At 45.1% G+C, this 144,179-nt stretch overlaps 2 protein-coding genes and 1 long non-coding RNA gene across 7 annotated transcripts in view; 1 reads left to right on the forward strand and 2 right to left on the reverse strand.

Annotated features, from left to right (window-relative positions):
• The first annotated feature begins 16,633 nt into the window (after positions 1-16,633).
• On the forward strand, positions 16,634-41,397 carry LOC311593708 (TATA box-binding protein-like 1). 4 transcript variants are annotated; one of them, XM_084775159.1, is made up of 7 exons: positions 16,634-16,769; positions 34,839-35,015; positions 37,135-37,217; positions 37,378-37,441; positions 38,813-38,916; positions 38,998-39,092; positions 40,865-41,397. In XM_084775159.1, the coding sequence occupies exons 2-7, from the start codon at positions 34,881-34,883 to the stop codon at positions 40,942-40,944; spliced, it is 561 nt and encodes a 186-aa protein (XP_084631285.1). In that variant the 5' UTR covers positions 16,634-16,769; positions 34,839-34,880; the 3' UTR covers positions 40,945-41,397. The 4 variants fall into 4 exon arrangements, with proteins under 4 accessions (XP_084631285.1, XP_084631286.1, XP_084631283.1 ...); XM_084775160.1 differs by having other exon boundaries at positions 16,655-16,769; positions 34,943-35,015; XM_084775157.1 differs by lacking the exon at positions 16,634-16,769 and adding an exon at positions 17,148-17,423 and having other exon boundaries at positions 34,943-35,015.
• Positions 41,398-42,914: 1,517 nt separating this feature from the next.
• On the reverse strand, positions 42,915-99,345 carry SLC2A12 (solute carrier family 2 member 12). Of its 2 annotated transcripts, XM_084775146.1 has the most exons (6): positions 99,031-99,097; positions 94,960-95,027; positions 77,102-78,442; positions 56,646-56,768; positions 53,122-53,254; positions 42,915-44,723 (listed from the first exon to the last, which is right to left on the reverse strand). In XM_084775146.1, the coding sequence occupies exons 3-6, from the start codon at positions 78,432-78,434 to the stop codon at positions 44,570-44,572; spliced, it is 1,743 nt and encodes a 580-aa protein (XP_084631272.1). In that variant the 5' UTR covers positions 78,435-78,442; positions 94,960-95,027; positions 99,031-99,097; the 3' UTR covers positions 42,915-44,569. The 2 variants fall into 2 exon arrangements, with proteins under 2 accessions (XP_084631272.1, XP_084631271.1); XM_084775145.1 differs by lacking the exon at positions 94,960-95,027 and having other exon boundaries at positions 99,031-99,345.
• Positions 99,346-143,901: 44,556 nt separating this feature from the next.
• Positions 143,902-144,179, reverse strand: part of LOC311594265 — a 6,857-nt gene continuing 6,579 nt past the window's right edge. The window contains exon 4 of the long non-coding RNA XR_014778014.1: positions 143,902-144,179. This exon is cut by the window's right edge and continues 13 nt beyond it. This is a non-coding gene — a long non-coding RNA (uncharacterized lncRNA).

Consider the following 144,179-nt stretch of genomic DNA (forward strand, 5'->3'; position numbering starts at 1 on the left):
CATTACATACCTAGAATGTATCCTTATGAAATGGAATTTCTCCTTGACTCCACTTCGTGCTCTAATAAAAAAATAAAAATAAAAAATAAGCCACATGTGACAATGCACATGTGTTATCTCAGTTCTCTGGAACCCAAGGCAAATCTGGGCCACATAGTGAGACATAAAAACATCCAAGTGAACAAAAGCGACCTCAGCACACAGTTGTGCTGCCCTGAAATGAGGACAGAGCTTGCTAGCTGTCGAAAGCAAGGTCTGTGCGAGAACGTGATGTCATAGCTTTGCCTCACTCAAGGGTTATTGTATAGCATTTTATTCTTGAAAAGGAAACAAAAGCATGAATTTCAAGAATTTTGTATCCTATGACATTCTCTTACTTATCAAAACAAAATTATGTTTATCTATGCCTGTTTTCAAATAAGACTATATGGGGAAGAGGGTTTTTGTGGACCTAAAACACCTGTCCAATGTAATCTCTTCCTGGGATTAACGGCCACCCAGTGGTTACACCTCGTTACTGTGACATAAGTTTCTGGTGCCATATAAGTAGAATTTTGCATTTTTGTAATTATTATGGCCTGATACCGATTACAAATAAACTGCAAATATCACCATTACGGTCAACGGAAGCTCACCTTTTACCACCTTCATTTCTCACACTTCTCTGTTCCCATTTCCCACCACACGGGGGCAGCCTTGTTCCTCGGGTCCACCTCCTTGGCCGTACACTATCATTACTGAATCTGGGGCTTTGAGAAGAAGGAAAAGTCCAACATTCTGGAAGGCGCTCCTAAGAAAGCAATGTGGGCTCCTGGACCTCTGAAGTCTCTTTTCATTCTAATTTGTGATTGCTAAATGCAGGTGACACCGAAATGGAGCCTCCTCCGGTGCTGGTGTTCTTGCAGGGCGCTTACCCCAGCACACTACAGAGCAATGAGATAGAAAAGGTAGGCAAGAGGAGAGAGGCAGGCTGTCCCTTGAGTTTCCCAGATGGAAGTTGTGAAAACAGTAAGTTTAGCAAACTTTGGTGATACTCCGCGAGGGTCTCCAGGACAAAAAAAAAAAAAAAGCACAAAACTTAAAAAGGAACTAGAACATACTAGTGACGTATTCAACGCCACGCCCTGACAGCCAACTCAAAAATCCTATGTGTTCCCAGTACTCGGGAGGCAGAGGCAGGTGGATTGCTATGAGTTCAAGGACAGCCTGATCTACAAAGTGAGTCCAGGACAGCCAAGGCTAACACAGAGAAACCCTGTATCGAAAAAACAAACAAAAACAAACAAATCCTATGTGTTCAACGACGAGCTGATTAGCATCTATACTGGACCAGCCTCTAAATGGAAGCAATGTTATCAGCTTCCGGGAGGAAAAATACAAAAACACACCTGGGGTGGTGTGAAAGAAAATGACCCCTAGGCTCACAGAGGGTGGCACTATTAGGAGGTGTGGCCGTGGTAGAGATTAGTTTACTTTTATGTGCAGTGCCCATGAAGGTGAGAAAGTGCTGGGTCCCCTGACACTGGAGTTACCGGTTGTGAGCTGCTGTGTGGGCTGGGAACAACCTGATCTTCTGTGAGAGAAGCCAGCACGCCTAGCCGCTGAGTCGTTTCTCTCTCCTGTCTCCGCCTCCTTTGTCTTCTGCAGATCTGTCCAGGATACGGACCCTGACTCGCTTTGCCTGTATATAGTTGGTCCTCCTGGAAGACACGTACTTTTAAGTGAGACAGGTGAACAATGCTCTCTGCCAAAGGAAGCCACATTTCCCCAGGGACAGCTCTCCAGGTCACGGATTAGCTTTGTTTTGGAGAAAATTTAAGCCAATATTTGTTTGGAGACAAGATAACAGTGCTTCTGGGCATGAGCTATGAGTCTGACAAAACGAGTTTCAAACCTGGTCCCACCAGTTAAGAGTCGGTTCTTGGCAAGAGCCATTTCCTCGTTCTTGTAAAGAAAGCAAGTCGGGCAGAGTTCTAGAGTTTACCTGACATGTGGATGTAAAGTGCTGGAAAGAGTTTCTGGCACAAATTCTATAACAGGTGTTAGGTATTACCACAAAGAATTCATTCTTTCACTAGTATTTTGTCTGTTTCCATGGATTTTTTTTTTAAATTAGTATTATTATTTATGCAAGTGCCTGGCCTGGCTGTACATGCATAAACTACACTCATGCAGTTCCTGAAAGAGCCAGAAGAGGGCGCCAAATCTCTGAACCTGCAGTTGGAGATGATCCTGAGATGCCACGTGGGTTCTGGTAATAGAACCCCAGTCCTATGCAAGGCCAGGCAGGGCCCCTAGACCCTGGGTCATCTCTCCAGCCCCTTCAGGGATATTTTTAATTTTTAAATAATTTTATTGAGTTTTCTCGATAATACCATCATGTTTTTTAAAAAAAAAAAAACGAACAATTTACTTCAGACTGCCTTTATCGCTTTTTTCTTGTCTCTCTGTATCAGCTAAAACTTCTAAAAGCAATATAAGAAAAATAACGGGATCTTCACGCCAATACGCGCTGCTAGTGCAGGCCTGACCAACAGTGCAACACAGAGGCTAGAACAAATGATCAGAGCTGACTCCTATCTCATCTTCTCTGCACCCTAAACAGTTGAATACACACACACACACACACACACACACACACACACACACGGACAGACAGACACACATATGGACACACACACACATGGACACACATGTGCCTACACAGGTGCACACGCAGGCATGCATCACACATATATACATGAGTCCTTACACACACCCATGCACCACACACACATGCACCACACACACATGCACCACACACACACATACACGTGTTTGTGTAAATGTCAAGACTAAAGTCAGGTGTCTTTCTCAATCACTCTCCACCTTCCTTTTTCAGTTATGTTCTGGTTTTTTATTTTGTGTGCAGCTGAGCCCGTGCCACTGTGTGATGGGGGCGGGGAGTGTCACAGGACAATGGCAGGGCGTGGGTCTCTCTCACTCTACCACGTGGGTCCCAAGGTCTGAGCTTAGCTCCTCTCCGTTGCTTGGCAACAGGTGCCTTTAACCCGACCAGCGCCATTATTACATTTTATTTTTTAATAAATTGTGCGGTGTGCATGCACGCTCGAGTGTGCGAGTGTGTGCGCATATGGAAATTATTCGAGACTCTTGTTCTCACCTCCCACTTTGCACCTGTTTCTATGCAGCGAACTCTGGGTTGGCTGGCCGATCCTGTCTCTCCGTCCCATTTCACCATAGGAGAGCTGGGGTCACAGACGGCTCAACGCTGCTTCTGGCTCTTTTGGTGTGGGGTTCTGGGGATCTGTGTCAGGCTGCCTGGCCTCTGAAGCAAGCTCTCTTACCCACGGAGCCATCTCCCTCCTCTCTGACCTTATTTTGAGTCAGGGTCCTTGCTAAACATTGAGTTCACTGACTTTCCACTTCCCCAAGGCTGGGATTGAATAACAAATTGCTTTTGTAGAAAACTCTGGGGATCGAACTCAGGTCCTTATGCTTGCCCACAAACCCTATTGACTGAGCCATCTCCTTAGCCCTTAAAAAAAATCATCTTACTAGACTTTTGGGGTCCTTGTTTCAAAATAACTGTTCCCAACATGTTCATGCTCAGTTTTCTTTGGGCCGGTATTGAACTTTGTAGTCCTTGTGCTTGTGACACTCAATAATAAGCTCAAAATTAACCCATGTGTTTCTGTTTAAACTTTGGTTTTGTTTTGTTTTTACTATTGTGTAATACAGCTTTTTATAAGCATTAATTTTATCGTTATACCTAGAAAAAATTTTCAGGTTGTTCTTTTTGCTATCGTGAACAGTGTCGCTGTGAGTGTTTCTGTGGGCTACATCTCCATGCGAGAGTGATGATCCCCATAGTTGCTAAGGAGACCTCAGACTCAGCATCTTCCTCAGGTTTGCATCTATTTAGTCATAGCATCACCCTGCTGTTCCTGGATCCACCTCTCTCCCCTCGTGCCTCCCTCCTTTGTCTCTCCCCACACCTCCTTCTCCTTTCTTTCCCGTGTAGTCCAGGCTAACTTCTAACTTGCCGTGGCTACGTAACTGGGGCTGCCCTTTGAATTCCTGACCTCTGTGTCCCCAACCTTGGCGTCCCCTGTGCCACAGTGCTCAGCTCTGTCATGTTTCTTCAGAATAATGCTTCTAAATCTCTTTTTCTTCTTCTTTTTTAAAATTTTTTTAATTTTTTTTCCTAGCTAGGTTTGGTTGGTTGGTCTTTTATTTGTTTGTTTGTTTGTTTGTTTGTTCTGTTGCCTTTTTCTTGGTACAAACCGGAAAACTAGACAAACCATTTGACAGTAAATGTAAATTGCAACGTAATTTTTGCAGATTGTGGCTTGTGTGTCCACTTTAAGATATTCTAAGATATTCTTTACATGAACTGAGGCCTTTATTTTTAACCTTTCATAACAATTGTTTTATTTATTTTTTTTAAAGATTTTGTTTATTATTCAACATCCTTCCTGAATGTTTGCCTCCCCACCAGAAGAGGGCAGTAGATCTCATTGCAGATGACTATGAGCCACCATGTGGTTGCTGGGAATTGAAGTCTTAACCTCTGAGCCATCTCTCCAGCCCAGCAATTGTTTTATGATTAGCTTTGTACCTTGTTTAACAATATACCCCACTCTCTAAAACATGTGTCTAGTTTTCTTTTTTTTTTTTTAAGATTTATTTATTTATTTATTATGTATACATTGCTCTGCCTTCTTGTACCCCTGCAGGCCAGAAGAGGGCATCAGATCATGTTACAGATGGTTGTGAGCCACCATGTAGTTGCTGAGAATTGAACTCAGGACCTCTGGAAGAGCAGTCAGTGAGCCATCTCTCCAGCCCTAGTTTTCTTTTCTTTCTAAGTTTAAAGAGTTTGTCCCCAACATCCCATCTAGTTTTACATTGTCCTCAAGTTGATTTTTTTTTCCACCTGGTATGAAGTAGGTGTCTTACCTTATTTCCTGTGTAGACAAGTAATCTACCGATATGAGAGCATAGTACCTGGTGTAAGGGCCGCTTCCCTGTGTGAATGAGCCTGATGTTTCCTCTGACCCAGCTGCTCTAGCAGCTTTGTATGGAGCGCTGCTCAATGCCCAAGCCAGCTCTGCAGGAGGGAGCGTTTGCCAAGTTTCTCTAAGGGTCTCACTGGGATCCAAATTGTATTAAATCCAGACATCAGTCTGGGCGGTGGATAAAAATGACCTTGTTTAGGGAATTGCGTCTACCTATCTTATGAAGTAGTATCTCTCTGGCCTTAGTACATTTTTTTCTAATGTAATTCAATACTCTGAATTTTACATTAAAGGCCTATGCTGTGGATCCCGTCAAAAGCATATACCTTTACTACAACACATCCACTCGCTGATGCTGTGTGTGCGGCTGGTTTCCTGTAGTTCGTGGTCCCACACTTCCTACTGTCCTGCCTGCATGTACCCCTGACACTTCCGGTAGAGGCTACAAATTCTGAATCTTGTAGATTCCCCTGAAGTGGCTTTATTCTTGAAAACTCTGTTTCTGCCACACAGTTCGGAAAGCAATTCCGGCTACATTCCACAGGCTCCGAAGAGCAGTCAAAGATGCCTGCGTGCACCAGGGTCCCAAACTACAACTGCATAACGTGGCCTGGGTGCTCCTGGGTGCTCCTGGGTGCTCCTGTGTGCTCCTCAGACCCAGCCCACCGCCACCCAGAGACACATGATGCTGCTAGGAGGTGGTTTGTATGGGAAACGTACAGGTCGTGAGGGTAAGAACACTCATGAGCCAACGTCCTTCTAAGGAATTCCCAGAGCCTGGGAGATAGTTAGAGGCTAAAATGCTTGATCTACAAAGATAAGCACCTGGGTTTAGACTCCCAGCACCCACATAAAATAGCGGTATGTATGTCAGCAAGCACCTGTAACACGAGCATGCGAGGTGCAGAGACAATCTCAGTCCGGGAGCTCGCTGGCTGGCTGGCCACCCAGCCCAGCCCAACTGAGGATCTCCAAATTCCATGAGAGATTCTGTCCAAAAAAAAAAAAAAATTACAATAGAGAAAATGTACATCAATTCAAAGATGCATTACTTCATAAGATAGGCAAACTCCATTAGCTAAAAGAGGTCATTTTTATCCACTGCCCAGACTGATGCCTACATTCAATACAATTTGGATCCCAGTAAGACTTAAAGAAACTTGGCAAACGCTCCCTCCTGCAGAGCTAGGTTGGCCATGGAGCAGCGCTCCTTACAAAGCTGTGTGATCAGACACACCAGCTACAGAAGCTAGATCAGAGGAAATATCAGAGCAACAGAAGGAGATGTCCACTCAATGCTGACCTCTGACCTCTACATACATACACACACACACACACACACACACACACACACACACACACTAGTAGTTCTAAAAGAGTTGCCTTGCTTCTTGCCATGGATAGCAAAATGGGGCTGGGGTGGGGCAAGAGCAGGGAGAGGCAAGTGTGAACTGGACAGTAGGCCCTTACCAGGCAGTAATTCTGCCAGAGCCTTAATTTTGGACTTCTTAGACACTAGAGCTATGAGAAACCAGTTTTGATTATTTACAAGAAGGAAGTTGCATTTTGTGACAGCAGCAACCCCTATGGGCTGAGACATCGGTATTTTTATGTTTATTTACTTACGTATTTATTGAGGTCGGCCTGCCTACGTTGCTCTGGCTGCCCTTGATCTCTCAGTTCTGTCTCAGCATTTTGAACACCAGGAGTACTTGTATGTGCTGCCACACTGCACCACCAACAATCTTATATCCTTGAATGAAGCTTCTATTTTCCCTAACTTCCTCTTTGAGGCTGTCAGTGGAGAGTCGCTCTTTTTTTTTTTTTTTTCCAAGCATCCCACATTAAGAGACCCGATTCACCCAATGATATGACAAGCATTGAGCCTCCTCTATTATATCTCTCTTAAAATAGTTGATGTGGTTTTTATTTCCTCGTAGCTAGCTAATACGTGTAAAAAAAGGTAATTTCTTTTGAATGTTCTGTATACATGACCATGTCCTCTGTGGATAATATATTTTTTTAAGTCACCATACTTTTTATCTGTTTTCATTCTATACTGGCCACTGAGTTATATTGAGTAAAGAGCTGGTTGGGAAAAAATCAAAAGTTAACTGCAAGTTTCCCTCCCTAGTGAATTTTGATGTTTGTGTGTACTTGTAAGCCTTTCCTGCAATTATGATATAGGTTGCCAAGCGGTGGTGGTGCACACCTTTATTTCCAGCAGTCAGGAGGCAGAGGCAGGCAGATCTCTAAATTTGATGCCTGCCTGGTCTACAGAGTGAGGTCCAGGACAGTCAGGGATAGACAGTGAAACTTTATCTAGAAAAGGAGGGAAAAGGTATCAAACATAATCTCACTCCAAAACATTTTCTTATGTCCTTTTATACCCCCTCCCCGGTGATTTATGTGTGTAGATTCAGCAGTTATTTTATAAACATTCGCTCTATTAATTCCTCTGTGGCGAAAGGGTGAACTGCTATTTTACCGCTACAAAGTGACTTTCCGATCTCGGGTGTGACTCTGCTCTAAGGACTGTCTCACTTGAGTAATGGCCAGTTCTGAGTGCCCTGGTGCCTCACACTTCTGCTTTCAGCCTATGTCTTTGTGATTTAGGTATGTCTTATAAGCTACATATAAATGGATTTTGTCCTGTTTTGTGTTTCTTAATAGTGTTTAATCCGTTTCGCTTTTAGCCACATGCCATATGCTTTCATTGTTTTTTGTACATGATTTTCTTTCCCCTGTCCATTAAACACTTGCCTGTTGATTGGTACATGTGTGTTGTCACCTGCTTCTGTGTATGTTTATAAGTGTACTCATCCTTGCAAGTACAAGTAGAGGCCAGAGTTTGATGTCAGATGCCTCCTTTATTATCCCCAACCTCTTTCTTAGAAGCAGGGTCTCTTACCCAAACTGGATTGTGTTGCTTCCACTAGACTTTGAGCGGCAAGTCTCCAGGGTGCACCTGCCTTGGCCCTCTAAGAACTCGGGTCTTAAGTGTGTGTCCTCACTCTCAGTCTTTTAAGGTAGATGCTGCCGATCCAAACACCGGTCTTCATGCATGTGTGGCCAGCGCTTTGCTCACGGGGCTATCTTTCCTGGCCTTGTTTGGCATTTCTGTTGGCTCTTCCCCATCTTGCTGTGTATCCTCAATTAGCTGTTGACAACCTGACTGGTTACACATCAACAGTAGTGCCTAACAGAAACCTGCCCTCCTGCAGAGATCCGAGGCCACCTTACTCTAAGGCGAAAGAGATTCCCTGCCCTCTGAGGTTCTAGAAACAAGACCCAGGAGTTTGCTCACCTCCGGTTTATTCTTACCTCAGTATATAGTCCCTTAGGTCCAGGCTCGTCCTTCAGTCCAGCTTCCTGTTTTGTGACAATCTCTGGACAATTGCATTTAAGGAGGAAATCAAAACGAAGGTTTGAAACCTCCAGGCTAGCCGATATCAACAGCGTATGAATGCTTTCCAGCCCTTCTTGTTCCTGGTCATGGTTTTTTTCTGTTCTTAGTTTGACTCTTTGTGGCTTCTCTTCTTAGTATTTGTTTTTAAGAAAGGTTCTATCTCCGGCCTCAGCCTTTTAGAGGTTGTCAGTGGTACACCCGGTGGTCAGGCACAAGGATCCCGAGTTCCACTCCTTTCTTCCAGAGTCACACTTGCTATATTATTCTTTATTATTTCATCAAAATGATCACATTTATTGGCATGCAGTTGTTCACAGTGTTCCTTTTTATCTGCTTAGTTCTTGCCAGAGCTGAATAGCAGAGCCTCCTATTTCATCTCTAATTGGCTTTGTCTTGTTTTTCTTGGTCAGCCTTTCTCAGGCATTGACTGTTTTATTGCTTTTTATAAAAAAAAAATCAACAAAATAATCTTCTTTCTTTTTTTTTCTTTTTCTTACTATTTCATGAATTTATCTTTAGCCCATATTTTTCTACTTTGTAAGAGGTTGGGGGTTTTTTGTTGTTGTTGTTTTTGGTGGTAGAGGTGGTTTTGGGTTGTTGGGGTTTTTTCCCCTTCTCCCCCCTGTCTTTTTAAATGGGACTAATTTAGCAAATCTTAGACTCTGCTTTTATAAATAAATAAATAAATACAAATAAATAAATAACAAGCTAACTTTTTAACTAGACTTTATTCAGAGAATACTACTGGCCTGTCGTTATTTTGTCTGATGTTAGTACAGCACTAATTTATTTTTTAATGTCATGTCCACCCGTGTTCTATCTGCCTGTATGGTCTGTGTACCACATGTGCAGTGCCTACAGAGGCCAGAAGAGGGCGCTGGATCCTCTAGGTACAAATGATTGTGAGCTGCCCTGTGGGTGCAGGGACCCAAACTGACCTCTGAAAAGGCAACAAGTGCTCTTAAATGCTGCATCAACTCTCCAGACCCTGGCTAGCAGACTTTATGCTAGAATTTTCCTGGATTCCACCACCACCACCCTACACCGCCCCCCAGAAAAGCTTGCTCTCAAATCTTAGTCTTAAGTGATTCTCATGTCTCAGGCCCCAAGTAGCTAGACTGCAAGTGTGTCACTATGGCTGACTTCTTCAGTTTTCCCCATCTTTCTACTCTTTTGTGGTATGTGTGTATACATGCTGTGCGCGCGTGCGTGGGCGTGTGTGTTAGCCAGAAGACAACATCTGTAATTCTCTTCAGGAAATCTCTACCTTGTTCTGTGAGATACAATCTCCCAGGGGTCTGTAGCTTGCCATTTAGACTTATTGGCCCAGAAACCATCCTTGGTCTTAACTTTGTCGACACATGCAGGAATTCCAGGTCTGGTCACTGTGCCTGGCTTTTTAACACGTAGCTGTGGGCTCACACTTAGGGGGCTGTGATTTACTGACTGAACTATCCCCTCTGCCCTACACATTTCTGTTCTTGAATATAACAAAATCTCTGGAAGGTGATAAATTTTTGTTGTTGTTGCTTATTTATTTAACCTACCAGAACAATCTGCTTTTCAACTCATGCTCTGGCTTAGCAGGTAAAGACACTCACCACCAAGCCTGACTCCCCAGGGTTTGACCTCCAGAACCAGTTTCATCGACGAGAGAACTAAGTCCTGCAAGTCGTGCTCTCACTTCTACATGTACGCCATGGCACAGTGCTTTTAAACATATGATTACACATGCACATATAAACATATAGTAAATAAATGTAAAAGAGTCACATAACAGCAACCGAGCAGACTTGATTCATTTAAGTCCGTTACAATTATCCTTTCTGTGGCACAGGACTATTTTACTCTCATTGTAATTACAGAAATTCAGAATTTGTTTTCATTTTCCTTGCACTTTCTATTGGTGCTATTCTATGTTTGTTTTATCCACTGATGATTACTGTACATTTCCTTACTCATTGTCTTGTTTTTTCCTCCTACTACGAAAAGGGAATTTATTCATGGTTTTATTCTTTTGTGGGTACCAATGGTTTGAGTTCAGTTACTTAACCTTCTTCTAAACAGTACCGCTTACACACTCTTCTTAATCTCCATCCATTCCTTCAACCTAATAGCATTGCTAAGGACATATGATCAAATGTCCAGGTTAGAAATAAAGTCAGCAATTTCCCCACCACTAGAGGGTAAAATACATTTTCAAAATATTTTTTAGGCATTTGAAAATAATTTTGGATCCAAGAAAGACATTTTATTATTTATCCTTAACTTTACTTTGGTAACACATTTCATTTGTAAAGATGCTCAACTGCACTTTTTGGCTCAGCAACGAGTATTTACCCCCTTGCTCTTCTGAAATCCAATTAAATTAACATAAGGAATAAAACTATAAAGATTAAAAGTCAGGTATGATAATGCCTAAGTGTAACCCCAGCACTGGGAGAGAGGGGACTGAGGGTTAGGAATTCTAGGTTATCCTGGGTTACACAGTAAATATGAGGTCAACCTGGGCTACATACATATGACTATGTCCCAGAAAACGCAAAACAAAGAACTGAGTGTGGTGATGTTTGCATTCATTCCTGAACAAACACACACACCTATCCATGGTTAAGTCAAATGTGAACGATGCCACAATAAACAAAGCTTTTAAACAAACGTATTGAAACCTTAACCCAGAGGACCTGTGAGCGGAGCCTCATTGGGAAATAGGAACCCTGAAACTGGAACGCAAGCTTGGAGTGAGACCACCCTGTGGTCCTTGTAAGAAAACATTCTGGGGGTACTTCCCTCAGCCAGAACTGCAGCTGCTAAGCATCCTGACCAAGTGGCCGGGTCATCTGTGGAAGGGTGAGATCCTCGGGTACCTTATGATGTATTTTAGGCTGCTGCCATTTTTCGTTGGCTCTGATGTGGGTGGCACTAGGATGAGGCCTTGGATTCAGACTGCCAGCACCACACAGAACCAAGCAAACGTCCTCTTTGAGATTGGGATGAATCGCATTATCTAATAGGTTGGTTCCTGCTCTCCCTCTTATGTTCATTGTGTAAAGAACCCAAAATAGCCAGGTGGCAGACTTACCACCTTCATAGGACCTATGTTGCATCACCTGATAGAAGTACTCTCCCCTTGGGCCTGTTTTCTGAACCCACAGCAGGCAAGGTTCCCAGCCAAAGAAGAAAATGAGCTTATTAGATGGCACTGTAAGATCAGCCACTGTCATTGCCACATCTTGACTCAAACACTTTTTTTTTTTTGTATGATCCAGCTGGGATCATAACTACGTTTTCCGTAAGCCATCTCACCGTCCATTTAAGCCAGCTGCTTCCCAGTGGCGTGTGTGGCCAACCCAGTTAATTCCCCTTGCTACAAAGTGACTTCTCTGGTCAGAGGCAACACTGACGAGCACACACTGATGGGGGATAAGCCACTTGTGAGTTCACAGTCAGTGGAGCTGGCAGAAGCCTTATGAGCACTCAAGGCTGAGGCATCTCCATAGCATGTGGTCATTCCCTTCAGGGCGAGCCCTTGTTCCTTCCCATGGAAGAGATCCAGTATAATCAACCTGCCACCAGATGGCTGGCTTGCCGTCGTCCCTGGGAACGGTGCCACATGAGAGGCAGACGCAACGCTCTTCTCTGCTCTTGGCAGATTAAGCACTTGGCAGTGGTGTTGCCAAGGTGACCCCTGCTAAGGGAAAGTCCATGTTGCTGAGCACATGCACGCACAGCCTCCTTCCTGATTACCATGGCCGTGCTGCCGAAAGGTCCATCGACTGAGCAGGGAGATGCTAGGCAAATACACTGAGCATCATCTGGCTCCTGGGCTCCGGTGTGTCTGCCGGAACGTTAGCAGTGTCCTCTGTGGTGGATACAGTGTGCATTCAGCTAGATTGTATTTTTAAGTGTGTACCCAGTCAGAAAATTCCCATATACCTCCTTCACAGGCTTCCTCATCGTGTTCTGCAACCCTGTTGCATCCCTTCCAAAATGCTGACAGATCATTAGCAGCTGGTTTTAGCTCAGTCCAGCTTTCCGTCAGCCATTTTTCTTTTCTAGACACAGTCTTGCTATGTTACCCAGACTAACCTTGACTCCTAGACTTAAGCGGTTCCCCTACTTCAGGCTCTGTGAGGACAACAGATGTATGTCATCACGCCAGCATTATATTTCACTTTTGGCATGCTGGGCCAAACAAATAATGTTTCAATTTGGTTAATGTGGAGACTTCACCTCTGTCCACCAAACCCTTACAGAAGGCTGGGAAAGCCACCTACGCTACAGAAGGTGGATTCTAACAAGGCTTCCTATGCTACAGGCAGGAGCTTATGTGGGACACACTGTAAGGAGAAAGCTTTGTTTCTGTACATTCATCATTCTCAACTACCAGAAACCCAACCCTGTGGTGGTGAGCACAAAACACTATCTGAAGGGTCTACATCCATCTTCGCCAAGCAGGAATTAAAGTAATTCAGAACTGAGAGGAATTCAGAACTGCCTAGGTGTGGTGCACACCTTTAATCCCAGCACTCAAGAGGCAAGGGCAGGTAGACCCCTGAGTTCGAGGCCAGCCTGGTCTGCACAGTCAGGCTACATAGCTTCTATCTAGTTGGCCAGCTCAACTCAGAAACCTGCTTCTCTGTCAGTTAGAGAAGTTGTTTGTTTGTTAGATTGCCGACTAGAGGTAGAAAAAGGTTCCTCAAAAGGAGGAAGAGCACTCTTCCCAATAGAAGAATTCTATAAAATAAAAAATAAAGTTCTAATAAAAATGCCTTCCTGGGCTAATTGGATACTCTTGTGAGTAAAGGCACTTATTACCAAACCCAACAACCTGAATTCCATCCCAAGAACCCACGTGGTGGAAAGAGAGAACTGACTCAAGAAAGATGTCCTCTCACTGTGTGCTGTGACAAGCGGATGTGTGTGTGAGCACTCACTGGCCAACGTGGTACTACTTCATGTCAATATGCTGTCCCATGTGCTACCACAAACATGCAACCCATCCTCCATAGCAGAGAGCTCATTCAGTTACTAAATTTAACCTCAAATTCAGAATTCTTTTAACATTGTCCATTTTGATCAGCTACGGTTGTGGCCAGGTGATAACCAATGAACTCATGCTCAATACAGAGCAGCATGCTGAGGAGTAAGGAAACATCGAGAAAGAGTGGCATGTGATGACAGGTGTCCACTGGGTTTTGGTTATCAAGACGTACAGAGTAGGGGCTGCATTTTCTACAGCCAGGATGCAAGATCCCAGGATCAGACTCTGCCTGGAAGGTACAGTAAGAAAGCAACCTAAATCAGCTTTGTATCACGTCTCGATTTAAGGGCATTTGCCTTGAAAATGAATCACCTTGGGCACCTTTTGTCCTGTTGGGGACTTTCTGGAACTGTCTTAAAACTTTCCCTGGCTGTCAGTTAATGTCATTTGAGGAACTCCATCAGCTTGGGACCAGAAATCTCACAGATACATGACTTTTGAGTAGGAACCTTCCCCTGTCCCTTTCTATCACTCAAACTAGCCCAGCTGCTCCTGTGGATCTCCAGAGGTCTCACTTCCATGGCTCTTGCCATGGACTCTGGAGTGGGGGACGGACAGGCTGGTGTTGTGAAGCTACATTACAGCATCCGGGCTGTCTTCTAGGTTGCTTTACCACTCCAAGCTGGTGTAATGGGGGAACTGTCACTTTGAGGATTCCTGAGGAATAAGGCAGCTCTGCCCCCAGCTGCTCCCTTGTCTCTATATTCACACCGCTTGCATTAACTTGGTGTGAGACAAAAGCCTAGGTGCTCTGACTGGCACAGTAGATCCTCACCAGTACAGGGTAACTGGCCACCTGCAGAAGAAACTGTAGCTAATAATGAGGCATAATTTCCATGCTATGGCCCGTCTCTTGTACAACTACAGGAAGCTAAGGGAGCCAGCACATGTTCCAATAGCCTCATCTTTAAGATCTAAGTTTCTTAAAGTCAGACTTACTGACCACGACAGCTGGTGGTTGTCTTGAAACGTCTGTAGTAAAGGATACATTTTTTGTAGTTCAGTTATTAAAGCACTGTGTATAAGTGCCTTTATACATAAAAATGTGATACTAAGTTATTTAAAAGTTCAACATGTCCCTTTGTCTTTCAGTACTTACTTCATTGCTGATTGGAACAGCTTGTGGTGATTGTCACCTGTGTACTAATTGCTCTTCCCAAGGCTGTAACAGAACACCTGAGGCAGCTAGTCACATCAAATCCAGTCAGGAAGCTGAGCAAGATGAAGGTCAGCACCCAGATGAAGGTCAGCACCCAGCCAGGTTTCTCCCTTTTCTTCAGCCTGGCTCCCCAGCATGTAGAATGATGTCAATCCACATTTACTGTCCCACCTCAGTTAATGCCATCTAGAAACCCGCTCACAAACATGACTCCTGGGTGACTGTAAACCATCCCAAGCTGAGTCAGCATTACCGTCACGGGCTGTATGTAATCTTACCAATAAAACCCGATCCTTTCTTTCTCTGGTCTGGGGTGTCACTGCCCATCAGTTCTTGACTAACCAAGATCTAACTACAGAACTGCTGATCTCAACCTGTGGGCAGTGTCACCTTTGGAAAACCTGTCTCCAGAAATATTTACATTAGGGTTTGTAACAGTAGCAAAATTAGTTACGAAGCAGCAATGGAATAATTCTATGGTTGGGGGATCACCACAACCTGAGGAACTGTATCAAAGGAATTAGGAAGGCAGAGAACTACTGCTTTACAGTTAAAACCACTGTAACTCTGCCTCTGTACCAGTGTTACTAAGAGGCTTAGTTTACATCAGACTACAGATTGCAACTTGACAACAGTCTTCTGCGCTTATCAGATGATGAGACATTATAAGAGCAGTGGTGACACTGTCCTGCTTCTTCCACTAGAATAGAAGTTCCTGGTCAGGACAATATATGGGAGAGTAGGATGGTACAGGAGTATTCTAGTTATCAATGGAAAGTGGTCATATTAGTTACTTTTGTCTGGGAGTAAAACCGAAGAGGAAGAAAAGTGGTTTCATAGGTTCCGGTACATCATCACGACCAGGAGTGCACGGTGGGAGAGTTTCCATCATCCTTCCAGTAAGGAAAGGGATAGAGGGGCAAGAAATATGACCTAAAGACACACTCATGACCTACTTCTTCCCCGGCAGGCTGCATGTACCTTTCAGCACCATCTGATAATGCTGTAATGAATCGATTGAGAGAGAACCCATTTGTCTGGGACGTGTCAGAACTGTGCTAATCATTGGGGGTGAAGAATAAGCCAATCAGGCTAACAATTGAAATCAGCACCACAGCTAGTGGAACGGGCCGGGAAACTATACCCAATTTTCCAAAGAGTCAGCCCCTTTGGGTGTAACAAAAGCCAACCCAGGGTAATGGACCTGCGACTTTCCAGGTATCCCGCTGGGCTCCTTGAAGGAAAATATCCCATAAAGACCTCAGAATCAGCCACCATTGTTGTAAAATTGCCTCCTAAGCAGGGACAGTAGCCATTGGAAATACATTTTCTGGTTTCATTTTCTTAGTAAACCGTACCCCATCACTCTCCCGCACAAGTCTCACTTTCCCCCTGGTGTTTGGAAGAAAATTCAAACTCCTGTCTGCGATACACAGACGAGTTTCGGTCCTAGTTCCCCTCTGAGATAAATATCTCCGGTCACTTTCTCCTCGCTGTGTTCGCTGTGCCCTATTCCTGTTAACCCGCTGCTTAACCAGACATTAACATCCCCTTTCTCTCTATCAGAGCCACCCCTTACACATCATTCCCCACAAGCGTGGCTTTCTCACCCAGCTTCTTGTCATCCTATGTATGCCACAGAAGGCACACCTAATTAATACTGCTCAAAAATACATACGAGAGCCGAGCTTTAAAATGTTCAAGGGCTCTGTGTGTCTGTTAGGCAGAAAAGATAAACATCCTTGGCCACTCCTCAAAATACTTAAATTCTCAGATGGTTGTGTACTTCCCAAACCGTCAGAAGTCAGCCCTAGTCACTTTCAAAAGGCCAAGCGGGCCCAGCCAGAGGCCAAACAATCTACTGGACCCGGTTGGTGCTGCCGTCGATAACAAAACCTAGGCCTCGTCCACCGCCCCGAGGCTGGCTGGCTGGCGGGGGCCAGGGACGGACCTCGCGGCGGTGACCAAGGCGCTCTGGCTCCGGCCCGTTACGAGCCTCCGCGCGCACCCCGCCGCACGCCGCCCCGAGGGGGTCCCGAGGGCGCACTCAGCCAAGTGTGGCCGTTCAAACCGGCGAGTGTGCATCGCCATCGTCCTGCCAGCCCCGTTGTACCCGCCCCGCCGGGCTCTTGCTGAGTAAGGCCGGGGACCCCCTCCGCCTCCCGGGTCGGGACTGGGGGCCAGCGACTGTTATGCATGGGTGTGAGGCGAAGTTTTGCTTTAAAGAAAACATTAAAGCCCATTTGCGCTTTACTGATCGCCAGCAATCAGCTGCAAACATGCAAAGGGCTTCAGATCCTCTGCAGGCAGCCGAGACTCCCGGGGCCCTCCTTCCACTTCCGCCTCGCCCAGCCTGCGGGGCCGGACGGCTCCGCCAACAGCCTCGGGAAACCGGAAGGAGAACCCGGAGCTAGGCGCTAGGGGCCGTGATGGGGAGGGGAGGGAGGCGGGGGAGCAGCGAGAGCCGGAAGTAGGTGGCTAGCGAGCCTCCCCGGAGTACCCGGGTCCGGCGGCGCTCTAGCCGCCGCGTGCCGTCTCTATGCTCCCCCGCGTCTAGTCTATTTATTGTCGCGGGGGAAGCGGCGGCCGCCCTGTACCCGGAACAACAAAGCGAGAAACGGAGCCCGAACCTCGGGGGCTCCTAGCAACCGGCCTGGGCGGGAGTTCCATGGATACTGGGCAGCGGACCCGCCTGATCATCATCCTTGTCCTCCAGCTCTTCCTCCGCGTCCGGCGCCACCGGCAGCTGCGCTGCCGCCGCGTCCTCTGCGCCCGCCCCGTCTTCCCACGGTAACCCCGTCGGCGGTCCAGGGAGGGGAAAGCGGGACCCGGGGGGAGAGGGGACGGCCCGGGCTTCGGGGCGTCAGCTCACCGGCCTCGGGGCTGGCTTTGTAGGGTGGTGACCCGAGCCGAGGAGCAGCACCACGGGCCACCGGCTAGTACAGGAGACGGACGGGGCCCGGCGGCTTGGGCATCCCAGTAGGGATAACGGGGTGGGGGTGGGGCGCCCCTTCCTCACCGCGGAAGACTGGTGTGGATGGTTCCCTACCGCGGAGTCCGCCCCTGGGGCAAAGAGGGATGGTGCCTCTAAGCGAGGGGTCTGCTGCTTGTTGGAAAACTTGCAGCGGCGGCGCCCCCTGTGTAGCTGCGCGAAGGCTCCCCCAAATAGCGGCGCTCAGGCGCCTCTTGCTTCTGGCACTTGCCGGGAGCCCCGCTTTATAATAATAGTAGGAGCCGAATTAGGCTTTAGGAAGAAGGATCTGGAACGCGGGAAGAGAAAATGAATTGCGAATCGAATAGGGCTGGGGAGAGAATGAGAGTGGAGCCGAGCCGGGGAATAATCGCTTCACAATCGCCCGGACGGGTCCTAGAAGTAAATAAATTAGGAAATGACTGAAATAGAAAACGCTCCTCTTGCCGAGCTGTGCGCATCTGCAGGCTCTGCCAGCGTGCACATTGCAGGGAGAGTCAAGCTGCTGCGGCCAGTGCACATCTGTGAGATGTATGACTGCATCTGTCACCTGCAGGACGACACCGGCAGGGACTAATGTGAACTTGTGTGTTTATGGTTAAGAAGAATGCCTTAGAATTGTAACTTGTGTGAAGCCATAACAGATTCCCTGAGGTGATTGAAAAGGAGAAATATAAGGAAGGCATTCAGTCTTCTTGCCGTAATTTGCGGTCTCTTAACAAGTTTGAGAAAACAGCAGTCCACTCAAATCCAAAATTGACTTTTGCACTGTCTGGTTGAAAGAATTATTTAGGGTCCGCATGTGCCCAATTAAATATTCATCACTTTGTGCTTTTCAGCCTTGCATCACAAACTACTTGTTTTATACTTCGCTAATTCAGGTTGGGTGTGGTGGCACACACGCCTGCGGTCCCAAGCGTTTGGGAGGCTGAGGCATGAGGACCTGAGTCTAGGGCCTACTTGGAGTTCATAATACTAAGTTACAGGTCTTCTTGAGCTGTCTGTCTCTCTCAGAAACAAAACAAAATAAAACAGCTGAATTTTCCATCACTAAGTCAGGTTTCTTTGTGGCTCAAGAAAGGTCCCAGTCTACAGTAGTAACATTTCTATGGTCGGTAGAAACAAGGGTCTTCATACAGCAGTTACGTCAACCACAGGTTCAGTTGCCAAGCCTGGCTTCTAAGCAAAGGGATGTTGGCGCTCTGCGTACAGAGCCCATAACGCTCTTCTGCTGTGTGCTCTCTTGATCGGGAGCCAGGCAGGGCACGCTTTCTTTAGTCGTATGTTTCATTTTAAGCTTCTGGGTCCAGCGTTGTGAGTGGAAATACTTCCAGGTTTACAAAGGGATGAGCACCTTCCCTTTAAAGGGATTGGACGTTTGAACATTGGAAAACAGATTACGTTTTAAAACTCCTGAGATGAAAAACTCAATATTTAAGAGGCCAGGATGAGACTTTGCTGCCTGTGTTTATGCGGCTGTTCTGTGGAGGCTCTGTGGGGTCCACCCCACACTGTAGGTTGTGCTGCTGGTCCTGGGATTTACTCACAGTGTGCATCCTGAGGAGCAACTGCACCTCAGCGCCGCCTTTAGACAGAGCTCACCTGGACTGTTTGCTGAGACCGCTGTCTCCTGTGGTCCCTGAACGCAGGTCAATTCTAGCCTCTAACTTTTATTAGTCTAACTTTGGCTGTCCATGGCGTTGGCCTCTCTTCACTTGTACCCTGACCAAAGGTGCTTCTTCTATACTTTCCGTAGTTTTTCTGCTTCACAGGGAGTTTTCAGCCCATGCCCTGGGCTTGTGTATGTTTTTCATTAATGGCACTTTGTTGCATTTTCATATGAATCCTTTTATTTGGAGAATTGGAGTAGGCGTGTCAGATGTTCTGTATTCTTTCAGAAAAACTGCTAAGCGGCAAATGCATTCTGACTCAAAAGACTGTATTGAAATAAAGCTTGTGGAAATATTTGAGCTCCTCATCCAAAAGGTGTTTAAGAAGCCCATGTGGCTCTACTGTTACTATAGACAGTCACTTTTTTTTCTTTATAGGATAAAAAGGTATTACAGACCCTGTTGTTTGTTATAAATTGAACATAAGATTTTTGTAATTCTTAGTCTAAAGCTATGTTCAACACCTATCTTACCATTTCGCATTTGAATATTTGACTAAAGTTACATTTTGCAATTTTGAAGGAAGTGGTTTCCACCCATTGTCCTTCAGGTGGGAGATAGCCTGATGGGAACCTTCATAGGAATAGCTATGAGGAGAATGTGGAATTCGCACTAATGTACAACCGCTCGTGGAACATAGCTGATTTTGAAAACTTGTCATTTCTCTTCAGAAATACAACATTGTCTAAAAGCTAGCAGATTCTCTATAACGTAGTTGAGTGGGCACACAAGAGCGTTTTACACAAAGGAGGCCGCGATGTAACCTGGCAATTGATTTCTTTCTGTTGCATCATCAGCCATGTGATGAAATTATTACTATGGAAAATAAAGTTTCAATTGATTTGGAGGAGTTTAGAGTAGAAAGTCTTCATCATGATTCCAAATTAAAACAAATTAAAATTAGTGTCTTGAGGTTTTTAGTTGACATTTGAACTGTAAAATTTTCCTGACATTTCTCTTCGTTTTATTTCCCCTCTTTTGTGACTGGTGACACTTCAAGTGTGCTTTTTTGTGTACATGGAGATGACAGAGAAGTGACAGACATGGATACGGTAACCTGAGTGACGTGGACTTGAGTTGTAGATAGCAGTGTTACGTACTTAGAGGTACTGTATGTAATTGTGGGTGTGTAGATGTCATCCTGCCAGGTACACTGCAGACGGACGGACGTGCCTAGGATAACATGTTTATTTTATTGCATGCTGGGGCTTTTCTAGTGCATGAAGGAGAGCCCGCCCCCCTTCCTTTGTAGTGCCGGGGACAGGAACCCAGAAAAGAACTTTCTTGAAACCTAATTTTTTTCCCATTCTCTGTGCAAGTTATAAGCACCCAGAACGTCAGAGATGATTGGGGCTTTGTTTTTGTAACGAGTCTGAGAAGGACAAAGAGTGGCTGATGGCCTCAGCTGGATGGTACATGCAGAGGTGGCTTGCATCTCAGAGGTGTCTCAGTGGGAGATTTCTAGAAGTTGAGCCGGACCTGGGGTATTTCAGGACATCTAAATAAATGTGATTGTCATATTATGATGCATTCTGTCTTTTCTTTAGAAGGGATGTGGAGTGTGTGTTGTGTTTATGGTTGTGAAAAAGCCAGGGTCCAGAAGTATGTCATTAGTGGTGAGCAGGCAGGTCACTTTAGAAATTCTGCTCACCTGGCCTCACTTGTGACTAAATGGAAACACAGAAGATCATTGGTCTTAAGTGGCTGGGCTTGTACAAGGAACCTGTTACCGGGAATCTATTAATATTTAAACATTATATCAAAGTGTTTTCATTGGGGTCACTGGAACTCTAAAACTCTGCCCCCTCCCATGCAATATAAAAGTTTGGCTATAGCTTATTTTAACCATATAGTATTCACTCATTCAAAGAATGCTGAGGCCTAGGGCGATGGCTCAGTGGGTATAGTTTTTGGCATGCAAGTGTGAGGGCCTAAGTTCAGATCCCCAGAATTCACCGAGTCAGCTGAGGTAGTGTGTCTGTAATCCTTATGATCTTGTGGCTAGAAGGGTTGCAAAGACTGAAGAATCCCCCAGGCCCGTGGGCTAGCTAGCCTGCCATAAGCAGCAGCGAATCAAAAGAGACCCTGCCTTGCGGAAGGAGAAGGTGGGGCCCGTATCTGAGGTTGTCCTGATCTCTGCGCTGCAGCACATGTGTGCTCATGCTCAGGCACACACACAGGCATGGACCCATTTGTATGTACACAAGAGTAGAAAAAGAAAGAAGACTAGAAATTAGTGTGCTGAGGGTAGCATTTTGTCATGACTGGTTAGGACTGACCATGCCTGGCAGGGAAGACAGCTTGTATGTAGATTGGCGTGGGTGAGGGCTGGTTCACTCACTAAGGGAACTGTTAGTTCAAAGGTGTCAGCCTTCCTTCCATTCCTAAGCTAGAAGCTCTTAGTTGTAAGGCAGTAGCTTCATCAGGATTGCTTACATTTTCTTGGTGTTAGAGTTGGTATAGTAAAAGTCTGGACTATACCAACGTAGCAGCTGCTTGTGTTCAGCATCATGGCTCTGCTTTTTGTTAATGGTGTGACATCACTGTCTGCAATACGGAGTTAATATCTGTGCTGCATGCGGGTTGCTGTGAGGCGCAGTGTGAGAACTGGGAAAGGTTGAGCAGGTGCTGTGAGCAGTGGTCCTTGCGTAATTTGTTAAAGGAGCCATCAGATCATTCGATTACTTTCTTTTGTTACGTTATTTACGCTCCTTTTGATCCCAGGCCAGTGAGCTCATCTTTGCTGTTAGGTTTTAGTGTAGGGGGATACGTCTTTAAAATGTGTAATTGTAACAGGAGCATCTGGTTATCACTTATGGCAGATGGGCTAAGTAAAGCCAGACATCAATGTTTCTTAGAAAAGGAAAGCCGACAAAGCCTGCTCTGGCTCCCGGTTACAGCTATTGAAACTCTGGTCGGTTCCCTGTGGACCAGACTGCTTCACTGTGTGGTACTTGTGGATAAAAGAAGGAGACTCCATGGGTACATTTGGCAGAGCTGGCCTTTCTTTGGGAGACATTCTTTGGATATCTTAACTGATGATAAACTTGAAATGTGTTAGTGTCCATATCAGTCATTTGAGTTTTCCAAGTCACTACGGTTGTTGTAACAACCGTAACAAATAGTAGCTCTCTTAGAATTTTACAAGTAGCTGAAGCTGTTGCTCTGTGCCACTGATTACAAATGGGCTCTAGAACTGAAAAAAAATTTGTATTGTGGTAAGGCTCAAACCAGATATTGAGACTACCTAATCAGGGAAGTAATTTGATAGTTAGAGTTAACTATCAAGATAGCAAACTTAAAGTTCCATCCAAGTTTTTTAGTTTAATTGAACATTTGAAAATGCAAAAAACAAAACAAAACAAAGCAAAAAACAAAAAACAAAACCCTCAACTTTGCTGAGCCTGGTGGAGTGTGCCTATTACCCAGAAGGCTGAAACAGGATCACTGTGAGTTCTAGACCAGTCAGAGCAAGACCCGGTAGCAGAACAAAATGGATTCCAAACAATTTTCTTCTTGTCTAAGTCCTGTCTTCTTGTTGAGATAATATTTTTATAAAATATATATAATACCATCCTTTAACGTATATTAGCTGAGGATTCAGCTCAGTGGAAGCTACTGCCTGAAGTGTGAGGCCTCAGGACTCCATCGCCCAGTACACACACACACACACACACACACACACACCACACTAACAAAAAGCAAGGTGTATGATGCTTTCATATGTAGAGATAAAGTTTGGTAAGTTTTTTTTTTTCAAGTTTCTGTTACATTTTACATATGAGATTAGCAAGTGTGTTTGTATTTAGAGATAAGACTTTTGTTTTCCTGGTTGATTTAGTTGAGCAGCTAGAATAGTCAGAATCCGTCCTGTATTGACCAAATTGTGTTAACCCCCTTTTCATAGCCACAGGGATCCCAGATCTTTGAAAAAAACCAACAAGAGAGAGGGCATGAGGAGAAATCACTGGCTTTTCCGCTTCCTTCTCCTCTAACCATGTGTGTTTACAGCCTTTAAGTCCAGGTGCTCTGGAGACAGTGTTGGAATAGTTTTAAGAGATCAGGTCCTGAGCTTGGGTGGCTGAGATGGAGGCAGGTGGGTCTCAGAGTCTGAGGCCAGCCTCGTCTATGTAGTAAGTTCCAGGCTGTCCAGTGCTACATATTGAGACCCTGTCTCAGAAGGAAAGGAGGAGGGGCAGGTGGTGTGAGACATTGACTCTGACCCGCTCCAATATGTCACTATTGCTTTTTACAGCGGAGCTTGCCTGTTTGGAGACAGCTCTGATACATGGCTATGTGTCTTCCCAGTGTGTTTTCCACCATTCTATTTGAGGGCAGATGTTGCTGTGCAGATAGGAAGAGAAGAAGCTCGCTCATCTATGGCCCAGGGTGCAGAGCTGAGCCTCACAGTGAACCTGGAGCTTTTGTGGAGCACCACTCCCCCGTCCCCTCTTACTTGCCAGACACTTTCACAGAGCCACGGAGCAGTTTCCCTCATGTGCTTTGGACTGTTGGGTGTCTTGTGCATCTCCTCACCTGTTCTTCAGACAGCTTGGTGACGCAGTCCTGGGCACCCCTGACTTGATTGTGGCTTCAGGAGATGAGGGAAGCACAGCCATGCTCAAGTGGTCCCCCTAGTTAATAGACAATCAGCGACATGGTGTACATGGTGTGTTACTCTGAAAGGTACTGTCTGTTCTGTGGTCTTGTGGTAGTTCAAGGAAAGATCTGACATGGCATAGCAGATTAAAAAATCCTGGATGAGCCAGGCATGAGAGTTCACGCCTGTAATCGTGGCACTCCGGAGGTAGAGGCAGGAGGTTAGGAATAGGAGGTCATCCTCACCTGCACAGTGGGGGGGGTCATGTTGAGCTACATGAGAACAAGTGTTCAAAAAAAAAAAAAAAACCCCAAGCAAGCAAACAAAAAAGTCCATGTGAGTAATTCTCTAGCCTTCTTAGCACATATTGCTAGCGTGAGTTAGAATATGGCAGATTAAAGCTTGGCAGTAGCTTAAAAAATGCACTGCAGTACAGACCTACTTGGGCAGTTTTCTCTGCTTTCTAATGAGGGTCTGCTCGTGAGGAACCACATGCACAATGTGGTGCTATTATAATGGCATCGGAATTTCCTGTCCGTGGTGTTTTTCCTGTTCCTTTTCTATGTTTAGGTATGTTGATGCACAAATAGTCACCATTGTGACTAAAATGCAAGGTAGGAATCACACTTGGACACATGTACAGGCTGTATCACACAGCCTGGGTGTGCCTCAGCATAGCTCTTAGAAACAAGTGGCAAGTGAGCATTTAGTTGTGTTTGTGTTAAAAATGTGCATCTCTATCTTAGCTTTGGGATTTTTCTGTTGTTAAAATTAGAAGAGCATCAGGTTGTACAGCCAGCATGTGTGTGTGTCAGTGTGCTGGTCTGTCCTGAGGTGAGGTGGGATCTTGCTTTGTATTGCTGGCTAACCCTCTGGCTCCCCAGTTCCTGAGGTTGCACTTGAGGGCCACCATGCCTGACTTTGAAACTGTATTCTTGGTTTGTCTTGTGTTGGTTTTTTGGCCTCCTTTTATAAATAGAGGAATAAGAACATTATCTGAGAGAGACTCAACAGGTCAGCTGTTCTGTGATCACCTTTTTCATCAAATAGCTGTAAGCATTATGTGAGTTAGGGTCCTCCCGTGACATAAAGAATGGGGGTAGTTTGAGGGAGAAGGAAAATGTTGTAAACAGTGCTACAGATAAATTAGAATATATGCCTCTTGTTATTTAAATAAGTCTAAACCTTAATTTCTATGATACTTACTCTGCCTTGAATAAAATCTGTTCTTTCCACTTTCCTCCAGGCCTTCAATTTTTTTATTTGTTCTAAAAGTATTCGTTCAACTCAGCAACCAAGTTGCTGATCCAAGATCTAAAGACATTTACATTGAGCTGTTTATCAGAGCCGTGTCTCTGTCTGGTAGACAGAACGCAGGCAGGTCCCTTCATTTGCTGAGTGCTGTGCTGGGGTCTCTTCCCGGCTCCTTACGATCCTGTGTCATTTCTAGAGGGAGTTGCAGTGGCCTGGATTGTCCTCCTGAAGTCTCTCAGCACCTTGCTTATTTCCTGGGGCATAACGTCTCATCACTGCATTACTGGCCTATTTGTGTCTGCTTTTACCACCAGACTGCAAGAGCTAAGAGGTTCCGCCCCTGTCCACCCACAGCTACATCCTAATGTGCAGTTAGGGTAAGAGCTTGTCAATAGAAGGAGTGGGGACCAGCAGAGGGGTCTGCCATCGCCAGCAGCCGCATGCTGTAGAGTAGAAGGCGGAAGGTTGTGCTTTCAGGAGACTCAGGTGTGAAAGGAGAGGTGGAGGTGGCAGTTATACAGCATTCCACGCCAAGCAGGTTGGATCCTATTTTGTTTGTCTAAGAGAGTCAAGGGGTTATTTTTTCTTTCTTTTCTTTTCTTGGTTTGCTTGTTTTAAGTAGGAATGTGGCACAATTAGATGATTCTGGTAGTTGTTTGGTAGATGACTAGATATTGGAGACTGAAACAGAGAAGGGCAAGTAGGATGCCGTAATGATGTGCAAAGAAGCCGAAAATAAATGTGTTGCTTTGGACACAGATTTGAAGTTAACTGAGCATAAGATAAAATGATAGATCAGGAGGTTCTGAAGCTCTGTGGGGTGGGGTGTGAGTTTCAGCCAGGGTTTCACTTGAGCCCAGGCTAACCCGGAACTCTGTATATAGCTCAAGCTAGCCTTAAACCAATGACAGTGTCCCTGCCTCAGCCTTCAGAATGCTGGGAGAACGTACATGAGCGAACGTGTCTAAGATGCAGACATTTTTAGCTGAGGTGAGTGGATGGTGATTCCACTCTGTACACTAATCTGGAAGCGGCACACTAGTAGGCAGGTGGAAATGTGAGATTAAGTCTCTGATAGGTCAGGATTAACTTAGGAGCCAGCCGTAAAGTTCACAGATCAAAGCTGATGCCCAGAAAGCTTTAGGGAGACTAAGTTTTATGACATATTTTTCAAATATGAAGAAAACAACAGCCTCCTCAGCACACAGCTCCATCTTTCCATAGGTTTAGGGCACCCTCAGCTGCTAAAACTGTTAATTTAACGACTCAGGGCTGCCTTAGACTTCAGTAAGGAAACCTCTCACTCTAACCCAGGGTGACCTGAAACTCACCTTGTAGCCCAGGCTAGCTTCAACTCCAAGCAACCCTCTGGCTTCAGCCTTCTGGTTCCTGGAATTACAGACACGAGCTACCCCAGCCCTTCTCAGTGAATCAAGCAGTAGTCTATAAACAGTGGAGACAGGGACGTGGAGGGCACACTTCAGCGAGCCGGGACCTTCAAGGAAGTGAGCACTCAGCTAAAGTTTCGAAGTGAATGTTTGGGCCTGTAGTATATATAGTTTTCTGGCTTCTGTAGGGACCTAGATAAACTTTAGCAAAATAATTATTTTGTAATATGTAGTGTTTGGCCAGTCTTTGACTGTCCTGCCCAGCTTCCCCACACACCTGCTCCTCGACCAACCATTCCATTTGCCAGTCCAGACCTAGACTGTCCCAGAGTCAGTGGGCGCCATGTGTTTTCATTTAAAATAGCCCTCTTTAAGGCTGGAGTTATTTTTAAATCTGTGGCTAAATCCAGGTTCCTGCCATACTAATTTTATTGATCAGACACATCAAATTGTATGCTTTATTTTACTTCTTGCTTTTAAGCTGGAAGACACGTGAAGTGTTTTTGTGTTCCAAAGCTTGAGAACTATAATGAATCACAGAAACCCTTTCCATTTTTGAACATTTCTCTGCTCATGGAAGAGGAAGAAAGGAGATAATAATAGTAACAGTAAGAATAGCTAAATCTGCGCACTTAGTGTGTGCTAGTGCAGTGCCAAGCATAAGATGGAAGTTCATTTCATGTCTGAGTTACCCGGTAGGTTGTGTGCCGTGTTTTACACATGAGGGCACTGAGGCACCTGTCCAGTCCCTTCCCGTCACATGGCTCGTAAGAGGTTGCTTTAACTGAGTGTTCTGCTGAGGCCTCAGGCGGCTGTGTGTGCCTGAGAGAATGCTTAAGCTCTGCGTGTTCTATTGAATGTGTAGAGTGCCTTGGGAACTGTGCCAAAGCCAGTATACAGAAAAAAGAATGAGTTCGTGTTTCTGAGCAGCCTACTGTCTACCAAGAAGACACAAACAACACAGACCTCGCCGCATGGAAGTGTCTCTGACCAAGGTGTGTCCAATAACGAGGTAGCAAAACTCAGAATAAGGACCCTGTGGCTTTGGCTTGGGTGCCAGACTTTGCAGCTACGTTTTCTTTTCAATTAGAGTTTGCAGATTCTCATTTTCAATTCAGGCCAAGACTGCCTGAAAGATAGGCACTTTGTTAATTATTTATTCTGTATCTCCTCTGGGATGTCTCACAGCGTTTTGGAGTTGAAAGTATTGCAAACAGGTTGTTAGCCATTTCCCTCTCCTGCACAATCTGGCCTTCCTTTCAGTGTCACTAAATGGTAGTCTTAGCTGGAGACCTAAAGTCGCCTCCATTTCCCCGTGTCTCCCCCTGTATCTATCACAGGGTGCTTATCCCACCTCTTGAGCTTTGCTTTGTCAACCACACTGCTCTGCTGTACTTCCGCCTGGTCCCCCCATCACAGTGGCCATGATTGACGTTTCTCCATGCTCACGCTTCTAGCCCACTACTGCAACTGGAACAAATAGGAAAACCCTTACTAGGCAAAAATGATACAATGTGACACACCCCTCCCTTTCCGATTTTCTCCCTGTAGTTCTTGCCACCGTCCATGCTGTCCTGCCCTTCAGGTCTTAATAGTTCATGATCTGAACTTATTTCAGAGTTGAGAATACTTGGTGTTCCCTTTTACCAAGTCACTGCTGAAGTGCTGTACCTAGCGTGGAGCTCAGGCTTAGATTTCTAATTATTTGTTACAGAACTGGTTGAATAAATGTGATGCTGAGCTGCAGAACAAGGAGATGTTGGCCACGTATTTGAAGTACAGTGAACTCATCTTCAGCAGAAGTAGATGAAGCTGGCTAATATTTATATATAGGAGCTTTATTGGATCAAGAAAATTGAACCAATAAAGCAGTTAACCTCAAAAAAGTACAACTGGTTAGCAGTATTTAAAGAGTTTTCCCTCATTAATACTCAGGAAAATCAACTCCTTTGGTAGTACTAGTAAATGATATCATTATCATTGCTTTATTTTGTATGTACGGGTGTTCTGTCTGCATGTGTGTCTGTGCATCACACATGTGTCCTGGAGTCCATGGAGGTCAGAAGAGGGTGTCAGATCTCCTGGACCTGGAGTTAAAGACACTTGTGACTATGTGAGTGCGAGAATTGAGCGAGCTTCTTCTGTGCTCTTAGCCACAGAGCCCTGTCAGCGGATGTTTACAGAGTCCTCCGGTGACTTTATAAGATAGCAGTTGTATATGGTCACCACCTTGCTTACTATGCTTACCTGAGTATATGAGTTCAACAGCCTAGGAAAACTTAACAGTGATTATGAGGGTTTCATATGCAACCAGAGAGGACATGCTTTCTTAAAGGCACATATTGCAGTGTGTGGTGGCACCAGCTGTTAATCCCAGCACTTGGGACTTAGGGGCAGGAGGATCTCTATGAGTTTGAGTCCAGCCTGGTCCAGTACAGCCAGGGCTCTGTAGGGGACTCTGTCCCAAAAGGAGGTGAAAATGCATAAATGCGTAGAGAGAGCTGGGGACAGACAGACGGTGTGTGTCCCCTTTGCTGTTGCTGTGACAGAATACCCTGAAAGCAACTGAAGCGCGACAAGATTTATTTTGGTTCACATTTCAGGATTTCAGTCTGTCTGTCAGATGACAGTCTGCCTGCCATGGCACAGAAGACACAGGTGCAGGAGCGCAGGCAGCTGGTCACATTACAGCCTTAGTCAAAGACGAGAGAATGAAGAATGCTTGTACACGCTTCCTTTCTCCTGTGCAGGGAGTCCAGGGTCCAGCCTGGGAGTGTTGCCGCTGCCCGCCCACAGTGGGCGGGTCTTCTTCCTACTTTGATTAGCCTAATGAAGGTCACCCTTACTAGCACCTGGGGGCTCATCTTCTAGGTGATGCTAGAGCCCACCCAGGGATACCTGAAAGTGACTGTCACAGAGGAACAGATCTAAAGTAAATGCCATCTGGGCATAGTAAGGAGCTGGTATATCTTTAGGCTGGGCCTCCAAGGTTAAGTTTGTATGTAGTAAAATGTGGTGGCTCCTGGTCTACCGTGGTTCAGTTTATGAAGATATAAAAACTGTATTCTGTAGAAAACATACTTAAGAGTTTGGTTTTCTCTCCCTGGCCAGCAATGGTTCTATCATGGGCAGTAGCAGCAAGCCGCCACTCCCGTCAGCCATGTAACCCAGCAGGGAGGCTGCCTGCCATTCCAAGGTCGCACTCAGAAAGTGAGCAGCATTTAAACTAGGCACCTTTGCCTAGAAGTAGCCTTGACTGAAGCATTAAATACACTTATTTATATGTCACTTTGTGTGTTTTCAATAGATCATTGCCAAAATCCAGAGAATTATTTTTATTTTTAAAATTTATTTATTTATGTATATATGAAAGCTCTATCTGCATGTACACCTACACACCAGAAGAGTGTCTCAGATCACATTATAGATGGTTGTGAGCCACCATGTGGATGCTGAGAATTGAACTCAGGACCTGTGGAAGAGCAGGCAGGCCTTTTAACCCCTGAACCATTTCTCCAGCCCCAAGAATTATTTTTAATAAGTCTTTCTGGCTCTCTGTAGAATTTTTATTACATTTAATTTGTTTTCGTTTATATTTATGTATGTCTGTCTATGTTCACACGGCTACATCAAGTGTGTGGAGCTCAGCAGAAGACAACTTGTTGGAGGGTTTTGTTTTTTGTATTTTTGTTGTTGTTGTTTTAGCATGTGAGTCACAGGACTGGAACTCAGGTTGTCAGACTTGGGGCAAGACCCTTTGCCCACTGAGCCATCTCGCTGGCCTTCTCTGTAGAGTAGGTTAACAACAACAACAACAACAAAATCGTGATAGTCATTTTAATGCAAGTTATTTATATGAGTGCCACCTATTTTCCAGTCTTCCATTGTTTGTTTTTGTTTGTTTGTTTGTTTGTTTTGTTTTTGTTTTGTTTGTGAGGACGGCCTTACTTTGTGTAGCCCGGGTTAGCCTTGAACCTGCAGTGATCTTGTCTCAGCCTTCCTATGGCTGGGGTTCCAGGCAGAAGGGTGTATATTAGAGTGAGTAGTGAAGGTACTAGGTAGGGGTGTGTGTGTGTGTGTGTGTGTGTGTGTGTGTGTGTGTGTGTGTGTGTGTGTAAGGAGTGGTAGTTTTCAATGTGGTGTGCTTGCTTCAGCAGGTATTAACTGTTTTCTGTAACACGTGGCATCTCCTTCCCTCTCGGTTCCTTGCATGAGTCCAGGCATTACTAGAAATTCTTTTCTTGTGTACTTGGAAAAAGAGAAAAGCATAGCCCTGAGGACTGAAACCCAGAGACAGATAAACTCTGGAACTATCTGCAGGAGAGGATGGCACCTGCCAGGCAGGCTGAAGGCTTCCAGGTCACGTGTGCCCCTGTGCTGTCATTATCCCTCTGCTGCCCTTAACAGGAAGGTGGGGTACAGGGAGTATAGGAAGTTCAGCCTTGAGAAAATCTAGACTCTAAGATAGAAATTTAGTGTATAATTCCCAAATTTGTCTATATCATGCCTCCATCTTTTCCCATAAGACACTCTCCTCTGAATAAATTGTACAGATTTGTGTGGCAAGATCTCTGACATGTCAGCCACTTACCTGGCCCCCAACAAGTCTGCTTACAGGTTCTGATAGGGAAGGACTCCTATATGCTAAAGTTGATCACACACAGGATTCTCTCCTGAGCACTTGTGTAAATATCTGAGAACTAACGTGAGTGTCAGGATAAGCGCTCTGCTGTCTGACCTAACAAATTCAGTCATTCCCTGATACCCCCAGGCTGGGTTACGTCTGCGCAGACCACTGATGCTGCCTTTCCTTCTCACACTGACTCCATTAGCTGAGTCCAGTCAAAGATTGTTACATGGATACTTTTTGTTAACTTTAGTTTTAAAAGTGGGATTTGTGGTTTTCAGTGTTAAATATTTTATTTGCATACCTTAGTGGATTGGCCAAGGAATCAAACGTTTTTAGAGGCACATAATAAATGGTGTAGGCCTTCAGGTGCTGCTCAGCCATCCACCTGTGCCGCTGTCGCTATGGAAACATGAGCATGGCTGAGCTCCAATAAACCTTTTACTGCTCAGGTGCTGACCCCTGCCAGACCTGTTAGGATCTGGTTCTTTCCATCTGTTGCTGTTGTGTTTCCTGTCTGCTCACTCAGTGCTGTTCAGTTACCATACTTAGCTGTAAATCCACCTACAGCTGTGGTGCCTGCTCCTTGCTATGTTCTTGATGACAGTGCGTGTGATGTCACCAGTTTACAGAGGACAAACTGAAGACTTGGAGAAAGTTAGGTGACCGATGAGTGCCACAAAGCTGATGCAAGCATCGTGGCAAAGCGCTTTTGTGTAGTTTATGCTACTTGTCAGACATGGGAAAGAGCATTCTTCTTCTAAAAGGCAAAATAAGATTGTTTCTAGTTTTCAGTGACTGTTGACTGTGGGGTAGTGTAATGAGATCACGGTGCAAAGTGTCTGTGCCCCATCTACTGCTGGAAAGAAAATGGCTGTGCCCCATCTACTATCGGGAAGCTCCTGAAAGAAGAGACAGTGTTAGTTTGGAACTGCGTTGATTTGTCTGATGTTTAGGAAAGAGAGATCTCTTGGGACTGTGTGTGTTGTAAATTGGCCTGTTTCCAGTTTTACCCTGCTTTGGCCACTTCTCAAATTATGGATGTAACTTTGTGGTCAAGCCTTTGAGGCCCGTCCAACATCCACAGCTGCAACCCCGTTCGCCTAGAGTAGCAAGACTTCCGTTGTGTGGAAGCAGATTGATTTAGCTAGCATTTTTGGCCCTCCATTGGATGTTAAGGTTATTTTTGCTTTGTTTTTATGACCTCTCAGTTTAAACCTCATGTGGAAAATGTGGCGGGCGTGGCTGCTTTTGATGAAGTTTGTCTTCAGAGCCGGGAGGTGGCAGTGTTTTCCAGGTTGTAGCTGCTGAAGTAATGGCTTTGCAGTGAACACCAACCACTGGCCTGGAAAGCCAGAGGCCTAAATATAGGAACTGTGTCCACACAGTCAGTCACTGTGCTGGGGGGTCAGGCTTCCACGGTGCACTTTATAGAGTTCTGGGAGCATGGCATTTCAGGAAAACAAGACAGCTATGATTTTAAACATTTTATTTGGAGATATCTGACAAATTATACTCAAGACAATGCATTTACTTGAAAAATGAGACAAAGAGTGCGCAAGTTGTCAATACTTTTTCAACAGTAAATCTGACAGTTTTGTTGATTTAAGATTTCAGGTGCAGGCTGGGATGTGGCTCATTTGGTAAATTACAAATTCATATTCCTCCTCATAGAGTTTGAGGCTAGCCTAGGTAGGCTACGTGAAAGCCTGGCTCAGAAAACAGAAAGGAAACCCAGATTCTACCAAAAAGGAAGAAAAAAAATCACTATAATGTGCTAGTTGTCTGAATAGAGAAGCTATACATTTAAATATATATATTATATACGTATCAAAATGTTATTTAGATATACAAACCAAAATAAACTCACTAGGCCTCCATATTAGTTAAGTGTACATGCGTGTGACCACAGAGGCCAGAGCTGTTGATTCCCCTGGAGTTCGGGGTGTTTGTGAACCTCCTGATATGGGTACTGGGAACTGAACCTGTGCCCTCAGCAAGAGCAGAAGTGTGCTTAACCATTACACAGTCTCTGCATAACTGTATCACTGACAAACAGCATGAACCTCCATCTAAGCTTTGTATTTTATACTCTTCATAAAAGTGTATCTTGGGCCTCCACAGAAGGCTCCGTGATTAAGCCCTCTGCTGCTCTTGCAGAGGACCTGAGTTCAGATCCAGCACCACATAGTGGCTCACAACCATGGTCCAAAGTATTTGATGCCTCTTCTGTCCATTAAGAACTCCTGCACACGTGTGGCGCGCGCACACACACACACACACATGTATGTATGTATATATAAACTATAAAAGTATATTCCATATATAAACAATAAAAGTATACTTCAAGTACACGTGATGCTTTTTAAGCCAGTCCCTTGGATGGGCAGCAGCATGTCTCTTATAACCGGTCTCTATGCATAATCTTGTTCTTTGCTTAGTTCAGTGGCTACAGCAATTCCATGAGTGTGCATGGTTTAGATGTTGGCATCCCACTACCACAGTATCTCCTGTAGAGTGTTACTCTATCAAATTAAGAGTGTTACTCTATCAAATTATAAGAAAATACTGGTTTGTTTGTACTATAGCCAGCACTGTTAGCTACTTGCCGTGATCAGTGCTATCACACTTTTTAAGTCAGCACTGCCTCAGTTACTAACTAGTAAAGTTTTCCAAGCATGTTTATAAAATTGTAAACTTCAAGTAGTTCACCCAAGAAAAACTAGCAGAATTTTAAACGTTACTGGAACTGACAGGCCATGAAAACATACACCCAATAGAGTAACCCTGAAACAAGAGTAGGAAGACCTTTCTGCAAGATAGGAGGGACAAAAGGCACAGTGAGTGGCACCAGAGTGAGGATGGGAGGACAGTGCTGTGGCTGAGGCATCAGGAAAATGTGTGTGCCTTGTAAACTAAAAAATAGAAGATATGGAACTTGTGATTTAGTACAACTATTGAAGACATCAGTTGTCCTAAAACATTTATTAAAAGTAAGCTCTTTTATATTGTTTTCCAGAGATTTTAAAACAATAAAGGAATTACCCTAGTTTTCCTGAGACTGCCATACCTTGATAATCAAGTCAGATAGAACAGTACAAAAAAAGGAATGCTGTAATTATAACCATTAAAATTCTGCTTACAAATGTGGATACATTAACCCTAAGTAACGGGTTAAGGGGAGCCCCGATATACACATGGAACTGAAAATGAAAGATTGAGGTCCAAAAATAATGTAACCAGAAAATACAGTGAGGTTAGGGTATGGTTGGGACACAGAATTGAATACTATATGGTTGTATGCAGGTGTTAGAATTCTTTATTTAATTTTCTGAGACGGGATCATGCTATATAGCCCAGACTGGTCCTAAACTTAGGGCAGTCCCGCCTTAGCCTCCCTAAGTGCAGGGATTATCGGCATAGGGCGCGTTGCCTGCCAGTCATATAGTTGAGTCCTTATGTAAGACTGTTGTAGGACATTGGGCCCACCACGTCCATCCCCGAGTGTGATGTGCTTGGCTTCTCTAACTATGGTGTACCTGGAACATGGGGGCTGATCTTGCATGTAAAAGTCACTGATTTTTACGGATTGATGAAAAGAGACATGATATGGTTCTTATATTTTAAGATTCTTTGTGAAAAACAAATTAGCAGAACATACAAATTCAGTGACTTTATTTTGTTTTATTTCCCAGGATGTGATCTTCGTGGTGGGAAACGGTTTTTAAACTACCCCAATGGATGCAGACAGTGATGTTGCATTGGACATTTTAATTACAAATGTAGTCTGTGTTTTTAGAACAAGATGCCATTTGAACTTAAGGAAGATTGCTTTGGAGGGAGCAAATGTCATTTATAAGCGCGATGTTGGAGTAAGTATTTGTACTGTATAACCTAGTCTGACTGTGCTTTCAGCACTACTATGTGTATTGTACAGATGCGTTGTGAGCACCTTGCACACTAGTTGTGATTGATGCAGCAGGACACCCTTCTTATGGAGGTGGCAGGCACTAGAGGTAACTCTCACTCCCTTTGAGTCTTGGAATATAAGCCTAGTACAAGCCCTAATTTAGTTAGCTAAGATATACTTAATAGCAAATTGCTAAAAATGTGATTCATATTTTAACTAGATTTAATATTTTGTCAAACTTATTATATTAAAAAGCATTAGTGTTTTGAGTTCAGCTTTATAATGACAGTGGGTGTCCATTTGGCTTTGATAAGTACATGTTGAAAAATGTAGCCAGTAAACATTAGAACTATGGGAAATGCAAAATAAAAAGTACACCAGGATTCCATCTTGCCCTAACCAGATGGCTCCCATAAAGAAATGAGAATAGCAGGGAACTGGTGTGTTAGTTACTTTCTATTGCTACGAAGAGACAACATGGCTACACAAATTATGGAAGACGCAGTCTTACTGTGGGCCTGTAGCTTCAGGAGGTTATGGTAGGAGCCACGCTAGCAGGTAATGCAGGCAGGCATGGGCTGGAGCAGTAGCTGAAAGCTCACCACGCCTGGATCCACAGGCACAAGGCAGAGTTGGGGTCATGGAGACACTGACACTTGGAGTGGTGTGGGCTTTTGAAATCTCCTCCAGCAAGGCCACACCTCCTCCAGCAAGGCCACACCTCCTCATCCTTCCCAAGCAGTCCCACCAACTGAAACACATGAGCCTCTGGAGGCCATTCTCACTCCAACCACCACAGCTGGCACGGGTGTGGTGTGTTGTTCCTGGAGAAAAGATGCACGGAAGGTCATCCTACTAAGTAAGATAGGCCAGACTCAGCAAAGCAGATGTCACATACTTTCTCTAATTTGTGGGTAGAAAATGCTAGATAATCCAATAGGTAAACCATACAAACATCACATACATGCAGACATACATAGCCCAGCAGAAGGCAGACTGGGAAAACAAAGGAGCCGGTTTGAAGTGGGAGCACGAGAAAGGAAGGCAGGTGACGACTACGGTGAGAGTACGCGATGCACTTAGAAGCCTTTGCCTTAGGAAACGCGCACTATTCTGTGAGTGTGCACAGGCGTTCACGTGGGAGTCAGAGGACAGCTCAGGGGGCAGTGAGTGTGCACAGGCGTTAACGTGGGAGTCAGAAGTCACTGCTGCACAAACTTGATGCGTTGGACGCCCAGAGCCCATGTGGAAGGCAGGTGCAGCAGTTCGTGTTGTTCTCCTGTTGGGAGACAGAGGTGGAACCCGGGGAGTGATGGGCCAGCTGGCCAGTGAGCAACAGGAGGGACTATCTCAGTGGAAGCAAGGACTGATGCCTGCACATACACATGCATGCCATGGACACACGACACACAAAAGCTTTATTTTTAAGTTAGAGACTCAATTTAAGTTCTAAAACTGAAAGCCAGTGTACCCCTAGGAACATTATCTCCAGTTTTTAGAATTAAAAATTAAGAATGAATTAAATTCAACTAAAAAAAATCTCATTGGCCAACTAAGACTTTTGAATGTGTCAGCAACACCATCTTCCCTTAACAAATAAAGACGACTCAGCTAGCCCTCCTACAGGCTGTAGGGTCATGCGTTGTTGGCCAGCTTAGGTTCCCTGAAAAGACGACCCCATAACCCCACTCAGAAAAGCAGATCTTGAGGTGGGAGAGTAACAATTAAATGTAGAATGATTTCATCTTACTCCTTCTCAGCTGTCTGAAGTTTTAGAGCATATTTTAGTTCAGATGGCATCTTGACCTTTGGCACATTTTAAGTCTTCCTCAGACTGAATTGTTGTAGTTTTTGTTCATACGGTTGGGCAAGGGAAGCACTCTGCAGGAAGAGGTGTGTACAGACCTTGTCCTTAGGTCTTTAGACATCACTGTGTTCAGATTTTAAGGTGGCGACTTGGTGGCTATTTACTCTAACCCTGCATGAGTGTGGCATTGCGTGTGGGCATTAGCGTGGGCACATAGGACAGAGCTGTCTGTGGAGATTAATGCTTACTAGATAATTCCTTTTTTTTCCCCCAGAAAGTATTAATGAAGCTTAGAAAACCTAGAATTACAGCTACAATTTGGTCCTCAGGAAAAATTATTTGCACTGGAGCAACAAGGTGAGTGCTGCCTGGCTGAGCTGCGGTCCCTCCACCTCCTTCCCGTGATGACTGAGCTTTCCTGGACTTGAAGTCCTAGGCGCAGCTCATCAGCATGCTTCTTACAGGATGCATTTCTGTGTCACTAATCAGCTTTTTTTTTTTCTTCCTTCAACTACAGTGAGGAAGAAGCTAAATTTGGTGCCAGGCGTTTAGCCCGAAGTCTGCAGAAACTAGGTTTTCAGGTAACATTTTCCAAAAATATGCATACTGCACATGTTCAAAGATTTAATTTTTAAAATTGAAAAACTTTAATAGACTAAAAAGTCACAAAAATAATTCTCTGCCAAACTTTAAGGTTTTTTTTTTCTTTTTCAAGACAGAGTTTCTCCATGTCACCTTGGCTAACCCGGACTCACTTTGTAAACCAGGCTGGCCTCAAACTCAGAGATCCACCTGCCTCTGCCTCCCTGAGTTTTTCTACATTTCTTTATACTGCCCTTCAGTGTGAAAACTTGGTAACAAAGTATGGCTTTGTGGAAATTCTTGGTTTTTCCCTAAATTGTTTTCCCATGGAGACTTTGTTTCCTTACGAGCTAATGCTTGAACTCAGGTTTTTTCTACCGCACATATATTCATCAGTGTCGATTGATTGATTTGACCTGGTCAGGATGGTTCGAGAACTGTAGAGTCCTGTTGATGCCGACTTGGTGGGTGGCACCCTCTCATGTGCAATGACATCAGTCGCTGAGCTGTTAACTTCAAATATTGTTACTGTCAAAAGTGTAAATAAAATTACTACTTACAGTAGCTTTAGTAGGTCCTGTTCAATGAGTGAGTAAAAGCAAGAGATGAGGTGCCCTTGCTGAGCTGTTCTTGGGGAGGGCTGTAGAAGCAGACGGAAGTGGGCTGCTATTGCGGAGCGGGGACCACAGTGCATGAGGATGTGGCAGAGGAAGCTCTGAGGTGTTGCTGTGGTATTTCCTGCTCCTTACTGCTTAGTGCAGACGCCAGGTGGCAGGGTGGTTATCACCTACAACTGTGGTTTAGGGGGGAGTGTTTAACTCCTGTATATGTGTGTATACAGCACAGTATACACGTGTATATATAGCAGTGGTAGAGACTTGCCTGGGATATGTAAGACTCTGGAGTTTAATCCCCAGCGCCACAGACAGACAGACACAAACACATGGGAAGGGGGCGTGGCATGAAAAGGAGAAAGGAGGAATGCTTAGAAAAATAATGTCAGATGTTAGTAGAAGCAGCTGTTAATGTTAAGAACATATTACTTGCAGCCTTGAAGCTTCTTTCTCTAGCATAAGCTTACCAGTGTTGAGGACCACAGAAACGCCTCTGCATTGACTTTAAGTGACAGCTTTTCCATCCTGCCTCTCTTGAGCTCCTGTAAACTCCTTTCCTTTTCCTGCTCTTTTCTTAGTTTCAATATTAAGATTGAATTATACATAATATCTAAAGACAGCATATACAGTTTCTGTTATACAAGCACCACTTTACAATGATGCTATGGAGGGCTTCTAATTAGTGTGAATTGCCGTAAAGAACATGTTCTGTATGTGCTTCAAAATAATTTATGGAGGTTTACTTCTCTCCCACAGGTAATATTTACAGATTTTAAGGTTGTGAATGTTTTGGCGGTTTGTAACATGCCCTTTGAAATCCGTCTGCCAGAATTCACAAAGAACAACAGACCTCATGCCAGGTAGGTCTGCACAGAGTCAAGATGGCATAAAACCATGAAGCTGCCACGCAAATCGATAATGAAACAACTGTTTTTATATAGCTATGAACCTGAGCTCCATCCTGCCGTGTGCTATCGGATAAAGTCTCTGAGAGCTACGCTACAGATATTCTCAACAGGAAGCATCACAGTGACAGGTAATCCACGACACACACCCTGTGGCTCATGGGTAAGAACAGTGCCTAGGTGTCTCCTGTGCCCTCACAGGAAGTCAGCCTGCTGACTTCGTGCACTGTGGCTCAGTTTTGCGTATACACTGTTGTATGTGTCTGACCTACACTGTGGGCGGTGCCCCCATGGCTGCATTTACTTCTTGTACCATAGTCATTGTACCTGGTACATGACTCTGTGTTACACACATCTGAGTAAAGATAGTCTGTAGGTGTAGAGGTATTTTTAATGTATGCTATATTGCATTTCAGTTACTTAGGAGAAACCCATTTTATGAGCTCTGGAGGTAAATATTCCAGTATCACTGTCTCCTGTGTGTTCTGTTCTCTCTTGTGAGTCTTTAGTTGGATGGGGCTGGTGCCTTCACTAGGAATGCATGTCCAGGAGGCTTAGCTGCAGGACCAAAGACAAGAATGAGCTAGCATAGATCCCTTCATCCTCCTAGATTTTGTTTCTTAAAAATTTACTTACTATGTATACAGTGCTCTGCCTGCATGTGAGCCCACTCACCAGAAGAGGTCACGAGATCTCATTCGAGATTATTGTGAGCCACCATGTGGTTGCTGGGAATTGAACTCAGGACTTCTGGAAGAGCAGCCAGTGCTCTTCACCTCTGAGCCATCTCTCCAGCCTTTTTTAATTCTTAAGAGAATGACTGCTCAACAAATAAGCTGCAGTTAATCCATGCCATGTGTTTTCTCATCTTCCTGATACATTTCAATGCCAATTGCCAGGCTCCTGCCTCACTCTTAAGATGGGGCAGTGAAGAGCAATCTAGTTGTTATCTGATTTTAGACGCTTCTAAAAACTTCGGAGCCTAGAGTCCTGAGCCGCCCCAGTGTATAGTTAAGTATAGAACAACACAGCGCATAACTGAGGAAATGTGCAAATGTTAGATGTCCTATTCCTCTTTTAGTCCCAACACTCAGACCGACAGATCGTTGTGAGACTCTGCCTTAACATCCCACCTGCCCCTGGAGTATAGCAAACTGCAGAAAATTGACCTGATTAATTACTATACATTAAGTGTAATTATTGATTTGATTAGATGACTGGTTAAACAGCATAACCAACTGAAGATAGTTGGCGTGGTTAATTACTATGCCATGTCCACACACATGTGCAGTGTCCTGTGAAGTGTGTAGTCATTGAGAGCATTGGAACAAATGGTGGGTGGGGTGAGCCAGAAAGGAACGGATCGGAACAGAATGTGTACATTACCAGTGGAGCTTACCAGTCAGTGGGTACCCAAGTTTTCCTGACTTTTCACAAGGTAATTATTAGTGGAATAATTTTATTCACAAATTTAAGAAACCATTTCTCTTTTTTAAACTGTCCTTTGCTGGTTTAACTGGTGGAGAGTCCCGTGGACTATTTACTACATCCATCGCCCTGTCCCCTGATGCTCCCCATAACCTGCTGACTAGATAAAAGCCCTGAGTGTAGGCGGCCACCTCCATGGCCTGTGGCCCTCAGCTGGAGTGAGTCTAAGCTGATGATAGTGACCGAAGGACAGCAACTATCCAGTCCGTTTGTCTTTCTTCCTGTTCTGGCTGCAGTGCCGTTTGTCCTCCACTGCAGCAGAGCAGTTTTTCATGTCAGTGCCAAAAAGCGAAAGCACATAACTTTGTGTTTTAGTTGTCTAGAAAAATAAGCATGTTCTCTGGGGTCGTGTTGTGACTGTGAGTGTAGGAAGTCGGGGACACCCCTCAATCCTCCCTCGTCCTGCTTGTTCCAGGGCCCAACGTAAAGGCTGTGGCCACGGCCGTGGAGCAGATCTACCCATTTGTGTTTGAAAGCAGGAAGGAAATTTTATAACTCACGCTTTGTTGGTCGGAGTCTCTAACTGAGCACCTTTTGAAACCTGCTGCACATCGGACTCAAAACACAAGGAAAACTGGACCAACGGGGACTGAGGAGCAGACTCGCGCCCGCGGCTGCTGTGTACGCTCAGTCCCTTGGGGTTTTACTTCAAACTTTGCTGTAATATAAAAAGGAAGTTTACAAGACATGACATTGCTGCTTTTACAAAAGGACATTCTATTTATTTTCGCAGTGATTTTCATGTCCCCACAGGCAGAGCTGTCACAGTGTGCACTACCTTAAATTGTTTTATTGTTGTCATTATTTTTCCAGTTTGAGCTAATGTGTTTTATTTGTGAATAGTCTTTTACATTTTTGTATGCTGAATATGGGCACCAAAGAACCTGTAAAAGTTACCTTTTTAAATTGAATGTGCACAAATAAAAGTTTGGAAAAGCTCTCTCTTCATATCCATTCTATAACTTTTATTCACCATTCTCTTTTAAACAACTGTATTCATAATTTTTTAAAATCTATGCAGGCTTAGTCTTTGGCTAAAGTGTGGGCTTCTTTTTGAAGTGAGTTTGTGTATATATATATATGTGTGTATGCTATGTGTATATAGTACTATAGTACTTTTTTTTAATGCTCTGTTACCAAACAAATTAGAATTTTTTCTTACATATTGGAAATTAAAAACCATGTATATAAGCTCTAGGTAACTAGGGTAGAACTCCACGGATAAATGATAATGTTTGTGTTACTAATTTAATATGATAGAAAATGTTAAATGACTTAAAAGCTAAGAAATTGTAGTTTTAAAGCTGAGGCCTTTTCCTGTCTAAATGGATATGGGAAGGAAGCTGGGCTGGCAGCATGACCCTTGTTACTCCGGAAGCAGTTAGATCCTTATTAGCCTTAGGTTGGTGCTCAAGGCTAAACATCCTGTCAGAAATTGATCACATTATGTTTTAACAAGAAGTGCCCAGAAGCTGTGTCTGTGCCACGGTGTAGTTAGAGCTCTGCTTGAACCAGAAAGCCACTGGCCAGTGAGACTCAGTCCTCACCTTATCCTACATGGAGGTGAAGGGTGACAAGGATGTGAGCTGCTGCTCTAAACTTGTATGAGACAGGGAGGGGCCTCGCTTGCCTGTGCATGGGCTCTGGCCGGAAAGGCAGGATTGGATAGGTGTTCAGTGTAACCAGCAGTTACACACTGTCTACGAGTAAGCTAGGTGGAGTCAAAAGTTAGATTCTCTGCGTAAACTAAACTGTTGCCTGAGAAACTGACAGACTGGTATATTTTGGAATACTGTCAAAAGCTTATAACATTCAAACCCCCATGCTTAGTACACTTCTACGTACTGTAAACTCATAAGCACTGACTGTACAGTGGATTCTAGGGTACAGTACCTAGGGCTCTGTTTTGTTTTGTTTTCTTAAAGCCTTCTCCCACCCTGCCCTTCATTCCTTGAGAAATAGGAACAAAGGCTAGCCTTTACACTTGCTTTTCCCATAGTGAATTGTGACCTTTTAAGCCTTCAAATTTTTAAAATTGTTTTTACATTTGTTTTTATTTGCTTTGTTTTAAGATCATTATCCAAAGTCCTAAATACCATTTTTTTAAAAATTGAGTTAGAGGTAGACTGCTCTAAAACCTTAAGGTTTTCCCACTTATTTTGATAACAGTGAACTCCTGTTTTGAAGTGTTCACAATCACAGAAAAAACATTCATTAGGCGGAAACATGTGTAGGTACGGCGCAGCTCCAGATGCTGCGGCATCTTCAGTGTTCAGTGACCTGCACGCCAGGCAGAGAGACAGTAACCCGCTGTGGATTCACCTGTGTGCGTGGGTGCTGTCCGGCCGCTTCCTGGGCCCCCCACTGGACAAAGCTGGGGGGAGTGAGGGGGTATTGCGTCACCTGCTTTTTTACGAGTACTGTAAAATTTTTATATAAATAAAAACTGTGAATATATACATACAAATTTTAAGTATTCCCCTTTTTATTTTTGAAAACCAAAGGCTTCATTGTGCTGGGGGTGGGGGTGGGGCTAATACTGGGTAAAAAATTATTTTGAAAACAAAAGAGTTCCATGTTTGGGATGATAAAAGAACAATAAAAGGCTTACGGTACTTACTTTGAATTCATTAATAATAAACTCCCTTTGCTTGTTTTTGCCCATTCACAAGGAATATGCAAACAAACTATCCAAGCATGTGTGCCCATATATATTTAAAATTGAATCATCTAACAGTTTTTAAAATATCGTATTCCGACACTTGGAGAAAAAAGCTTTCATTGATAACCTGCCTTGAGTGGTTTTAGCTCTTGATACTGCAGAGGGATGCCCTGCAGAGCACCCCTTGCCCTCTGCCCTCTGCCCTCAGCAGACAGACCAGCCCTCCTAATCAAGACTCGAATCTCCCTTCCCTGTAGCTTCTGCCACCTTTAATTTAGAGGCTGCATTTCAGAACCAGACCCTTCCGTCAAGCTCCTGAGGCTCAGCCGTGCACACACCCGTCCTTCACACTCGGACCGTTGGGTAGTGAAAGGAGAAGAAGCCCAGACTAAGGGCTTTGGGCTCACTATTTCTTGGAACTATTATTTTGTTAGGGTGTTGGTACCTTATGGGTTACTTTCTGTGTCCCTTTCATGGCTTAGTCAATGGTTCGACAATCTTCATCGTGGACTTTTCTGTCACATGTTGGTGAAATGCTTTGTCAAATCTTAAAATTCAACTGGAAAAATAAAGGCTAGAGAAATGTACTCCGTGGGTAGAGACCCAGCCTGCTGGTCTAGCTCGCCATCACTGTTGACCACAGAGGAGCGGTACCTTTGCTGACGTCAGTGGCATTCATTGGGAAGCAAGCAGGGAGCCTGCTGCGGTAGTCCGAGGTAGAGAGGTTCCTGAGGACTGGGAAGAATTGCAGAAAGCTGGGGGTTGTTACAGGTTACCAAAGCCTTCTCAGGAGACAGCTTTTTATAGATTGGACTTTATAACTTAAAACTTAACTGCTTAGAGATCTGGATAAATAATAATATTTACTAGCAGCTATTTCTAAATAAATATGGTCCCAAGATTTTAAAATTGATCTTTCTAATCATTTATTTTTAAAAAGGGCGGGAAATGGTTGATCTTAGCACTTTAAAAATTGGCATAAAATTTATAAAAGAGCATTTCGCTGAACTGTTATCTCAGTGCGAATGATGTACTGGCTGCACCATCTTTGTACGGGTGGACCTGCATCGTCACTGAAGCCTTCAACAGGACACCACCCTAATCAACACCATAAGTGCTCCACACAGTGAGGCAGGACAAATGGCAAAGGCCTGTTCAGTACGCAACTGTGTCTAAGTACCAAGCTGTGAGCGGCATCCTGCAGACAGCTTAAGGCAGAGGCTGGCTCATCTAGAGCTTTGAAAGGCTGCACTGGAGTAAAAAGCACAAGGTGTTGAGCCTGCCAGGATTCTGTCCTGTTTTACCCGATACATCAGGGTACTCGTGCCCCGTCTACCTTTTGGCAAAAGTCCATTTTGGGGAAGAGGAATTAATGGCTGTATTTCTAGTTTCAGGGTGTCTGTGACAGTGAGGAGAGACCATGGCGGAGACTCCCTGTAAGTCCTGCCACTGTGCCCCTCAGGTCTCCAATGAAGGCTGCTGGGACTGTCGTCCTCCACACAGCCTTTTGCTTTCCGGGAGCTTCTCTTGGGGCTGTCCTGTTTGAAGCTGTGCTGACACTAATTCGTCTTGGTGATGACTCATAAAACAAATGTTGTTTTTCACATAGTTCCTGAGAGAGAGAGAGAGAAAGAGAGGCGCTAATGAAAATGTCATTCTTCGTTTAAATAGTACTTGAAAGAAATCTGCAGCATATTATTTTTAAAATTACCCTGGGGTTGTCATGGTTTAGTTCATGGAAAAACACTTTTTTATTGTGAAGCTGCCTTGGTGCATCGAGAATTCTGACATGTGTCCACAGCCTTTGGTCAGTCTCATGCAAAGAGTAGATGGGGACAGCTGTCTTCTCTGTACATGACCACAGCACCCCTCTTTACAGGCCAAGACTTCACCAACAGGGGTGACTTCACCCCAAATGCTGGTTCATTTTCTTGCCTTTTTCTAGCTCCCTGTCGTGCCTGTACTCTGCCTTCTGGTCCCCTTTTTTACAGCTCAAATGATTTCCACCAGCTTCAAGTATGCTCTACCCTTGCATTTGAGAGGCAAGCACCTTTGAACCTTCCTCACTTCCACAGGGAATGAAATGGGTCACAGTAGGCAGCGTGAGTGGAGTTGGATAAGGCTCCGGCTTCCAAGGGGCTACACTTTCATGCCTATAAATACAGGAGTATATCATTTGAGAGAATAAAAATGCTGATGAGAACATTTAAAAGGGAGTGATAGTTGAGTCAGGGATTATATACTGTTCAAAGTATAATTTCTGGAGCTCCAGCTGGGATTCCTCGTGACGAACCCCAGAATCCACAGGGACAATACTCCTGGGGACTGTGTCCTCTAGCGAGGTACGGGTCAGATTGAAAGCGTGACCTTCACAGATGGCACCAACCAAAAGTGTCACAACAGAAAGAGGGAGGTTTAGAACTGTCACCTGAGAAGCAGAAAAGGCAGCTCCCTCAGGGAACTGCGCCGGATGGCAGGTGGCAAGCCATCAGCATCCCAAAGTCCTACATCATGGTTATGTCCCTGACCTCAGAGGAGACAGATTCCTTTTGCTCTTCAGATTTAGGAGACCTTAATCAGTTAGCAGGTGAAAACGAGGGTAGCAGGAAGGACCGAAGCCCTGCTGAGCTCGGTACTTGGGAACATGAGCTCAGCTCAGGAAGGGCACGGAGTCCCAGGGGGGTGCACAATGGCAGTGAGTGGGTCAGCCCATACATTTGTCTTCCACAGCAACACTAGATGTCTTCCCTCTTTACCCTCCACACCTTCAGCCTCAGCCCCTACCCCACACTGAGGTTCCTGGAGCCTCAAGCCTGCAATCCTGGTCTTCTCCAACCCACACTAGCCTGGAATGCTGCTTGGCCTCAGTTAAGATTTTGCTTCCTTGGCTTTCCTCAAACCCTACCATTTGCTCCTTGGTCCTTAGTGATCTTTCCTCTGAGCTCTAAGTATTGGCATGCTCCTGGCTGTGGTCCTCGGTCTCCTCTGCTTCTGATGAGCGATGTCATCTGGTTTCATGAGGCCAGTGGCCTTCCACACGCAGCTCTATAAAGACTTAGACTCAACATTCATATTCAACTGCCTACTTGTAATGTGACTCTATTTAGTATCTTATGGACATCTCTAAATTCACACATCCAAAATTACTCTACCTCTGTACCCTGAAATCCAGGCCCCTCCAAGCTGCTCCACTTCAGTTCCTCAGAGGCTCAGATGTCCCTGATGGGGCCTCCTCTATCCATTCAACAACGAGCTTCCTTTATAACCCAGGGGGATTGTTCCCGGTGAGGAGAAACAACAGCAAACAATAAAAAACCCCTGCCTCTTGGAGTTCTCCCATTCTTACTTGTTGCTCTTGCGGAGAACCTAGGCACAGTTTTCCAGCGTGCACATGGCAGTTCCCAACTGTCCCTAACTCCAGTTCCAGGGGGATCCGTTGCCCTCCTGGAGCTTTTGCAGGCACTAAGCACATGTGTGCGCTACATGCACGTCCACACAGGCGACACATTCTCTTAGATGGCCGCTCTCAAGGAATTAAATCTAATGAGAGCTAACAAGCCAAGCAAATGGTTCAGCTTTTGTTAAGAACTAAAAGTAGATGCGGCGGCATCAGTGATTTAAAGTAGGTTGTCAGGAAAAGAGGGTGAGGCATCACCAGGCAGTTCCCTGCCGTTGGGAAAGGGCATGAAAAACACTTGCTGTCCTGAGTGTGCCTGCTGACTTCTGAGAAGGGCAGGGTGGCTGAGGAAAAAGGGGAAGAGTAGTAGGAAAGATAAGCCATATGCTTTCCCTTCATGTGGTGAACGCCTAAGGGACTGGAACAAAGGAATGCCACGGCCACCTTTAAAGGGAACGGAATGGAGGTGGGGGCAAGTTCGGACTAGGGAACAGGTAGGTGACCCCCACAGCAATGGAGAAAGGAGTTCATGGTACCTCAGACTGGGATAGGAGAAATGGATACTTGTGGAAGTTAGGAGCCAGCACAGCCTAACATAATAAGACTGAAGGTAGGGTGTGAGGGCAGAGGCTCAGGAAAAACTGGCACTTGGGGCTACAGTGGGGAAAAGGAAGATACTGGCATCCAGTGAGACGAGTAGGTAGGTCCAGAACCAATGGGGTGGACTTGCTTATCTCTTCGTGGGAAGAGAGATGTAAGCAAGGCATGAGTAGACAGGCACATACCAAGTTTAAGAGAGATCAAAACATTAATTCCAGCTCCTGGTCCATGTGGCACTGAGCCAGATGAAGCAATGAGTGCGGTAGAAAAGCTGTAGGGAGTCCAAGCTCACCAACTGATGACACGGAGCCAGGGGAGGACAGGTGTCTTGAGATATGAGATACGTGGTGAAGCCCTTACTTGAGAAAGGATTTCACACTCCCCTAAATTGAGCACTGAGAACTGACCTCTGCGCTGGGTCTACTTCAGGGAAGCCAGTAGCCATGGAGGCCTCATTGGAGCAGGCTCATGAGAAGGAAAAATAAGCAGAATTGACAAAGAGCTTTGCAATAGAGAAAGAATTGGCTCAGTTGGCAGCTTATTTGCCTAGTATACAAGAAGCCCTGCGTTCAGTCCCCAGCACCACCTAAGCCAGATGTGGTACACACCTGTAATGGATGGAGCCGAGAAGGGATATGATGGGGTTGATGTCATAGTTGATGCTTCAAGCCTGGGGGCCACTGGTGGCTGATGCAAAGCCAGGCAGTTGCTGCAACAGAAGACTAGAATGGGCTGGAGGCCTGCTGCTGCCTCACAGCGTGAAGGGCCATCTGAGGCCAGCACTGTGCTCGACCCCGCCCCAGCTTCAGGCTGTTGGGGGGTTGCAAGTGCTCATGACCCACCTGGCTTCAAATGTCAATCACGCCATGTCACTGTCCGTGCTAAAACTTTTGGTCCTTTTCCACTGCAGGGACAACGGGCCAGCCCCCTCCCTCAGTCAGCCTAATCAATCCCAGTGGCTGAGGCCTCCTAAGAGTTTCTTGCCCTTCTAGAAACAAGTCAAGCCTGTTTCTGAGTTCGCCGCTGGACTAGCAGTTCTCTGCCTGCCTTCTCTGCATCCCTACCTTCTGGGCTGGCTCCTTATCACACAGATTGTATCATAAAGGTTATTTTAGCACAGCCTTCTGAAGCCTGCCCCACCCCAGCCACTAATCAGCACGTTTTCATTGTCCTGGGAGTGGTTTTTGGTGTTTTTCATTGATAATTGCAACAATATCTGATGCAAAAATAGATGCTCAGTAAATATATATTTTTATTTACTGTGTGGGTTTTTTGTTTTATTTTTGTATGCTCAATGGAAGCAGAGCATGCAAACACACACACACACACACACACACACACACACACACACACACAGAGCCTTTCACTGAACCTGGAATTCACAGATTTAGCTGGATCAGCTACACACACACACACACACACACACACACACACACACACACAGATTCTCACTGAACCTGGAACTCACAGATTTGGCTAGATTGGCTACACACAGACACACACACACACACACACACACACACACACACACACACACACAGAGCCTCTCACTGAACCTGGAACTCACAGGTTTGCCTAGATCAGCTACACACACACACACACACACACACACACACACACACACACACACACACAGCCTCTCACTGAACTGGGAAGTCACAGGTTTGGCTAGCCAGCAGGCTTCAGGGTTCTTATTTTCCTGTTTTCACTTTCCCAATGCGTGGAGTACAGGCATATCCTGCTGCCACCTGACATTTACATGTATGCTGAGGATGAGCCATGTTTGTGTGGCAGGCACTTTACTGACAGAGCCATTTCCCAAGCTCTTGGTAAGTATTTAGAAGCAGCTCACTTGCATACAGGAACGGACACATCACTTAACTGCTAACAGTTAAAAAGACTTCATTAACTTGTTTGTTTCCCCTAAGTTGGAGGGAAATCACAGTTCAAAATAAGTAAACATAGCAAGTATCCCAATTGAGGGGGGGTTGTAGTTGGTGGGGGGCAGATATTCAAAATAAAACCCTTTCAAGTTACACGAGCAGCTATGTCTCCTGGCCCTCAGCTGAGCCACTATTTAATTTTTAGCATCCTTGGAAGAATATCTGTTTTCTCAGCTTTGTAAGACCTGGGACTCAGGAGGGGACCAACTTGAAATAGGAGGGAGAAAATATTAGGCAACGTGTAATATCGAATTTAAAATTAATTTGATATTATAAATAGTTTCCGTTCTTACTCCCTAGGAAAACTGTTGGGATTTATACATCGAGACTGGTTTCCCTGGTGACAAAAGTTGATTCATTTGTTTTATTAACTTCTAGATTCCAAAAGACTCCCTGAGCTCAGCAGTGGCCTTCCTTGAGCTCCTATGGACTAGCACGTTGCCTGAGCTTTCCGCTGCTCTGTGTCTCCTTAGTTAATTTGATAATATGCTCACACTGCAGTTCTGTCTCTGTCATCTCTCTCCAGGGAACCTCGCTTAACACACGTTTCAAACACTCCTTGTCAGTTTACATAATTCAGGCTACTTACACATTTTCATTTTAAAAGCATTTCTCAACCTACGGCAGCAAGCAGGGAAAAGCTTTTGGCTCTTCGGTGTTGTGCAATCAGGAGTTAAAACGAGTTCCTTTCCTTTCACATCTGTCTTCCCCTAGCAGCATGCCTGTGACAGGTACCACCGCCATCGCCAGCACTGAGTTCAAGGCACAGACCTGTCATGCCTTCGCCTTCTTACTTCTTTGCCCCAGTGTCCGTTCTCCTTTCGCTCACAGTGTTGTTGGGGGGTTGGCCACAAGAACTTTGGCTCTTATCCTTACCTAATTGCCAAGGCATGACTGCCTCAGACAGTGCCTGGATTAAGGTTTTGAGTAACTGCATGACTCAAAAGTACCAAATGTGGTTCTCACAGACAGTCCTATGTCAAAGGCGTATTCTCTTAGTATTCTCCCCCACACCCCCCCCACCCCCCACCCACCCAGAATGCTAAGTAAGTTTTGCTGAGCCTTAGATACCCAAATCCTATGCTCTTAAGGAACATTCTGGAAGCCCGCTAAACAGAAAGATTGGGTTATTTCTCAATTGTGTCGTCAAGTTGTTATGGTCTGCAGTTTGCTTTACTTGACAACCCCCACCTGAAAGCTGCTTAACGGGAAAGGTTTGAAATGTTAGGCCTTTTGAAGGAAATACGGTGTGCTAATAAGCCCTTAGTTTTGTCCAGTTTGTTAATTGAAATAGTGGGAGAGCCGGGCCTGAGCTTCTGGGTGAACTATTGCTCACAAGAATCTTTAACAAACCTTTGAAAGTCAGTAAAACACATTTTGCACATCGAGCTAGGCGTTGGGTAATTCAGAGTGCGAACATATAAACTTCACCGACCACGGACTCATTGACATGCAGGCCTGGGTCTCTCACCTGCCCGAGCCATGTGGTTGTGTCCCTCTCTGCACTTATGACTCTTAATATTTTTCTTAAACAGCTGCCAAAAGCTTGGCCTCGGCAAACTGTTTCTCACCCTCCACTGCCCATGTACCAAGTACCTGTGTGCCTGCGCCAACTACCAGATCCGTATCTTGACAGACGTTTCTCCTCAGTCCCAGATTCCTTGGCGTGCTTGCATTCCTTCCCTTCTACCTGAATGCCTCCAGCACCTCAGAGGGGATCCCCGTACAAATGGAACTTGCGGCCAATCCCAAACCCCGCCTGACCCTCTCCCAAATCTGCCAGTCTTTCCTGACATCTTGCTGCCCTGAAAGTCACTATTGCATTCCAGGTTGATTCTGGAAGCCCAAGAGCAAATCTAGTTCCCTCCTTCCCTCATGCATCTTCCCTACGTAGGCCCCAGTTTCGTAGGCTCTGTTGCTCCACCATGTCCACCTTTATCCCTTCCTGTCTGCCACCTCAAACACCCCCATTCACGGACTTCTTCCATTCCTCCTGTTATGCCAGAATGGTCCTCCCAAACTCTGGTCACTTCATCACCTTTTATTTTAAACACTTCTACTGGGGGTGTGGAGGGGGTGGCTCCGTGGATAAGAGCCTTTTCTGTACAAATCTGGGGGACTGTGTGCACAAACCCTTCTATGTAGAAGTTGCGCCTGGCTAAGCATGACTACGACCCTAGCACTGAGGGAGGATCCAGGCCAGTCAGCTTAGCCAAGACAGTGAGCATCAAGTTCAACAAGAGACCCTTAGCTCAAAGGAGTACAATAGCGGAAGCTACCAAAGTCCACCTCTGGCCTCCACGTATGTACTCACGGGCACAAGTATTCAAACACAGGTGCATATTCCACACACACCACACATGCATGAAAGGAACCAAAACACCACCACTGCTGCCTATAAGATAGAGTCCAGACACTTCACTAAGATAGGCAAAGACGCCACATGACTCCGCTTTGTTCTGGGCTCATCTCCCAGGCTCATAAAAGCACATTAACCTCCATAGTGCAGCTGAGTGCAATGTTCCTGGGAGTGATGCTACCCCACCCCTAACGTCTTCTTTACGCAAATGACTCAAGATTCAGCTCTGGCATTCTCTTCTTTGGGAAAAAAAAAACTTTATACAATGAAATTCTGTAACAAAAAGTAATTTATCTTTGTGCTAACTGACATGGTATTCTGCAATGATCTGATTTCTTATTTACTGTCTAAAGGAGAAACAATTACTTGCTGTCTCCTAAATTTCCAGTATTTTATTGGGGGAAGGGGGAGTCTTAGTACAAAGCACTGGCCAGCCTGGAACCTGCTATGTAGACAGGCTAGCCTGGAACTCAGAGATCTGACTGCCTCTGCCTCCCCAGTGTTGGGATTAAAGGCGTGCACCACCACGCCCTGCTTTCCCTCTTGTCTGTGGCCTAGGTGAGAGTTGAATCGCAGCTGACGTAGTGAGCCAGGCAGTGAGGATAGTAGCCAGGATAGGTCTCATTTATAGTGATCCGTATTGCTCCCTCCCGCACTGCGTGAACTGTGTTAGACTGTAGACAAAGCTACGTCTTAGGACCCGCAGTAAAAGCCTGAGGCTGGAGGATTGAGGGTTCAAGGCCAGCCTGTTCGGAGAGCCTCTCTTAAGCAAAAGGCAAACCTGTGTTAAATGCTGTCCAGCAGCTGCACGCTCATACCCAGTGACCTAGTCGGCCTTCCTGACAGTTCATTTGTCTCATTGTAAATTAATCGTTCCCATTTTTCTTAAAATGGCCTCACCTGCAGTGAAACACAACTCCAAATTTGATAGTCAACTTACGATTTGAATGGAGAGATATTGTTTTTCTGGGTTTTTTGTTTTGTTTTGTTGTTGTTCTCCCCCTGGCTTAGTGAAGTCGACCATATTAAGGCTCATAAACACAAAGCGGCGTTTCCCATGAACCTACTCACTGAGGCCTTGGCTAACACAGGACATCTGCTCACATGGTCCCACCATCAGATCATCCATCAGCCTGGAGCTCAGATGGAAGCCAGGGTGTCACTGTCACTGTCCCTGCCACCATACATGTCTCCCTGGTGCCTACATATTAATTTTTTAAAAGAAAAATCACAACCTATTAAAAATATATAATGTAGTAAAGTGTAGAACAGAGCATGGCCCACTTTCCAATTTAATTCTAAGGAGGACATGTTTGCCTTCATCCCGAGACTGTGGTCACCACTTCCCTCAGGCCATAACACTGATCAGCTAGAACTCGGCGCCCTGCCTCTGAAAGCTGTTCATGGCCCAGTTAGATTACTTGTCTCATCTCTCACATACAACTCACTTAAGTGTCTAGAATTTAATTCTAAATCTCATTAGACACTCCTTACCCTTGCTAAAATTAACTTGGATGTGCCACGTTGTAATGAATTATAGATGTTTACCACCAACAGGGTTTTTTTTTTCTACTAATCGTAGCTGTGTTTGTTTAACTCAATCTCTGATGTGCTGGGCTCTGTAAGGCACTCTCAACAGTAAAGGGATGTTATTATTCAAGCGTACATAAAAACTGCACTTCAGCCAAAGGCCAGTGACAGGAATACTTACGCTTTTGATAGCTCCATTGATATTTGTTCCAAAGAGCATCCTTTTGTCTCAGGTATAAACAGAACAACAAAAGCCAGGCATGCCAGACTCATGATTGTGTATATGAAGCATACCCATGACAAGCCAATGCGATCTATGGGGGACAGAAGAAAACGATTAGAAATGCGCTCAGTGCTGTGTTGGTCTCGTTTGTGAGCATCGCTTCTCAGATGCTACCAGAAGCCACTTGTGTCTTCGTACGTACTAACAGGCTTCTCAGCAATGAGACTCCCAAATTCAAAAGAAGGCCAGGTTCACTTCGTTTTGTTTTACAATACCCACTCCCTTCCTTAAGTAAAATACAAAGCTGCCTTACAACCGTCACAATTTAAATGTGATCCCAGGACTGATGAAATCTACTGGGTAAGACGTTATCAAGAAGAGAGACCAAGATTTTGATGGAATTCACTTGCCAGCTCTCTTGACCACTCCTGAACAAAACGATCTCTTTTCGAGCCACTGGCCAAGTTCAAGGTAGGTCACGCTAGACATGGCCCCATTCACATTGTCATTCACATTGTGCTCGCCCCTGGACAGCAGCAAAAGTTCAGCATGACAACGAGCAGTGGAGAAGTAGCTGGCTCTTCTTACACACATGTTCAGACCAATGGCAAGGAAGATTTGCAAATGACCCTTAACAGCTACAGTGGCAGACCACAGCTGGTCAGGAGGAAAACTGACTTGAGTGGTAGTACCCCAACGTTATAACTGCAGGAAGGAAGACAAAGGCATTTCTTCATTTCTTTCTTTTTAAAAGTGTCTGGTGTGTGTGTGTGTGTGTGTGTGTGTGTGTGTGTGTGTGTGTGTGTGTGTGTTTGTGTGTGTGTGTGTGTGTGTGTTTGTGTGTGTGTGTGTGTGTGTGTGTGTGTGTGTGTGTGTATGTGTGTGTGTGTGTGTGTGTGAACACAGAGGTCTGAAAACACCAGGTCTCAAACTCTGTCACTCTCTGCATATTCCTTTGAGGCAGGGCCTCTCTCTCTCTCAGAACATGAGGTCCATGTTTTCTCAGGAAAGATGGAAGACAGCAAGCCCCAGTGAGCCTCCTGTTTGTACCCCAGCTCAGAGGTGGGGTTACAGCTGTGTGCCAGAAGCCCAGCTTGGTGAGTGGGTGCTGGGATTAAAGCCCTGATCCTCATAATTGCACAGCAAGCGCTCCTAACTGCTGTGGCATCGCTTGAGTGCCAAGGCAGTTCTTCTGACAGTTTTAACCAGTGCTGTCTCTGTGCTTTTCTTGCTCGGTGGGTTGCTTAATCAAATACTTGTAGAATTAGTTGGGATTAGTAAAACCCAAAAGATTATCGGTTAAACTTGTTCCTCACACTGTTAGAACACTTGGCACTAACAAAGAGATCATGACTTCAAAAAAATGCCTCCCTACCACAGCTATATACCTAGACCCCAAATCTGCCTTTCGGGATGCTCTGCTTGGCTCTGGGCAAGGCACACAGGTGGCCAGGCCCCCTGCCTGGTCCTTGTGATAGACAGTCTACATATCTGTCTATATCATCACCCTCTTTAAGGGAGTCCTTGGATCCAGATCAGACACTGAGAACCCTTCCAGCCATTCTTCACAGAGCGCAGGTGCCCGGCTCTTGTCATCTGGACCTTCTCTCTCCATGATGCACTGCCTTTTTTTTTCTTGTTTTGTCTGTCTATCTTTCGAAATCAGGTCTTTGTATTCCAGGATGGTCTTGAACTCCCCCTTCATCCTTCTACCCCAGCTCTGCAGTGCAGGGTTTATAGGCGTCATCACCACAGCTACTATGTACTGCAGTTTGCAGCCACCTCTTCAAATAGTGTACTCAGAACAGAATTCAGTGCCCACTGTATGTGTTTACCAAGAATGGTATGCTTATATTGACACAGATGACATTTCACTAAAATGGTGGTGCCCGAAGGCTTCCTGCCAAGTGAGAAAGCCTCGTGTCTTTTAAATCATCCTAACCAGTGATTGCAAATTTGATCTTTGAAAATATACAGAGGTCTTTAGACGTCTCAAGTGGAAGTCAACTAAAGGTTCTAGATCATTCCAGGATTTAAAAACTAACTCGATCTGGCTGAGCATAGTGGCTCATGTCTATCATCCTAGCCGAGGGAGGAAGCTGACACAGGAGGACTGTCAAGTTCAAGGCCAGGCTGTGCTACAGAGTCATGGTTCTCAAAGAGGCAGCCACTACTTCCCCAGGGTTCATCCTAAAACCCCATTCAAAGGGTCTGTCTCTCCCTTAGCTCATCCAGTATATCAACCAGCCTTCCTTCAAAGAGTCAGGCCATTTGGCCATTTATCAGTCTTTCATATATATAACAGATGGTGTGTGTGTGTGTGTGTGTGTGTGTGTGTGTAAGGTAAAGGATGCATGTTACTGTGTACAATCAGGGTAGAAGATGTAGAATTAATGATAATAACTATTGTCTTTGCCATCTTCAAATTTGGGCTATTTCCTAAAATCGTGGATACAACATTTGTAAGTTTTATATATAACCCAAACCACATTTAATTAGCAGCTTCCAAAGGAATGTAAAGAATGATGTGCTCAGTATATATGCATGGCATATCGTTGGGTAAGCATCCACTTTTAAAGGTTGAGCATGCATGTCATTATCTCATTAGTTTGGGAACTAATACATTAAGTTTTAAGCACTCATCTTGCCTTCTATAAGATCCACATTCAGACTAGCCAAATGGCAGTGAGAAGAAATCTCTCTTTAGAGAAGCATTCCAGGAAAAACAAACAAACAACAAAACCACAGGCCTACTGAAAGAATGAAAACAGTGGGGTGACAGGAATCAAGGGAGTTCAGCGTGGCCTGGGGTAGGGGTCAGGCAGCCGGATTGGGAGGGTGACAGGACATCCTGTGGTCACTTGCTAAGGAGTGTGCTAATTGGCTAGAAACTCCAGCCCCGTCCAAGCCTCCATGTTGACCTACATAGGAACTTACAGGGAACACAAAGGATAAGAGGACATGTGACATGAAAACTATCAAGGGCCAGACTCTGCTAACATGTGCGCAGCAAACCAGTCAGTGTCTGCCCTAAGTCTACGAGGGGGCAGAAGTCTGGTAGGAAGAACAGAGACCAAAGCTACTCTGCTGAGACGTCCCATTCAGGTGTAAATTACCTATCTGCACATAACACAAAGAATTTTAAAAAAGTCAACTATAAGGTACTGTAGAGTGTAAACAGGGATCCTGAGGGAGATTATCAGTATTTCGAGGGTGGTAATTACACCGTGGTCTAAACTTTCAGGAGTCCATGCTGAAATTCCATGGACAAAATACACATATATGGCACGATTCAAAATAATTCACTAAGTGGGAGCACATGGGGCTGGAAAGGAGTTAAGACTGAAAGCTGCTTTAGCATGTGTGATGGGCACAGCTGGTTTGTTACCAGTCTCTCTATGCTTGGGTATATTTGAAAAACTGTTCACAACAAACACTTTTATGATGATGATGATGACAAATGGGAAAAAAAAAGTTCTTACCAGTCACCGTCAAAAATGTCAAAGAGATGAGGAGGTTGATGCCCCAGTTCATGCTAGAAGTCAGCGCCATGGCTCGGCCTCTGATTCCACCAGGAAATATCTCACTGAGCAACAGCCAGGGCACTAGGAGACAGGCAAGAACAATGAGACAGAGAAATTAATGGACAACCCTTTGACACCAAGAGTCTTTTCACTGGTCTCTCCCCAAGTCATGCCTGGATTGGTGGCCGCAGGTAAGGCCGTCTCTTAGTCAGCAGGACAGCCCTGATGGTGACACACTCCCTTCTCACAAGGGGACAAAGGCTCCAGGATGAGCCCTGGATAAGCTCATCCGTAGATACCATAAATAGGAGGAGGCACAGCATAGCCCTGAAAAATGCCCGTGGCAGCCACGAGCAAGCATTGGATAGCTGTCTGGCACAGGAGCTTCGGGTCCAAATTCCTAGCTTTAGTGGATCCAGAATGGTGACCCTTCCTACGTTTTCCTCTCTTTCTGAGGAGGATTCTGAATTCTTGGAGAATTCTGAAGTCATAGCCAATGACTGAGTAAGAAAAAGAGCTGGAGAGGTGAAAGGTCACATATCTTTCCCCTTTCCAAGGGCACCATAGCCTGGGGGAAGCCGGTCAGAGGATCCTAAATTAAATATCGCTCACAGATTTGATTATAATAACAGACTAGACATCTAAATTTTTTTTTCAAGGAGACTCTTCCTCCTATCAAAATTTATCAGAGGACTTTTTATTATCTGAGAGTGGCCAGGAGCATTACAGACTCTGCTTGCTTAGATTGGGAAGGGCACAAGACTGCAAATTAACTTGTCTTCTGCTCACAAATTTGATTTGCCCAAACAGGGATGGGTTTTTGCTGTGGGCCGGCTTGACAAACACACTTTCTTATCTGATGCTTGCCAACTCTAGCCAAGTCAAACCATTGCTGTTCTTAATTTATAGAGGAAGAGACTGCGGCTTTAAGGAGTTAATGACTTGCCGAGGTCACGAAGCTCCTAAGTGGCAGGGTGGCACTGAACCCCGACTAGTCACTCACTAAGTCAATATGCTCTCCTGATAATTGCTCAGTAAATGTGTGTTGATTAGTGGAGAAATGTGAATTTAAGAGGATCTGATGAGACAGAAAAGGGATTTAAAAGCGCCCAGCCCTGGCTCTCTGCAGGGTAGCAAACCCATTGGAAAGATGCTGTTTTATAGACACCAAGCACGTGATCTTAGCCTGAAAGAAGCCAAATGACAGAAGTAGTCCAGGACTGAGCAATCAGCCAAGTCTCCAACTGAGCAATTTGTCTCTCTTGTCACAATCATTCTTTATGGGGAAAATGTCCACCTGTCGTTAAGGAGTTGTACGAAAGAACTGGTAAGCCTCCAAGATGTACCAGGTGACCACTCAGAACGCCTACCCTGGGCAAACAGGGTAGCAGCGGACCCAAGCCTTGGTGCAGTTGAACCAGCCCAAGTGATGAACCGAAGGTGGAAAAACAGACTTCTCTCAGTTGGAACTTGTCAGTCAAGGCCTGCACCTGACATCCCCCCCCCCCCGCCCCAAAATAAAATGCCTCATTGCTGAAGCCTCGCTTCAAATCTAATGGTAAGACCTCAGAAACTGATGTCTTGGCTGATAAAACATTGACAGAATTGGATGCTGTAGTAATTGTAACTTGAATGCTTAGCCATCCCAACATAGAGTCTGTCAAATCAAAGTAAGAAGGAGAGTATTTTAACAGCGGTGACGGAACTGTAAAAAAAAAAAAAAATCACATGCTTTCAGATCCTCAGAGAAGAAAATAAAACTCTGAACACATGGCAAGAGAGACTTCCTGTGACAGACTGAGGAGCAAGAATCTTGTGGGTCTTAGTGTTCTCTGCAAAGATGCTATGAGTGCCCCAAGCAGAAGGACCAGAAGAGCTAGGACTCAGTATATATGGAAAGAGCGCAGACACATGAACACGGGGCTCAGAGCACAGACACATGAACACGGGGCTCAGAGCGCAGACACATGAACACGGGGCTCAGAGCGCAGACACATGGACACGGGGCTCAGAGCGCAGACACATGGACACGGGGCCCAGAGCGCAGACACATGGACACGGGGCCCAGAGCGCAGACACATGAACACGGGGCCCAGAGCGCAGACACATGGACACGGGGCCCAGAGCGCAGACACATGGACACGGGGCCCAGAGCGCAGACACATGGACACGGGGCCCAGAGCGCAGACACATGGACACGGGGCTCAGAGCGCAGACACATGGACACGGGGCTCAGAGCGCAGACACATGGACACGGGGCTCAGAGCGCAGACACATGGACATGGGGCTCAGAGGGCAGACGCATGGACACGGGGCTCAGAGGGCAGACACATGGACACGGGGCTTCAGTACAGCAATCTCCGTAATAACAAGTATGGTATTTTCTTTTTTGCCCCTAATGAGATGGACCATCTTCTCTCCAAAGAAAACCACTCCACTGCTACATGCGGGGTTCTCTTTCACTGCCACAAGGAAGAAATGTGGGCTCCCTTTGAGCACCCTTTCTCTACTGTACCCCAACGATGGGCGGGCGGAAGGGTATCCTGTCCTACTTGCTTGTGAGTGCTCTGTAGAGTTCTCGTGACACGTATCGTGCAACAGGACTGTGTCCATTGCCACTGCCACTCGGCAGGCATAAAACATCTCACCTTGACTCTGTTGTCCCACCTCCATCTTACTGTTACCTCAGTAATTGTGCCCCTATAAATGCAATGGCCCTTATGTCAGTTCTACGTTGTAATGACTGTAAATCTGAGCTTGTGAGGGAACTGGACTCAGTAACCACTCACAGCTATGGAAGCCCTATATTGTGTGGTATCAGGTCATCAGGGCCCCAGACGAAGTCTACAGACACAGTGTTTACAGCTACACGGAGTCACACACACACACACACACACACACACACACACACACACACTGTCAAGGGGGGAAATGCTGATGTCACTCTGTAAGGACACAGCCTTGGATTGGGGGGGGGGGCATTGTAGAAATAACAGTTCTGTCCCGTGTAAGTCACCCTGCGTGTTTCCTTCCCGCTACGGATTCTGACTGCCCCAGTTTTTCCTACAGAAACTGCCAATCAGATTTGAACCCTGCAGCTCTCTGGGCATGCGTTCCATTTGGCATGAGTTTTTCCTGAGCCACCTGGCCTGTGAACCCAGACTCTGGAAGTCTCACTGCGGTCTTGAAACTCCCGCCAGAGAACTCTCACCAACTTTGGAGGGAGTTCCAAATTTGGGCTGCAGAGAGCACAACAGTTGAATTTGCGGAGGGAGCCACTCCCTGTGCGGAACAGAATTAAATCCAAACCCCGTGGCTTTACTGCCTTTACAAAAGCACACACACACACACACACACACACACACACACACACACACACACAGACGCATGCCACACCTAGCTCTCCCGCAAAGTGGAGCTTAAAGTGTGACTAGGAGCTGGAATGTATGAACCCTTCAGACCGGACGCTTAAATCCTGAGACACACGTTCTTCTAACACAGCCGACTCCGCCACAGGCCACCAGCTCCACCACAAACAGGAACGTGTAGCCCTCACTTCCTTGTTGGCTTTGTAGTCCCACTTTCCTCGGTCACCCTGAGTTGTGCCACCCATGGCCTTTTGTAAAAATAAACACCTCATAAATATTACCTTGAACTGCTGAGGTTACAAGCCAAGACAGGCCATGAAGCAGGGCACCAGGGTTGCCCGATTAAGGATTCCCAAACAACATCAACCAGAGTGATTTTTTTTTCTTTTTCAGAAAAGCATGTTAGCAGAAAGAAGCTAAACAGATTGGCTCTTAACTCAAAACAAAATTAAGTTAAAAAATGAATTCCCAACCAGACACACATCAGTGATCTCAGCACTCGGGAGGCAGAGTCGGGCGCATCACTGTGAGTTCGAGGCCAGCCTGGTTTACAAAGTCCAGGACAGCCAAGGCTACACAGAGAAACTGTTTAAAAAAAAAAAACAAAAAACTAAAGCCAAAAACAACAACAACAACAAAAATGAAACCCTTTTTATTTTCAGACAGGGTCTGGCCATGTGACTCCTCTCACTACACAGACCAGACTGGTCTCTAAGGCTGGAACTAAAGATGAGCTCCATCACTCTCAGCCAAAAACTATAGTCCTTTTAACCAGGCACCAAAATGGAACAGGAAAGAACTCTGTCACTCGGCCTCAACCTGTCTCACTTGTGTAGCCTGAAAAGCAATTTGAGGTTTGAAAAACTAAGTAGTTTTGTTACTTATAATTTACATTGCCATTTCAATCATACATTTCCATGATAGCAGAGGAGGCAATGTCTTTTGTGTTAAGCTTCTAACAATCACTATTCTAGATCTTTCCATTAGAACTTAATGTTGTCCCTGTTTGGTCCCCTTTTTTTTGACTTGAGCATAGTTGACTGCCTGCCACGTCAGCCCAGAAGCCTTTCACTGACAGTCCTAAACACTCAGGGAGGCAAGTGCAGGCAGAGCACTGTGAGTTTGAGGCCAGCCTGGTCTACAAAAAAGTTAAGAACTTAAACTGAAACTGTAGTGTAGTTTTATGTATTCTAAGATAGTTTAAGGTCTTACCCTGGGTATATTAGCACCATAATTAGTCCAAGAGATGGCAAGATGAGAGAAGCATCTCAAATGTCTAGAAATTACTGAACACAAAAGTATCCAAGTACCTTCATGAAAGGATGACAGGTTTTTGTTTGTCATGTTTCTGTGAGCAAATGTCACTTATTTATAGAATGGGTGGAATTCACTATTGTCAATAATAAAAATAGGTGGCAAGGAGAAGGAATTCAGTACTAACAGCATCACTCAGCTCTTTGAATTAACAACAAGCGTCATTTGTGATGGTCTGTCAGCTGGCGGTTTGATTAAGCCATCTTTTATTTCTTTTGTTGAAAGCAAATCACTGGAAATGAAAGGACTATTATGTAGTCATCTGAGTCATTTCTCAACACCTACATTAATAGTTTCAAGTGTCTTTCATTAGTGTTCTTCAGTTTTCATCATTCGCCATATGTATAATAATAGTATTTCTGATGGAGTAGTAAATTATATATATATATATGTATATATATATATATATGAGCTGAAGAGATAGGAAAGGGCAATTTCAATGGTATGTGTAGGGTGCATGCATGTTGGTGGGTGCGCACACTCATGTGCCCATGTGTATGCATTTGGAAGCCAGAGTACAGTGTTGACTGTCTTCTTCAACCCTTCTCTGCTTCTTCACTTGGCAGGGCTCTCTTGCTGAACTGTCAAGGCTGGCTGGTTACTCAGCTGTCAGCATCTGACTCTCTGCTCACAGTGTCAAAGTTACAGGCCTTGGTACAGTCATACTCATCTTTACACAGACGCTGGGGATTCAAACCCAGAGCCTTGTGTTGCGCCCATTGAGCCATCTCCCAGGCCCTACTCTATGCTTTTTTTTTTTTTTGAGGTAGAGTCTCATGTGGCCTTGTGTGGTCTTGTGTAATCTCGTGTAGTCTGTAGCCACAGATAACCTTGAGCTACTGATCCTTCTGCCTCCACTTTCCAGTGTTGGGATTACAGACATGTGCCACCATATCTGGCTTAGAAAGAAAAAAGTTAAGAAATGTATTGTTTTTTTTCCAAGGAAGGGTGAACCTTTGGAAAGTGATTTCCTCTATAGTATCTCAGAGGACCCTCAGAGTATATACTGCATACACCCTAAAAAGGCAGAAGCAGCACTCGAACTGCAAACAAACATAAAAGCTATGACTGGCAAGGAGCTTCTCTTTTCCAGTTTGAGCTTGTGTGGTGTGGCATCTGGAGTGTTGCTGTATCGCCACATAATGCTCTGTGCTCTTCTGCCTTCCTCACTCATGCTTTGACTAGGAAACCACTGTGGCTTCTATTGCTTCAGACGCTCCTTGGAACAACTCTTAGTGTGTTCTGGAAAGCAGCTAAGTAAGAGATGAATGTCTGTGCTTATTAAGGTAATGTTAAAACCTCAACCTGTCTCTTTAACGCCTGCGGCATCCAGGAGCTACAGTGTTCCAGGACAAAGGGTTATAACGGGAAACACCGTCTGGGAGTTAAGCCTGCACGTGTCTTGTGTGAGCAGTTGCTAATGCTCACAGGATGGGTGGCGCCATTCCTCTGTGTGTTTAGTCCCGCTCCTATGCAGAGACGCAGTGGAGAGCTCTTTGGTTTGTTAGAATCGCAATTGCACCTTCTGACTCTGAGGGAGAAGGTGGATTCCATTAGTCAGATGCCCACATTTCTTTAAGCTTTGCCTCTGTGTCTGAACACAAAGTTAGTGTAGAACCATGCAGGCGTGATGCTTCCAATACACTCTGACGACTTAGCACTAGATGGTCAAATAACCCACTTCAGTCCGGTGGTTAACCTAGCTAACTGAAGAGAAAGGGACAGTGACAATTGTGCAGATGTGGGTCACATCTGAAAGAAAACTAAACAGCTCTAAGGGATATTAATGCAAGTAACAGTTAACACACCTACTATGTGAATATTGTTGTATAACAGCTACATTTGATGTTAAAATTCTGTTTAAAAAATAATTTCTGTCACCTACCCTCTCCAACAAACATACGGTAGGAGGGAGGTAGACACTTGAAAAGCCTTTGACGGTGATGGTTCTGAACACTAAGGGCCGGGAGGAAATGCAAAGCTGATCAAGATTTCTGATGAAACACAAGATGGAATGTCAGCCTCTGCCTTGAACCCAGCATGGGTTTGGCAAGAAGCAAGCTAAGTAAACTTCCAAATTAGAACCCGCTGTCCGCCCGCCTGGAAGTGTCGTAAGCCGTAGCTGTGGAAGCGTCACAGAGTGGTGGGACTTTGAGAGCTGGGGTTACCTGGATACAACCTCTAAGTCTGAACGTCAGGGCAGATGACTCTCCCTCTCCGGCTTCCCGCCATTGACAACCAGTCCTCCATAGGGCTAGGTCAGCTCTGGGAGGTGAGACAAAGCAACAGGCAAGGCTGCAATATCTCAACCCCTTTGTCTCATGAGAAACAGAAAAGAGGGCATCTGAGTTTTCACATTTGAGGGTTGAAGGTGCTCTGGCAGATCTTACCTGCAGACTCACTAAGGCCGTTTACTGTACACCACTGCTCCGGCAGATCTTACCTGCAGACTCACTAAGGCCATTTACTGTACACCACAGCTAAATTGTCTCTCCCTATGGAGAAAGGGGCAGCTTTGGTTACTGTTAAGTAAGTGTCCTTTCTCTGTGGAAGAAAACAGGTTGGCTTATTGCCGATAATTATTAAAGATTGGGGTTTTTTGAGCTCTGGGTTCCTTTCTCATCTGTGGCCTCTCTCATCTGTGCAGGTATTTTATATATAATCAGGTTGACCTGTGGAGCTTGGGTGCCTAACATAAGCGCTGATATCCTCAATGTTCTATGAATGACAAACGGCCCTGTGTTCTGACTAAGGAGTGTTACATCTTTTATAACATCCATGCTGTAACCTGTTAGCTTGCAAGTGGATAAAACCACAGCTCCTTTCCAGTTACTGACACCTTAGTTAATTGTGGCTAGGGTCTGATCTGTCTCTAAAGGTCTTTCATTACAGTTATTAACTGTGCTTTCCCATTCATACCAGAGGAAATAAATGCAATTTTTAAGGTTAAGATAATTCACTAAAATATGTCCATAAGCTCTAAATCTAATCAGTTAAGCAAAAAAGGAAAAACTAATCTTTTCAAGTGCCAGATTTAGACTGCCACATAATTCTCTTAGAAAAAACTACAAAGAAACTGCCTCATATTTGATTTTAGCTGAGCACAGTGGTTTGTGCCTTTAATCTCAGCACTCAGGGCTACTGGAGCAGGAGGATATGTATTTGAGGGCAGCCTAAGCTATACAGTAAGAGTCATTCTCAAAAAAGCCAAAAAGGAGAGCGTTAGATGTGTAGATGTACACAGTCAATCATCTGTGTACAGGTGTAAAGGAAGGAAAAGTAAAGATAGCTCACTGGGTAAAGGTGCGTGCCGCCAAACCTGGCAGCCTGAGTTCAATCCCCAGGACCCACACATGGTAGGAAGAGAAACCTGACTCCCAAAAGTTGCCCTCTGACCTCTGAATGCGCACAGTGACACACATGTACCATCACTCTCTACACACATGGGGGGGGGGATACAGAGAGAGAGGCACAGAGAGAGAAAGAGAGACAGAGACAGAGAGAGAGAGAGAGAGAGAGAGAGAGAGAGAGAGAGGTAATTTAAAGAAACCAAAAGGGAAATACAAGTAAATAATAAGTTAGGAATGATTAGTCCACAATATTGCTAAACTCAAATCTCTCTTTAGAAGGGAAACCACATCTCATACTTGTAGAACAGCATTTTTGTCTAGCACCCTAAAAGTGGCTTTCTGTAAAAACCTGTCTGGCCATCATCCAGCATATCAAGGAGTCAAAGCTCAGGCGCATGCACAGCACAGGATTCACTCACTGGGCTGGAGCTAGTGGCCTAAAGCTGTAAGTCTCTTCCTAGAAGTCAAACCCACACACCCTTGATGGCATTTTTTTCTTGATTCTCATGGGATCACTTTACATTTTTTTCTTACATTTGCATACAAGTTACCTATTGTGGTGGTTTGACTAGGAATGGCCCCCATAGACTCATGTTTTTAAATGCTTGGTCATAAGGAGTGTCACTATGAGGAGATGTGGCTGTGTTGGAAGAAGTGTGTGCAAGGGGGTTTTGAAGTCTCATAGGCTCAAGATATAACCAATGTGGCAGTCTCTTTCTGCTGTCAGCAGATCAAGATGTAGAATTCTCAGCTCCTTCTCCAGCACCATGTCTGTCTACATGCCGGCATGTTTCCTGCCATGACTATAATGGAATAAACCTCTGAAACAAAAGCAAACAAACAAACAAACAAAAACCTGTCTGAATTCCTAGGAACTCTTGACTACAGATGCTCCAGGACTGGACCACGCTTCCCATGGCTACGGGTCCACTTCTACAGTGTTGATCCAACTGAGATACAGAGGTCAGTGAAGGCAACAATGACATCGTAAATCAACAGTGAGCCTCGAAACACTTCTTGTGTGTGAGTCCCTGATTGGCTTAGGCTAAGTGCTTGGGGACATCAGTGCTGGCAGTATCTGAACTTCACATGCCTACACCATGACCAGATGTTTGACACTTGGCTCCCGAGTCCACCCTGCACACCAGAGACTAAGCAAAGGACGCATCGCACAGATTACCTCTTTTCGCTGTTCTTACACACGGAGACAGACACTACCAGCCCACTATCCAGGTTAGCACACTGAAAATTTCAAGAGATGAACTTAACTTGTCTAGATTCCTACACTATGGAGCTGGGATTGAGGGCAAGAAGTCCAGGGCAAAATTCCTATCCAAATTCTAACTCTGTGTCATACAGACTCATTAGGCCTTTTAAACGGTCTCCTAATCTTTCATGTTCATGTCCATCCTCAGCAGCAGTGGACCTGCTAGCGATTATGCCTGCTTAAACCTCCTCTTCCCGATCCTCACGTTAACTTCTCCATACAAAACTTGCCCTAAGATCACAGTCTCGGACACAGTCACTGTACCTCCCTATCTGAAACAGCCATCCCCCTGGACCCCTTTCCTCTTGGCTACTCTTATGTCCACTTAAGCTGCACACTGGCCTCCCTTGAGACAACAGTACATATGCACTCATTTTTGTGGTCTCTCTCATGCACACCCGAATGACCAGCACCTGGCCCATGACATGCGTGTCACCCTGAGCCACATCCCCCTGCTGGAATAATGAATAAAGACTTTCCACCCCGTTCTCCTTCAGTCTTCTCTCCTTGGCCTTTTCGGTCTGCTTATTCTTGCCAATCATGGGCTCCAGGGTGGGTAGACGATTAGGAGGAGATTCTCTGATGTCACCGGTCACTCGGTGTCACCTGTCACTCAGTTTTCAGTGTGACGTGCCACTTGATATGTGAAGCAAACATAATGAAGGGTGATAGTCACAGCCTCGTTACCTAACTTAGTCTATGACCTGGAGAAAAGTGCCTCACATGTGCTCTGGGTGGAAAGACAGTTATGGCTGAGAGGATGGATAATGAACTAACTTATGGAGGCAGGAAGTTTGGATTAGAGAGACTGTAAGAACAGCCACTCACCTGGGACATGATGGCAGTGTGGAGTGAACCGGAGTGAATGTGGCAGAAACCTAGACAGCTGACTTTACAAGTGGAAAGCAAGAGGGAACAGGTTGTTAAGGGGGAAAAAAAGTATGATGGAGTATGGACCAAATATATAAGATATATAATTATAGGAGGGTCAAACACAGATAGGAATCAGAGCCAGCTGTGGTGACAGAGTTGAGTGTGGCACTGTGAAGGTGTGGAGTGAAAAAAAAAACCAAATTATTATTACACATGTTATACTGTATATCATCATGTAGTGATATTTGCTGGTATATACTGATACACAAAGATTGTCCTCAAAAATAATAATAATAGTCACAGGCATTTGTTTCTAGGTTACAGTGGGTCTTGTAGACAGGACTGAGTTTCTCCACAAACATTACCTCAAATGAACTCATGACTTAATAACAACAGGCTCTGGGTTTTTGGCTCATCTTTACTTGCAGAGCATAAGGAGATGTTCTCCTAATACCAAGAATCTGTGATCCTACGCTAAAAAATTTTCAGTCATTAAAAGGAGTTAAAACAGAAGAAGAAACCTCGAGCCTGCACTGGAGATTTGGGTTAAGATTTTGAACCTCTGTTGAAGAGCAAGACACGAATAATTAGCTATTTAATAAACGTCATGAATAATGGCAGCGGGGTTTATATCCTGATTTAATTTCATGCAAGAATCTCACTATTAGTTCCACGGGAATCAACAAGGGCTCTTTTAAGTTCTAGGAACCCCTTCAGCAGATGGGTGAAGCCAGTGGACTCCTTCTTAGAGTGCTATTTTAAGTGCACACAAGGAAGTGCCTAACATTACTTGGTGCCACGTTGAAGTCCCCTCCTCGGAAATCCTAGATCCTAAGGCAACCTTGTTATTTTACAGTTAGAAAACTAGAGGACCCGGGAGTGAAATGACTCAGGGCAGACACTTGAACCTAAGAATAGAAACCCTTTCCTGGCAGAAGAAAGCCATGTTGTGATCTAATATAATTAAAGAATGTTGCTCTACGCCAACTCATACTTAAGAAGATTTAATAAGGAAGATTTACTCCTTCAGTGTTGCTTTAGAACAAGTGCTTTCCCCTTACACCTCTCCTTATACAAAGGAGTTGTTTGTTTTACAAGCAATAAACTCTTTAAACTCCATATTGGAGCAATACTCACACTGGGCTAATAAGTTTTATAATGCATTCAAAATCTGGCATGAGAAGCTTGCTCCGAAGAACATTTTTAAAGCTCTAACTGGTTCTTGCAGCGTCTGCCAAAGCCAATAATGATTCTGAGAGCTGAAACGGAATTCCCCTATGGCATGTTTTCTTTAGGAAAGAAAAAGGAATCACAGCACAAATATGGATGTGGGTGACCAGCTCTTTGCAAAATAAACAAAAGATAATGCTTTAGATACTCCTAAAGACAGTAGAAAAATCTCTGTCCACAGGCCATAGTGAGATGCGGCTGCTCATGCCAGGAGGGTTGACTCTGATGCTGGCCTCTCTGAAAGCACGGCCTAGACTCGCATGTGGCACCCAAGCCAGTCCCTGGAGCTGCCCTTTCTCAGTTGAACACCGTGGATGAAGAGAATCAATCCCATTCTCATACCCTGAGTGCCTTACTCCTCCATGCTGTGTGTGTGTTGGGGGGAGCAAAGGTATCTAAAAAACCCCGGGCAGCCTTCAGAACTCTGGGCAGTCCAACTATTTAGGACTTAACAAAGGCCTGGCCTCGCTGCCTCCAGCTGGTTCTGAGCATGGCTGTCTCCTGGCTTCTTTTGTTATAGACAAAACCAGACAGATTCTTGAGAGTCATGCCCAAATGATGCATTGTTCTGCAGAAAGACTTGTGATGGCGCCAGGCAGCAAGGGGCCTTGCTTTGGCCACATAGTGTTGCTAAGTTATTGGGCCCTTCCTCGCCCACTTGAGCAGACTCTGAGCTCCTTCCTTCACTGCGTCTTAGCTTAAAAGTCTCTTCCTGTCTCCTTTCTCAGTCTAAATGTACACCTTGGCATGGCTTAGAAGCAGAATTATAAGATGATCACATTCAAAAAAAAAAAAGAGGACAGAAACACACACACACACACACACACACACACACACACACACACACACACACGAGATGTGGTTTCCTCTTTCCATGAATGTGCTCCAATTACTCAACCAAAAGGAAAGCGCAGAAGCAGTGCGAGATGTCACTCAAGGCCTAAGCTCCGCTGCTGCCCCAAGTTCACACTGGGACTGCTCTAGCATGCAGAGCGCTAATGTCTCATGTGGCACGCACCTATTCTCCCCAGCAGACCTCACAGGCATTGCCATGCCCGTTTCATGGACTAGAAACAACTGAGAGTAGAGAAGTAGCTTGTAGGTTAGTTACATAGCCAGTAAATGAAAAGAGCTCGCTCGGATTAGAACCTGGCATTTCCGGTTTTTAACTCAGACTCTCTGAATGCCAGCCTGAATTATTCTGCATTTGACATTCATTAGTAGCTCATACAAACAGAGGCCTTTTAGGAATTTTCAGTGGCTTCGTAGAAGATATTTTCATGAAGCCTCAAAGGTAGGAAAGGTTGGGATTAAGTACAGGGCCGAGAGGCTGCTGCGCGTGCTATGTGTTCATTGACTGGGGTTGGGGGGAGCATGGGAAGAATAAAGAAGTCCTAAGAGATGACCTCACTGTGACTGCACTGTCATTGACTGCACGTGCCACATGTACCGCAGCTCCAGAGCACAGCACTGTGCTCTCCAGCGTAACTAACCACACAGATGCGTTGATACAGTGCAGCAGATGGCAGACAGCCCCGAGAAGTTCAGCATTGGGCTATAACGGTAGAGTGTGACATCAGCTAAAGGAATCCGGGTCTGTAGACCTCAACCTGTGTGACTGCGGAATCTCAGGCCGCTCCTTATTCCCTTTCCATCAAAGAGAAAAAAGTACGCTCTTCTTCCATCTGGAGAGCGGTGGATCTCTCTCTATGTAAAGCGGGCATGCAGGGAAGATGGGAGGGTGTGAGCAAGGCTTGGAATGGAACTATCTATCGGGAGACTCTCCCAGGAATCGAGGAATAAGAACAGAGGGATAGACTAGGATGGCAGAAATAGAAGAGAAACAATAAATACAGGATCCATTTTGTTGAAGGAAAGTGCAAATGTTTGGTCCCGGACTGAACTAAGAAGCGAAGCCCAGACATCAACTCCCGAGAGGCTGCAGGTGTGGCAACCTCATGGAAAACTTGGGGCCATGGAGGTGAACCCTGATGGAAGAGGAAAAGGAATCCAGCCTTCCTCTTACCCTGTCCGGCTGATAGTGAAGCGATGAAGTAGAAAAGCCTCGAACTCATGGGGACAAATGGAACAGGACGCCGTGAATGACAGAGAACTGGAGATAAGCAAGAGCCATCCGCTGAAGGAAGACAACCCCAGAAGCCTTTGCGGTGCACTCGCAGAGAACACCTTTTGGGTTTCTAAGCTACAGAAATGAAAGCCATGAGGTGTTAATGAGACAAGCTCACCTTCTTTCATAGAAATGGATGGAGTTTAAGCTAATCATACATTTTAGCTTTGATTACATCTCAATTATTTTTTTTTATGTCCCTCAAACCATCTAAAGGTCAAACTCAAGATCCCTCAACCTTTTGAAATACATTTTCCCATACCTTTATCTATTCTCTTTTGATTCATAGATTAAACTAGGGTGGCTGTGTGCCGTAGATCACTTTAGCTAAGATGGGGCTAGGTTTCCCAGAATCCCCTTCCCATGCAGTCCCAGGTGATACCTTTGAGTTTAGAGGCCTAAAGTAAAAGCCCAGCCCAGGCTTGCTGGTTTGTGCAAGGCTGTAAACATCACCGTGGCTTAGACACCATGCTGTTGACCACTGGGTGCCCTGATTGGTAGTAGGGAACAGAAAACTTGGCCAGGTCTGCTTTTAGAACTGCACGGGAGAAAGACAGCCATTTCTCTGCAGATGGCCAGTGTCCTCAGACCTGATGCAGGTGACATGGGAGCACACTGCAGTGTCTTCCCACATACCCCTAGTTTGCTATGGTAAGTTCAGTGGATTTTGCTTCTGCCTACTCTGATTGGTGCTTCTCTTCTGTTCTGCAGAGACTCCAGGCCATGGTTAATTAAAGAGCCCACAGCCTTCCACGCGTTTCTACCAGCTTCTCTCCATAGCCCTGAGGACTAAGTGTTTTCCTTTTCCTCTCCCTCGCCTTCTATCCTTCAGCTTCTCCCAGTTGTGTGATGTCTGACTCCTATAAGAAATTCACTCCAGGCTGTGGAGCTGGCTCTGTGAGGAAAGCGTCTACACTATTCGCATGGTATGATGCAAGGAGGAGGCAGAAAGAGAAGAACCCCAGATGCTCACAGGTCAGACGCCTTTAACAACAAGGAGATTCTGTCCCAAAGTGGATGAAGACTGCCATCCGAGGCTGTCCTCTAACTTCTTTATAAATGCTGCAGCACTCAGGGTCCAGCACTCACGCACGCGCGCACACACACACACACACACACACACACACACACACACACACACGAGAGAGAGAGAGAGAGAGAGAGAGAGAGAGAGAGAGAGAGAGATGTGAAAAAAAAAAAGAAATACAAAGCATTTCTATCCTCTTCATCACCCAGTGTGAACCCGCTCCAGTGCAGTTACTCTCAGGGCCATGGGTGCCCTGGGCCCTTCTCCCCCTGACCTGTCTGTAACTAGCTGCACTGTGCATGCTGTGTGTTCTGAAGAGGTAACTGGCTACCAGTAAAGGGTGATGACGCTGAGAAATGCATCTTAGTATTTAGACCGTCATCATGGCAAAGGCGGAGCCAATATTAAAAGCACGGCCTGACAGAAGTACAAAACAGCACCTGGGAAGCTCTGGGAATGCAGGGCCTGAGCCCAGCCACTACCACAGCACCAGAACTACACAGTTCCAGCTGGTAAGTGAAAAAAGGAAAATGTCTGGCTTGTTTGGTCTTTTGTTTTTTGTTTTTTGTGGGTTTTTTTGTTTTGTTTTGGTCTTTGTTATATTAGCTGAACTTGAATTCTTTCTGGTGCACACGTTTGATGTTGGGTGACTGTTCAGGCAGTAAACCATCTAAGTCAATTTATACATTTTGGAAGCTACTCAGGAATTTAAGTTTTATTCCTTTTTTTTTTTTTTTGGTTTTTCGAGACAGGGTTTCTCTATGTATCCTAGGCTGTCCTGGACTCACTTTTGTAGACCAGGCTGGCCTCGAACTCATAGCGATCCGCCTGCCTCTGCCTCCCAAGTGCTGGGATTAAAGGCGTGCGCCACCATGCCCGGCCTGTTTTATTCCTTCTTACGTCTCTGAGGGGCACTGAAGGCCAGATAGTATAGTTTTACAACCAAGTTTAGTTGGTTAGGGGATAAAATCATTTCAAATCAAGATAAAGAAGTTGAGTTATTAGAGTTGAGATAGGATAGATATTGAATTTCATTCAGAAATTTAGACCCAATAGGGCAGGAAAGACATTTACTTCAAGTTGGACAAATACAAATAGCGAAACCACTATGAATGTAACAATTTACAAAACTCATGACTGTCACATGGCTCTCCCTGCTGTATGTAGCTTGTTTTACACATGTGTAATAAAATAAATGTATTTTTAAAAAAAGACTTAGTTATTTATTACTATGTATACAATGTTCAGCCTATGTATAAACCTACAGGCCAGAAGAGGGCACCAGATCTCATTATAGATGGTTGTGAGCCATTGTGTAGTTGCTGGGAATTGAACTCAGGACCTCTGGAGGAGCAGTCAGTGCTTTCAACTGCTGAGCCATCGCTCCCCTGTTTGATATATTCTTAAATTCAGTTATCCAAGTAAATGCACATCAAAGGCTTTTAGTCTCTCTCTCCTCCTCTCTCCCTCCCCGTTTATCTCTCTCTCTCCCTCTCTCTCCCTCTCTCTCCCTCTCTCTCCCTCTCTCTCCCTCTCTCTCCCTCTCTCTCTCTCTCTCTCCCTCTCTCTCCCTCTCTCTCTCTCTCTCTCCCTCTCTCTCCCTCTCTCTCCCTCTCTCTCTCTCTCTCTCCCTCTCTCTCCCTCTCTGCAGTTTAGTCTTAGAAACACACACTTGCCTACCTATAGCAGAACTTCAGAAGAGAAAGACCGTGTCTAAGGGGAGTGGTATCAGCTCAAGACACCCAAAAACCAAGTTCTCAGCTCAAAGGAGATCTATTAGCCTCAGAGGGAAAAGGGGCAGGGAACAAGAGATAAAGACAGGAGCTGGAGGAGGAGAGACAAGGGGACGGAATACAGAGAGGGGAAAAGGGTATTTGTCCTGGAGTGAGGGTGGGGGCAGAAAAAGGGCTGTCCCCGGACAGACAGACAGACATGGCACAGGAAAATGGGGGTTTATAAAGTTAAAGGGAGAAACCCCTGTGAGGAATGATGTGTTCAATTTTGAATGGACAGGTTAATTAGGGCAACCAAAGGGGGCTTTTGGTTGTTGGACTTCAATACTTTGACAGCTAGACCTTGGTGGTCAGCCTCAGGAAGGGGGGAATGGCCAAATAGGGGAATGGACCTTGGGGGCTAGCAAGGCAGAGGGAGTGGGGGAAGGGCCTGCCAGAGCCATGTTTGCCATGCTAGGGCTGTCTAGCGTCCCTTCAGTGTCTCTATTTTAGAGGGAGGGCATGAGGGGGAGGGAGGGACAGAGAGAGAGATACAGGAGCTCCTTTAACTATTTTTATTCATTCTTACTTCCAATGTCTTTTCAAGCAGAGGGCTAAGCTAAAAATAATTACCTGCTGTGTCTGGCTTCGGAGTGTCCCCTGAAGGCCTGTGTGTTAAGAGCTTGCTTCTAGCCTACCACACTATTGGGCAGTAGTGGACTCTTTCAGGAGGTGGGATTTACGGAAAGCCATTAGGCCTCAGGGCTATGCCCTGGGAGAAGATACTAGGCTTCTGCTTCCTTTCCGTCTCCTCGTGTCAATGAAGAGTATTTTCCTTGTTTGTGCACTGCCTGTCCTAGAGGTTCTGACTCACCATTGGCTCAAAGGCAAAAGGGACACTTGATCATAGGCCAGACCATAGGCTGCAAGCCCAGTCACTGTGGGGCAGAGAGAATCTTATGTTACCTTGTCCCTGTGACAGAAAGTTGTCTAATTCATCAACGTTTACTATCAGGACCAACAGGAAAGTAGATCCACCAGCTGAGGCTCAAACCCTTCCACACATGAGCTTCTGGCTAGGATGGTCTTCATATCCAGTACCCAACACTAAGCATTTTACGTTTAAGAAGAAAAAGAGCAGAAGTCCCTTTAAGGGAGCACAAACCGATGAGCCCTCAGTTGTTTCCAAAATCAAACTAGATGTCGCACAGAGAGGAAGGCTGTTGTACTGCAATAAGATGGTAAGTGATGCGCTAGAGTAAAGGATTTGCTGCATTCAAGATGACGCAAAATCTAGAGAGAGAAGGGTGATGTTAAAAGATGCAATGATTAATAGGTTGGCCCATGTCCTGAGCAGCTGGAGTACCTGAGCCATGGCTAGGGACAGCAGGGGAATGAAGAAAAGACAGACACACGGAAATATCTACAATGACACTGGGACCAGAGGGGACAGGGATTCTCTCGGCTCTGGCAACCTGGGACCTCAGGTGTTTACCATGTACAGGGCAGAGGGTGGGGTTAGCCGGTCTCTGTAGGGGTCTCTTCAGGTGAGCAGTCTTAGGCCGTGAACCCTTGGGAGGAGGAAGCTGTGGTTGCTAGGCATTGCACACACTGATAAATGGTTCATAAACACTGAACATACTTATACCTGGACTTCTGAGGAAAGTGTTGCCAGGCCTGTACTGTCAATGGCTTCACCAATTTACCATGGGCCACTGGTGACTGAACCCCGAGCAGGCCTCGCTTATGTCAAAATTCCACATTCACTCAGGACTTCACTCACTTGGAGCTTTCCCTGCTCCCTACATAGGTTGGTCCTAAAAATTCAAGGTCAAAGGCTCTCTTACGACATGATGTACCACAACATCAGCTCCTCCAACGGAAGAGGGTCTCAGCCCTAAAGCTAAGAGGGCATGCCTGTTTTATGTGTTTTCCCTCAGATTGTAAAGTAACCCTTGGTATTTCAGAGAGTTGGATTAAAAACAGCTATATAAAAGGCATTCTCTATCGTCATGATGAACATAGAGGAAAAAAAGATTCTGGCAAAGAAAGCCAGAAGCTTGAAACCATCACATAAAGTGTACCAGATGAGCAAATCTCAGGGTAATTGCTTATACAGAAAAGTTCAACAAACAGTGTCAAGTCATTCCTTGGTATACAGCAGCCATACCTTAGTCTCCTGTAGCATATGAAGCCTTTCTGGAAATGAAAATATAAAAACGATGCTTCACCAAATGTCACGCGTTTAGAGAACCAGAGCAGTCACAGAAAGGTATCATGAGTGAACAACTTTTGATGTTACGTCTTAGTAAATATGATCAAGGTTGAGGCAGACCAATCGGAGGCTAGGGTATCCTAAGACTTACTGTAGCTGCCCCATCACAGGGAAAACTACACACTCATGATGCCAGAAGAGGGCTTCCTCCCAGCCACCCAACCTAGTTACAGCTGCTCAATCCTGAATTCCCTCGGCTGACTGAGAACAGCGCAGGATCCACCAGATAGATCCTGCCTTCCTACCTGTTTGGAATTTGAAAAAAAAAATCACTATCTAGAAATCAATATTTTAGAATGTAAGATTCCAGGTGGCCTGAACTCAGCCATCGTAACAGTACTAATTGTTAGCTACGCAATGTACAATTCCAGGTGGCTTGGACTTAGCCATCATAACAATAGTGTTGCTTGCTGAGCAAAGCAAGTTGAGAATTGCAGGCCGATAACAAGAGCAAACAAAGCAACAGTAAACTGAGAAGAACAAGTCAGAAATTCTCTACTAGCCTCCATCTCAATTCTGCCCCCAGAATTCACTGCCCCCATCTCACCCTATTTGAATTTACTACCTCAGACCCCCATTCACTGTCACCTATTGTTAGCCTATCACTCGTTAACTAACCATTGTTGCTAAGTTCTGCTTCTGCATATGGTATCCTCAACTCTTGCAGAACATGGTCTTCCATCTCCTTGGAGCTTGATGGACCCCGACAAGTCAGCTCAATAAAGTTCCTTTGCTTTTGCATCAACTCTGGACTCTGACTCTCAACTGGGCTTTCCAGGAATAGACTCTGACGATCTGAGTCTAGCAAGAAGTATAAAACTTAAATAGTGAGGTAGTAGGCTTGGGGCAAGGGAGGCTAAGCATCATGTTCAAGAGTGTGGATAAACTGAGGTAGAAAAGGCTAACTCTGCTGATTGATGATCAGGAGGAGATCAACCTTTATTAGAGAAAACCTGTCACCTCGATCCTTGCAGATAACTCTACTAAATGGAGGGGAGGAGAAGGAGAGGGAGACAGGGGGGAGCTGGGAGCTGGAGGACAGGACGATCTGAGACGGGAGTGTTAAAAAAACACTTCCCTTGGTTGTAAGCATTTTCCCCCTAGTGACACGTACAAAAGATCTTCCACAACTTCCCTACAAAAAAAAAAAAGGTTAAGACTTCTATGAAGCGAAAGAGTACAGAACCAAGATAAAACTTATGTTAGCGAGTCCATCTCTGAGTTTGAACAGACCAACCTCAGAAAATGAGAAGAGCCTTTGCAAGTGGGTCCCTGTTAAGTTGTCAGTTTGCATTGTGTTGGATGGGACCAACCACACATTCATTCTCCATTTAATGAAAGAGCAGGAAGTTGCTCTATTCAATAAAAGGGCCCTAGTAAATAAAAGTGAACAAAGTTTACTCAAAGGAATGAAGAGATTCTTCCTCCCGCCTCATAATTCCATTCTTACTACCACTGGAGTGCATCAGTGATTATATCTTTAAGAGAATCTAAACACCTCATTGTTTGTCCTTCCACCCATAGAGATTGAAGGAATACAACTCATAAAACAATGCCATTGAGCAATGAACCTCTTTCCAGGTCTGACTCATACCTGGTCAACTGTGCGAAAGTATGCTCATGGTGAGAGTAATAATGAATAACTGACCCCTCGGACAAATAAAGGGCTCTGTGCTTTTCAGAAGCTGATGTGCATCAGGCACAGTTTCCACATTTGCAGAACATCAGCTGTCCACCAGGATGCTCACGTTGCTTCTTGTACTTATAGATAACCAGGTTCTACCTGGCTCGAGATTGTTCGAGCCGACTGAAGGCAGTATAAGCCAACCGTCAAGTAACAGAGCAAAGGGATAAGAAACAAAGTACTTACTGGGTCCTAGGCCAATGGAAAAAGCAGCAACATAAACCAGCAGGCTGGCCAAGGACAGCCATTTGTAAGCAGCAGGGATGACTGTGGGGTCTGCAACCACCTGGTGTTCGGTTTGGCTCAGTGCAGCATTTGGTAAAGATGTGAAGGTCACCTCCCCTTTAGGCTCCAAGCCATTCCCCGTGGGCATAAAGGAGCCCCTGCTGGGGGGAGTGATTCCTTTCAAATGCTCCCTGAGGCTGCTGTTGCTGACTGACAGGTTTCCTGTTGCATGGAATACAGACTCCTGCAGGGACAGGTTAGGAGCACCATGGCTTCTGCAGATACCAGTGAAGTTCACGTTGACATTGAGGTTCACGATGCCCATGGTCAACAGCGAAGCAGCCATCACGGAGGAACCAATACACAGGAAGGTTTTGCTGCCAATGCGGTCCACAAGGAGGGTTGCCGGGATGGTGCTGACCACCTTGACCACTCCCACCCCCGTGGAGGCGAGGCTAGCTGCCTCGTTGCTCTGGAAGCCAACAGACTTCAAGACAGTTGATGCATAGAATAGTATGTTTGGCTGGCCAGTGGTTTGTACAAAAAATACCAGTGTCAGACCTATCATGATTCGGGTCCTCATGTTGTCCTTGGAGCGAAAGAGATCCCAAAAACTGTACTGATACTCATCTTTCAGGGAAGACTTGATCAGAGTGAGTTCTTCTGTGGTGTCTGAGATCACTCTCAGCTTCCCGAGAACTTTGCCAGCAGCCTCCTCGTGCCCTTTCATGACCAGAAACCGAGGACTTGGAGGAAGAAAGTACATTGCGATTGCCTGAAGAACCCCCAGGGGAATGACGAGGCCAAACATATACTTCCAACCGTTGGAGACACTGGCAAATGCGTAATTCGAAATATAGGCAAAGAGGATGCCAGTGACGATCATCAGCTCATTCAGGGACACAAGAAGGCCTCTTCGGTGTTGGGGTGCGATCTCTGCAATGTACACACAGGTGGCAATGGAAGACAGGGAGATGGAAACCCCCACAGCAATGCGTCCCATGATAAGAAGCGTGTAAGACAAACTGGTGATCAAGACCAAGCTTCCGAGCCCTAGGAGGCAGGACGACAGGATGATGGCGAGCCTTCTGCCATACCGGTCTATGAGCACGCCTCCAGTGAGCGAGGCGGCAAAAGCCCCGATGAGGAGGGAGCTCACAACCATTTCCTGCTCGTGACAGGTGAGGGCTAACAGGGCTCTGATCTGAAGAAGTGCTCCCGAGATGAGCCCAAGTTCATAGCCCACCAGGAGGCCGCTGATGGCCGCAGTGACGGATGTGAGGAAAGTAAACATGCTGCAACCTGCAAGCAGGAGAGAGAAACAGCGACATCAGCCCAGAGAGGTTATTCCACACATGCCATATCCAAACGGAGAATTATCTCTGGGTAAGACTTCCCTAATGTTGGCTTTAGATATGCATGCATACAACCGTGTTAAATGTGTATACCATGGTAGAATAAGACAGTAGCCAAAAAAGTAATTAACAACAACAGAAGGAAAAAAAAATCAGCCTTTCTTTGTTTTTAGGAGAAGAGCCGTGAAGGCATTTGTAAAGTCCTTCTGGCTGGGATGATGGTGGTGTTTTTAGTCAAGAGTAAGCAGCTGCCTGTTGATAAAGACTGAACAAGCAACGGTATCAGTTAGTGCTTGCTCCTGGCATTGGCTTAGATGTCCAGATAGCCTGGTTGTCCCAGCCCAACCCAGTTCTTTAAAGACAAACCTCTGAGGGCAGCTAGGAAAAAGGTGTGGGTCCCTGGCTATGTGGAGCCCCACAGAAACCAGCCTACGAGTTTCTTGCCTTCGTTCCTCACCAGCCACCATCAGGATATACTTGGCTTTTGCCACGGCTCGTAGGAGTCTTTGAGCAAGGAGTAGAGGGTGGAGCAGGTGGCGCATGAATGATGGAACAAAGTCAAGCTGGGAGTATGACCTTGGTTACAATAAGGCTACAATGAGGAAAGGAGGAATAAATGCAGGGCAAGCAGCCCACATTGCCAGTTTCTCATGAGTGGAAGAAGGAATGCATCAGAGGGGAACAAAGAGAAATTAAAAAGTTTCTTTTTAATGTAAAACCTTAGGAAAAAGTGAAAAGTGGACAGTTATTACTTTTCACTAATGGATATGCAGATATATGTACATGTATATGTGTGTCACATTATAAGATACATACACATGTATGTACATATATGTATACATGTATACATATGTGTATATGAATGTATATATGTATGTATCTTGTAACGTGACAAGACCAAAACCAGAACAAACAGGAAATGTTAGCAGGGGAAAAGAAATATACATACTATAATAATATGATATAATATGTGTAGTATAGTGTATTTAAATTTATTTTATGTTATGTTATAATATATGTGTATATATATATATGCAGTCATTTCTAGCACAGGACAGGGAAGTTCTTGCCATGTCCCAGAAACGGTAAGGAGGACAGTGTACATAGCACAACATGAGCCTGCCCGTAGGGAAAGGCGGAGCAAAAACTTGGATGGGTACAGAGGAGGCACAGAGGGAAGAAGTCATGGGGACACTTTTCATAGTGTTTCAAGGGTGAGTAGGATGGCTACCCACCCACTGAGGGAGTCAGAGAGCATGGGCACTTCAGCTTTCCTGGTTTAGGGGTATGATTGCTTTAGCAGAGAGACTAGGTCTTCAACGGCTGAGACTGGTCACTGGTCCCAAGGACAACATTGACAAAAGATGTTAGCTGAGACGTGAGTGCTCAGGCAGAACAAATACAGGATTCCCTGTCAAGCCAAACAGGTGCCCTTCACTGTGAGTTCATATGAACTGGAGGTGGAGTAAGCGAGGGGGTTGGTACCTCAAACGGCTCTTAGGGTGAGCAGGCAAGTGAGTGCCTCTACAACACCTGGTGCACATCTGCACATTTACACAGACTGCCTGGTGCAGCGTGCCCTTCCAGGAAGGGTCGGGGACAGATCTGTCTGTGTGTAGTGACAAGAGACACGAACGTCAGGAGCTTTGTTTTTTAGTTACTAAATGTTTTCTTTGTTTCCTCTGTAAGATAAAAATGTCCAGGAGGGAAACTGCGTGTTTGTAGTTCAGAAGCACCAGGACAGATCAAGGCTGGAGAGATGTAACAAATCCAGGGTTTAAAACACGAGATCGTGTGGGGTGGTGCACGCCTTTAATCCCAGCACTTGAGAGGCAGACGCAGGTGGATCACTGTGAGTTCAAGGCCAGCCTGGTCTACAAAGCAAGTCCAGGACAGCCAAGGCTACACAGAGAGACCGTCTTGAAAAACAAACAAAAACCCCCACAAAAAACGGGATTCTGTGGGGTCACTTAGGAGCATGGAATGGAGAGAAAGCAGCAGAGATAGGACTGGAACCTCCACTATGAGGCCCTGGATCAAGAGTGCAAAAGCACTAACACTGAGCTGGGTGGCCGGGAAACAAATGCATGGGCACAGCTATCACAGGCTATCACAGGGTATCACAGGCTATCACAGGCTATCACAGGCTATCACAGGCTATCACAGGGTAGGCCACTTAACTCTGCCTGGATTTGAAGGTGAGCAGGATGCCATTTTAAAATGTTATTCAGAAGCCAGGCATGATGCCTCATGCTTTTATTCCCAGCTCTCGGTAGGCAAAGGCAGACAGATCTCTGTGAGTTCAAGGTTAGCCTGGTCTATCCAGCCAGGGCACCATAGAGAATGCCTGTCTCAAAACCAAACCAAAACAAAACAAAAACATAATAAACCAAACCAAAACACAAACAAAAACAACAAACCTATTCAGCTCTCCTGAAATAAATAGGTCAAATTAAGGTAATCTAGTCACTTCATATCCCAAATAGCCAAGGAATTCTCCATCACCAGAAATTTAGTGCCATATGTGAAGTGGATGATTAAAACGAATAAGTAGAGGCAGGTGTTATAAGTCAATTGAAGCATGCTTGCTTAGCACGCTCAAAGCCCTTGGGTCAGGCCCCCCACAGCATAAAACCAAAGTGTGCTGTGCATGCCTGCGATCCTAGCTCTCTGGAGGTATAAGCAAGATGGTCAAGGCCATCCGTGACTACAGAGAGAATTAAATGTCTGCCTGGGCTACGAGAGATCATGTCTAGAAAGAAAGGAAGGAAGGAAGGAAGGAGGCAAGGAAGCAAGCCATGGATAGTAGCAAATAAAAATAATTTACTTCAAATAAAGTTACTTTATAAGGATTAAACCATTAGATTAAAACTGAATCGGCAACTCATCTAATCAGAAAATAACTACGAAGCACTATTATATAGCAAGTACTTTTCTAGGTACTAAAATACACTGAAATTCACAGAGGGCGGGGAGGGAGAAGGAGAATATAGTCTTTGCCTTCAAGAAATGTAATTACCTGGTGACATTTCTATTATTTGTTATGTTTGTTTTGTTTTAGTATATACACAATGGCTTAGTATCTTGTGGATCCACTCATGCCCTCGGTTTCCACATGTCTCTGTCTCTCTGTGGGTGTCCCCCGTGTCTCTCTCTCTCTCTCTCTGGGTGTCCCCCGTGTCTCTCTCTCTCTCTCTCTTTGTGGGTGTCCCCCGTGTCTCTCTCTCTCTCTGTGGGTGTCCCCCGTGTCTCTCTCTCTCTCTCTGTGGATGTCCCCCATGTCTCTCTCTCTCTGTGGGTGTCCCCCGTCTCTCTCTCTCTCTCTCTCTCTCTCTCTCTCTCTCTGTGTCCCCCGTCTGTCTCTCTCTCTCTCTCTCTCTCTCTCTCTCTCTCTCTCTCTCTCTGTGGGTGTCCCCCGTCTCTCTCTCTCTCTCTCTCTCTCTGTGGGTGTCCCCCGTCTCTCTCTCTCTCTCTCTCTCTCTCTGTGGGTGTTCCCCGTGTCTCTCTCTCTCTCTCTCTGTGGGTGTCCCCCATGTCTCTCTCTCTGTGGGTGTCCCCCATGTCTCTCTCTCTCTGTGGGTGTCCCCCATGTCTCTCTCTCTCTGTGGGTGTCCCCCGTCTCTCTCTCTCTGTGGGTGTCCCCTGTGTCTCTCTCTCTCTCTCTGTGGGTATCCCCCGTGTCTCTCTCTCTCTCTTTGTGGGTGTCCCCCGTGTCTCTCTCTCTGTGGGTGTCCCCCATGTCTCTCTCTCTGTGGGTGTCCCCCGTCTCTCTCTCTCTCTGTGGGTATCCCGTGTCTCTCTCTCTCTCTGTGGGTGTCCCCCGTGTCTCTCTCTCTGTGGGTGTCCCCCGTGTCTCTCTCTCTGTGGGTGTCCCCCATGTCTCTCTCTCTGTGGGTGTCCCCCGTCTCTCTCTCTCTCTGTGGGTGTCCCCCATGTCTCTCTCTCTCTCTGTGGGTGTCCCCCGTGTCTCTCTCTCTCTGTGGGTGTCCCCCGTGTCTCTCTCTCTCTCTCTCTTTGTGGGTGTCCCCCGTGTCTCTCTCTCTCCCTGTGGGTGTCCCCCATGTCTCTCTCTCTCTGTGGGTGTCCCCCGTCTCTCTCTCTCTCTGTGGGTGTCCCCTGTGTCTCTCTCTCTCTCTCTGTGGGTGTCCCCCGTCTCTCTCTCTGTGGGTGTCCCCCGTGTCTCTCTCTCTCTCTCTCTCTCTGTGGGTGTCCCCCGTGTCTCTCTCTCTCTCTGTGGGTGTCCCCCCGTCTCTCTCTCTCTGTGGGTGTTCCCCGTCTCTCTCTCTCTCTCTCTGTGGGTGTCCCCCGTCTCTCTGTCTGTGGGTGTCCCCGTCTCTCTCTCTGTGTTCCCATCTCTGTCTGTCTCCATCTCTGTCTCTCTCCCTCTCCATCTGTGTGTGTGTGTGTGTGCGCGCGCTATAGTGTGCTATAGTGTGGTGTGTGTGCATGTTGAGAACAAGGACAGCTTTTGGGACTCAGTCCTCTCCTGCCCTCATGAGATCTGAGGACCAGACTCAGGCACTCGGGTGTAGCCCTTTCTACTGCTGAGCTAGCTGGCCAGCCTGAGAACACTTTGTCTACACTTCCTCTTGCCATTACTCACTGTCTACGCTTGCTGTGTGGGCTCTGTGTGCTCGTGTTGGCCAGTTGGTAACTGGCATCTGATGTTCTGATTTATGCAACTGGCAATTCTGGAGAAGGAAACCTTGGAGGCAGACAGAGGGAGTCGGCCAAAAGGTTGTTCATGTGACAAGGGCAGGCAGGGACCAGGCAACCCTGTAGTGAACCTGACAGCTAGGCAGCTTAGGAATCAGTCACCTTCCTCCAGCATACGGGGACAGCGTTTTCCTACAGAAAGGACTTGTGGCGGTTCAAGGCTTCGTCCTTTGGTGCCCTACTGTTCTGCCTTCTCTGCCAGGGTGGGTGGGGTGGTAGCTTTGTGTGGCCTGCTCTGGGCAGAACTGCTCCCTACAGAAGTGGAGCTGGCTGGCTCCTGCTACCTCGTTTCTTCACACAAAACACAGACAGGCAGGGGTATGTGCGGAGGGTGTGGAAGCCATCTGGCTTGTGAACGTCCCTGAGACCTGAAATGCTGGGTATGACTGTTCAGTGAATAACAATAGCACTTCTCCACCAATTGTTGAAACGTTTTACTTTAACCTGTGCACACATCACAGCCTATTACTTTCTCATTATCTATCTTTCTCTTGTTTTATCTCTGGCAATTTACCATTAAAAGGTTAAAACTTTGCAGTAGGGCCTTCTATGACCTAACCCCCTGGGGAGAGTTTACCAACAGCGGTAAGAATTAGGGGCTTGTTTAAAATCAGAATTGTTCCAGTTGTGTGCTTTATGAAGTACTATCTCCAACTCGTGTCCTCACCTTACTGCTAGGACTGATGACAACTGAAGATCCAGCTCAGTCCAGCCCCATTGGGTTTTGAATTCTAGTTCAGTGTCTAATGCTTCCAAGATGGCCACCTGGACTCGTCAAGAGCATTTCCTGGTACTGCTTTTTCATATAAAAATCATGAAGAGAGAAGCAGAGTGGCCTTTCCTGGGTCTACATTTTGGCTAATGATGATAATAGAAGCAAAAAATTATCCTATAGATGCTAGGAAGTAGATATAACTTTTCCAAGAAATCTGATAGTGAACAGAACAAAGTAGGATGCAGTCTAAGATGATAGCAGGAGACAAAAATTTGTGTTTGTCAGAAACACAGATGGTAGGGGTTGGGACAACAGTATGGTTTGAGGAAACGTAGCCTGGGCTAGGGAAGAGAAGAAGAAGATGCAAAACTGATGTGAAAACAACAAAAGCCCATTCCCTGACGTCAAAAGCATCTCACAGCATCTTGTCATGACCCTGGTTCCACCTTGACTTCTTCCACATTGCTGTTCTCCACAAAAGCGCCACAGGGAATTCTCAGCTTTTTAAGCTGAAGCAAGCAGAGGGTGGAAAACTTACAGCAGAAATGGAAGCCTCCGGTACCCACAAGCTACTGGGTTAGGCTCGCCCCTGTGTCTTCTGTCTACCTTGCTGGGAGGCCCACACCCGTAACGGAAACAAACCTATTGCCTTTTGATACAGTGAGGATTCTTCACCAAGGTGATGTGAAGATGCGACCACAACCAAGAGGTTGTATGCAAAGGAGGCATAAGACCCACTGGGGGTGGGGCGCACAGAGGTGGCATGGGACAGGGGACAGCAGCTCTGGCTGCCACAACAGCCACCACACTGTCTGTGCTCACCGCGAGTCACATGAAACCATGACTGTAGCCAACACTCGACACGAGATGCTCCATTTTCCCCACAATATTTGGGTTTCGCTGCCAGCTTTCTTCTTCCCTTTCTTCCCCAGATGCCAATCCTGGCGTATGCACATAATGGGTACACAATAGATACTTGCCTGCTTTGCTGAGTCGCACAGTGGGCTGAAAAGCATGTGTGCGCAGGTTTCCTTGGCGGGCAGCCAGGTAATTATACAGCTTGACCAGCTACAAAAGCTTCTCCGATTTAAAGAACCCTCCTCCGTGCATTGTTCGAGAAAACTCACAGTTGCCCCTCAAGCAGCCTGGCCACTGTGTTCACCCTGGGTGCCTCTGATCCCAACTCGCCTTTCAACCGCCACCTCAACGGCCACCACCCCTGGAAAGACTCTCTTCGGTGCTGTCATTATCCTGCATAGCCGCCTCCTGCTGGCTCGGGTCACACTCTGTTCAAGGGCTGATTTCAGAGGGCCTGCCCGATGCAGGGCGCTGGTCCATGGACCTGCTCATCTTCACTTTTTTGGTTGAGAGTTACCTTGGAGACCAAGCTCTGTTCTCCACACTTCTCTGTTCTCACTGCTAATCTTTTGCACCTGGTAAGATAACCAGTGTTTGGTGAGACTGTGACTAGACACAGCACTGCAGGATGCTCTGCCTCCATCCTCGCCTCCTCACAGCTGTATCACACACTGCCAACATGCAGGACTTTATAATAATCACATATGTGCTTGCTGCTCGAATAGCATACTGTCAGCATTTCCAAAACACTTTCAGAACAGTTGTTAGCTTGTTCCTATCACACAGATGCGGGGACAATAACATCTTGTTAGTGTCTGTATTTTGATAAAAATCAGCTTTGTGCGTGAGCCTGCTGTGTGACTGGCCGCCTGCTCAGGGTTCTATGTCACTCTCCAAGCCCCAAACTCCGTGGCCCAGCTTTACATTATTTACTGTTTCCGGAAACTTCTGCATTCTTTCCCAGACTTGTACAGCTCTTCCTGTTACACCCCACCCCACTGAGCATCAGCATTCTTCATCTTCTCTCTTAGCTGTGAGGGGGTAGCTCAAGTATCTCCCCTGATTCAGAATCTCCCAGGCTCCCCTTCTTTGGTTAGCGTTAACCTTCTATCTGCAGCTTATGGTACCCAGGGTGACATGCAGTCATGTGTGTATGGCCTTGGGCCAGGAGCACTGGGGCAGCGGAAGGATGCACAGCACAGGCATACCCAATAGAGGCTCTAGATGGAAGGAGTCTGGCTCACCCAGAAGACTGCGGCACATGGATCCCCAGAGGCGAAGTATACACAAACTTTTAGAAGTTGTATCCTATGGAGAGACGCAGAGTAGAGCTAACAACCCCCAAGATGCTGATTTTTGGCGCTGTGATGTATGTGCTGGCCCTGGGGTGGTAAATACTGTGCTTCTAACTCCTCTGTGTCTGACTCCTCACCTCACCTCTCACTGTCCCTTCAGCATATGGGGACACTCAGACCAATAGAACCCTGACCTCCCTCAATGCCCCCAGTCACTTGACTTTTCCAGGAAGAAGAATAGGAAATTGCTTGCTCTCTTTTTCATTCTTCCAAGCCCAGGCTTGAGCTCGTGGTACATTCACCAGCGTGCTTTCCTGAAATGAATGTCGTCCCTGTCCTATCGGCAAGAGGGGTACAAGCTGGGGCTTGTATCTTATCCTACTTGCCTACATATGGCTTTGCTGTGCTGCTTACTGGCCCTTTAGGTGTGTCTGCAAGGTTAACCTTCTCTTCCCTCCTTTTCTTCCTTTTTTCTTCCTTCCACATCTTTCATCAGGATAAGGCCAGACGTTTGCTTCTCCTAAAATTTCCAGGTAGTTCCTGAGAGATTGACCCCTGGACCTCTTGTTGGGTTTAGGGTTTGGGGTGAGATTATTTTTTTCTTCCCTCTCACATGTACTCCAAACATTATGACATTTTGATTCTCACAACTGGCCACACTAAAGGAGGGCCTCAGCCTTGGACTTCCAGCCTCTAAAAACACAAGCTAAATAAAGCAAGCAAGCAAGCAAGCCTGCCTCAGGCACTTAAATGACAGCAGCTTAATGCAGATATTATGTTATTTTTTTTCTACAACCCACTGTTTTGCTCACAAGACATTTTTTCCACTCTATTTGTCATATTTGTCTAGTCGTACGACTTATATGTTGACCACACTTGTTCTTATTCTTTCTCATATTTTATCTTTGTGTCCCCTTCACTTATCCCCCCCCCCCATTAATATCTTCTCCTGGTCACCCGCCACATCCCAGACCGAGAAAAAAAAATCAATCTCTTGCGTGGCCTGTCTTCTCCGCTCTCTGCACATCGTACGATGGCCAGCTCTAATCTCAGTTCTCACAAGCACTGTCTTCACCTCTGCCCACTCGCCCTCATCAGGTGCTGCCACGGTTTGAATGCGCTTAGTTCCTTAAATGTCCATAAACTGGAGGCTCCTTGCCAGTGTGGTCAGTTCAGGGGGTGGTTATTCCCGCGGAGGGTGCTTAGGTCACAAGGAACACTGAGGCCAATGGGAGGGAATACTGGTACTGTGTAGTGAGACTTTTCTCTCTCTCTTTTTCATCTATCTTTTTTTTTTTCTCCTTTTTTCTATGTGGGTCTCAAATGGCCCAGGCTGGCTTCAAACTTAGTATGTAGCTAAGGATACCACTGAGCTATTGGACCCTCTTGCTTCTGTGTATCAAGTGTGGGGGTTCAGGCACACGCCACCACACTCACCTCTGGGACTCGCTGTGGTGTGAGCGAGTTCTTAACCGTGCCTGGTCCAGACCTTCTGCTTCTTCTGGTTTTGAGAGATTGACCCCTGGACCTCTTGTTGGGTTTAGGGTTTGGGGTGAGATTATTTTTTTTTCCCTCTCACATGTACTCCAAACATTATGACATTTTGATTCTCACAACTGGCCACACTAAAGGAGGGCCTCAGCCTTGGACTTCCAGCCTCTAAAAACACAAGCTAAATAAAGCAAGCAAGCAAGCAAGCCTGCCTCAGGCATTTAAATGACAGCAGCTTAATGCAGATATTATGTTATTTTTTTCTACAACCCACTGTTTTAAAATGACTTTTAAGAACAAAAGCAGTTTTCTAAAATGTATGTTTCTGGTGAAAAATAATAGTTAAACATAAAAAACCTCCCCCTCAGTCACAGTCATAGGGGAGGGGAGTAGGGGAAAAGCAGGAGGGAGGGAGGAATGGGAGGATACAAGGGATGGGGTAACAATTGAGATGTAATATGAATAAACTAATTTTAAAAAACTAATTTTAAAAATGTTTCATTCTTTCCTATTGTATTTGGAATGCACTGGACAGTTACCAGATTTTCTGAGTTCTTTTTTTTTTTTTTTTTTTTTTTAAGTCATGAGCCACTCATGATGTTTTTGACAAGAACCCTCAAGACGCGAAAACCTGGAGCTTAACACATGAAGGAAATTTACTTCAATCTCAACTGCAGTCAACGAAGACGCCCCTGTTGGGTTCGGTGTCTGCAGAGATTCACGTGGTTTTCCTCTCCCTTCCTCGCCTTCCTCTTTCTTCTTCTCCCTGCCTATACTGACGTACAGATGCTCTCTCCAGCCCGGGCCACACTTGTGAAGCCCTGGAAATGGCAGCACTGAAGAAAGGGGAGCAATGGCAGAGAACTGTAGGAAGAGCTGGGCTGAGAGGCAGACAGACACCTGACCCCTGGAGAGGGCAGCTCTGCGGAGCAACCCTCCTCTTCTCCTTCTGCACCGCCCAAATGGAGACACACAGTGGGGCCTCAGGAGAGTCTAGCGTGTTGCTCCCTGTTCTTAGACATCAGTGTAGCCTCTTCGATTTATTCAGCGCTACATCCAACTCACTGACGACTATTTCTGCTTCTCAATGCTTTTGCCATTTCTCATGTGTTTCTATGTCTCCATAGAGGTTTTCTATAAAAAACTAAGAGGAGTTTAATTAAAAAAAGAAAGAAAGAAAGAAAGAAATTCCATAGCCATCCTGCGTAGCCACCTCTGCTGTTTCTAGATGGAACTTTTCAGTGTGGGAGCTGTGGTAAGACATGGGGGTTTGGGATGTCCATACTGTCTTACATAAAATTCCCATGAGTCGCTACTTAACAGGTTTTTAAACCCTTTTAAAAGAGTAACATAGCTTTTGTTTTATAAAATTTCAAGTGTACGGATGGACACAGGGTGGAATTTGTTTAACTCACATACATAGTAGTTGCCTTCTGTCAATGTATTTTCTAATTAATAAATATAAAACCACAAAGAAATTACGTGAGGATTTTAACTCATTTTTGTACTTAAAAATGACTGAAAAGTCTCCTTCTTGTGAGCTTTGCTGCTGTTGTCTTTTTTGTTTCTGTTCTTTCAGAAGGGGGTCTCAGATAGCCCAGACTGGCCTTAAACTTGCTCTATAGCCAAGGATAACCTTAAACTCCTGATAGTCCTGCCTTTACCTCCCACCTGTTGCTGGGCTTGTGAAAGCACACCACCACACCTGGCTCCCTTTGTGCTTTGTAAATCCTTAAATCGGGCAAGGAGGTGGGAAGAACATAAATACTGTAAATCCTATAATGGGGTAATTTTAAAGAGAGCTCTTTATTAAAATTTAGGCCTGGATGGTCACAAAGCCATTGAAAGCCACTCACAGGAATCCTGCCAATGGACAGATGGACCAGTGGGACAAAGGGACAAAAGACTGAGATACTTCATATGATACAGGAAAATTTGGACAGAGAAGTAGGGATGCAGCAATAAAGAGAGCTAAAAGTACAAGACATAGGAGCGATGAAAGAACAGGCTAGGATATGTTGTAATTTGCAGGGAGATGGATAGGGAGAGAAGCCAAGGGCACGATTTGGTGAGAAATCTGAAAATTTTAGAAAAGCAGGCTTACAATAAATTTCCTGCAGTAGATATGACAAGAGACTTAAGAATATGCCTACATCATAATCTCCCGAGCTCATCAGTAAAAGTCAGAAGAGCCTGTGTGGCTGGGATTTAAGAACAGGAAGGAGGAAGGCTACAGTGATCTTACTAGATGTGGCAAAAATAATAAACTCCAAGTTCTCCTGCTCTAACATAAGGCAGGAGAATCAGAAAAGTCGGAAGTCCCACAGAGGCTGTGTGCCCGAGAATAGAAGCAAAGGTAGAGAGGCAGGAGGCCTGAGGATTTGATCATAGCACTTGGGCCTAGGTTTATTTTCATATTGAAAGAGCATGACCTCTGAGGTCTGGAGAGCTCGAAGCCACTCTGGTGGGATGCTTCCTGGGGTGTCTCCTCTCACGCTGTACACGGAGCCCCTTGCACTCAGCATCAGAGCCCTCCTCTGTGCTCCAGACCCGCTTGCTGTTCCCATCAAACCAAAATCCTTGTCATTTCCCAAACGTGCCATCCTCTTTTCTCCAGTTTTCTACATGACTTATTATTTTCTCTAGTTAAGGGTTATACAAACCTATTTGGCTCGGTTCTCACTTATATTTTTTAAAGTGTATGTATGTCAGTGTGTGTGTGTATGCGTGGTGTGTGTGTGTGTGTGTGTATGGTATGTGTGTATTGTATGTGGTGTATGTGTGTGTATTTGTGTGTGTGTGGTGTGTGTAGTATGTGTGTGGTATGTGTGTGTGGTGTGTGTGTGTGGTGTGTGTGTGTGGGGGTGTGTGTGTGTGGGGGTGTGTGTGTGTGGGGGTGTGTGTGTGGGGGTGTGTGTGTGTGGGGGGGTGTGTGTGTGTGTGGGGTGTGTGTGTGTGGGGTGTGTGTGTGTGGGGTGTGTGTATGTGGTGTGTGTCTGTGTTCCAGAGCTTTATATCCAGTGTGTTCGTCACTGTTTTGTGAGGCATGACTCCATTCTTTAATGCTTCTGATTTGGAGCTCTGGATCAGGGCCTTGGACTTGATCAGTTTTTAAATAATTATTTAACAGTGTAATTTATAGACCCATGTGGCAGCTATAAAGCATCCAATACACACTCCCCTTCTACTTGGAAGGAAGGTAGGAAGGCAGACATAGTCCTTTCTACTTAAGAAAGAAAGACACAGTCCTACTTTAAAAAATAAAAATAAAAAAATTGAAAAACAGTCAGGTGGTGGTGGCACACGCCTTTAATCCCAGCACGTGGGAGGCAGAGGCAGGCAGATCTCAGTGAGTTCAAGGCCAGCCTGGTCTACAAAGGGAGTCCAGGACAGCCAAGGCTACTCAGAGAAACTCTGTCTCAAAAACCACAGCAGCAAAGCCAAACAAACAAAAGAAGAAAAGAAAGAAAACAGAAAATTGAAAAACTTAATACAGCATGCCACAGAGCTGAGTACTGTAGACTGTGTATCACAAGGGCACCTGAATATCAAATATCACAGGGCACGTTACAACTTTCCAGGCAGTCGCATGACCAACACGACACTAGGCAGTACGTGACTATAGTTATGTAGGTTTATCTTTCAGATGAGCTGGTAAAGCATCACACACCGCGTCTCTCATATGGTAGCTGCTCAGAACATTCCTGAACGCAAATCCCCTTTTGTTGACTCCAACAAGCCCTTCTTTAGTCACTGTGTGCACTGAGCAATCACACATGTGGCAAGTGTAGGCCTGTCTCGGGCACAGATGGCAGAAAAGGCTCATCTTGGTGGTCAGCCCCTTGGTGACTCAGTGAGTTCCGCGTTCTCTAGGACATCACTGGTGGCGATACTGGAGCTGTGCATACAGCCTCTCCAACACAGATGCTAGAGTACATAGAGACGGGCATCATTCCCACCTGTTATGAATTAGACCAAACTTTGAAAGTGCTGTCAATCAGCTTGGAGCTCTAGTGGGTTAAAAAAAAAAGTCATTTATGAACTTATAATGTCTTTTATGCCTATGTGTGCATGTGCACGCTTGTGTGGTGTGGAGTTGCTTGTAGACACCACCAGAAGACAGCTCCCAGTTTTGGCCTCAGGAATGCCTTTGAGATAGGGTCTCATTGGCCTGGAACTTACACTTAGGCTAAGGCTGGCTGGCTAACAAACCCTGGGGGTCTTCCACCTCCCCAGTGCCTGGCAGTTTTACAAGGATGCTTGGAATTGAGCTCAGGTCCTCATTTCTTCAGCCCAGGAACTTATAATTTCATAGAGGAAAGAAAAAAAAAAGGTTATCATGAAACTAAGGGAATTTGATAAAAATAGAATGCACCTGAGCCCTTAAATGAGTTTAATCCTAATCTCTGGGTTTGGCAAGTCAGGAAGTTGAAAGAGGGCCGTGTGAACGATCGGTCAAGATTTGAGATTCTGTGTTTGGTTTCCTGCTTGGTGTCTCGGCACCGCCACCTATGACTTTGCTTCTCCCCTATCAGGTACTGGGGCCAAGAAGTGAAGGTGTTGTCTGGACTTGAAGTGCCCGATTAGTTAGTGGCTAGACTTTGACAAAATCAGCACTTTCTGTTTCTCCGTGACCTCGGCCATAGGATTAAATGATATTACTCAGTTCATAGCACTGAGAACGGATGAGGCAAGGGTGGCTGCTCAGTGATAACCAAGTTCATGGTGCACGTCAGCTGTCTATCGCTGTTTCTTACCCTCTATGCGAGATGGGGTCGATGTTACTCCAGTGGGTCATTATGAGTTAAGAAGGGACATTGTCACTGAAGCGCTTGGCCCATGATACTCATCTCACAGAAGCCTTTTAAATCTGAATTGATGTAAAAATCTCCATAATATGAAAATGGAACCATTCTGATCGCTGGCAGGAGCTGAAGCCAGGAGCTGATTCCAGAAACAAACAAAAATAAACAAACTAAAACTACAAAAGGCTTTAACTCTATGCCTGTCAAAGGAACACACTTTGGACCAAGAACACTTCCAAGCCTGAGATAGGGAAACTGAGGGAGCAGATAGATATATGGACCTCTGAGCCTGGTAATAGCATTGGATCTTTCCTAATGTAAGGAACCTACACCTGCTGGAACCTCAAGATTCAACTAGTAACTTATGGTGAATCCAGGCACATGCTGCATGGACTGACCAAGATGCAGATGGCCCAACCTACCTACAGGAAACTACAGGAGCAAACCAGTTGTTTCATTGATTCAACAACTAACAAGAGCAAGCATGAGAGACAGAGAGACAGAGACAGAGAGAGAGAGAGAGAGAGACAGAGGAGAGAGAGAGAGAGAGAGAGAGAGAGAGAGAGAGAGAGAGAGAGAGAGAGAGAGAAATAAAGCATACTTACTAAACTAAAAAAAAAAAAAGTAAAACCTTGAAACAGCTTTACAGGAGTCACAGGAAATAAAATGATGCCTATGTCCACACTTATAACCATGCCTTTTCATAAATTTGTGAATTCTTTTCTTTTTAAAAACCCACATTCCTGGATAATGGAATTGCGTCATTAAAAAAAAATCCTTTCTGTGTTTTTTGCCTTTTGGGTTTCTACAGTTTAGTCTCCACTGGAAATCAAACATTTATTAGCGTGGGAATGCTCTCTCGCCATGTAAATTGATCCTAATTACAATCCTCCCCCTCCCCCATACTTAAAAAGTCTTACATACCTGAAGCTAAGATGCTATTTCAAGCAGGCTTCCAAATAGCTCACCTCATAGCTCTTAACTCCAAGGTCCGTAAAAGCATGGAAGCATCGTGTATGAAGTTATAAGACACTGCCCACAGCCCAGGGCAGTGTCAATACATGACATACCAGCTTCTCAAGAAACAACCACTTCCGAGGGGAACACAGGTGAAGTGTGAAATTAAATTGCATTTGTTTATTAAGAGGAAGAAATTCCTATAAACCCAATAAAGGGGCGCACTTTTCTCCTTGACACTTTGACAGGAATTTTATAAAATGAGTCACTGTTCAGATATAACGCAGCCCTCTGGCACTGGGATGATGTGGTAAAGCTATTTCAGTCTTGCTGTGTTCGTACAAAGGACATAAATTAGTATGTCGCTGAGGTATAGCCACTTAGCAAATGTACAGATGAATGTGCTACAATCTAGAAAGGAAAGCAGTGCCAGTGAACAAAGCAAACTGGAAGAAATAGGAATCGTTTGTAGAAATTTATGGTTTACAGTGCCGGTCAAAATACTGAGTGAGAAGTATTTTGAGAGCATTCAGTCTCTGTGACCAAAACCGAAATTGGATATTTTTTTTTGAAGGACTGCAAAATGAAAAATTGTCCTCATTTGGAATTTTGCAGAGTCTTTGGGGAAGAGTGAAGGAGCTATGCAACTCTCTCCTTTCTCATCTGTTGGGGACAGGCTACATGGCCAATGTTCAGCCATCTTGTCAGAGCCTAGGTTCCTATTTCTCCAGCAGTCTGCCATTCACCAGAAACTAGCTGACCTTGCCGTAGGTCGGCAGTTAGACACCTGTTGTGGTTTATTGTGGGGGCTGCTCATTCCAGACCCCCGAGCTACTCCTTCTCCAGTGGGACTACTAATAAGATCAGATTAAGGGCCAGCTGCCTGCGAGCAGCAGTTCCGGGAGCTTTTTCCTGACTAACCAGATCCTTCACGACTTTCCTGGAATTTCTCTCCTGCAATTATAGCAGCTGTAAAGGTAGATACCTACCTGCTGGTGCATTCCAGAGTTAGGTATCCACAGCAACCCTTGCTTACACAAATACCCATGCCTCTGTGCCTATATAAACTCTGAAAATTTTCAATAAACGGGGTTTAATCAGAATGCAGACTTGCCCCCTTCTTCGTGTCTAGTGTTCTGTCTCCATACAGGAAAAGTCTCCTCCCGAGAGTTAGTGGAACCCCAGTGGGCCGGGGCACTCACTTCTTAAGTCATTTTCTCACAAGGGGAAACTGACAGAGTGCGTTCGGTTCCGGGTGCTCACCTTCAGAATCTTATAAGCCCAGTTCTTGCTCAAACAACTCCAGCAAATAGCTGTGGAGGCCCACTGCCCAGTGGTGGGGGACTGTGTGGCTCTCAGAAGTGTTTAACAAGGATGCTAAATACTAGTGCCTGGGCTCCTCTTACTGAGTAGATGCTCCCTTTGAACCCCTCTTTCCTGGGCTGGTTTTAAAGGAGAACGAAAACCTCACAAATCTAAAGCTGATTCCTGCGGCGCTGGGCCTATCACAGCGTTTGCTCAGGCTGCTCTGTGATGGTCTGAGCATGACTTCACCAGCTAGGAAGAGGCCAAGAACCCCGAGAGCGTCCCCTCAAAAAATCCAGAAAGAATATTCTCTGAAGCTCACCTTAGAGTCCTGTCAGTTACCACCAAGCGTGCTCCTGGAATCTGCAGCTTCAGCTACTGTGGCAAAGTTTGGCAGAGAAGGAGGGCACTGTTGGAAATATTTAACACATGGGATGGGGCCCTGGCCTATCAGAAGGGACCCCTGTTATAAAAAGCCAGTTCCAGCATGCAGGTGTATGTCGACGAAGTCTCAGCCCGCACAGGTGAGCCCCAGGGCTGGGCTGGCTGTTCTACAAGTAGCTAGGGTTGTGTCTGCCAATTCCCTGCCACAACCTGAGAGCCTGGTGTTTCTGCTCCTGTGGCTGCAGTTGGTCCAGGGTCTGTGGCAAAGGGAAACCTGTGTGAGTTCTCTCTGGGTGACAGTGTGTTTTTAGAAAGAGACAAGAGCACTGCTCTTTCTACATGTACCTTTATGGTGGAATGTAGCCAGCACCCCCTTTCCTAGGATTCCCCCTTAGGAAGCATTTTTCTCAGTCCTCACATCTGAGCAACTTCCCAAGTTAGAACTCTGGTGTGATTTCCAAGGGATGGTAAATGTCCAGGGTCAAAGAGGTGCTGGCCGGACCCAAAGGGAGATGTTTACTTTTAAAACCAGTCTTATCATCATACAGAAGGCCTCTAGTTCTTTACAAATCAATGTCTCCAAATCCTGTCATTTCCTTGTGGTTACATACATAGTTTTAAGATTCAGTGATTTTTGTCATTTAAAAAATATTACATTTTATTCACACATAGTGCATGAGCTTGTGGGAGCATCCAGTATTTTTTTGTCCAAGATAACAGACCTATAATTACAGTCTTCTCCAATTCAAATCTCTATCATCAGGCCTGGCTAGTTGGCCTGACTGTTCCCTCCCCTCCCCACAGGTTTTCTCCATGAAGATTCTCCTGTGGGCATCCCAAGAAATCCAGTCTGGCCGCATTCAGAAAGGTTCCAGATTAGGCTAAGCCTGAGGGAACACTGGGGACGTTCTTATTTACCTGCCCACATTATCTCGGCACTCAGAGTTACGATCTCTAAAAGCAACTCCTTAGGGTATTCCGATCAGTGTGGAGGCATTTTAAGTCCTGGCCTTTGATGTCCTCAGAGGGATGACCCCAGGCCTTCCAGAAGGGTCTGTGACTCTAGCTCTGAGGAATTTCTTTATGCTGAGAACCTGGACTCATGCAACAAACACTGCTCTTGCCTCTGACCTCCTTTGGCAGGAGAGAGATGAAAACCAGCAATGATGAGGCAAAGGAAGGTTCCAGAACCCTCTGACCAGGAGTTTGGATGTCAAATGAGAAAATCCTGGGAGCCAAGGAGGAAGGCACAGGCATCAAAGCTCCCCACCAGAGAATCTCCAAAGTTAGTCTCATACCAGCCTCTGTCAACTACCAGCCTTCTGCCTCCAAGTCCCCCTTTCACCGTATGAGAGATGTTCTGGCTGCACAGATTCTCCCTGCACCCCTCTCTGTCATCATCTCTAGGCACCAGGATTCAAAATCGAACTTGACCCTCCTTCAGAAGACAAATAGAATGTGTCCACGGACACTGTACATTTTACTATCAACACACTAACTTTGAGTCATAGCTTCTTGGAAAAGCAATGATGTTCGTAACCCTCCAATCATGGAGACAAAGCACTCTTTCTAATTAAAGAGTTGACCAGGGAAGACCTGCCAAAATGCTTTTCCATGTGTGCAAGGGTTTGGGTGTGCAGGTGGGAGGAGCTGAGAGTTTGCGGTCAGTCTTTTTGTTGTTTGCTTTTTCAATATCTCACATGGTTTAATCAATCACCTTACCTTGGGATATATAACTTATTCCTCCTTTTTTTTTTCACCTAGAAATATAGAAAAACTTTAAATGCAGAAATATACTGCATTTTAAAAATACATTTTTAAGTATATTTTTAAATACAAGCATATTTTAAATACTGAATTTCATGAACAAAGGAAATTATATGTTAGCAATGCAAAGAAGCCCAAAATAGTGTTGGCAAATATTGTTTCAATAAGTATCAATGGCTTGATTAGGGTGCTGGAGATATGGTTGGTTCAGTGGTTAAGAGCACTGTCTGTTCTTCCAGAGGTGCTGAGTTCAATTCTGAGCAACCACATGGAGGCTCATAACCATCTATACTGGGATCTGATGCTGTCTTCTGGCATGCAGGTATACATGCAAGTAGAGCACTCACATACTTAAAATTAAATAAACATCTCGATTAAAATGAATTTAAAATATAATCCCAACATTAGAGGAGAAAACATTAAATGATTTTCTAAAATCATACAACAAATCTGTATAATACATTTATACATATATGTGTAGGATTGCTTTGAGGTGTCAAGAGATACTTAAGACAATTTAGGGACATCTAAAAGGTTTGTATCCATCTAAATGCAAACTATGAATAGCATAACCCAGAGCTGGAGCCATCTGAGATGCAGTGAAAACATCTCGTTTTTTTCTTCTACACAATGAAGATTCATTTGGAATTAAATTTGATAGGTTAAGGTACTCAATATTTCTTTACAATGATATAAGCAGTGGCACTTTACATTGAATTCTATATATATGTTCAAGATATAGAGTAAATATACAACTACCTTCCATGGGGATAATATGAATGCGTACAATACAAGATATGAAGGTACGGTATGCTTTCAAATCTACCTTAAAGGCGTGTGTGTGTGTGTGTGTGTGTGTGTGTGTGTGTGTGTGTGTGTGTGTGTTTGGAGACAGGGCCTCACTATGTCATCCAGATTGGTCCAAATCCTTCTGTTTCCTTCTACATACTGACATTACAGGTAGGTGGTATAAATTAGTCCATTTCTACTGGTGGTTGCAAAAGCCATCCTGGGCAGCTATTTTCCTCCCCTTTGTAACACTGTGATGCAAAGACCCCATTTAATTAACCCTTAGCTTGCCAGCACCACCCTAGTTCTCTGCTGTCTCTGGCCGCTCTTTTTCCTCAAGAATCTGTAGATAAGACCTCCCTAACCCCAATCTGATTCCCCTTCCCTGCTCCCAAAGGCCTTGTGGGAAAGTGAGAGGCCAAAGGTGGCCCCAGGGGTCCATTCCTGACTAGGCATGGGAAAGAAAGAGCAGGGTAAGGCCAGAGCGAGGCAGGAAAGGAGACAGCCTCTTCATTCCTGGGGGTGAGACCACTTTACCTCCACTTGGGGCTTTGTGGATCCCATGGCCAGATCAGCCAAGCCCACTGCTTAAGCATCCTTGTGTGGACCCATTCCCAGATGAAAAGCAATGATGTCTGCGTGGCTGAGCACTGGTGACTATTTGAAACATTCCACTAGGCAGCTTGGGAATGGGATGTATGACTGAAGCATGTGGTGCTGATGAGAGTGTTAACCTTAGGAAGGTGGGGGTCATTTGTATTCGGTGTCTCAGCACACAATTAGCATATAGCCCCTTGCAAACTGGATGAGTAGAAAGAAGCGCCGAGAAACAAACAAACAAAAACAAATGAAAAACTGGGATGTGTGTTTGGGCATTGTAATTGTGGAAGCAAAGACAAGCAGAAAAGCATGCAGGTTAGCACAGATAATGCGATGAGAACTTCCGAAGTTCTCTATGGGAAGGAGAAAGTATTCAATGAATCTCATTTTGAAAGGCAAGCCTACAGGAAAGCAGGGACAAGCAAAGGAGTTTGTGGGGGGGCACGCAATAACATAACGTCCACTTGGTCCACTTGCTACAATAAGCGGAAAAAGTGTGCGCTGACAAATGAGGCTCTGATCCACCTTTCCCAAGAAGAATGTGTGCATTGCGTTATGTAAATCAAACTGATGCCCCCCCCCCGCCCCCCGCCGTCCTCGCTGCAGGCCGAATGTAACTCAAGTTTTAACACATAAAGCCCCAAGGAGACTTCAGTTCTCACGTGGACAGCTCTGGGCCACCCCACATCGCACCAAACCCCGTGGTCTCAACTCCACGCACCCACCGGGCGCGCTCCCCGGGTTGCGCGCGCACGCACACGCACACGCACTCCCACGCACAGTCCCCAGGGGCTGGCGGGGACTGCTGTCCCCCCTGGCGGTCACCCGAGCCATCCCAGAGGTCTCACTTTACCTCCCGCGCAGGCAGGATGCCGGCCGCTGCCGGCTCCACAGCTGCCATCGGTCTCCGCCTCTCTCCCGTTCAGTTTCAGCAGATTGGGGCCCTCTGTGCTTTCAACAGGTACCATGGTCACGTAGAGCTTACTGCTTCTCCCTCGCCACCAGACCACCCGGACCTACCGCGCTGACAGCAGTGGTCACTGTCCCCATGGGCAGCATGCTAAAGAAGAGTGGGAGGGGCTGGGGTGGGGGCCCGAAACCTTCAGGCAAAGCCAGTGTGATTTGTAACCAACTTTGTTTCTATTTCCGAAGGCTTTGCCCTTTTCGGTGACACAGGCTGTTGCTATTCCAAGCAGCCTATCACAGGCAGGGGGAGGTCCGTGTCTCCAGGATTGTTTTGCCTTTAGATGCGAGTTGGAAGCAAAAGGTTAAAAAGACTTGGGACTCGAATGCAGTGTTTGGCCACTAGCTCTTGTGTCTTGGGTTCCCGCAATTTGAAAAGCAGCTTAGAAAGAGAAGCATGCAGATTTAAATGCAAGTCCGCAAGCCAAGAGTGGAAAACGAATACCCACAGATGGTATCAGTTAATCTCGGAGAAGAGGAACACTTTCTGTAAAGACACACCAGAAGGAAAAGTGTATTAATTTTTCTTTTGTTAGGAAGCCTGTTAGCCTACAAGCCATGACGCCCACCAGCTTAAACAAAGAGTTAAAAAAAAAAAAGTGTTTGTTTCATCAACCAGTATGTGGGTCTAGGTAAACGCCTGGCATAACTTTCTCTCTAGGCCTGTGGGACAAATGAAGGCCTGTTCCTAACACCAAACTGATTGATTCTTTAGACACTCTCTAGCCGGAGTTTGAGGGGGAAGTCGTCCCTTTGAAAATGCACAGTTGATCTGAAGCGAGCAGCAAACAGTGGATCTTCTGTCAGGTTGTGCTTTGGCTTGGCTGGCAGTTGGATACTCGGTATTCAGAGCCGACTTGAGCTGTTGTAACACGAAACAAACCAGGGCACCAGAGGGAGGGGTGCTATACTGGTTTGTGAGTGTCTACTTCTATAAACAGTCAAAGAGACCGATGATAATTTATTTTTTTACTATTAGTTCTGTACTTAGCAGATCATATCCACTGAGAAACCCATAGCATTGTCTTTATAAGACGGAAATTATGCTAGATGCCTGCACTCAGGGATTCTTTTCCCAAAACAAAGCTTGTTAGAGAAAAGAGGAGCTAAAGAAACTTGCTTATGCTCTTTGCAGTAGGGCGTGGCTCAATGGTAGAGCACCTGCCTGCCACATATAAGGTCCTGGTTCGGAGCCTCAGAACTTCAACAAACAAACAAACAAACAAACATACCCAATGCTCTCAAATTTTCTAAGCTAGTTAGGAGTGGAGCTGGGCTTAGGATGCCTAACACCATAATTCTGCATCTTAACATTCCAGTCCTGACTAACACTCTGGTTCTTTTCGACCTTAAGAGATGTCATGAAACAGAGAACCTCATCCTACCTGTTGCTCTGCAAGTCCGTACTTGTCTAGGCGATGCCCTGGTTTTGCTTAATTTCCACATTTGGGCCATAACCAGTTTTTTCATTAGCACCCTTCCCTCACCACTAGGCATTTCTGTATTCTTCTTTAGGAAAGGCAGGAGCAAACGGAAACAAATTCAACTAGTATTGCCTATAATTAAATTCCGCTTCAGCGAGTACTGATTATGCACCTGCTGTATGTATGCCGGTCATACTGGGAAGAAGCTCTGCAGACACCACTCTTAGCTCAGAGAAGATCAGCGTGCCAAGACCAAAGAACTCATAACGCAAAATGGCCGAAGAAACTGCTTTTGCTTGTTCCCAAGTGTGTGACAGGCATGCAGTATTCATCTGTGAGGTTCACACATTTGTCATTTCACCGTATTCTCTTGCTGGGAACTTGTAATGAACTTAGTATGTGGGGGTGCGGGGGGGGGGTGTGGAGACGCAAATGTTCTTGCTGTGGGTGACTTGTGCAAATGCTTTGTTTTATGACACCACCACCCCCCCCCCCCACACACACACCTATATTAGCAGGAAGTATTGGATTGTTTGCTGGGGCAATTGAGTAGGCACAAGACAAACCCAGTTCTAGAACACCTTATTATGATTGTAAGTGGTCCAGTAACCCTTGCTCAGCGCTCTGTAACTGTGCTATTCAAAGACTCCATAGGCGTAAACCAGAACTCAAGAAGAATAAGGAAACGACGTGACTGACCGCTCTGCCTCCTGGCGTCTGACTCTGTTTCTTGTCTCCACGACGTTGGCCTGACAAAGGCCACTGGCTATCTCCAGCTCTGGCCTGCGCTCGCTTTGTTCTCTTACATACAATCAAACCTGACTCTCAGTGCAGCACCAGGGTGTGCTGTGTATTTTCAGCCCTCAGAAGCAGTTTCTTTGTCCTTGCCACACCTTTCTGGTTTTTTTTCACTTCTCCTTTTCCCCCAAAGCAAATGATAGAGATCAGGATTCTGGTTAACCTGAGGTTAGCCTTAAAAGCCAGAGCCTTTCTTCGAAGCAGGAAATAAAACATGTGCCACCTCTTGCATTCCCCCTTGAAGAGGGTCTCACTTGATTTTTTTTTAAGGGGGCGGGGAGGAAGGAATGCTACTCGGAAAGGCCAAGAGTCTCAACACACAAGTCTTGCTGAATTTCTGTTTTAGTTGTTGCCATTAGACTACAACCTTGTGACTCATTCGCATCTCTACCCGGCTGGCCTGTCCAGTCTTCATGGAAGCCAAGAACAAGAACAGTTTTCCGCGGGTCTTGGCAGCTTCATTTCTGGAGGTCCCTATACCACACAAAAGTTTAGCTAGATGAGTGTGCTATGGCTTCTTGGGTTAGCAGGTCTTTTGTTATGGTTGTTCTGGCAATGATGGGTGATGAGAACAAGATAGCCCACACTTCTGCCCCCTTCAGCCACCAGATTGATCCATGGTAAGGGATCTAATAAGTTTTTTATTACTGGAATGTGAACTGGAAGAGGGCAGGAACCTGTGGACTTCTGTATATTCATGTTTCCAGCTCCTGGGAGGATTACCAGCTATGCTGTGCATGCTCAACAGATGTCTGTCACATATGTGAGTGATCACAATCAGAGCTGTTAGTGGGCCAGATAGCTAAAACATCAAAGCCCATATTACGATTGCCTACAACACTGTGTCCCTATCTCACCTTTTCCTGTTAGGAAAAGTATCAGTGTAGGATGCCCCAAATGGTGTCTGAACCATTAGTGCCAATCTTAAAAGCTATTCTTCTACTCAAGAGAATATATAGTCAGCCACCAGCAGGTCATTGCTACATCCCACTTCAGACCACTGTTCACAGGTGGTGTTGTCACATCTTCAAGCACTGTGACTTACAAAGTGGCAACATGGTGCAGTCGAAGTTCTGTAAAATAGCATTGCCTCCACTTTGCAGAAATCAAGACTCAGAACAGGACCAGACACGCCCAAGAGCAACAGACATTTTCTAATGTCCAATTATGAAAACTTTGAATCCATAGGAAACTCTATATTTTTAATACTATTTTACTATTTGCCAGGTTTTCTACCTACCTACCAATCCCTTCACCTGTTGAAATATTAATGTATTATTGTTCCAGGTAAAGAAAGAGTAAATGCCTTCTATGCAGCATAGTTAACGAGCGGTCCCCATTCGTTAGGTTTCCTCTTTCAGCAAAGTTTCACATACACGATGTTGAGCACAAAGCCTACAAAAGCCATGACCCACATTCTGAAAAACACACGTACAGATCACATATCACAGGACACAACCAGCATCCCAGAAGCGCCTGTGCCTCTTCTGAGCGAACTCCCAGCCTAACCTCCAGAATCACCTCCACCTGTTCCGAATACTTATCTAAGGGACCCGTATAGGTGGACTCCTGTGCAAAGCTTCTTTCACTGTGCTTAATTTGAGGTTCACCCGCATTTGCCCATTTACTATCCGTCCACTCTCTTTATTGCTGTATAGCGTAACGTGAGTGAATACACTGACTTATTCATTTCCTACCGCGGACACCTGGGCTGCTCCCAATGTGTCTATATCATAAATAAAGCTGTTGTGAGAACAAGCGTTTGTGCAGAACATAACATGCCAAGGCACAACAGCCCAAGTCTGTTTGATCTCAGGGCCACCCGCTTGCCTTTGAACCCTGCTGCTTCTCTGTTGTGCATCACTGAGTTTATGTGGACACCTCTGGGGGTTTCAGCCTAAAAGGGCTCGTCACAGTATAAACACAAGTGGAGAAATATGATCTTTAGAACAACAAGAAGTCCAGATACAGATTCAGTGCTTGCCTAATCATAAGCCAATTAGTACCCAACCTGGCATAACTGTTTGTAAGGATATTTATTTTATCACTTGCTTATGCTATCTAAATAATTTCCTCTTCTAATGATCTCTTATTTGTTTGATTTTGAAATGCTCTCTTGCTATGGACGGAAACACTTTTCAAATAAGGTGAAGGTGATTTATGTGGAAAACAAGGATATCGGTTGCTTCTAGAGGTTAAGGTGGGGATTTCCTCAGAGGAGGTGTGGTGGAATGTTCCAGAATGATCATGCTCTTTGGTGGTGCTTCTGCATATGCCTTCAGATGCTGGGATTATAGGCTTCTTCCACCACCCTGGCTGCTAAGCGTTGTCAGTGTTTCTCTCATATGGTTAGAGTATTATTATGACTCATCGCATATTGTTTAAAGTTTCTTAAATTACTAAATGAGCATAGTTGGATTCATTACATGATCACCATATATAATATTATGTATTAACCATTAAATATAAGACAATGAAGCAATGCAAGAAAATGTTTACACTATTACATTAAGTAGGAAAGTCAGTAGAAAATTACATACTTAATATTTTCATACAAGCCTTCAAAAATATACATACATATGGCTCAAGACTATAAGACTATTAATGAGTTGATGTTACCCTGTGTCTTTAAATTCATTTTGTCTCCTTGTTTCTACATGGGTCTGTCTTTTCTAAGTTTAGGAAAGTTATTCTCTATAGTCTTGTTGAGCCTCTGATCTAAGCTGTTGAGTTGGGATTCTTCTTTCTCATCTATTCTATAATTTGAAGGTTTAACCTTTTCATTATGTCCGACATTTCTTGTATGTTTTTTTCTTGCACGCGCGCGCGCGCGTGTGTGTGTGTGTTATGTGTGTGTATTTGTGCATTTGTGTGTGTATGTGTGTGTGCACACACATGTGCATGCATGCATGTGTGCTAAGGGTGTCATTCCAATCCTCTGTGAATATTAAACAAGCATCTACCATCAAGCTTTATTCCCATCCCTAAAACAATCTTAAGACAATATTTTGTATGCTATTTGCCGGCATAACATATCAATTATATTTTATTTAATATTTCAAAGTTCCCTTATAGGATCATAAAGGAACAGGGAGATATTACAACAGGCACCAAAGAAACTAAAAATATTGCAGGGCAATACTTTTAAACCTGTCTACCATTAAGTTGGAAATATAAATAAATAAATAACAATGCAACTCAAAATTTTGGAAAACTTAAAAGAGATGAATGACCTCTAGATTCAGCCAAAATACCAAAATTATACCAAGAAGAAGCTAGACTCATAACAACTGAGGAGGTTGAAATTGTAATTAAAACAAACAAACCTTCAACTAACAACAACAACAACAACAAAAAGTCCAGGACTAGATGGACTCACACCAGAATTCTACATACTTTCAAAGAAGATCTATAGCCATTTTTTTTCTTAAACTGTGAAAAAAAGAAGGAAAGAAAGAGAGAGAAATGAAACACTCCTAAACTTCGACAAAGCTGGCATCACTCTAATACCAAAAGGAGATAAAGATAAGAAAGAAAGAAAGAAAGAAAGAAAGAAAGAAAGAAAGAAAAAGAAAATTCTACAGGCCAATATTTCTGATGAACATAGATTTTAAGCTGTTCAATAAAATACTTGCAAACAAAATACAGACATAATCCAAAAAGATAATGACCAAGCTAGTTTTATCCCCCCAAATGCAGGGATGACTAAACATATGCAGGTCAGTAAATGTAATAAACCACATGAATGGACAGAAAGACAAAAATCACATGATCATCTCAATAGATGCAGAAAAGGCCTTTGACAAATATCCAACCATATTTCCATGACAAAAGTCCTAGAGTTGGGTAGGACAAGAGGGAGCAAACCTCCATATGATAAAACTGTGTATGAGCAGCCTGAAGCTAGCTCACTGAAATCAGGAACAGGACAGGGCAGTTCAATGCCCCCACTCCTTTTCAAATTATATTCAAAGCACTAATTGGAACAGTAAGACAAGAGAAGAGAGGAAGAGGAAGTGGAAACTGAGCCACGAGGAGACATCAGGAGAGAACAGCTGGAACAGAGAAAGCCATAAAAACAAGTAACTAGAGGATTTATGCTGGATGCTAGATTATGTTAGAGGGTTAAAATAGCTTAATACTGCTCAGTTCTTGTGCCATAAAGCTTGTTAAATAAATATAATAGTTTGGATTCAATTATTATGACCAGGCACTAGCTGGCTTAAGGCAGAAACCATGCACATTAAAATAGACAAACAAATAACCACTGACAATGCCCTTCAACTGATGAGTGGATAGTGGAAATGTGGAATACTATTCACCTGTCAAGAAAAAAATGAAACCATAAACTTTGCGGCTAAATGGGTGTAACTAGAAAAGATAGTGAGGTCACCAGACCCAGACAGACAAGCATTGCATGCTCCCCCTCATCTGAGGCTCCCAGCTCCAAATCATCACAAGTGGATACCTATCCTGGAGTGACTGCAGAAACTAGGTAAGTAAAAAGGGACCACTGACGGGGCTGGGTGGTGGGGGAGCAAGAGAGAGAGGAATAGCAGGGTTTAAGTGACCTGATGGTGGAAATGGGGGGGGGGGGAGGCTCTAACTGAACTGGGGATAGATAAAATAAAAAGGCTAAATAGAAGGGTAAAAAGAAGAAAGGGCTTCTGAAAAGTCATAAGAAATCATTAACTAGGACCTAAAATAGCTGTGGTACAGGTAAACTGCTGAATAAATATGCACGTATAGTTTAAACAAATTTTGCCATCTGGGCTGATAATGTCCCAATAAAGAGTCAAGCCCCATCTAACAAAAACCCCATCAATAGGCATGAGAAGCTCTTTTGGGGGTTGTTGCCCAGGGCTGTCCAGGAGATCCCTAAAACATACAGACTATTACTATCGTCTTGTAGTTGCCACCCAGAGACGGAAGGTGAGTCCCTGTCGCTGAAGGCACCATGTGCTTCAGACACCCGGCCTAGAGGCCCCTGGAACCGACCTCCTCCCTGAGGAAGTGCTTTCATGGTACCAGAAGGTGTCATGCAAGCTTCCACGGGAGAGAAACAGACCACAGTCTCACCCAGCTGTGATGCCAACGACCATCGTGGCACAGTGACCCTAAGTAGCACCCATACCTTGGCAGTAACCAACAGCTCTCTAGTTGGACTTAAGACCTGCGAAACAAGAAGGAAACCATGCCTGGTACTGAGAACCCGGACAGTTGCCCAGGGCGAGTGAAGTCACGGACCCTGCAGGAGAACCTACAAGCACCACTTTACTACACCAACACAGACTCTAACTGCGTCCTAAATACTTGTCCTTGTGCATACCTGATACATACAGCCTCGCCCCTTATCAAGAGGACTTTTCTCTGCGATAGATGGTGACCATTACAGAAATCAAAACGCGGAGAGCTGCGGAGCCCAGCCCCAACAGACACATCTACGGGACAAGTCCCACACCTCAGGTTCAGGGATCGTTGTGGAAGAGGAGCCGGAGAGGTTGTAAAAGCCCAAGGAACAGGGAGTTTGCTGTGAGGTTGCGGCTCCCAGCACTGTCGGAAGCTACACCCATACAGTCTCGCCAACATGGCTGCTGGAACAGAAGCTGAACAGAGACAACAATGGACATGCTATTGCAGATGAGAGAAAGGCCAGGGGGCCCCAGTCCTACACAAAGAACTACAGGTAACTAAAATGCTGAGAGTGGGGGTGACGGTCTCCCCAGGGAAGCATACCAACTGCCTACCAAACGGTCAACCTGAAAACGTGCATACGGGTAGTTACACGGACCAAGCAGGCTGTATTTAGGAATATATATATATATATATATATATATATATATATATGTGTGTGTGTGTGTGTGTGTGTGTGTGTGTGTGTGTGTGTGTGTATACATATATACACAATATATATACACACACATATATATGTACACACACATTATGTATGCATGTAACAGCAGTTATATGGGAAAAGATCCCATGAATTTGAAAGAGAGCAAGGAGGGGTTTGAAGGGAGGAAAAATGAAAGAAAGAATTGGTGCAATTATACTATTTTTATACTATTCTTTCAAAGAGTAAAGAAATTATTTTTAAAATTAAAAATATGCATACATACATACACACAAACACTTAAGAACAAGAAGTTAGGCACAGTGGCACATTCCCTTGTAATCCTGGTGCTTCAGAGGTATAGACAGATGGATCCCTAGTGCTTGCTGGCCAGGCAGCAGAGCCTAAACACTAAGCTAGCTATAGGCTTTGTCTTAGAAAATAAGTGGACAGCTCTTAAAGAACAATGCCTGCAGTTGAGGTGGACCTCTGCATTCCACACGTTCGTGCACAGACACAGAGAGATATACACGTACATAGACACAGACATACACAATCACCACACGCATGCACACACACAGAGACACAGACACACACAGAGACACTCACAGACACATACACAGAGAGACACACAGACACACAGAGAGAGACACACATGCACACAGTCACAAACACACACATACTCACATGCAGACACACACATATACACACTCATAGACACATATACAGAGAGACACACAGACACAGAGAGACACACACTCACATGCACACAGTCATAAACACACACATACTAAAATGCATGCCCCCTCACACACACACACACACACACACACACCCGCAAGCTAACACCACATCTGAAATCTTAGCTTTCAGGACTCAGAGACAGAGGTTTACAAGCTCCAGGCAAACCTGAGCCACATAGTGAGATTCTGTCTCAAAAGCAAAAGAGGTTTGTTTTTTTTAATTCAGCAAAGCAAGCAGGGCTGGGGGTTGGCTGAAGGGGGGTAAAGGGGGTTGTTTTTGTATCTTGTTTTCTCTGGCTTAAGCACAGGCAGCTGTATAGACAATGTGACTGGGACAAAGCAACATACTCCCATATAACAGACTGAGTATGTGCCCATGAGTGTGGCCCATCCGGCTAACGACAAACTTGAGGCTTATTCTTGTGACTTTTTAAATGTGAACATGGTCTATTTGGGAGTTGATTGTGTGCATCAAACTGGAAAATACTCTGGCTTTCATTTTCCTCTGTTCTTTTCCCACCTCTCCCCTTTCCCTCTTCTCCCCTCCCCTCCCCTTCCCCTCCCCTCTACTTCCTTTTCTCCTCCCCTCTCCTCCCCTTTCCCCTACTTCCTTTCCCCTCCCTTCCCCCTCCCTTTCCCTCTCCTCCCCTTCCCCCTACTTCCTTTCCCCCCTCTCCTCCCCTTCCCCCTACTTCCTTTCCCCCTCCCCTTCCCCTCCCCTCCCCTCCCTTCCCTTCCCTTCCCCTCCCCTCCCCTCTCCTCCCCTCCTCTTTTTTATACATGGAGACTGAAGCAAGGGCCTCACCCTGCTAGACAAGCACTATACCTTAGCACTGTGTTCCCTGGCCTCTTTCTCACTGAAGCAGTCTCATTAAGTTTCCCAAGCAAGCCTTGAACTTGTAACCTCCTGCCTCAGCCCCTTTAGTAGCTGGGGTTACTAATATATATCAATTTTGTGGGTTGACTTTTGACTTCTTATACTCAGTTCACAGGTCTACTGGTATATACATAGCTTTTTCCAGCCCCCAGCACCTCCCCCACCCCCCAATAAGGGCCATTCAGGAGTTCTGCACCCTTAGCTCTGATCCCTGTGGCACAGCCATGTCATCATTCCTGAAGTAGGTGACAAGGCGCTGAACTACATGGTGTTTCTAGATGTGACTTGGCTTGTGGGTTGAGGCCTGTGGATGTGGGCTATGCTAGAGGATGCAGCTGCTTTTTTTTACTCTTCCTATAGAGAATAATACAGTGTTTCAGTGGCACAAGTGAAATATTGTTATGAAAAGAAGGTCACGGGGCTGGAGAGATGGCTCAGAGGTGAAGAGCACTGACTGCTCTTCCAGAGGTCCTGAGTTCGACTCCCAGCAACCACATGGTGGCTCACAACCACCTACAATGAGATCTGGTGCCCTCTTCTGGTGTGCAGGCACACATGCAGGCAGAACACTACATACATAGTAAATAAATAAATCTTACAATAAAAAAGAAAAGAAAGTCGAAGTTTCAAGCCAAACACAAAGGAGAAAAGACAAGAGAGGTGTATCAGGCAATTCCTCAGTCATACAACCTTACATAATGCTTGATAGCTCCTTAAAACTTTATTTCAACATTCCCTTTCATGCTTAATTTTACATTTTTTTTTGTGTTAAGTAGGAGCCCCACATTTTATTAATTTCAGGCACTAAAAACTTGGATCTGCCCCAGTGAATACATTTTGAAAATACAGGCTTTTCCAGATGGTCATGCATGCTAAAAACCCTTTTGGGTTGACACATACATCCTTACTGCCACTCTCTAAATCCAGGCTACCTTACCACCTCCCACACGGACAGTACCAACCATACAGCACAGGTCTCCGCCTGCCTTAGAAGCCCATGTAGCAGCCAAGAAGGGTTTAGTCTAAAGCTAGATGTCTTGTTTTGTCTGAGACAAGATATTGGTGTGAGGTTGTGGCTAGCCTGCAACTCATTATGTAGACCAGGATGAGCTAGCTTGAGTGACTTTAAATATTTCTGCCTCTGCGCATAGACCACCATTCAAGGCTTGAAATCAAAATCGTTTAAGGATTTCCAGTTTTTTCAAACCTTTCATCGTGGCTGGAGAGGAGGCACAGCCATTAGAGTCTAGGCTAACTTACAAGCAAAACAGCAAACCTGCGTCCACTCCCATCAGTTCTAATGATTCGTCAAAACTCCTTATGATGCTTAAAGTAGCAGCATGGCCATGGTGTGGCTGACCTTGTAGACTTGCCTCTTTCCGGAGTAGTCCTGCAATCTAGTCCCACCCTGGACTCCGCTGAGCAAGCCCACAAGCTCCCTCCTTGACCCTCTCCCCTTAGATGCTCTTCTTATTCCTGGGGCTCCCATTCACCTCCACCTCTCCCAGTAAAACTGAACAAACCAGGGCAAGACATTTCATGGGCAGAGATGCAAGGGGCCAGCTGAAGGCTCTCTTTTCAGATCATTTCTCTCTGAATTACGTTGGGGACTAGATATTGCTAGTCAGGGCCCCGCAGGAACTTTAAGCAGAAGGGAAGTCAACACAGAAACTGGAGGATGTATAATACACTGTTGTAAGGCCTGAAAAATTAGATTCCAAGTGTTCAGGAACACACCTCAGGACAACATAGACCTGACACATCAGCTAAGTTCCTACAGCTAAGTGGCCAAATGGAGCAATGAGGACAGGAGTGGGTTGCCTCAGCCAGCGGCCATGACACATAGCAGTTGAGAGGTAGAAACAGGAAGCTCATGAGTTTGAGGTCAACCTGGGCTACAGAGATAGTCTGTCCCTAAAATCCTGAAGAAAGGCAGGTAGGAAGGGAGGAGCTAGCACACTGAGGTGGTGGCGAATGGATCAGTCGCTCAAGGCCAGGCTTCAGGGCAGAGAGGAGTTCTTGCCTGCTTTGCAGGTGTGAAGACCCGAGTTCAGGTTCCTAGCATGTGTGTAAAAGCTGCACATAGTCACTCATCTATACCCGCAGTGTGGGAAAGCAGAGGTAGCCAGATTTCTGCAGCTCACTGACCAGCCAGGACAGCCAAAAATGGAAGCTCCTGATAAAGTAAAAGACTATGTCTCAAAAAAAAAGGTAGAAATGATAGAGAAAAACACTAGACTTTAACCTCTGGACACACACACACACACACACACACACACACACAATCATATACACACATCACTTCATACACACATACACACAGCACACACACACCACACATACCACACACAAGCACGCACATCACGCACACATATACCACATACACACATACCACACACACACATACACCACATACACATACCACATGCACACACACACAACACATACACACACCCACACCCACAGAAGTGAGGGGAGAAGGGGGAAAGGGAGGGACGGAGGGAGGGAGAAATACTATAAATTCATTGCTTTATTTCAGGCGCAAAGCTAGACTATCTCTTTTCCCCAAACTGTGTTCATAAGAAGCTATATACTTTGGAGCCCATCAGAAAAACGCATATTTGTGTAATCCTGAAGGCTGCAGAAGATCCCCAAGGAGAAAGAAAATAGCTTCCCTGAGGATCATATCTGCCTTCATGCAGGTGAATGTGATGCCTGGGAAGCCATGGTAAGGAAGTCTGAAAGACATAGATTTCTATTCTTTTCAGTGGGGTGGAAGAGAGAATGGAGGCAGTATCGCTCAGAATGGTGACTATGTGAGTGAATAGATGGTTTGCGATGGGGTCTAGAGTCAGGGTCATGGAAGGTCCAAGCTTGTAGAAGCTAGAGTTACGGTAGACACAAGAAAAGGCAAAGTATGAGAAGTTACGGCTGGGGAGATGGCTCAGGCAGTAAGGTACTCGTTGGGTGAGCATAAGGACCAGAGTTTGGACTCTCAGAACCCATGGAAACACAAGATGGGTGTAGTGGAAGTGAAGATGGCATCCTTCAACATGCCAGCTAGTCCATACTGGCAAGATCTGGTCTCAGGGAGAGATCCTGCCTCAGTGAATAAGGTGAAGAGTGATTGAGGAAGACCCTGATGTTAACCTTGGTCTTCCACAGGTATGTGCACACATGTGTACCCACATACATGTGAATATGCATACATCCATGCATGTATATACTGTACACACATATACATGCAAAAAAAAGAAATAAAAGAAAATGTGTAGGTCTGTGGAGACAAAGACCCCCATGCCATGGTCTTCGTGTGGGGTTTCTGTGGACCTAGCTGTATTTTATATGCTCTAGTACTTGGGATGAAAGGAGTATGTGATGCATGCATGTCTCTCCCCATTGCTCCCTTCCCATTCCCATTTTCCAGGTACTTCACTGTCTTCTGGGGTGGGCCAAGTATCCCTTCTTTCAGCTCCCAAGGTTATATTGCCAAGCAGAGTTCAGACAGAGTGCTATAACTGTTCCATCTCCATAGCCCCTAAGTACCGCGGCGAGGTCATGACCACCTTGTTCACATTCCTCCGGGCTGTCTGGAATCTTGAGTTGCTCATTAAATATTCATGGAGCCCTGTCCAGAAGAACAGGATGAAGAGCAGAGGGCTCCACACCGTGAAGGCCCGCCTTGACCTTCTGTTGACTCATCACCAGGCCGTTTGAAGATTCAGGGACTTACTTTTCGTAATAGCTATACCACTGCTAGCTCTGGAGCCTCTTTTACGCCCAGGGTCCCTCATCTCGATAATGGGGTAATAAAGACACATCTCACAGAGTTCACAGGGGGTTGCATGAGTTGATACAGAGGCAGAATATAAGCCAACGTTTGAACACAGTGCCCCTCGGTAAATGACAGCTGGTGTGACGGCCAAGGGTTCCAAGGATGTAGAAAGTAACACTTAAAAAATAACCAACATAAGGGTGAGTCGGAATAAACTCTAAACATTGGATCTTTATTTTTGGGCTTTCAGAAAATTAAATAATCCCCATAAATTTAGTTTACTCATCTCTAAGACAAGGAGACACGTTGGCTAGAGGTTTGCCCAAAGCCAAGCGCCCTCGTTTTGGCAATATTCCTTTAATGCTCTTCTGGGAAATAGCAATTTTCTGGGCCTGCCAATGAACTTATACCTTTCTCTAGCCAAAGGGAAGGCTTGCAACAGCCTGCCAGCTAGCACACACACTCACACACACACACACACACACACACACACACACACACACACAGAGTCAATACAACAGGTAGACTTGCAACAGCCTGCTGGGATAACTAGGTATTTTAGCCCAGATCCTAGGGCTGAGCACACAGTAAAGGAACTTCTGATCTCATCTGCTGCTTTTCCTGCTGCTACAGGAGCCTTCGAGCCATTGACCGTTGCCACTCCTTAAGGCTCAGCCAAAAGAATAGAGTATGTCTGGTCTTGGGAAGAGAAATGACCTTCTGATCTGCTCCAAATATCAGCGCGTTTCATACTTTCACCTCCCCACTGAAGAGTTAATCCAGGCTGGAGAGATGGCTGAGCAATCGAGAGCATTCACTGCTCTTGCAGAGGACTCAGGTTCCAGTGACTCAGAGGTCCTCCTTTGGCATCTACATGCAGGTCACACACACTGTGTGCATGCATGTATGCAAGCGAAACACTCATGTGCATAAGATAAAATAACTAAATACTTAGTCCCTCCAGCTAAGATGATAGTTAAATCACCTGGCTAGGAGACCCCTTCCCAGAAAGGCTGTTACCCCTAAAGTTCTGTTGAAGACAGAAGAGGGAATAACCATCCCTTTAACAAGAGAATGCACTTTCTAGACTGACCCTCAATGCAGTCACTTATAGAGCCACCTTGGTGCAATGTCTGTCCGAACTCAGAAAAGCATGCCACTTGCTTCTTCTCTTCTCTTTTTTTTCAATCCAGCTGGAGCCTACTGGCCTCTCCTTTGTCAGTGGCTGCTTGCTGTCCCGTGTCTTGTCTGCTTGCAAGGCCTTTGCCGCTGAGCATCCTGGCCTAAGTCATTCACTATGACCCTTTTTCTTCATCTTCTCCCTCCTCTGAGGAGATGCTGCAAAGATTCACAGGCTTGCCCATTCTGCCCCTTTCTCTCAGGACCTGATAAAAACCACCCTTGAGTGTCCTAATAAAGTCTGTTTGAAAACTACTTTATTAATAAGATTAAGATCCCAAGAGGAGGCCTCAATTTCCATGGGAAACATATAGCAGCTTAAATGGAGCTCCCAAAAACTTCTGGTAACACTTCAAGATGCCAAATAGATATGCCTAGGAACTGGTGAAAAAAGAGGGTGGGGGAAACTGAGGCTCCACCTTCCTTGTCAGAGATCATTTTTGTAGCTTTTATTACCTGCCTCTCCTGAATTCCCAAGGGTCTTTCCAAGCCTTTTCTTTTCCTGTCTATTAGTAGTTGTGTGAACAGCACTAAGGCCACAAATTCTTGGCATAAGAAATATGTATGTATAAAGTATTTGGATGGGTGGATGTATAAAGATTTTCTATAGTTTTCAATAAAGATTTCCTAACACACATTCTCTCAAAGGATTTTAGTTAAGATAAAAATCAGACGAAGGAATGAAAGTCACCTTAAGGGCTGGAGAGATGGCTCAGCGGTTAAGAGCACTGACTGCTCTTCAAGAGGTCCTGAGTTCAATTCCCATCAACCGCATAGTGGCTCACAACCATCTGTAATGTGATATGGCACCCTCTTCTGGCCTGCAGGAGTACATGCAAGCAGAGCACTGTATACATAATAATAAATAAATAAAATAAATCTTTAAAAAGAAAGTCATCTTAAAACTGTAAAGGTAGTACATAAACAGGATCTGCCACCCAAGGCAACAGCCATGGCAGCCAGTAAAAGAGTGGATCATCTGCCGGGCATGGTGGCGCATGCCTTTAATCCAAGCACAAGGCAGAGGCAGGTGGATCTCTGTGAGTTTGAGGGCAGCCTGGTCTACAAAGCGAGTCTAGGACAGCCAAGACTACACAGAAAAACCCTGTCTCAAAAAACCAAAAGAAAGAGAAAAAGAGTGGATCATCCATGGCTTGATCTCCTTCCCTGTTTATCCATTCAAGCTCTGCTGTCTCTTGATCAACAAGGCTGGAGCCAGCACGCAGTGTGGCAACCCATACAGTGGAGATAAGGGACTCAAAAGGCTTTACAGTAGTCTGGCCTGACTCAACCTTCCAGAAAGCCACGCCCCCACGTTAGAGGCCCCTGACAAGAACAGTAACTGCCAAGGGTAAGTTTGGAGCTAATCTTCCTTCACAGGCCTGGTGATGACTATCAGGAAGATTAGTGCAGGTATAAAGATTAGGTAATGTATTTCTCAGACTCCATCTTTTGATAGTTTATCCTCACTATATGGCACTGGCCAGAGTCCCAGTCCTGTGTTTGTTGATAACAGAGGAGACACTATAAGGCTAAGCTAATCAACCTCAGCATGCAGGCAGGAATGGATCTGCTAGAAGGATGCTTCTGATGTCTTCTGAAGAGCCCTTAGCCCTAAAGATGTTATCAGGAATTCAGGAGTGGCTAGAGATCTGGCTCAGCAATAGGGCACTCGCCTAGCACTTGCGCACTCTCTAGTACTGCAAGCAACAACCACCACCATATATAGGGGTGGAGGGGGTCCTTGATGCTACTCCCAACATCAAAAAGACATTTGGATCTAAGAGATTCAGTGAGCAAACACACTTTAAAATTTCAATTCACTCCCCCCCCCAACCACACACAACACCTCCCACCTAACCTTTAAAAGTACATAGTTGAGAAAAACTGTTTTAAGATGTTTGGGAGGGGCTGGGGGGCTGGAGGTACCGTGACTTAGCTCACAGGGCCAGGAACTGGGCATTTTCTCTTCTCTGCTGCCCCCTGTTGATATGCTAAGGGAAAGGCAGGTTTCCAGTTGCAGGAACAGAGAGAGTATGACAATACTAGGGAAATGGACAGAGGGAGCCACTTGAAACTGAGTTGCCTTTGTCATTGTCTAACTCTGTAGTTTCTGTGACTCCTGTTAGTTACTTCTCTGTGCTGTCTCTAAGCCTGTCCAGGTAGGTACTTTTGAACCTAGATAAAAGAAAAATAGTCATTCATTTGGAAATACATACATACATATATACATACATACATACATACATACATACATACACACACATACATACACCTGTACATCCACCGGTCCATCAGTCCATCCATCCATCCACCCACCCATCCAACTATCCATCCATCCATCCACCCATCCAACTATCATCCATCCATCCATCTACCCACCCAACCACCCATCCATCCACCCATCCATCCACCCATCCATCCACCATCCATCCATTCCAAATACTTGCCATATTCCTACACTGAGCCTGGTACAAAGCAAGTGGACAAAAAAGGGTGAAATACAGAGGAAAGAAAGACATTGCTAAGTTGTCTGACCACTTTCACTGCACCCTTGCCTTCTTTTCTTTTGTAAAGGCGAATCACAGAGATCTACCTGCCTCTGCCTCCCTGAGTGCTGGGATTACAGGCATATGCTACCGCACCCAGCTTAAAGAGCACTTTAAAAATAAGCATGTATCTATTTTATAGGGCCTGTATGTGCACACTCATTCTTTTTCCTTCATGTGGGTTCCAGGGAATAAGCTGAGGTCCAGAGGCTTGGTGGCTTGCCCCCTGAGCATCATGACAGACTCTAGATTTTTATCGCAAATTAAATACTCCAGACTCTGGTTCCCCTGACAAAGTCCTGCATAGTATATATGTTATTTGAATATGTTAATTAAAATATGAATTATAGATTCAACTTGTACATAACACCTGCCACATAACCAGTTGATAATACTCATTTTTCACCCCCTGAGGAAACGCTTAGGCTCATTTTAAAATTTAAATAAACACATTTTATCCTGTGACTGTCTTCTCATCTCTGAGCTCTTATTCTAAAGTGGATTGGTGCTAGGTGAAAAGGACAACTGAGACTTAGCGTGAGATGAGCTTGTGGCCTCACATTTGCAGGAGGAGCAGGCAGGCCCAGCCTCCAGCTCATCCTGAAATACCCTAAGAAGCAGCCAGAGCCTCAGACCTACCAAGAGTCAGGAGGGGAACCCACAGTTAGGGAAAGAAGCCAGCTGAAATGTATGAATGAAATTGTCATGTATGTACTTAATGATCCAAACTCTGTAACATTCCAGACAAAAGGTAAGGAGGCAACAAAGGGCTCAGTGGTTGCCAGGCATTGCAGGGAGGGAGAACATGAGTGGGCAGAACATGGAGAATTCTGGGAGAATGGTGATTGGTGAATGTGATCCTGGGAGTTACATGGTTGTTTGTTGTTGTTGTTGTTGTTTTTTTTTTTTTTTTTTTTACCCTGGCCCAGGTCCAGACACTGTACCACCAGGAGGAAACCCCAGTGTAAACTGACTTCTGGTGTGACAGAGACTTTGATACAGGTTTGGCTAACATGACAAACATGCCAATCCTGATACAGGGTGTTAATAGCGAGAAAGAAAGCATGTGTGGGTGTATACAAGGAATCTTCATGTTTTCTGCTCAATTTTATTGGGATCCTCAAAGAAGAAAGATTCGCCCAGCCTCAGTTTAAACACGTAGGTTGGATGTGGTGATGTCTCACACCACTAGAATATCAGATTGTCACTCTGGCTTGAGGAACCTGTGACAATGCTAGTCTATGTTTGCAGACTGTTGTCTCACTGGCACCAAAGGTGGCTTTTTTTTTTCCCCTGAACTGGTGCTGCAGCTCCAAGGAACAAATAGGAACTTCAACAGTGATCATGAGAAGGGTCCAACTGGGGGGGGGGGGGCTACACAAAGGAGATTATCAAAGAACAGATAAAAGATACGTCTAAAAGAATGAAAGGGGAAAAGGGTCAGACCTATTTTTAAAAAAAAAGCAAAAAGTTCAAAGTTGGGGGTGAGAATGGGCAGGAAGGCTGGGAAATGTTTCTTCCTTTCAAGGAAAAGGTCAGGAGTTCCGCCGAGCAAAGACCAGTCACCTAGAGAGCTGCCGTGGAGGCCCCGCAGTGAGAGCTGGCTCGCAGGACAGGGAGGACGGCAGTGATGCCAGCATGGAGCCAGGCCTGGTTCCTGAGCAGATAGAGACATTCGTCATGTCACCCCTGCCTGCACACTGGCTCACGGTGGCAGCTGGTTGGAGCTGGACTGTGGGGAGCTGAGGCGATAGCCTGCATGCAGGGCAAGGTCGGGTGGACAAGCCGCTTAGATACATAGCAATGAAGGGCTCTCTCCCTCTGCCTCTGCAGATCCTTACTGCAGTCAGGACACAGGCTTCTTGGGGGTCCTGCCAGACTGTGGGGTCCACCCCTCCCTTCCTGTGCTCACTGGGAACCTGACAAGGAACCTAAAGTCGCCATCAGAAAAGAACTGGAAAGCAGCAATGCTCTTGGATAGGAGGGGTGCCTGCGGGAGGAAGGGGAGCTGCCCCCCCCCCCCGTACCAGGGAACAAAATGCTCCACCCAAAATGCTCCACTATCCATGCTCAGCCCTGATTTTAAGCCCTTTTTTGTATGAACAGCAATATCACATGTGTGTGATTCAATACATTTTGGAGATGGGAACAGATTTAATGCAATCCCTATAGAAATACTTACAAACTTTTTAAAGACCTCGAAAGATCATGTACCTGTGATCCCAGCCCCTGGGAGGCTGACACAGGGAGAGTGCAGAGGTTCTGGGCCAGTTTAGCTTACACAGTTAGGATGAATATGCTCAGTACTGATAAACCATCTTGGGCTTCCCCATCTTGGGCTTGAAAGCCATCTTTATATTAAAAAAAAAACCTGGTTTATTCCCGTTTATAATTAAATCTGTCTGTTGATGATTGGGCTACGCCCCACCTGTAGCCTTAACTACAAATGGTTCTGCACTGCCTGTTCCAGGAAACAGCATCCATACCACAGTTTCAAAAGGTTATTATGACCACCTTGTTCTGACTGCCTTGCAACTGTGCCTTTGTTTAGGCAAGCTGTTATGACCAACTTCTTGTACTCGTGCTCTGCTCATTAGCCCTGCCTACTGCCTGCCAAACTCTCCACTTGGAAACCCCCTACTCCTGAGCTGTAAAAACCCTTATCTTCCCCATGTCCAATGTTGATCTCTTGAACCTCATCTTAGGGAGAGACAGCGCGTGTACAGAAAATTTTAAGAAAAGCTTGCTTTAATTAATTTGGCCATGATTTGAGTCAATGGTCTTTCTTGTCACATACGTTGGGATTAGCAACACATATGTGAAAATACAACAAAATGCAGTGTCCTGTATAATTAATGGAGTATAAAAGTGCCAAGGAAAACACTCTGACACTGACTTGACCCCAAAATCAAAGGCAAAGGTATGTGGGGATGGGGGAGAGCAGAAACCCACCAATCCCCGAACAGGAAAATCCATCAATCCCTGAGCTCATCCAAACTCAGGAGCTCACCCAACACCAGTCCCTACCTTGAAAAATCTCTACCCTGGAAAAGCCTGCCTCCACCACCCCCAACTCTCCCCTTCCCCCCGCAAACCCTATATAAACTGCTTTCTGCTCAGTACCCTGCTGCCTCTCTCTGGAACAGAGGCAGCCTCTATCCTGGCTTTCTCCCTCCCAATACATCTCTTGGGTGAGGCTTGTTGTGTTGTGTGACTGTGGTATTCCTTGGCTCCCGACTGCCAGGGTACCTCTCAGAGCAGAGCTTCGCTGGGAAACCTTCCCCTGCTGGGGCAGAGCTGTCACACTTGCCCTGGGGAAGCCTCCCCCCTGCAGCAGGTGGGGCAGAGCTGTTACACTTCTTTGGGGAAGCCTTTTCCAGCAGAGCTTCAACACTTACAATTAATACATACCCACAAAAACATTTGGTAAACAATGAATATTTATTGTCTCAAGTGCTAGAGACTATAGTCTAAGGTGAGGCTGTTGTCTGCCACACACCCTCAGAACATCCTAGGAAAGATTCTGTTCCTGGCCTCCTCCATTTAAGTACACTGTCATGCTTCACGAGAGAGGAACCCCACTCTCCCGCTCCCCCAAGTAACCACTGTGCTTGTGTGGTGACTCTATAATTCTGTTACATTCTAACATCTTGGGGGTTAGAGCTTTGAAGTGTAGGTATGGTAGACACACAGTTTGGTACCAATCTACATCATATACATTCTCTAAGTATTTGGAGCTTAATTGGAGCCAGGCAGTCATGCTTGCGAACTCAGCATTTGGGAGGTAGAGGCAGGAGGATCCTGAGTCTGAGGAGATTATCCTTGGCCAGATAGAGAGCATTGGAGGCCAGCCTGAGCTGCCTCAAAAAACTAAAATGTATTCATTTGTGAAAGAATATGACAAAGAGATAGGTAATCTATTGTATATATGTGTAATAATATAAAAATATATGTAAAAAATAATTTTTAAAATTAAAAAATAAAAAAATAAAGAAATGGCAAGGAGAAGAAATGCTGAGGCCATCACAAATTAAGAGCATATTTACCAGGCATAGTAGCGCACACCTTTAATTCCAGCAGTCGGGAGGCAGAGGCAGGGGGGTCGCTGTGAGTTTGAAGCCAGCCTGGTCTACAAAGCGAGTCCAGGACAGCCAAGGCTACACAGAGAAACCCTGTCTTGGGGAGGGAAAAAGAGCATATTCAAGGTGCGAAAGAGAACAAGTACTTGTAAAGGTAGACAGAGGAGGGCTACAGAACTGGCTTCTGAACCAAATGTTCTTGGCTATAAGGCTCGATATCAAGAGTAGCGTTTGTCCAAAGTTAGGAAGTCCTAGACACATATCCTTGTAGAAGTAGCCTTTGTGCAAGGATGTATTTCTTACTTCTGTGATGTCCATACCTGACATCTCCTCCTCCAAAACTGTCCAGAGTTCACCACTACTACTACTTTCTTCTTCTTCTTCTTCTTCTTCTTCTTCTTCTTCTTCTTCTTCTTCTTCTTCTTCTTCTCTTCCTCTTCCTCTTCTTCCTCATCCTTCCCTTCCTCCTCTTCTTCCTCCCTCTCCTCCTCCTCTTCTCCTTCTTATTCTTCCTCCCCTCACCAGCACCACCTCACCCCGACCCACTGCCATTTTACGCAAGTGACTCCACATTGATGTTCATCCCCTGCTCAGAACAATCTGCTTTCAGTTGCCTCACCTGCATGTCTGAGAACTTTCCAAAAAATAAAAAAAATCTCTGGCTAAGTAACCAGATTCATTTTTGCCTAGAATTGACCTTTCTCCTCTCCTTGTGCCTTTAAGCCAAACATTGCTCCCCAAATTATAAGGTTCACTAGAGGTTTCATTAACCTAAGAAAATGAGATGGCAATACAGCGAGCGGTGGAGTTGGAGCCCTTGTGCCAGGAACTCTGCTGCAGGCCCAGGCTCCCAGGCCTGGGGACATATAGAGAAAGACCTCTTTCAACTAACAGGCAGGTCTGGGATTCCCAGACCTGGACCACTCAGAGGGGCATTGGATAGAGATTTCAGGATTTTTCTTTTCCCAGAAAGAAATCATCAGTTTGTCTTTCTACGCCACAACTACAGCATGTTTACCTCCCCATCCCAGAACTCAGCCAGCCAGGCTCCCCCATCCCAGAACTCAGGCAGCTACTAGGCCTTTGTGCTGCAGCCAGCAGTGGGTGCTTTTGTGTGGCACTGCAGGAAGAAGTGGTTGCCAGGCACCCTCCTCCTGCCTTTTGTTGTGACTAGCCCTGGGCTGATTGGAGGGAATTATGCTGCTTAAAAGGGAGAGAGAATGGAGAGGGTGCACAGGTCTTTCAGACTGGAGCAAATGGCGGCAGGAATGGGACCTCTGGGAGAACATGGCAGGGGGTGGGGGAGGGGCCGGGGCGTTTGTGAAGCCCCTAACTAGAGAGGCCACGACACTCAGTCAGTGCTCTTGTACATTTGGGTCAAAGAGGAGCATGACAGAATCTCAGAAAAGTGGGTTTTGCCTTGTGGAAATTGGAAAGAGATGCCCCCAGCCAACTTGTCACTCAGGGGCTGCAGAACAAAATGCTGGCTGGATTTCAGCCCCCATAAGTGCTTGTACCTACACACGCACCATCAGTTCTCACTCTCCTCCAAATTCATTGTGTTATATTTATCCTTTTTAAAATTTTGTTTGTTTGTTTGTTTATTTATTTATTTATTTATTTATTTATTTATTGAGACAGGGTTTCTCTATGTGTTCCTGGCTGTCCTAGAACTCACTCTGTAGACCAGGCTGGCCTTGAACTCAGAGACCCGCGAGCCTTTGCCTTCTGAGTGCTGGGATTAAAAGTGTGCACCTCCATAGCCTGGCTTCTTGTGTTATTCTTAATCTTTCTTTGGACTAAACGTGTGTTCAGGCCTCACTGTTCCATTCCTGAAAGAGGCACACTAACTGCTTGGCCCCACCGATCCCTTTGTGCTGTCCTATCTTGCTTCTGCTTCTTCATCCTCTGTCCCCAAACTAAGTCTGCCTCTTCTGTAGTTATTTCACGGAGCCACCATCTCTGTGGATGTGATGAATACACTGATGAAAAGCAACTGGGTGGAGAAACGTGAACTGTTTCAGGTTCAAACTCCAGGCTGTTAGTCCGTTATTGTGGGAAAGTCAAGACAGGAACTTCAAACAGCCAACCACAGCAAGCACATCCACAGTTAATATACAGCAATAAATAAGTGCAGGAATAGAGGAGCCACGGATAGGTCTGTGGAGCGTAGGGCCGCCTGACTCTTGACAATGGCATCATACTAAGGACATAAGCTGTAGAACACACAGCCTCTTTAACAGTGGTGCTGGGAAGACTGATATCTATACAATGAAGGCTGAAGTTTGATCCCACCTAACAGCCTGACAAGAAAAACTAGCACATTATAGTTTATGACGAGGAGAAAGACAGTGAAAATGCTTCCAGATAGAAGCTTAGAGAACCGTTTCTGAACAGGGCTCCCATAGTTGCAAAACCAATAACAAGAGTGGATGAAGCAACTGAGGCCCTTACCAGAACTGGAGACCATCCTTCTAGCTATTCATTTGATAGGAGATTGATACCCAGAATATAGAAAGAATTTCACACACACACACACACACACACACACACACACACACACACACACACACACATGAAATAATCTCAACAGCAAATGGTCAAATTAACTAGACAGGCAAGTCTCAAAAGAAGTGCAAATTTGGCCAATAAATACACACAAAAATGTTCAACATCATCAGTCATCAAGACGCTGCTGGTTAAAACTGCATTGCAGCAGATGGAGGTGGCTCAGCAGTTAAGAACACAGAAGACGATGTTGGATTCCAGGCATTCACATGGTGGCTCACAACCATCTGTAACTCCAGTTCCAGAGAATCTGACTTCTTCTCACTTCCTCAGTCACTGTATACAGGGGGTACACAGACACATATACAGAGAAAATACCCATACACATAAAACAACAAACCTTAAAAAACAAAAACAAACAAACAAACAAAACAAGCTGGATGTTGGTGGTGCACGCCTTTAATCCCAGCACTTGGGAGGCAGATTTCTGTGAGTTCAAGGCCAGCCTGGTCTACAAAGTGAGTCCAGGACAGCCAAGGCTACACAGAGAAGCCCTGTCTTGAAAAAAACAAACAAGCAAACAAACAAAAGCAAAAACAAAAAAACTTCATTGCAATTTCATTTCAGAAAGGCAATCATCAAAAGGAAAAAAAAAGGTATGGGGAGTGGGGGAGGGGCCCTTACACACTCTGGGTCAGAATGTGAGTTGATCCAGCCACCATAAAAGTTGCTATAGAGGTTTCTCAACCAAAAACACAACTACCATAATACATAATTGTTGCATTCATTTTTACATACCTGAAGGAATCCGGGTAGCAAAACCAGAGAAACTGTCACATTTGAATCGATGAGCTCGTGTTCACGGATGCACAGGTTTTAGTAGCCGCCCACGTTCCCACTAATGGATAGACTCATAGTGAGTAGTGTATCTACACAACAAAGCTTTGTTCTGCCACTAAGAAGGGAAAAAACATATAATCTGCAGAAAATGTAACAGAAAGATCACCGTGTTAAGTAAAATGATAAATGATTCCTAACTCAACAAGACAAATATTGCATGTTTTATTACAACCCCAATCCAAAAAATAATTAGCCGGGTGTGGTAGTGCACACCTTTAATCCCAGCACACGAGAGGCAGAGGCAGAGGCAGAGGCAGAGGCAGGCAGATCTCTGATTTTGAGGCCAGCCTGGTCTACAAACAGGGCTGTTCCACAGAGAAACCCTCTCTCAAAAAACCAAAAGCAACAACAACAACATGAAAATAGTAGGGGAAATATTTGAGACCAGAAGGAAAGGGTAAAGGAGGCCAGAGACAATAACAGGAAAACGAATGTGATGAGTATGTTACATTCATGTATAAAACAGGGTAACCAAGGCAATTTTTGACACACGCTTATTAATAAAAAAAATACTAAGTGGGCTTCATGGTACATGACTGTTATGATATCATCACGCAGGCTGACACATATGAATCGAGAGTTTGAGGCCAGTTTGGGTTACAGAGTGAGACATAAACACAAAAATAATAAGAAGAAAAAGAAACAAAACATATCTCAAGTGGTATTATCTTTGCCAACTCAATAGAAGAAAATCTCACTTAAGATATCTACTATGCAGGGCTGGGAAGATGGCTCAATGGTTAAGAGCACTGTCTACAGCCTTGAACTCATTGGCATAGGAGACAACTTCCTGAACAGAACACCAACAGCTCATGCTCTAAGATCAACAATAAATGGGACCTCATGAAACTGAAAAGCTTCTGTAAGACAAAGAACACTGTCAATAGGACAAAATGGCAGCCCACAGACTGGGAAAAGATCTTCGCCAACTCTACATCTGACCAAGGGCCAATATCTAATATAAAGAGCTCAAGAAATTAAATACCACCAAACCAAAAAATCCAATTAAAAAATGGGTACAGAACTAAACAGAGATTTCTCAACTGAAGAATATTGACTGGCCAAGAAACACATAAAGAAATGCTCAGTGTCCCTAGTCATCAGGGAAACGCAAATCAAAATGACTCTGAGATTCCATCTTACACACATCAGAATGGCTAAGATCAAAAATTCAAGAGACAGCACATGCTGCCCAGGATGGGGAGAAAGGGGAATACTACTCCACTGCTGGCGGCAGTGCAAATTTGTACAACCACTTTGGAAATCAATCTGGCACTTTCTCAGAACATTTGTAATAATGCTACTTCAAGACCGAGCTATACCACTCCTGGGCATATACCCAAAAGATGCTCCACCATACAGCAAGGACATTTGCTCAGCTATGTTCATATCAGCTTTATTTGTAATAGCCAGAATCTGGAAACACACGAGATGTCCCTCAACCAAAGAATGGATAAAGAAACTGTGGTTCATTTACACAATGGGATACTAATCAGCTATTAAAAACGAGGAAATCTTGAAATTTGCAGGCAAATGGATGGAGCTAGAAATGATTATCCTGACTGAGGTAACCCAGACCCAGAAAGACATGCATGGTATGTACTCACTTATATGTAGATATTAGCCACATAATACAGGATAATCATACTGCAATACACAGTCCTTTTAAAAACTAAATAACAAGGAGGACCCTAGGAAGAATGCTTAATTCTCATTCAGAAGGGCAAATAGAATAGACACTGGAAGCAGTTGAACAGAAGGAACAGGAAGGGAGCCTACCACAGAGGTCCTCTGAAAGATTCCACCCAGCTGGGGATTGAAGCAGAGGCTGAGACTCACAGCCAAACTTTGGGGTGGAGCATAGAGAGGGAGAGGGAGTCTTATGAGCGAGTTGGGGCATAGAAGGACCTGGAGGGGACAGGAGCTCTACAAGGAGACCAATGGAACCAACAAATCTGGGTGGCGGTGGAGGGTCCTTTGGAGGCTGATGCACCAACCAAGGACCATGCATGGTGAGGACCTAGACCCTCTGCTCAGATGTAGATAGGCAGCACAGTCTCCATGTGGGCCCCATAATATGGGGAGTAGGGATTACTTTTGACATAGACTCTGGGGCCCACTCATTGATCATATCCCCCTGGTGGGGCGGCCTTGCCAGTCCACAGAGGAAGAGGATACGGGCAGTCCTGGTGAGATTTGATAGGCTGAGGTCAGATATTAGGGGAGGAGGGCTCTCCCTTTCTGAGGACTAGGGGAGGGGGTTGGTATGAGGGATGGAGGGGGGACCAAGGGGGGATGAGGGAGGGGGCTACAATAGGGATGTAAAGTAACAAACAAACAAACAAACAAACAAACAAAAAAGAGCACTGTCTGCTCTTCCTGAAGTCCTGATTTCAATTCCCAGCAACCACATGGTGGCTCACAACCATCTATAATGTGATCTGATGCCCCCTTCTGGCCTGTAGGTGTACATGTAAATAGAGCACTCATATACATAAAATAAATTTTTATAAAAGATATCTATTATGCAACATGGTGACTACAATTAACATATTATTTGTATTTTTTGTCCTTTTTTCTTCTTCCTTCCTTCCTTCCTTCCTTCCTTTTTTCCTCCCTTCTTCCTTCCTGTGGAAGCTTGAATAGGTTTGGCCCCCATAGACATGTGTGTTTAGATGCTTGGCCCAAAAAGACTGGCACTATTAGGAGGTGCAGCCTTGCTGCAGAAAGTGTGGGGGTGGGCTTTGAGGTTCCCCAGTGATGCTTAATTTCTGCTCAATGTGGAATTCTAGTTTGCTCCAGTTCGGGATTTGCCTGGAGCGCTGTGTGTCCAGACGCTGAATTCTGAGCTCTAGTTGCAGTCGTGATCATCAGTCAGTGTTGTGTAAACTTTGCTCCCCAATTATCTCTGGTTAATAAAGTTGATGAGAAACTATAGCTGGATGAGAAAGGACAGAAGGAAAGACTTCTGATCCCAGTCTGGGGGCGGGGGGGTCCCAGGTCAGGACCACGAGGTGGAGAGTGAAGAAAGAGGAGAAGAAAGATGAGGTAAAGAGAGGGCGTGGCCCTGAGGGCTATGGCTGGGAGGACCAGACCAGCACATGGTATTAGACCAGACCTTATCTGCCCAGTTATGACGAATCTCTGCGCCATTCGAGAGTTAGAACGGGTGATTTTTAAAGGCCCCTCAATTTATAGCTTATCTTCTCATCTTCCTGGCGATCTTCAGCTGTCTTGGCTCCTTCTCCAGCACCAAGTCTGCCTAGACAATGCCATGCCTCTCATCATGGTGGTAAGAGACTAAGCCGGTAAGCCAGTCCGAATGAACTGCTTTCCTTTGTAAGAGTTGCATTGGTCATGGTGTCTCTCTTTCTTCCTTTTTCTTTCTCTCCTTCTTCCTCTTTTTCTTTTTTTCTCTCTGAGATAGACTCTAATATTCAAACTTGCTTCCAGTGCGCTTTTTAGCTAAAGATGACATTGAACTTCCCCCCCTCCCCCCTTTTCCCCTTTCTGTTTTAAGCAGGGTCTCACTCAGTAGGCTTGCCTGGTTAGGAACTCACTATATAGACCAAGATGGCCTCAAACTGTCAGAGATCCACCTGCCTCTGCCTCCTGATCACTGGGGCAAGGTAGGTGCCACCACGCCTAGAGTCTCGAACTCAGTCCTTGTGCATCCTCATCTCAAGTGCTGGGATTATAGGCCTGTGTATACTGTGTTCTTGAAAATCACACACACACACACACACACACATATACAAAAAGCATTTTTCGAAAGGCAGTTGCTAATCTGAAAACAGTATGCTTCCTTCCTGGCAAGGGAGAAGAAACCCTGCTTTGAAAGTGGAGTCTGACAAGCACATTTCATCTTGAAAGGAGTCCCACCTCCGCACCTGATTGTCGGTGGTTGCTGATTGCCAGTGGCTGTGTCTAAGTGACACTGAGTGACATCGGTGATTCATGTGTGGTCTGCTCCAGCAGTGCAACCGTTCTCCTCCTCCTCCTACGGCAGGTGAGTGGGCAGCGTCACAGCAGGCGTCGGTGTGCACAGCATCTTCTCTAGGTTTGCTGCTGTTTCATTCTCTTTGGTTCCCTGAGGAAATTTTGCTTTCTTCAGAATTAGTCATTCGCTTTATTTCTCCTGGTCCTTTTCACTTGTTCTCTAATTCGGGAAGACAGTTTTCGGTTACCTGGCAACAAGCTAGCTGGGATTGTTGGCTCAGGCATCCTGGGAGAGGCTGAATTTTCCCATGAAATCAAGAGCTCTATTTAAGCCTGTATATTCCAACTTAATTTCTCATGGTGGCAGGTCCTCTTGTGTTATACAGATGTGGACAGCTGGTGCTTCCCATCAGTGGCACCTGGACTCAGAGGCCCTAGCAGCCAAGGGCAAATGTCTATTTTCATATTCAAGAACATAGTCAAGCTTCCTGTATATGAAGATTGAGCAAAGGAACTCACTCACCCCATTTCCTCACACATCAGACACATCTTCCACAGGTTGTGAGGCACTGGGCCACTGGAGTCCCAAACATTCTCTGACCCCCAACTTCCACTGTGTGTGCATGTATGTGTGTGTGTGTGTGTGTGTGTGTGTGTGTGTGTGTGTGTGTGTGCGTGTTTGGGGTGGGGGTGTTTACCTGATCTCTCTGGAAATAGTCTGGTGATCTTCTTTAATTGTCCTTTTCTTCTTTCTCCATGAAGGGATAGATCACCTAATGCAAGAGGTTGACATGTTTTCCAAAGCAGCTTTGAGGTCTGTGCCACCGACAGCTTTTCCTGAGACAGGCTTGCTGGTGTACACAGGAGTGAAATACACTGAATATGGGTAGAGAACACAGAGACCAGTTTTGTTGGTTAAAAGCCTAAGGGTTTACTGTGCTATGTCAGCGTTTACTATCAGGGCATGAGCCAGGTACGACAGGTGAGGTCATTGGGTTCCTATAGAAACCAAATCTCTGTGGGGATTCCTCTCCGGAACTAAAGGCACTACTGGCCATGTGCTAAGTCCAGGGTTGGGAAACGTGAATGAGAAGACAGCCACTAACGCTGCCGATAAAACTGTGTTCTACTGAATGCTTGCTTCCCCTGACCCTGTGATACTTACAAAGAGCAGAGCCCACCCTCCCTGCAGTCTTTCCCTGAACACACACAGGTCGTTCACCTCACTTACTCCCACTTTGCCTTCTTTTTGTAGCTGGAAAGTCAGTGAAACTCTGCTGCCCTGTCCTTGGCTGTGGTGGGGATAGGAGTAAACTCAAGGATGCTTGATCATATGTTGGGCCAACAGGGCATGGAAGAGGTAACCACTCTAGGCCAAAGGAGGCCTGGCTGGCTGAAGAAGTCGCCAAGATTTCACTTTCCATGGAAGTAGCTATTTTAATAATTGACATAAGTCTGAGAAGGAGTAACTCTGACCATATGGAGAGAGGCCTTTTTTCATACAGAGAATATTTTCTTGAGGTTTACCTTAGGGTCTATCCAACTGACAGAGGAGAATCATCTCACAGGCAGGTTGGAAACAAACGAGAAAGAAGAAGCAGAGAGAATACAGGTACAGCATTCTGTGAGTTCGAGGCCAGCCTGGTCTACAGAGCAAGATCCAGCTCAACCAGTGCTGTTACATAGAGAAACCCTATCTTAAAAACAAAACAAAACAAAAAAGAAGGCTGATCTATTAACAATATGCATTTAGTCAATGTTAATGAACCAAAAATAAATTGCTTGGAGCCAGGTGCTGGCTCCTAGGCCAGGAAGATCAGAGAAATTCAAAACCAGCCTCAGCTACATAGTGAGTTCAAGGCCAGCCTAGGGTACATGAAGGCCTCTGTTTAAAAGAGGAGGAGGAAAGAAGACAGACAGACAGACAGACAGACAGACAAGGTTCTTTGCTACTGTGTGCTATGGCCGGAAGTGGGCATGAGCGATGTGACTGAGAGAACCCATGTTGTCTGAATCTAGCAGAGAGTGGGACATATAAATAAGTAACGCACGTCACAGCGCAGTTCTATACACAGATTCAAACTGAAGCATTTTCACACCTCATTTGTTCACTGGTATTTCCTATGTGCATTTCCTGAAATTAAGATGGATGCTTACTCAGCTATTAAAAACAAGGAAATCTTGACATTTTCAGGCAGATGGATGGACCTAGAAACGACCATCCTGAGTGAGGCAACCCAGACCCAGAAAGACACGCACGGTATATACTCACTTATAAGCAGATATTAGCCAAATAACACAGGATAACCACACTACAATACACAGACATAATGAAGCCAAGGAGGACCCTGGGGAGAATGCCTAATTCTCATTCAGAAGGGCAAATAGAATAGACAACGGAAGTAGTTGAAGAGAAGGAACAGACTGGGGTCAGACGTTAGGGGAGGAGTGCTCCCCCTCCTGAGGACTGAGGTGGGGAATGAGGGAGGGCACTACAATCAAGACTGTAAAATGAACAAATAAAAAAAAATAAAAATGGTCATTTGCTCTGCTTACTTCTGAGGTTCCCAGGGGAGAGACAGGTAAATCACAGTGGGATTGGGATTTGGGGGGGGGGTACCCAAGTCTTAGATCTGAGTTCAATGCAGAGCCACTGCCAAGAAATGAGTCTCTTGACAGCTTTTTATGTAAATTAAATTCAACATTCAGCAATTAGAGCATGTCTGTTTCCTTCAAATATTTAAAAGTTCTTAACTCAAGCCATTCTTACATGCCACCTTCAGATGTGGAAAACATCATGGCAAAAGGGGAGAAACCAAAACAGTTTTCACATGCTTTTTTGGCTTTCAATGTGAGTCATCACTGTGAATTAACAGTGACGTTAAGGACGATCTCTGCTCATCTCTCCTCCCTGGGTTTCCAGAATTATCAAGATGCAAGATGGTAATCCACTTCCCCCCCCCCCCCCACCCTGCCCCAAGCATTGTCTAGAAGAAAGTAACCAGGTTTTGTTTTTATTGTTATTTTGTCAGATTTAGCAATATTCCTTTTTTTTTTTTTTTTTTTTTTTTTACAGATAGGGCCTTTGGGGGACACTAAGTCTGACATAATTCGATCAACATGTTTGTATCTCTTTCCAGATTGATTTTAAGAATATGTTTATAGCAAGAATAGAAAGTCACATTTTAGGCTTCTATTTAGTTGGGGGAAAAGTGCTGCCTTCTCCATTTTGAACAGAATTTATTCAGGGTTAAGATTTCCCTCGATAGCATAGAGCAACTTTGTGCAGAAAAAGAAACACAGATGTTTACTCTTCGTACATTGTCCTGCTATTTTAGGGAAAGCTCCATCTTTTTCTTTTTTCCTGAACCTTCTACAGCCTTCATTTAATTGATCATTCCTTCAAAATGAACATAGGTTGTCAGCAGCAGCTATGAATTCGATGTGCACAAGAAATATTACATTGCATACTCTGATGGAAACAAATCAATCTTTTGTTTTAAGGATGTCATAAAGGAAGTGGGACCGTCCCCCATGTCCCTGTGTATAGCATGGGACCTGTCACCTCAGTATCAGGGCCACAATGCTTGGTTGCTGGTGTCTGAAGGGGTTCATACGCAGCACTCCCTTTTCTGCCTTTTCTAGTTCAGACACAGTGACGGTGCAGACAGAGAGCATCTCTTTGCCGTGGTGATGGTTACTCTTCCTAGTCAAATGGGCTGGCTTTGGGCACTCCTTGGAGACACACTTCAGCGCATGTCTGAGTAACCAGAGAGGTTTGACGGTAGAGAAGTGGCCTTCTCTAACTGCAAGCCAGCCCCACCCTACGGGCTGGACTCCCAGGCTGAACAACTTCCGGATTACTTCCTGACTGAGGGCAAAGTGCGACCAGTTGCATCACATTCTCGTTCTAGTGCCCTTTTTCCTGCCATAAAACCACGAATCAAAACCAGTTCTTCCTTTTTAAATCGCTTTTTGTCACCGCACAGGTGTTTTGACACAGCAGTGGAAGACAAGTGGGTGCGGCTTCTGATGCTGATAAGACTACGCTTGTTTGTATGTGATGTCAGAGCTCAGCGTTAGACAGCCTCACCATCCGTGCCTGACTTGCAAGAAGAGAGTGGGGGGGGGGGGGTGTACCTGCAGAGACGTGGGATGATGAGACCTGGTCCCTTCTCTCAAGGTCTTCAAACAATGCCTCGTTCCCAGAAGCACCGGTGGTGGGTAAAGCGAAGTCAGACATTTGATGGAGTCTTCTATTGGTGTGGGAGGAAAGAGGAAACGCGCACCCTTGAGACTGTAGGATCTCTTAGCCAGGAGCCACTCACTTCACGGCGGAGGTCTTCTTAGGATACAGGCCCCTGCCTCAAACCCCATCCCCTCCTGAGGTGGTAAGTCACTACCCCTGCGTTTATGTCCCTTCGGTTTCTCCCCTCCGGCACTCACACTGTCCTCTTTGCTCTCTAGAGTTATTTTCTGAGCACAAAAGCTGAGCGTGAGATTTGGGGCACAATGAAAAAAGCTTATTCTGAGCGTTGCTCGCATTTTCTGTTGTATAATAAAAATACCCCGCAGCCCAGGCACAGGGAGTCTGAACCCTGTCTTCTTAGATATGAACTGAGAAAAAGGCTCGTTTCATTTTGCCTCCAGAATGAGGCATAAAACGCAAACATTCCAATAGTCTGTTCCGAGTCAACTTAAATGATAGGCTTTGTAGTGGGTTGCTTTGCGATATGTCAGACAGCCTAGGTTTGGCTCTCTTCTTCTCATGCTTCATTAAGAACACAGGACCAAAGCTCAGTATCGGCACCATGATAAAGTCTTGGAAAGGTGGTATTCCAGCCAGCTATGAAATAGTTGGTCTGGTCAGGAAAGATGGCTTATCAACCATAACAGTGCCCTGGTCTTCCGGAGGCCCTGAGTTGATGGCTCAAGACAGCCCTGCTACCTCCCATTAGACAACTCAATGCTTTTGGTCTCCGGAACCACCTGCACTCATGTGCACGTACCTCACCACCACCACCACCACTCCAACACACATGTACATATAAATAAAAACATTAAAACAAAAGTTCAACTATTCTATGTGAATGGGAGTTCTCTGCTTAAACAAGCCTGGATCAGTATGACTTTAAAACAAGTCTTTTAGCTAGCCATGACGAGGACACCTGTCATGCCTGCACTCAGGAGGTAAAGGCAGGAGGCAAGCAAGTTCAAGGCCAGCCTGGCCTACATGGTGAAGTTCTGTTTTTAAAAAGGGGGGACCGGCTTGGGCCATTCGATGGTAAAGCACTTTCCCAGTATGCTCAAGTCTCTGGGTTTGGTTCTAGCACTGGGGAAAAAAAAAGTCTTACTAGAAAGGCCAGCATCATCAAAATAGAATTATAAATATGACTGTGGACAGATGGACCGGCTAACATTATCCAAAATAGAATTATAAGTGTGACTCTGGACATATGGACAGCCTAGATGCATTCTATGCACAAGGAAATGGGTTGTTACACAGATATTGTTTGCCATAACCTCTTTACCTCAAGGTGGTGAGGTTCATGCAATTACAACAACGAGTGAATTGATAGTTTGCTAAGGTCTTCTTTGCAGTTACAAATCACTTGCATCTTGTCTTTGAGATTTTACCGCAGAGATATTTGCACGTCCACACTTATTCCTGCACTATTCACGTTAGGGACACAGTACCAGCCCAGATGTCCTTCAGCAGATGAATGGCCAAAGAAAAAGTATATCCACACAACGTACTTCTACTCAGCCACAGAAAAGAATGAGGTCATAACACATACAGGGCGGGGGCGGGGGGTGAGTGGCAGGGCATCACCACATTAAGCAAATAAGCCAAGCCGAGAAAGAAAAATACTGCATCATGTTTTCTCTTATGTATAAGTCCAGACTGAGGTGTGTGTGTGTGTGTGTGTGTGTGTGTGTGTGTGTGTGTGTGTGTGATGAAAAGAGAAATGGGACCATGAAAGGAATAACAATTTAAGGGAAGAGGAAGAAAGGGAGAACAAAGAAAGTAATGGGCACTCCTGGCATGAAGGCAGAGGTGGACTATTTGCGAGAACAAGGGGTCAAGCAAGAGGCAGGGACAAGACAGTTGCAGTGCAAAGAAGGACAGTAGGATGACACAAATGAGCAGTCACAAACAACCCAGTACTTCATACACTAATTAAAGATGGTAATAAAAGAAAATTTCATTTCTGTAAGCAGTCTAATACAGACACAAATCCTTTGAAAAATGACAGTGTTTTGTTGTTTGTTTGGTTGGGTTTTTTTTTTTTTAGCTATTTTTCACAATAAGTTTGGCTTTTTTAAAAAGGTAATTCCTTTCACTAGATATATTTTTTGAAAAATAAATCACAATCAAGTTATATTGTCTAAGAGACTGGGGGAAAACAAGAAACAACAGAAAAAAGGAAGAAAAAAAAGAAAAAGCAGAAAGGAAACTTTAATGCCATCCTCTGGAGCCTCATTTTTAGCAAAGTGAAGGAAAATTAAAACCGGAGAGTTTTTTCACAAGATAAATGCTCAATTTGAAGAAATTTTTAAAATTCTGAGATTAAATTATTCCACTATTTGGTATTAAATCATCAAATTTTCAAAAATTTAAAGTGCCTATTTTTCAGAATTACAAATTCTATTTTTGTTGTTGTTGTTTTCAAGACAGGGCCTCTCTGTGTAGCCTTGGCTGTCCTGAACTCACTTTGTAGACCAGGCTGGCCTCGAACTCACAGTGATCCACCTGCTTCTGCCTCCGAAGTGCTGGGATTAAAGGCGTGCGCCACCAGGCCATGCCAAATGCTATTCTTAACAAGGGAAATAATAAATTATAAAAATAGTGAAGACAATAGAAACCATCATGGGTTTTCCTTTAGTCTCCCCATGTGAGATTAAAAATTGGGCAATGAATTATGGCTTAATGGGTTTTTCATTTTGTTTTGTTTTGTGTGGTTTGTTTTTGTTTTTGGTTTTGGTTTTGGTTTTTTTAGTGTCCTAGTACATGAACTGCAAGAGTCAATAAGATTTCAGAGCCAGGTGGTTCACACCTGTAATCACAGCTTTGGGGAAGCTGAGGCAAGAAGACACTGTGAGTGTGACAGTAAGACACTCTTAGGAAACAAAAGACAAAAGCTTTATTTGGTGGAGTGATGGCTCACACCTGTACTCCCACACTGGGATTGACGGCTCACACCTGTAATCTTACACTTGGGAGATGACAGCAAGAGTGCAAAGTAATTTTCAGCCACGTTGAGAGTTTGAGGCCAGCCTGGGTTAAATGAGATCTGGTGTCAACAAAGCAAGGGGCTGGGCATGCAGCTCCGGTGATTCAGTTCTTACCCAGCGTGCATGGAACCCTGGATTCAATGCCAGGGCTACAGGAAACCCTCACCCAACAAACAGCAAAACAAAAAGATTCAAGAGGCAAAGGTGAAGGCGTTGAACACACAGAAAACAGGACCCACATAAGACTGAAAGTCAGGAGGCTCAGACCTGAGGGGAAACAGTGTAGGAAAGGCAAGGCCACAGAGCTGGGAGCCCAGGGGAAAAGGCAGAGAGACAAAGGAGACAAGACATGAAAGCTGGCGCTCAGTCTGTAAGAGCACTTACTGCTCTTGTGGAGGACGCCCTCTTCTGGCCTCCTCAGGCACTGCACATACAAATATGTAGGCAAAACAGCAGCATTTCAGATAAAAATGTTTTTAAAGATGTGAGGGTAGGGACTCAGCTTAGTAATAGAGCACTTGTCTAGCAAAAACAAGGGCCTGGCTTCAGTCCTCATCTCTGGGGAAGCAGGGATGCAGTGGGGGGACTGGGGGCCTGTCCACACCCTTTCTTTAATGAGGTCTTTGATCTTAGGACCTAACACAGAAGCTTCTGGATGTGTTTCCTGTTGTAAGAGTTGTCAAATTGCTTCACATCATGTCACAGACAAAAAGTAAAGAAGAAATCTAATATTTCACGGCTGGCATGCATTAATCCACTGTATTTCCATTCCACAGAGGAGGGGGCTGAGGATCTGAAGAATTACCAGAAGCCCAGACCTCACGCGAACCAGAGCTTGTTTATAGGGAACTTACTTAGAGGCATGGTGAGGAGGGGGAGGGAGGAGGCGACCCCACAGGACCACACAGTCCTTTGGCATCTTACTTATGTGCACTGAGGTTCTCAGTCGCTTGTCAAGTAGAAGGATTACAGAACCGTGAAGACACCTGGAAATGATTTCTGACTTTAGTCAAGCTCATGTTAGTGACGCACTTTGTGGAAATGCGGAATACATCTGCAGAAAGATGAAAATTTTCTAGGCACAGTAGTAGCTCATGCCTGTAGTCCCAGCACTGGAAACTGAGGCAAGAACAAAGCAATGGATTTGAGCCTGGGCTACACGGTGACTTCCAGGCTATTCTGGGTTGCTGAGTAGGGCCCTTTCTCAACACACACAAACACACACACACACACACACACACACACACACACACACACACACACATACACACCTCACACGCACACACACCCCTCATATGCACTCATATACACTTATGCACATACAGTGCTCTCTCTCACACACATACCCACACATAAACAAATTCCATAAATGTAATTTCCTCTAGAAACTATTCTTTTTTTAATTTTATCCTTTGCCATTCTTCGTAAAATGTCAGCATGCCTCGTGATCAAAGCAGACAATTCCTGTCTGAAAGTTTAACTTTGAGAATAAAGAGAGAGAAATCAGTGTGCATTGCCTACCCACAGATTCAACCTTTACTGCAAGAAGGAGATCAAATTTTTAGCTAATGAATAGTTGATGAAATTGCTGTTAAAATAAAACTCATCCACTGGGGCACAGTGGAGCACACCTTTAATCCCAGCACTCAGGAGGCAGAGGCATGAGGATGGATGTGAGTTCAAGGCCAGCCTGGTCTACAGAGTGCATTCCAGGACACCCAGGGCTACACAGAGAAATCCTGTCTCAAAAAAACCTAAATAAATAAATAAATAAATGTCACCCCCACAAATACCCAGCCCCATTTAAGCTAGATTTTGTATGTTATTTGGTCACTGAAAAACCTGCATCTTGGCACCACTTTAAAGGTTCTTTTTTAAAAATGTATTTATTTATTATGTATACAATATTCTGCCCACATGTGTGCCTGCCTTTGAGAAGAGGGTGGTAGATCTCATTGTAGATGGTTATGAGCCACAATGTGGTTGCTGGGCATTGAACTCAGGACCCCTGGAAGAGCAGAGAGTGCTTTTAACCTCTGAGCCATCTCTCTAGCCCTATATTTCTTTTCTTACATATACGTTTATATTATTACACAAAATAAAATAAGCTACCTACAGCAAGAAGAACCACAAAACAATCAGGAGTTATATAAATGTTACATTCTTAGTGTTTTGGGTATTTATATTTGACAACCTTGATGAAAACATCTTTCCTATCTTAGTGAGTCTAAAATTCTGAATTTAAATCAATATCTATCCTATCTCATCTCTATCAACTTAAAACATCTATCTACTACCAAGAAGAGACTTGATACCCTATGAGCATATACAGGGGGAAGAGGTCCCCCTCAGTCACAGTCATAGGGGAGGGGAGTAAGGGGAAAATGGGAGGGAGGGAGGAATGGGAGGATACAAGGGATGGGATAACAATTTAGATGCAATATGAATAAATTAATAAACTATATTTAAAAACATCTATCTAGACCTAAAAACATCTTAGCCCCTAAACAACTAAGCTTAATTGTAAGACTAAACTATCTGGTCTTCAACCCCATCAGAGAATTGAGAAGGAATAAAACTTAATTACCCAACTTAACCAGAAGTGCCGATTAGCAGCTTCCAAAATGAAAAAAAAATGACAGTTTGCTGACTGAACAGTCACCCAAAACTCTCTATAATATTGGAGCATCATCTTCAGCCTTCTGGCCCAGTATATCTGACAGACCCTGCCAGGCCACAGAGGAAGAGGACACAGGTAATATGGATGAGACTTGATAGACTGAGGTCAGATGTTAAGGGAGGACGGCTCCCCTTTCTGAAGACTAGGGGAGGGAGGGAGGGAGAGGAGATGAAGAGGGAGGGTGGGATGGGGATGTGATGAGGGAGGGGCCTACACTCAGGATGCAAAGAATCAAACTGCAGAAGAAGTAGGTAACTTATATTGTTAATCCCACTACATGGAAATGGCTCTGTGACTGGCTGCAACATGAATGCCTGTGCATAGACAAGGCTTCTTGTTGGTCACAGAATCCCTGTGGCTTATTATTAGATGACATTCTTCATATGGCATGAATGAAGATTTACAGATGTGTTTCTTCTGCTCATACAAAGAGCAGAGAACCGGCCTTAATTGTTCTGTGCACCCTGCACACCTCATGCAGTTATAATTTTAGGACTGTGTTAACGCTTGTGAGAAATTATATATTTTCAGAACAAAAGAACCAGACACTGACTCTGGATCCGACCTGACAGGATTCATTCCTCTCAGCATGCTGGATGCTGACATCCTGCATCCTTCATGTTCCAGCACCAAGCACTTCAGTTGTTACTCATCAAAACAGGACAACTCCCAGGACAGCTTCGAAGAAAACTTCTGATCCCAATTGGTCCAGCATTTCAGATTGTCCCACACAGAACTCCTGTTAAGCCTGGAATTTCTCAACATTCAGAAACTGGACCACAAATGCTATTCCTGGCTTGTTTAACCATTTTTACCAATTGTAGACCCCTACAAAGATATTATTTGTCCCAAATCTTAAGAAACCTTAAGAGAATGATGCCCCATTTCCCCTAGGGGGTTGGTTAGGTTTTTGGTTGCTTTCTTGGGCTACAGATACTTATTTTCCTTGGGAGTTGGCTACAAATTATTATGGGGGGTGGTTTCAAGACAGGATTTCTCTGTGTAGCCTTGGCTGTACTGGACTCGCTTTGTAGACCAGGCTGGCCTTGAACTCACAGCAATCTGCCTGCCTTTGCCTCCCGAGTGCTGGGATTAAAGGTGTGTGTCTCGCACCCAGACTTATAAATTATTGTCTTATTCAGAGAAAAAACCAGGTTGGACTCAGGGATGTCTCTTTTCCTTTATCTTTCTTTAGTAGGTATGGAGATAGGGGTTGAAAAGAAAGAAGGGGGCATATAGAAATATATAGGGGTGATAGGACCAAAGGTAGATTATTGAGTCACTTCTCAACTTAAGGCCTTAATTGTTACTCACAAATAAGGTTACTTTTAGTTCATTGGTATAGAATTCTGTATACTGATGCAAAATAAATTTCATTTTGATACATTGGTATATAATTCAAATGTAAGGTTATTCTTCATACACATTATGTGTTTGTCTACTCTAATATAGTACTAGGTTTACTTCTAACACCTTTAAGTGGTACTGCAGGCTGTATAGGGTAATTAAGTAACACAAGCTAACTGTTAGTGATCAACTCATACTCATGTCAATTACTAGTCTATTTTTAAATATATTTTATTAATTTATTCATATTACATCTAAATTGTTATCCCATCCTTTGTATCCTCCCATTCCTCCCTCCCTCCCATTTTCCCCTTACTCCCCTCCCCTATGACTGTGACTGAGGGGGACCTCCTCCCCCGTATACGCTCATAGGGTATCAAGTCTCTTCTTGGTAGCCTGCTACCCTTCCTCTGAGTGCCACCAGGTCTCCCCATCCAGGGGACATGGTCAAATATGGGGCACCAGAGTTTGTGTGAAAGTCAGACCCCACTCTCCACTCAACTGTGGAGAATGTCCTGTCCATTGGCTATACTAGTCTATTTTTAATCACAAGAATATACATCCTAGGTTTAACAGATAGATATGATTCTATAGATAGATAAGGTAAAATAGTTAGATAAGGTCTTCAAAAGCCTCAGAGACATACAGAATATGGCATTTAAAGATGTTTTTTTATTAGTTTAAAGATCTGACAATGAGACAGGTTAACCCCTGGCAACACCCAGCCTACCTCAGAGAAGATGATGAGCAGCAAAGAACCTCCTTATGGAGTTGGCTTCAAATGTAACAAACCAAGCCACTAGGCAAAATGTCCCCATTTCTGCCACAGACAGAACTCTGCCTTAAAAAGAGCAAGCTTGGATGCAGGCAGAGTTGATGGCCAAATCTCTGCCAAGACAGGGGAAGCAAGACCTCAATAGTTCCTGCCTTGCAAATATGTCTGTCAGATTTTAAAGCTTTTTTTTTTAAACAGTGACTAAACTCAGAATTGCTCCCTTTGCCCCTTCTGGAACACTGGAGAGTGTCTGTGCTCCCTTCCCAATAGTTCAAGTGGAGTTTAGCAGGCTCCCTCAGCACTAGCCATGCACCTGAGCCTAGGCACAGATCTCTGCCTTTCTTCTCCTCAGAACTCCAAAGTTGAACACCTCATCTCTTTTGAAAGTTTTTGAAAGTTCATTTCCTGGTTTGGGTCCCTATTGACAAGGTAAAGTTGGCATTTGATTTTAAGATGGGAGAAAGAACTTCACACTGCCCCCATGGAGGCAGGTGTGAGTCACTGGACAACTGTTCTAGCTTGCTTCCCATTGCTGTGATAAAACACGGACTAAAAGCAATGTGGGAGGGAAGGAATTGTTTCATCTTACACTTCCAGAAAACAGTTGTCCATCACTGAGGGAAGTCAAGGCAGAAACGTGAAGGCAGGAAATATGGCAGAGGCCATGAAGTAATTCTCTTTACTAACTCAGTCTTTATGGTTTGCTTAGCTTGCTTTCTTACACAACCTGAGGCCACCCACCCAGGGGTGGCACTGTGGACCCTCTTCCCTCATCAATTGTTAATCAAGGCAATGCTCCCACAGACTTGACCATAGGCCATTTGGATGAGGCGTTTTCTCAGTTTGGGTTTCTTCTTCACAGAGGACCCTAGCTGTGCCAGCCAGTAAATTTGAAATAGTCTATTCTGTGAAGGGACAATCCAACCAGGGTATCCACCTGGCAAGTACACTTGCCATCCTGTGCCTTGGTGTTTTCTGCCTGGATTGTGGTCGGTGACTGAGAGTAAGGAAGGCAAGCCAGGTAGCAGGAAGCCGGACTGGCTTGGGATATCAATCTGTTCTTATTTTGTTTAGTATGTGTAGCTACGACTTGCTACCAAACAGTGTCACTTTTCTGTTGAATGAAAGCAATTTTACAGAGCAAGGATAGCAGATAAAGGCATTGTATGAATAGGACAGATCGTGACAAAGCAAACACGTTGCACACCCAACACACATATGAAACAGGAGTTATGCGGCTAGGAGCTTCCAGAAAAGACAAGACCTGCAATGGATTTTTCCCTTAGCACTTTCAGAGGGAGCCTGGCTCGTTTGGTAGAAGGTTTCACTAGCATACAGGAAATGCTGGGTCTCCATAAAACAGACATGGCAGCGTAAGCCCGTAGTCCCAGGAAGAGGGATCAGGAGGCAGGAGGATCAGGGGTTCAAAGTCATCCTTGGCCATACAAAAGGTGAAAGGTCAACCTGGAATAGGTGAGATTCTTCCCATTAAAACCAAAACAAACGAGGAACTAACATGGAGAGTAACCCAGCAGACACCTGAACTGAAATCGGACTTGCAGCTTCCAGACGCCAAGAAACAGCCTTTTGTTTAAGACACACAGAGCGCTGGATGCTTGGTTTCCATAGCCCTGGGACTAGGTATTAATTAAACCACCTACAAAGCAGGGGACGACTGCTATTCTGACGACAGCCAATCCATAGGAAAGCTACTCTCGCTGGAACTCTCTGTAAAATCACCTGACACCACCCAGATCTTTTGAGACTCTCCCCAATCTCTTACTGACCTGCCCCACACTTCTAGTAGGAGTGTGTTTTTCTTTGCTGTAACAGATGAAAGGTTTTGCTTTGTTTTGTTTTGTTTTGTTTTGGCTCAGCAGATGAAAGTATTAAGTATGCAAGCCTGATGGCCCACTGTGATCTCCAGAGAGCCCACAAAAAGCAGAAGGGGTGTCACATATCTGTAGTTCCCCCCGGGACTTGTAATCATGACGTGGGAGGTAGGGACAGCAGGGCCCTGGAGCATGCAGCGTAGTGGCAGAAAGGGGTGGGGGGGCCAGGGGGGGAGGAGAAAACCTTGCCTCAAAATGGGGGAAGGCCAGAACCAACTCCCCCAAATTATCCACTGATATATATATATATATATATATATATATATATATATATATATATATATATGTGTGTGTGTGTGTGTGTGTGTGTGTGTGTGTGTGTGTGTGTGTGTGTGTATGCATGCCATGGCACAAGCACCCCTCACAATGATACAATGATAAACAAATACACTTTCCTTCTAAAGAGTTTCTCATTTCTTCTGACTTTGATAAGAAACTGAGATTTTTTTCTATTTTGTTTGCAACCTGTGCTCTGGCCCACGTGACCTTTGGTGGCATATACAATGTGCTACATTACCCTTAACAGATCTTGCCTTGCGGGGGATGGGGGGGGGGGGACTATGCTTTATTGAGCTCAGCCTGGGTCAGCCAGGCCCTTGTTGACTGTGACTAGGCACACAGAAATTCTGGTGGCCATCACATATTCCCATCCATGGTAACAGCAGAGAGAGAAGCCTAGGGTTTCAGTTTGTTTGTTTGTTTTTGTTGTTGTTTCTAACTTGGGCCTTGTGTTTCTGGACTAGGGACAGGGTTTGGGAGGCATCAGGCTGTGGGGTTTCTCTTGTCACTGGATTACTCCTGCAGTTACGGGAATTTTCTCCTTTGCTTCTAGAATATTCATTTTCTTCAATTGTATCACTGGAAATATTCATTGTCTTCAATTGTATCACTGAAAATAATCATATATTTCTCTTTTTCTGAAAATTTTTAGTAAAATGGAAAGTTGTATCAAGATCCTGTACTAAATATGATTTTGAAGGAGAAGAAAAATAAATACAGTATTATCACTTGAGTGTGTGTTTCTTATCAGAAGGGATTCATTCTACAGTTCTTAGTCAATACTGTATAGTGTGTTATAGTATATTACTAGGCACACAGTACTGGACACACATCACTAAGCACAAAGCACTGGACACAGGTACTAGGCACACAGAACAGGCCACACAGCAATGGGCACACAGCAGTGGGCACAGAACCCTGGGCACATAGCACTGGGTACACAGGACTGGACACAGGTACTGGGCACACAGCAATGTGCACACAGCACTGGGTACACAGCACTGAACACAGCACTGGGCACACAGCACTGGGTACACAGTGCTAGACACAGGTACTGGACACACAGTATTGGACACACAGTACTGGGCACACAGCACTGGACACATAGCTATTGTTTAATAAATTGTCTCTAATGGGTGAAATTATTTTGGTCTAAGCTGTTGGGAACCCCTAATGATGCAAGCGATATTTCTTGGCAACCAAGAATGAAATTTCACATCCTCCCCAAGGTCAAGATACCCCAGTGCTAAGATACTGCGCCGAGCCTCTACTCACTGGATTGAGTTAGCACAAGGCTCATGAGCTCGCTGTGAAACAGAAGCAAGTGTCGCTCATGGCAGTCAGGACGGTTCATTTAAATTTGAGCTTGTATTGTAAGCTACATAGAATGAAGGATTTTTTTCAGGTAAGGTTTTAACATTTTTTTTCTTAATCCTATCCTATTGATATCCAGGGGCTTAACAGACGATTATTAAATGAAAACATGAAGCAACGAAGAAATAAATATGGTCAGGCCTAAAGCTATTCAGGGTTTCTTTGCACCAATACTAGAAATTAAGTCACAAAGAAGCTTGTCATTTGGTGGCATCAACATAGGTCATGGAAGAGCCCAGAGTAATTTATCTAAAAATAGATATAATCAATAAGAAGAGTCATCAAGGCAAAGGGAAACGTCCCTGTGTGAGCTTACAGCACTGACAGCTAGCCACTGACCTCACACAGACTCGTTTAGCCCTAAATAAAGCTGCCTGGGGTCGTGCCCTTTGACTGTGGTGCAGTGTCTCTTGAAATATCCAATATTTATGACAGATACTGATATTTGTCTCTTACAAAGGGATTTTAGCTAATTTCCTCGAAAAATATAGCTTGAACAATAAAGTTGAACACCTCACAAAAAACGAGGCAAATAAATACCTGTAAACAGTATTTATATTGTTTATTTCCTTACTATATTTCCTTACTCGATCTCGCCGTGCTTCTAGAAGTTCAGACAATCTGCAACATAAGGTTTAAAAAGTTAAAAATGATTCACGCAGCAGCTGTGGTTGCCCATGTAAGAGCTGCAGGAGTCTCAGCAGGACAAAACCCTGCCGTGGAGGAGGGAGGAGCTCACAAGGCCCCGCCCGTGCCTGAGGCTGTGCAGCAGCTCACGGTTGATGGGCAAAGAGACACATTCTCTTCGATGGTGTAGCCAATGTAAGGTGTGCATACTCCTGTGAGTAACCG

The sequence above is a fragment of the Acomys minous genome, assembly GCF_964271855.1.
Source record: "Acomys minous genome assembly, chromosome: 3".
Lineage (NCBI taxonomy): Eukaryota > Metazoa > Chordata > Mammalia > Rodentia > Muridae > Acomys > Acomys minous.

What these genes read in the sequence shown, in the direction of transcription:
- SLC2A12 (XM_084775145.1), bottom strand. Translation starts at nt 99,145, where the DNA reads ATGGTACCTGTTGAAAGCACAGAGGGCCCCAATCTGCTGAAACTGAAC. An exon ending in TTCCATTGGCCTAGGACCCA is followed by an intron (nt 56,769 to 77,101) that starts GTAAGTACTTTG and finishes CCTGTCTCCTAG; the next exon opens with TGCCCTGGCTGTTGCTCAGT. An exon ending in TCAATGGAGCTATCAAAAGC is followed by an intron (nt 44,724 to 53,121) that starts GTAAGTATTCCT and finishes TCTCTCTCTCAG; the next exon opens with GAACTATGTGAAAAACAACA.
- LOC311593708 (XM_084775157.1), top strand. Translation starts at nt 17,302, where the DNA reads ATGGATACTGGGCAGCGGACCCGCCTGATCATCATCCTTGTCCTCCAG. An exon ending in TTTATAAGCGCGATGTTGGA is followed by an intron (nt 35,016 to 37,134) that starts GTAAGTATTTGT and finishes TTTTTCCCCCAG; the next exon opens with AAAGTATTAATGAAGCTTAG. An exon ending in AGGAAGCATCACAGTGACAG is followed by an intron (nt 39,093 to 40,864) that starts GTAATCCACGAC and finishes TGCTTGTTCCAG; the next exon opens with GGCCCAACGTAAAGGCTGTG.